Here is a 144,179-nt window from a genome sequence, read left to right as displayed (position 1 = left end):
TGACGCAAACAGTATTAAGTGATTTGCCCAGTATCATACAGTTAGCACGTATCTGACACCAGATTTGAATTCAAAGGGGAGTCTTCCTGTCTCTAGGTCTGGCACTCTATCGACTGAGTTACTTAGATGTGGAACATATTTAAAAAAAAAAACTGAACTAAGTGACAGTTTTAATTACCTAGGTAAAGTAGAAAGACTCTTAAACTTAGATTACTGTAGTTGAAGTCAGCATACCTCAATTTGAATCCAGAGTCTGCCACTCACTATTTGTGTGATCTTGGATAAGTAATTTCATTTATTTATTTATCTTCAAATTTTACAAAAATTTTCCCCAATTACATGTAAAAAACAATATTTTTTATTATACATGAACATTCATAGATACATATATCTGTATACATATGTATATATATATATGTGAGTATATGTGTGTGTGTATATAAAAAAAAAACCCAGAAGAAAAAAAGTGAATATATCATGTGTTGATTTATATCCAGTCTCCATATTTCTCTTTCTGAATGAAGATGACATTTTCCATCCAAAGTTTATCGGGATTTCTTTAAATCATTGAGCTGCTAGAAGAGTCAAGTCTATCATAGTTGATCATCAGACAGTCTTGCTGTTGCTGTCTAAATGTTTTCCTGGTTCTGCTTATTTCACTCAACATCAATTCATGTAAATCTTTCTAAAATCAGCCTGTTTATCATTCTTATAGAATAATAACATTCTATAACTTCATAAACCATAACTTATTCAGCCATTCCACAATTGATGAACATTTATACATCTACTCTTTGTTGGGTAAGTAATTTAAGTCTTGATCTCAGTCTTTATCATACTTAAATTAGGAAGGAGATTGGGTTTTTGTTGTTGTTCATTTGTATCCAATTCTTTATGATCTTGTGTACAATACTGTCTAGAGGATTTTCTTGATACTGGAGTGGTATGCCATTTCCTTCTCCAGTGGATTAAGGCAAACACAGGTTAAGTAACTTGCCCAGGATCACACAGATAGTAAGCTTATAGGGCTAAATTTGAACTCAGTTCTTCCTAATTACAGGCATAGCACTCTATTCACTGAGCCACCTCGCCAGTCAATTTAGATGATATTTTAAATCTCTTCCAAATCTTTATCTATTCTCATATAAGCTCATGGTTAACTATTTTGATACAAATTATTAAAATCATTGCCTACAGTTCACCAGAAAGATAAGAAATGTATTTTTAACAAAAAGAGCTAACCACATGGTCTCTTACACAATCTAGTTCCTGAGCTCTAAGCATTTATCAAATTCTTACCGGACTTCTCACCTTACAACATATCCTGATGAGATATATATTATATACATATATGAATTCAAATCTATGAATTAAATTTTAGCAAAAACAGTAGATATTTTTTCCTCTGGCTTAAAAATCTGGCAACAAAATCCTGAGACCTGGAGCAAGACATTCAATAATATTGGATCTTTAATTCTGTCATCACTTAAATGGACTGGATAAAATTGATATATAGCACCTCATGGATTATAATGAGCTTTAATCAGTGCTTGGAAAATGTTCATTTGCTGGTCCTCTCTCTCAGGACCAGAGCTCAGAAAGCAAATGTTTCATTGGCAATAATTTTCAGACAGGATTAGTAGTTTATTATTCCTGCCTATTTGGTGTGTTCCATAATTGACAAAATATGGAAGAAAAGAGCTTTAGGAAGAACCCCAAGGTGTTGTGGTTCACATAGAAATCTCCTTGGTGGCAGGCATGTCATGTTCTTAGTACCCAAGTGCTGCTGACTCTTAAATTACAGCCACTGAAGGAAATCCTAAATTGGTTCCCTCTAAGAAAGCAGCAGTTAGTTCTTTGGCTGACTAGCTTAACTCCTAATATCAGTAGCAGCAGTCATAAGATCAGCAGGATTCTTTTTCTAGTCTCTTTTGGATGTCATTTTGATTTAGTTTCTGAGTGCCACATAAGGTGTGTTCCTTATTCATTTCCCCCCCTCCAATTTGTGTTTCTTCTTCTGTATTCTTTTGACAAGTTTTTCCCTGACCAGCATTATGAGGCTTCATTTCTGGTACAATGGAGCTTGTCTTGGTCATTTTGGGAAAACTACACAAAATGACAGCCTAAAGGAAGGGATATAGTATTATTAACATGATGTTTGTCAAAGGCATTCTGGCACAATAAATTGAGGGCTGGCTTTGGAGAATGAAAATCCCAGGTTCAAGCTCTGCTTATGACACATGTTGGCTGTGTGACCATGAGCAAGTAACCTCTCTGACAATTCTTTAAGAATATTAAGTTCCACATGAGTCTTTCATCTACATCAGTCTCCATTCCAATGAAATAACAAGTCAGGATCAAAAAAATTTCCATCCCGGATGTGGCCATTTTCAACAATGAGATGAACCAAATCAGTTCCAATAGAGCAGTAATGAACTGAACCAGCTACACCCAGTGAAAGAACTCTGGGAGATGACTATGAACCACTACATAGAATTCCCAATCCCTCTATTTTTGTCCATCTGCATTTTTGATTTCCTTCACAGGCTAATTGTACACTGTTTCAAAGTCTGATTCTTTTTGTTCAGCAAAACAACTATTTGGACATGTATACATATATTGTATTTAATTTATACTTTAATATATTGAACATGTATTAGTCAACCTGCCATCTGGGGGGGGGGAGGAGGGGAAAAATTAGAACAAAAGGTTTGACGATTGTCAATGGTAAAATTACCCATGCATAAATCTGGTAAATAAAAAAAACTATTAAAAAATTTCCATCCCTTAAGTATGCAAACAGATACTCATATCTGTGTCCAGTGTGTGTGTGTGTGTGTTATGTGTATATACATATATACAACATCTATTTATATATATTTATGACTAACATTTATATATAGTGCTTACTATGTACCAGGTATTATGTTAACTGCTTTGCACTTATTATCTTGTTTGATCCTAAAAACTCCAGTAAGTAAGTGTTATTATGATTATAGTTTAAAGATGAAGAAACTGTGGCAAATAGAGGTTAAGTGAACATTGGTCTTTACTCCAAGTTATGCTCGATCTACCGCCCTACCTACAATCTCTTTCAAGGCTTCTCTCTAAAGAGATTGTAGTTCCTAAATGACTGTTTACTCCTCCTCCTCATACATTTGCAAGGACAACTCTGAGGCAATTTAGCTTATGGCCCTATAGAACATGAACTCTGACTGATGTGCTACTCATTAATATTTTGCCAATAATCAACTAATTTTTTTACAAAAAAATATGGCACATTGGATAGAGTGCTAGGTCTGGAGTCAGGAGGAATCCTCTTCATGAGTTCAAATTTGGTTTCAGATATTTTCTGTTTGATCCTGGGCAAAAATCACTTAACTTTGTTTGCCTAATTTATAAAATGAACTCGAGAAAGAAATGGCAAACCACTTCAGTATCTTTGCCAAGAAAATCCCAAATGGTGTCATGCAGAGTTGGACATGGCTGAAAAATGATTGAATAACAACAAAAAGATATGTAATACAGTTAGTATAAAACATAATCTGGGACATAGCTTCTACAATAAACAATGTCCACAGGGACAATAAACTTAATTTTGGAGTAAATACCACACGTATGTGGTAAAGGGGTTCTTTTAAGAAGTAAAGAGCATTTTTACACTGGACATACATTTCTCCTTTTGTTAAGTCCTCATCAAGTTTTTCTCTGTTGTGCTCTGAGTATTAGTGTTTGTCTATAAGTGAAGTTCTTCTTTTCTACAATGGCTCATGCTCCCTGAAGTTGTCTTTTCTCAGGTGCTCATTGCTTCATGTCCTTCATGTACCTCTCTACTCTCATTGCAGATGATTCTCCTGTCATAAGTCACTAAATTCTCTTGGAGGGTGAATTGTTTCTCATTTTCTTTCCCTTCTTGCTAGAGTTTCTTCCTTTCCCTTTTTCCTGCTATTACATTAATCATTTCTTTTGAGATTGATTTAGGAGAAGGCAATGCTTCCATCTGGGAGCAACAAGAGGTACAGTGAGTTTAAACATGGACAAAAACAATACAAAAAGCATGTGATAGCCACTTGGGGAAGGAAGTAGTTTTGAGGAGCTTGACCTGCTTGCACAAAAGTAAAGAAAAAGCTGATTATGACCTCAAGAACAAGACTGTTCTCTACATTTGTGTCTGAATTAAATAAATACTACCATATATTAAATGTAGGAGCTATCATCATCAAGAATTTTCAGGGGGAGGGTGTGCTTTTGGTTTTACAAGAATGGTTTGTACCAATTTTGCTTATTATATCATTGGAACAAATGTTTGCAAAAATGCTAACTGAGGTTCTTGGCTAATGATCAATGGGAAACAAACTGGTATAAGCTGGAGCTTGTCAGAACATCAGATTTAGTCATAGAACCCTGAGTAGAAGAAATCAATTGGCTACATCCAAGTTTAAGTTGGGAGAGTGAGCTCAGAGGTGATGCTACATAAGTAAATCTAAAATAATCTATGTCCCTGAAAAAAGGAAATAGAAGTAAACACACTAGGTTGGTTGAATGATAAAATGTGTAAAGGGGAACAATGCACAATAAAATTTGAAAGTTAGGAATGAAATGAAATAGATTGGTTGGAATCAAGTTATAAAAGACTTTTAAATGAAAAAGAGGGAAGTTTGTAATTGACCCAAGAGATATTAGGGAACTACTGGAGTTTATCGAGCTTTAGAGTGACATGGTCAGACTTGTGCTTTTGGAAAATCATTTTGACAGTGTGTGACGAATGAAATGATTAGGGGACCAATTCCTTGAGTCAGGGAAACAAATCAGGAGGTGAAGAGAACCTGAGCCAGGGAGCTAGGGCACCTAGGGGAGTGGAGAAAAAGGAATGGAGATGAGAAATTTTGTGGAGGTAAATTGAACAGACAAGACAGGAGAGTCAAAAGTTATGGGTAACTGAGGTTAAGAGCCTATAGATATTAATACCCACATTTTATGGATGAGAAGGCTGGGACTGCTCACAAAGCTAATAAGTCATACTAATCACCAGGTTTTCCTGACTTCAGGCCTAGCACTTTATCTACTTTATCATGTGTGGTCATGGAGATTTAGATGCTGGAATACAGGATGGGGAATTTTAGATATACCTATTAGATATTATAGAGTAGATAAACAAAACTTGTTTATGATTAAGTACACATGAATCTTAATTGTCTCCTTATCTTGACTGCCCATAGCTATAGTTTACATCTTATCCAGAATAGAATGAAATGTCAGGTTTTCTCAATTCTTACAACACTAGAAAGCTCCAATTACTGAGAACTTGTTGATGGGACTTGGGTATGCAAACATGACCCACTTTAAAGCTTATTATCATTCTTATTTATTGAGCACTGACAGAATTCAGCTGAACAGGCACAGGCAGGATTCTTGCCCTGAAGGAACATAATCCAAGTTAGATTGGTAATAAAGTTCAAACATAAAGCACACCAGAGGAGAAAGTAGTTAAAATGTAGAGCTAGAAGGTATAGATTCTAGGGAAAAGAATGCAGAAGACACTTACAAGGAGGAGAGACTGACTGGTGGGGAGTGAGGAAGGGATTTTTGATCGGAAACCTTGACAGTAAATATGGGGAAGAATCAGAAAGAAGTCAAAAGTCATCCCCAGGACAGAGGCCATTTCCTTTTTTGCTTTATTTTATATTGTAGGTAGAAGTTGGTATAGTACATAGTATGTTGGGCCTTGAGCAGGAAGATTTGAATTCTAAGACTTGCCTTGTTTGCTTACTAGCCATAAAACCTCAAGCAAATGACTTAATCCTTCTTGTCCTCCGTTTCCTAGTTAGGATTCTGTAGAATACCACTTAAGACACTTTGCAAACCTTTAAATATTATATAAATATAAACTACACTGAGTATTTAGTACAGGTAAATCTCTTCTATGGAAGAGATCATAGATATACTGAAATCTTTTAAGGGTAAAATTAATTGGCAAACCCTTTCCTGTGATAAGTGAAGTAATCCTTTGTTGGTAGAGGACCTAGCATAGGATTGTCTTAAATCTCTCTTCTTGATTTAGGAACTCAGAACTTTTTGCCAAATTTCCTTTGTTTGAGTTCTTGAGCTAATGAGCAGGTGGGCTATTGTTCAGATCAATGAACTAAGACTCAGAACCTATTTTATTGCATAAGTGATTTATATTACCTTGAGATATTGAAAGAAGGAGAGAGATGCCATATAACTTAAGAGAGGAAGAGAGTGCATATTGCAAATGATAAAACTGTAGACTTGATTTTGATTTCTGGCAAAAATATAGAATGCATTTTTAAAGGGAATTGTATGTGATTTCTTGGAAAGGTGAATAGTGATTGATAAAAGCTAACATAGTATCCTCAAGAACAATTCATGAAATATGAATTCTAGCTCCTTTTTTTTTTTTAATAGCAGATTAAAAGGCAGCATGGTATTGTGAATAGAGGGCTGATCTTACTATGTACCAAGAATTGTATTAAGCTCTAGGGATACAAATAAGAATAATAAAGACAATCCCTGATCTCAATGAGCTTATGATCTAATGAAGGAAGACAACACACACAAAAAGCTAAAAGGGCGGGTAGAGATTTAAGGAAGAAGGTGAGAGAGGCTAGTGGAGTCAGGGAGGTAGGAAGAGCTGGATTTAAATTGTACCTTTGATACAGTTAGCAGTATGAGTATAGGCTAGTTATTTAAACACTAATGTCTACAAGCAAAATTTTGAGGTAATAAGTTATAGAAAAATTGATGATTTACTTCAGTGGAGGGAATTTTCATACCATGACTTCTCCATGACAATGAAATTATGAATATGAACCAAAAAAGTAGATATGCTTCAGAAATAATAAGTAGGATCAAAGCACTTTACAACATCTCTAATGCTAGTTATTCTTGTGTCTAACATAGGCTAGATAATAATACAATTAGGTGAATTAAAAAAGTGCTAGAATACTGATGGATTAATGTTAATTTGGAAGATTTCCTTTACCAAGAAACTCATTATCCTGCTAGATTGCATCAGCTTTGGTACTCACCTCTCTTCAGTATATTCAATATTCTCTACTCCCTAAATTAAGTTTTGGAGCAAAGAATACTTCTCAAAGCTTCCATTTAAAGGGGGCTCCCAGGTGAGGAAACTCTTCATTTCTTATAAATTGCACTCCTTGGACTATATTCCACTATCCTTTCCTGACTTTTCCCCTAATTACCTCTTGCTCCTTTTAAACTTCCTTTTGTGTGTTGTTTTCCTCCTTTATGTTGTAAACTCCTTGAAGAAAAGAATTTTTTTTTCCTATTTGTATTCCCAGAGTTTAGCTCATAGTAGGCCATTAATAAAATGTTTATTGATTGATTGGCTGAAGAAAGTCTTTAGTGTAGTACTCCCAGGGATTTGTGGTCCTGTGCTATTCAACATTTTTTTTTTTTTGGTGAATGAGATGATGGCATAGATGCCATGAGTATTAAATTTGAAAAGGATAGGAAGCTTGGAATGATAGTTAATACAGTCTTCATTTTTTACTTCAGAAACATTTTTATTTTCTCCTTGTTTGTCAGAATCAGTTTTGTCATGGAAATTCCCCTGTTGCTTCTTCTACCTTTGAAGGCTTATATTATCATTAAAGCAAGTCAAAAATATACCAGCTGTTCTGATTTTAATAGAATGCCTTAGCAGATATTTGGATATTTTGTGTTCTTCATCACTACAACAACATGTTTCCATTAACAAGCATTTATTAATTCAATAAGTTTTTAGGTTTGTGATCCAGGTTTGTAATATGTTTCCTGAAATCCTTGTCTAGTGATCTGTGCTCCCAAGACAACTCTGTTTCTATTTCTCTCTTCATTGATCTTTCCCCAAATGCCCTTTATCATATTTCCCCTCTAAGGTTTTCTCACATGAATATATTTTCATAATATTCAATGTTACTTCACCATGCCTTTTATCTATTTTCCTACTTTTAAGTAAGATATGGCCTCCCAGAGCGCCTGTTTAGTCACGAGGCAGTGTGAAATAGTTTAAAATGTAAGACCTGGCATTAGGAAAATTTGAATTGAAATCTCACCTTTGATGATGGATAGCTGAAATCTTGGGGAAGTCACAACTTCCTGGAGCCCTAATTTCCTTCATCACAATAGTGACTACCTCACAGGATTGTTGTGAAGATCAAATGAAATGCTATATGGGAAACACTTTTTAAACTTCAAAGTCACTTTAAAGCCAATTTCCACTTACTATTGAATCTCATTCCATAGTTTATCTTAGTGACATCCATGAAGTAAAATTTAATTCTTTGCACTGGAATCTCATCCAATTTTTTTGTGTACATAGACACCTATGTACGCAAAAGGTGTATAGACTTTGAGGCCATAGATTGTATTGCTACCTTTCTTGTATATATTGTCATAAATTACTAATTCTTTCTTTGGCTAAACTTCCCATGTTGAATTGATTGTCTTCAATTGTAGAGGTTCTTAACTTAGAATTCACAGGCTTTTAAAATATTTTGATATAATTGATTTCTTTTTTAATGCTATGTAGCTTTTAAAATGTACTTTAAAACATCATTCTGAGATGGGATTCATAGGCTTCATCAGACTGCCACAAGGGTCCATGTTACAAAAAGCCCAAGAATTTCCACTCTGTGAGACCATAAAAAAGGGGGAAAGACCTATAGCTACAAAACCATTTATAGCAGTTCTTTTTGTGGTTGTAAAGAATCAGAAATTGAAGGGATGCACATTAATTGAGAATTGCTGAATAAGTTGTGGCAAATGAGTGTAATAGAATACTATTATGCTATAAAAAATGATGAGCTGAAAGATTTCAGAAAAAACCTGAAAAAAACTTACATGAACTGATGCCAAGTGAAATAAGCAGAACCAGGAAAACATTGTACATAGTAATAACATGCCATGATCAACTATGATTCAATTTGTTCTTCTCAGCAATACTCTGATCTAAGACAATTCCAAAAGACTCATGATGGGAAATGCTATTCAAAACCAGAGAAAAAATGATGGAGTCTTAATGCAGATCAAAGCGTACTGTTTTCACTTTAAAAATTTTTTCATCTTTTTTTCCCTTTTGTTCTGGTTCTTCTTTCATAACATGACCAATAAGGAAATATTTTTTACATGATTACACATATATAACCTATACCAAATTGCTTACTAGTTTAGGGAGAAGAAAGGGGAAAAGGAAGGAAAAAAATTGAATACAAAAATCTCATAAAAATAAATGTTAAAAATTGTCATTACATGTAATTGGAAAAAATAAAATACTACTAAAAAAGAATTCCCATTTTATGTTACTAAGCTTGACAGATCGTTATGGGCAATTTTCTCCTTCCTTTCCCCTGCCTTTTCAGTTTAAAGCTCTGATGCAGCTTGTAGGGCTCCAGGAAAATATGTTTTTACTGGCCTTTGGTTAAGTACACTTCATCCTGGTCTAAAGCCCAGGTAATGGCCCATAAATCCAAATCCTGTGTCTTCTTAGCTCCATGTTCATTTTCCAAATCCTTTCATCTATCTTCTGAATCTCCTATGATATGTATACTTTTTCACTATGAAGTCAAAAAATGCTAGAAGGCACTTTAAAGATATTGTAATTTTCTTCATTTTATAGAAATGAAAGCTAAAGTCTAAAAAAGTTAATTGACTTATTTAAGCTAATAGTACATCCCCTTTAATTCTAGTGCCTTATCTCCAATTTATCCTACAAATATTTTATTTGTACATAGGTGTTTGTTTACTGTCTCTTTCAATAGATTGTGAGCCCTTTGGGAGCAAGAACTTTTGCTTTTCTTTGTATTTCTAGCACTCAGGACAGTATCTAACATATAGTAACATATACCTGTTGACTTGATGAGTAGTAGAGACAATGTTAGAACCCAGATTTTAATAGTATGGAAAATCTGTAAGTGTCATCCTCACTTTTCAAAGCTAGCCTTAACATTATAAAAAATATTCCAAGAGGATTTGTGGATCATTAGATGTAGTGAGCTGTCGTCTCCAGAAGCTGCCAGATCACTCTCTGGGAAGAGATATGCTGTGTCTACTCAAATCTTTCAGACAGATTCTTCTTCCTGTAGTGAACCGTTGTCTCCAGGCAGTTGCTGTTAACTCTTGTCCAGAGAAGTGACTTCCCTTCCTGCAGAGAGCCCCGTCAAGCCTGATGCAATGCAGAGAGTCTTCTTCTATCTCTGGGAGTCCTCTCTTTTATTCTCCCAGAGAATGGGCGTGGGATAATGCAAGGGCTTCTGAGAAGAACCACCTCAGCCAATGAGCCTGCTCCTTCCATCAAGTCAACCTGAGTTCTCACCTTGTAATTGTCCAACCTGAATTCTCACCTTGTCACTATCCAGACAACCCGAGTTCTCACCTAGTAATCCCAACAATTAGAGGTCTTCTAAAGATATATTTTCATCTTTGTCATATACATTCACCAGTTTCTGTGGCTTCTTTTCTCTTGTTGTACACTTCTCATGCAGTGAAGCTGGGTCAATTATCATGGTTAAGCTAGAAGTAAAAGATAAAAGAAAACAAATCTTAGGCCTTTGAGATAACATTGCTAAACTATTTTGGTTTAATATCCCCCCATCCCCCCAGGCTGGGGTTAAGTGACTTGCCCAGGGTCACACAGCGAGGAAGTGTTAAGTATCTGAGACCAGATTTGAACTCTGGTCCTCCTGAATTCAGGGCTGGTGCTCTATCCACTGCGCCACCTAGCTGCCCCTGCTTTAATATTTCTATTGTTGAGAACATACCCCAAAATGTTGTTACAAACAAAAAAAGCCACATGTTTAAATATTTTCATGTGGTATTATCTATAATTGCATAAAACTGGAAGCAAAGCTAAAATTTTAATTTGAAAAGTTCCTATTAATAGACAGCAAGTTTATTTAGGCATATGCAAATCTTATGTAACTATATGTATATTCCTTCAACCCATCACTTTATAATATAGCTCTTGCAAATTGCCTGTGTACAAGATATTGTAAGGTAGACTCATTGGTGTACTAGTATAAAGTACTTTTAGATCCTCAAGAGTAAAGCAAAACCTACAGTATTGATGATATGAGGGCTTTTTGGAAAATTAGTATTTTATTATTATTTTTTATAAATAAGCTTTCTAACTTTAGAAAATCTTAGAGTTATTTTTTGGTAAATGGATACCCAGTTGTACTAGTTGTTTTTGAAGAGATTTAATTTACTGTTTATATTGGTATAATGTGAAAGAAGAAATAGATATAGATTTATTATTTAATTGTTTGCAGTGAGGTATTATGAAGTAAGGATATGGTTCTATCCAAAATTGATAGATTGTTAACTTCAATGGATTTTCAGTCTCATGTATCTGGTTAATTGTTTCCTAGTCATAGCGTGAGATTCTTGTTCATGCCCTACCACAAAATTCTCCATGAAGGATTCAACCAATATGGCAGGGGTCTTCCTTGAACTTTTTTGATATTGCATGAATACTAATGGAATTTTCCATCAGTCCATTGCTCTTGCTTTTTTTTTTCTGGTAACCTTATAGCTGTAATGGTATCTTTTATGATAACTCTTCATTGGTAATATATAGCAGCCTTTTTTATTATAGCTTTTTATTTACAAGATATATGCATGAGTAATTTTTCAGCATTGACAATTGCAAAATCTTTTGTTCCAACTTTTCCCCTCCTACTCCCCACCCCTCCCCCATGATGGCAGGTTGACCAAAACATATTAAATATGTTAAAGTATGTTAAATACAATATATGTATACATGCCCTTGCAGTTATTTTGTATAGCAGCCTTCTTATCATTACCATATATCTTTCTTTTGTTCATTAGTTAATTTACCACTTTAAGTCTTTGAAATCATGGAATTGAGAGTTTCCATTTAGAATGGTGGTATCAGAGGTCATACAGAGGCTTACATTTTCAACACAAACTCTTAACAATATTATAAAAAAGAAATAGACATCAGATTAATAATAATCAATTCAAAATGAAGCATCAATAGATTCTTTTATCTGGTCTAGAAGTGTTGGAAAAGACACTCATGAACACTAGGTGAGGGTCTCCCTGGAAATACAGCATGAGCTCAGGTAATAGGCTACCAGAGCATTCTTTTTAGGGATTAGAACTCTGATCAGAAACAATATAGTCCTCAAGCACTTTGAGTATAGACATATCAAGGGAGATGAAAACCAGATGTAGGAACCCAGAAAAAAATTAAGATAAGATCAAAGATTGTGGGAAAGGGGGAGGATCTGACTCTGATACAAAAACCTAAATCAGGAATTATGGTTGAAGATATGAGTAAACAAAAAAAGATAAAAAACACTAAACACTTTGAAGAAATTCTAGGGATAACATTTTAAAAATGATACCCAGAGCATTAAAATAGCTAAAGCTTGGAAAAAATAGATTGTAAAGATCCTCCATTAAAGAGATCAGATGAAGAAGTTTAGAATAAGAATTATAGTTAATGGAATTGGACTACTATTAAATTGGACTATTGACTTTTTGAATGTAAAATAGATAAATAACTGTAATTATGGTACAAGCATTCTTCAAAAAAATCTACAAGATGTAATATGCAGTCAGAAATATGACATGACTATGGCAAAAAACCAGGAATAAGATATATTTTCCCGTTGCCTTAATATTACAAAATTTATCAAGATATTAAAAATTCCACTTATAACATTTAAATAATTCTCTCTCACAGTGGGAAATATCATATTAAGCATCTTATCATTTTAGGCAAATTCATTTAGAAGAAAAGCCTTCACCTAAGTTCATTATCATTATAGCATTTTCCTTAGTTATAGTGCTTTGAAAAATTACTCATGCCTCATTAGACTACTTTTTCATTTGTTACCTAGTTCTGGAAATGTTTTGCATGTCTTTCCAATAATCATTTACACTATTAAATCATTCAGGAAGTTTTCTAAATATGAAGGAGAAAAAAAGGGCAATGGGACTTTCTTTGACTCACAGTCATACAGGAGCCATAGGAGGAAATGTGGTATTTTAGATAGGGAAATTTGACAGGGGTAATTCTGCTTGATTTTTTCCTCCAGGTCCATTTTGGATCACTGTTATTGTCCATACACAGTATTTGTCCAAGATAAAAGATTGTCCATTCTCAATTATAGATCTATTATAGATCATACTCTGGATTATAAGTCTTCATTTTTTCTTAATAGATGATTAGGTTGAACTCTTTTGTGGAATAATGGATCTTCTTTTTTTAGTTCTGCAATATTCTCAGGTTCGGAATCAGACAATATGCACAAACAAGAACATCTGGGTATGGATATCATTTTTCATCGTATGTTTCTCAGAACTGTCTTGGATCATTGTTCTATTGTGAATAATTATGTTATTCACAGTTGATTATCTTACAATATTGCTGGTTACTTTGTACATGCTACGATTCACTTTGCAACAGCTTATAGAAGTCTTTCCAGATTCTTCTGAGAGCATCCTGTTCATCATTTCTTATGGCACAATGGTATTCTATGATAATGACATACTGAAGTTTATTCAGTTATTCCCTAATTGTTGGGCATCCCCTCAAATTAAATTATTTGTCCCCATAAAAGAGATGCTATATATTTTTTATATATATAAGTCCTTTTCCTTTTTAGTTTTTATCTCTTTGGGAATATAGAACTATTTGGGGATATAGTGCTATTGCTCAATCAAAGGAAATATGTTGGATTTTTGTTTGTTTTTGAAGGAAGAGGATATGCTTATTTTTTTATTAAAGTTTTTTTATTTTTCAAAACATATGCATGGATAATTCTTCAACATTAATCCTTGCAAAACCTTGTGTTCCAATTTCCCCCTTCTTCCCTGAACCCTTCTCCTATATGTCAAATAGTACAATATTTGTTAAACATGGTAGAAGTATATGTTAAATCCAATATATGCATACATATTTATACAATTATCTTGCTGCCCAAGAAAAATCAAAATCAAACCAGAAAAAAATGAGAAAGAAAATAAGATGCAAGCAAACAACAACAAAAAGAGTGAAAATTCTATATTGTGAACAACACTCAGTTCTCACAGTCTTCTCTCTGGATGCAGATGGCTTTCTTCATCACAAGATCATTGGAACTGGTTTGAATTATCTCATTGTTGAAGAGAGCCATGTCCATCAGAATTGATCATTGTGTAATCTTGTTGTTGCCGTATATAATGATCTTCTGGTTCTGCTTATTTCACTTAGCATCAGTTCATGTAAGTCTCTCCAGGTCTCTCTGAAATCAATTTGCTGATTGTTTCTTACAGAACAATAATAGTCCATAACATTCATATACCATAACTCATTCAGCCATTCTTCAATTGATGGGCATCCATTCATTTTCCAGTTTCTGGCCACTACAAAAAGGGCTGCCACAAACATTTTTGCACATGTGGGTCCCTTTCCCTCCTTTAAGATTTCTTTGGGATATAAACCCAGTAGTAACACTACTGAATCAAAGGGTAAGCACAGTTTGATAACTCTTTGGGCATAGTTCCAAACTGCTCTCTAGAATGATTGGATCAGTTCATAATTCTATCAACAATGTATCAGTGTCCCAGTTTTCCCACATCCCCTCCAACATTTATCATTATCTTTTCCTGTCTTCTTAGCAAATGTGAAAGGTGTATAGTGGTATCTCAGAGTTGTGTTAATTTGGAAAATCCATTGTTTTATTGCCCTTTGGGCATAGTTCTAAATTGCTCACTGAAAATTGCTCAAACACAGTTGAATCCATTCACAACTCCACTAACAATACACTAATATCTCATTTTCCTACATCCCATTTATCATTTCTTTTTTTTCTGGCTTATTAGGCAGTTTAATATATATGTAGCGGTACTTCAGATGTGTTTTAATTTGCATTTCTCTAATCAATAATGAGTTAGAACATTTTTTCATATAGTTATACAAAGTGATGATTACTTCATTTGAAAACCGTTCATATATTTTGATCATTTATCAATTGGAAAATGGCTCTTATTTTTATAAATTTGACTCAGTGTTTGAGAAATGAGATCGTTATGAAAGAAACTTGCTTTAATTTTTCTCCATAATAATTCTTGACAATTTATTCCCTATTTATTCCACTCTATCTCTTCTCAAAATCGTTTTGCTTCTGACTTAACACCTTTCCAAATATGCCCTCCCTTTTTACTAACCCTCAGTTTTTCTTATTTCCTTTCCATCCTTTCTTGTAGGGTAAGATTTAATTTCTATTCTCCATTGAGTATGTATGTATTCCTTCTTTGAGTCAGTTCTGATAAGAGTAAGGTTCACTCATTCTCCCCTATCTCCATTCCTCTTTTCTTCCACTGTAAAAGCTTTTTTTGTTGTTGTTGTTGCTTCTTTTATGCATGATAATTTGACATTTTATGACTCTCCCTTTCCTTCTCTCCCAATACATTCCATTCTTATTCCTTAATGTTGCCTCTTTTAGATATTATCCCTTCCATTCAACATATACCCTATTTATATATACTCCCTCTAATTACCCTAATAACCAGATTGTTCTCATGAATTACAAATATTATCTTTCCATGGAGGAATGCAAGCAGTCCAACCTCATGAAGTAAATTATGATTTCCCTTTCCTATTTACCTTATTATGTTTCTTTTGAGTATTAATATTTGAAAGTCAAATTATGTACTTAACTTTGGTCTTCATCAAGAATGCTTGAATGCCCTTTATTTTAATGAATATCTATTTTTTTTCCTTGAAAGTTTTATCAGTTTTGCAGGGTAGGTGATTCTTGGTTGAAACTCTAGTTTCTTTGTCCTCAGGAATGCCACATTCCTTTTCCTTTAATGTAGAAACTGCTAAATTTTGTGTTATCCTGATTATGGTTCCATGATACTTGAATTGTTTCTTTCTGGATGCTTATAATATTTTCTTCTTGACCTGGGAACTCTAGGATTTGGCTATAATATTTTTGGAAATTTTCATTTCGGGATCTCTTTTAGTAGTTGATTAGTAGATACTTTCAACTTTTATTTTAACCTTTGGTTCTAAAAACCTCAAGGCAGTTTTCCTTGAAAATGTCTTTAAAGCTATCTAGACCCCTTTTTTGATCATATCCAATAATTTTAAAATCCAATAATCCAATATATCCAATAATTTTAAAATAATCTTTTCTTGATTTATTTTCCAGGTCTGTTGTTTTTCCAGTGAGAAATTTCATGTTGTCTTTTATTTTTTCATTCTTTTGGTTTTGTTTTATTGTCTATTAATTTAGCATAAACTCAGTCTATTTGCTCAATTCTGATTTTTAAGGAATTATTTTCTTCAGTGAATTTCTTTTCCCATTTGTCCAAATCTACTTTTAAAGGAGTTTTTTTTCTTTCAATGGATTTTTTCCCCTCATTTAGCCAATTCTGCTTTTTAAGGCATTCTTTTCCTCATTGGCTTTTTTGTACTTCCTTTAACACTTGGCCTAGTATGTTTTTCAAAGTGTTATTTTCTTCAATTTTTTTTTTGTGTCTCCTTTACCAAACTGTTGATTTGTTTTTCATGATTTTCTTGCATTGCTCTCATCTCTTGCCAATTTTCCCTCTAATTCTCTGACTTGATTTTCAAAATTATTTTTGAGCTCTTCCATGGCCTGAAAATATTTCATATTTTTCTTGGAAACTTTGGAATGTAGGAACTACCTTCTTCTGAGTGTGTGTTTTGATCTTCCTTTTCACTACATTAACTTGCTATGGTCAGAATCTTTTCCTAATGTTTGTTCATTTTCCCAGCATATTAATTGATTTTTAACACTTTGTTAAAGGAGGATTCTGCTTCCAGGGCAGAAAGTGCACTGTCCCAAATTTCAGCGGTTTTGTGAAGCTGTTTTCAGAGATCTTGTAAGTTTTCAATTCTCTCAGGGTGTTATGATCTAAGTTACAGATGCATTTGCTACCCTCCTGGCCTTATTCCTGTGGTCCCATAGACCTGTTATGGTCTATAATCCTCCACAAACACTATTTTCTGTTCTGGAACTGTGAGAGAACTTGCTCTACTATGGCTGCAAGTTCTGGTGTGCTAGTTCTCCTTTTCCTGGGACTGTCACCTAGGACTGTGACTTGGATCCAAGTATGGGAAACACAACAAAATCCTCTCTCAATGCTATTAGAGAACCCTTCTGACTAGTTGTTTGACTCCCTCGTTCAAAGGGCTCCAAAAGCTGCTGCTGCTGCTGATCAGTGGCTTCCAAGATCTGTTCCTGGTTTTCTAGTCCTGGTCAGTATTACAATACATACTGGACTGTGCTCCACTTTCACCTAGTTGCAACAAACTTTCTGCTGACCTTCTAAGTTGTTTTTAGTGTATATACCCTGAGAAGCCTAGAAACTGCCACTGGTACCATTGATTTACTCAACCCAATGCCTGTTCCTTGGTTTTCTAGGGACAGGACTGTGTTGATGTGGTCCCTCCTGGACCATGCTCCACTCTTACCCTGATAAAAACAGATCTTTTCCACTGACCTTCTAAGTTGTCCTGGCCTGGAAAATTGTACAGATGTGTATGTACGTATTCATAAGAATATGAATAGTATGATAGTATTAAGAATAATAGAAAAAAGAGCAATATATGTTACTTAATATTGTTATTGCTATTATTGTTATACACTTCAATAAATGTCTTTATAGTTATATGTAAAGTTTATACTTTAGCAAAAAACCAACATTTAATTCAATAAACATTTATTAAGTACTACTGTGTTCTAGATACTGGGTTAAACACTGAAATACAATAAGAGACAACAAAGACAGTTCCTCCATTCTATGGAATGAACCCACGTCTTTGTGCTTAGAAAATGGTCACTTGACATCCAGAGAGACAGCCACCTCACAATTTTTATTATGGGGTGAAAGAATAGAAAGAGACCTAAGAGGAAAAAAATTAGAAATCAAGAGATTTGAGAATACGAAAAGCACCAGAATTAGATTGAATCATGAGTATTTAGAAGACGTTTCAAAAGTAACTTTGATATTCTTGTTGTTGGGAAGCAGTTGATGATACCATTCTTTCAACTTAGTTATTGTTATTGGTCTTAGAATCAAGAAGATCTGGGTTCAAAGTCTTCCTTAGATATTTATTAACAGTTTGACCAGGAGATAGCCTTGCTTGGGAATAGTAAGAAGACAATAAAAGAACATCAAGCTGAACTTGAGAAATTCAGTCCATGTGCCTATAGGAACTATCTTTGAATCCTGATATAATTGACAGATAGGACTGCTGAGCCCCTATCAGTGATGTTTGGAAGATCATGGAAAAGAGAAGAGGTACCACAAAAGTACACAAGACAAATAGAGTGAACATAACTTTTATTCCTGGGAAATTTAAAAGTGATGATTCTTAAAATTTAGAAGTACTTTCTTTTTAAAGTTCAGCTTTTTATTCACCATGTTACAAAATGTTATTATTAGTGATTATACAAATGGCCATCATGGCTTCATCAAGGACAGATCATTCCAGACTAATTTCATTTCCTTTTTTGACAGAATTATTAAGCTAGAAATTGAAGAAAATTGTTATGGACAAAATTTCTCTAGACTTGAGCAAAATTTTGATAAAATATCCCATTTTATTCCTGTGGAAGAGATAAAGAGATATAAATTAAACAATGATATAATTAAATGCATTCTTGCTACACTCAACTTAAGTGTTAATGTTTCAATGTCAACGTGGCAGGAATTCTAGAGTGAAGTACACCAAGGATCTATATTTTGCCCTATACTACTGAACATTTTTAATCATTTTTTATCAATATTTTAACCCAATGATTTGGATGAAAGCATACCTGACATACATAAATAAAATTTGCATGATATAAAGTTTAGAGAGATAGCTATCAAAGTAGATGACATTCAGTATTTAAAAGGATCTCAACAGGCTAAAGCTCTGAGCTGAATCTAATAGAAGGAAATTCAATAAGAAAAAATGTAAAGTTTTACAACTGAGTACAAAAAATCAATTTCATAACTACTTGATGGGGCCAGGATGATTAGACAGCAAGCACTGGAAAAGGATCAGGGTTTTTAGTGGGCTTTAAAGCAAAATAAACAAATAGTGGCATAAATCAGCAGTGGTAGTCAAAAAAGTTAATGCTATCTTGGGTTACACTAAGAGAGTCAGAAATTCCAGGAATAGAATTATAGTCTCATTATATTCTGCCCTTATGAGATCATTTGGACTAATTATGTTTACTTCTGTGTAATAACTAAACTATAGGATGTTCAAATGGTAAGGATATGAATCCATGTTCCATGAGGATTGGTCAAAAGAACTAGACATATTTGGCCTGGAGAAAAAGAGAATCCAAGATATGCAAACAGACAAATTTTGGGTTGATTTTGGGAAGTACTTTTTTAATAAAGATTTTTATTTTCAAAACATGCATGGATAATTTGATAACAATAACCCTTGCATCGTTTGTGTTTCAGATTTTCTCCTCCTCCCCACCCCCTCCCTGTCAATCAATCCAATATATGTTAAAACATGTTAAAATATATGTTAAATCCAATATGTATGAACATATTCATATAATTCTCTTGCTATAGAAGAAAAATCAGATAAAAAAGAAAGTAAATGAGTAAGAAAACAAAATGTAAGTGAACAACAACAAAAAGAGTGAGAATTTTATGTTGTGATCCACATTCAGTTCCTATTGTCCTCTCTATATGGATATAGATGGCTTTCTTCATCACAACATCATTGGAACTGGCATCAATCATTTATCTCATTGTTGGAAAGAGTAACGTTTATCACAATTGATCATCATATAATATTGATGTTGCCATGTACAGTGATTTCCTGGCTGTGCTCTTTTCACTTAGAATCAGTTCATGTAAGTCTCTCCAGGCCTCTCTAAAATCATCCTCCTGATAATTTCTTATAAAACAATAATATTCTATAACATTAATATACTATAGCTTATTCAGCCATTCTGCAACTTATGAGGATCCACTCAGTTTTTGGCAAATACTTCTTAAGAATTAAAGATCTTCAAAAGTAAAATGTGCTATGTAGAAAGTTAGCAGAGATACCATTCTAGGAATGGTATCTTTTCAGCAAAAGCTGAAAGAATCCTTGCCATGAATATTATAGTGGGGATGCTTTCTATATGTGAGTTATACTAGATGGCCACTGAAACCCCTTTTAGCTTTTGAAGTTCTGTGATTCTATGATTTAACCACTCAGAGTTTCAGTTTCTTTATCACTAACATGAGGTCAATAGTGATACTTATCTCATAGTGCTGTTGTGATAACCAATAAATAATAAAGTGGTTTACAAATATTAAAGTTCACAAAAATAATGTGAGCTATTATTATTATTATTATTAATGAAAAGATTTAAAAAGAGAATTTCCATTAATAAGGTAATAAAGTTAAAGTTTAAAAAAGTGATATCAATATGGCAGTGGGAGCTAGGAAATAGAAAACCTGTCAGCTTGACATATGTCATAAATATGATTTAACTTTCTTACCTTATTAAATTGGAGGAATTTTCTAAGCTTACCAAGGTTCAAAGGAGGAAATTAAAGGAAGAAGTCTGAATGAGCAAAGCATTCTGAATAAAGAAAAGAAAAAGAAACAGGGAGTGGAGAGTGACATGGGAAATACTATGCAAACTACAACTTTGGAGATGCTGGGTAAGAAAAGTTTGGTCCCCTGGAGATTATGGAAACACACAATCCAAAGAATATGAAAGATACATGAAGATGATCAAAATACAGATTCAGACAAATAAAAGAAGTTTGTAGCAAATATGCACTAAAACTGCATTACCTTAGTAGCCTTGTCAGCACCCCAGAGAAAAGTAAATAATGATCTCCCAATGCACTATACAAAATTTTTTCCTTCTCTATTGTTCCCTGCTAGGTTTTGGAGACAATTTTGCTTTTCCCAAATCTGATTTGATTTAAATTCCCCTGTCTACTCAATTATGTCTTTCTTTTACCAGCATGCTCTCCAGCCATCAAAAACTGAGGAAGAGAAATATTTTAAAGGAAAATATTCCCTTTCCCCATCAAACTTCCAGGTATTTTATAATAATTCTTTTTTTCTTTTTAGGTACCTCAGCTTTTATCTCTTGTCTTTTATTTCAGAATAAATTTTGGAAACAAAACATGTTCCAAATGAACTTCATTTTCAAGTGCCTTCATCTTATGCCCTTCTTGTGCTTCTGCCTTCTCTCACCAATTGACTCTTGCTGGGTCTATAATGATTTAGATTTCTTTACCACTCTTATCTCAGAGATTTTTACTCAGCAAGCCCTCTCTTTTGCTCAGGTGCCACAACTAGTGCCTTTTTTTGTTGTTATAATCAATAGAAAGAATAGCAGAAACTGATGTCTTTTGCCATTTAAATTAGATGTTGTTATTTGTGGTTGAAATTACTTGAAAGCTGCTTGCCCTGTCACCTTGAATTGATTGTGCATTGATAGAAGACCAAAAAGAAAAATAAGATCCCTAAGCTATTTAAATATTCCCATTCTTTCCTGTTACCCCTTTTCAATTTGAGGACACATGCACAGATATCTTTTAGTTCCTTATACTTACTGCTGGTTTACCATATAAACATCATTTAGAAATCATATCCTGCTAAATGATGGGGAAAATTGAAATGATAATCTGTATCACTTGCATGTTTCCAGTAAGCCTCAGAATATCCTAAAACCATACATTGAAACACATATATACAACCCATGCACACATGCATGTAAATAATATAGGCACAAATCTAGTCAATAGTGTCTGGCAGGAGATAGGGATTTTTATAGCTTTGTCATAACTGATAAATGGAACTTGGGAAAATCTATAACTGTGCTGATGCTTCTTTATTTCCACACTGAAAATAATTCATATAAATAAGATCCAAGTATGAAATGAGGCTCTTCTCAGAAGAAATAATCATGACATACCTAAGCTATATTCTGAAGATTACTCATTTTAAAGGAGATTTTGCTGCTGGTGAGATATTAAAGATGCTATTTTCACAATATCTTTTCCTTCTGTACTTATTGCTTATGTAATGCAACAAGTAAAAACTTGGCCTGCCAAAGCCATGCTCAAATGATTTCCATGTTTGCAAAAAAATGGCACATGCAATCTTTCTAAGGCAAAGACAATAATGCTACTTATCTACCTCCCCAGGCCACTTTGGATTTGCCAGTTTCTTCCAACTGATAAATGGAATTCATGGAGGAATGTAGAGTATTGTTGGTAAAGTGGAAAGAGAATACTGGACTTTAAAAATCTAGTCTGACTCTAACTCTTGCTATTTCAGCCATGGGCAAGTTTTCCTCTAAGTTTCCATTTCCAGGTCTATAAAATGAGGATAATAATACTTGGCTCTACCTCATAGCATATTAATTAGTGGCAGAGTGATTTGTGAATAAAAGGCTAGCTTGGTCTTTGAATTAAGAAGATCCAGATTCAAGTCTTGACCCTGACTCATATTTTATATTGGCTGTGTGACAATGGTCAAGGGTCAATACCCAATGCAACCAAGACTCTAAATTATAGATAGGCTGCTGTTCTGTATTAGCAGAGGAGTTTCTAGTACTATGAGGATGAAATCACACATCTGGAAAAAAATAGTAACAAATAAAAACTTGTTTTAAGGGGCTTTTGAGGAAAGTAATTTGTAAACCTTGAAGTATAATAGAAATGTAAACTATTCGATCTTATAGCATTTATTGAGAAATTATTTGTAAAATGCCTCATCCCGTAAGCTTTATTGTAATGAACTAGTATTAAAATCAAGAACAATCTGCTCTCTTACTTCATGGCACACCTCCTTTTCCTGGTGTTCCTCTCTTCTTCAGCTTCCCTGTGACCTATTCTATATCTTAGTTGACTATCTAGAGTTGAAAGGTAATGATTGAAGGCAAAGGTGACATTTATCTTCTAGGTAATAGGGTGCATTCTCTCTCCCTATTCTATGACCCATGCTAACCTTTATCAATCTATAAATATGGAAGTGTGTCAAGGATCCATCCCAAGTCCTGTTGACATTTAAAGCAGCTAAAAAGCATGAATTGCAATGGACTTAAGGTATGATTTAATTTTTTACTTAACAAAGTTTCATTTTCTTTACTTCCCATCTTCCCAAACTTTCCCTCTTCTCATTTTTTAAAAAAAAGGAAGAAAAAGAAAACTTGTTTTGTTTTTGTTTGTTTTGGAGAGGCAATTGGGTTTAAGTGAGTTGCCTAGGATCATATAAGTAGTAAGTTTTAGGTGTCTGAAGCCATATTTGAACTCATATTTGAACTTGTCTTCCTGATTTCAGGGCTGGTACCATTTAGTTTCCCCTAAAGAAAATCCTTTTAACAAATATATCTAGTTAAGCAAAACAAATTCCCTCATTTTCCATGTGCAAAAATATATATACTGCATTATTGACCCTGAATTCACCACTTATGTTAGGTAAACAACATGTTTCACTGCCCTTTGGAACAGTACTTGGTCATCCTATTGATCAAAGTTCTTAAATACAGGATACATGAATTTTAAATGGAATTTCTTTTTTTTTAAACACAAGTCCCAGGATTTTAATTCTTAATAATAGCTTTTTATTTTCAAAATATATGAAAAGATAGTTTTCAACTTTCACCCTTGCAAAGCCTTGCACTCCCTCCTTAGACAGCAATTAATCCAATATATGTTAAATGTGCAATTCTTCTATACACATTTCTTGAGGAAAGAAAAGTCTACATGAACATTGGGGCTGGAGATGGTAGGAAGAGATGTGTCACAAGGCAGGAGAATATTCAGTCCTTTAGTTTCCCCTTCCTCCAATAACTCATTCCTTCAGGATATGCTAGGCCAGTATGCCTAACAACTTCTTAGAGATCAGTTAAAGGGTTAATTATTGGGTTGTTTTTACCTCCTTATTTGTTCTTCCCTCACCATTCAAGTCTCAGAAAATAGAAGCAGTTGCCAAAGTTAATGTAATCTTGAATTATATACATAGGAAGAATGTTCAGGAAAATGGAAGAGATAATAGGTCTAATGTCCTTTGCCCTGGTCAGACCACATCTGTAGCATTATATTAATTCTGAGTCTCATATTTTAAAAGTAATATTTTCAAATTGGAGTGTATCCAGAGGAAAGCAGTCTAGAATGATAAGGAAACTTGAAACCATGCCATGGAGGAACAGTTGAAAGATCTGAGGCTGTTTAGCCTAGGGAAAAACAAAGCAGACTTAGGAGGAGTAGGTTGTGATAGCTGTTTTCAATCTTAGAAAGACTGTCATTTGGAAGAAGGATTATTCTTCTTATGCTTGGCTCCTGAGGTCAGAGCTAGGACTGTTAGGCAGAAAATGTAGGGAGGCAGATTTCAGTTTAATATGAGAACTTCCTGATAACCATACACACACACTTGGTGATCTCCTAAGCTCCTATCGGCTCAATTGTTATCCCTCTGCAGATGATTTCCAGATCTATCTATTTGGTCCTAGTCTCTCTTTCCTGAACTCTTGTCCCATTTTACTGAGTATTTATTGGAAATTGTTGGATATAGGTGTTTTGTGACACTTCAGAATGCACATAAACAAAACAGAACTCATTATCTTTCCCTTCAAACCTATCCCTTTTCTGAACTTCTCTATAAGAGCTAAATCCTCATTAGTGCAAAACATGAATGTGTAGAAATGGTTGAATATATTTAAATTTGAACTATTTTACGTAATAATTATATAAAATACAGTAATTGGTCCAGCCTTATGCAAGCCAAATTCAAATAATGCAACCACTTCAGGAAACACATTATTCTCATTAATTGAGAACTAGCTGTACTGTTGAGGGAGTCCTGTTACCTACATGTACTACCTATCATCCTTAATTTCTCTCTTTCTTTCTATTTCTCTCTGTTTCTTTGTCTTTCTCAGTCTCTCTCTTTCTCTGTTTCTATGTCTCTCTGTCTCTTTCTCTCTATGTATCTCTCTTTTTCTTTCTCTTTGTTTTCTGTCTCTGTCTCTCTCCATTTCTGTTCTTTCGGTCTCTGTCTCAGTCTCTGTCTTACTCTATGTCTATCTCTATTTCTGTGTCTCTGTCTCTATGTCTCTGTGTTTATTTCTGACTGTCTATCTGTCTGTCTCTCTCTCTCACACACACATTCCCCCTGACGACATATCCAGTCAATCACCAAATCTTATCATTTCTTTCTTTATAATATCCCTCATGTTATCCGTTTCTCCACTCACACAACTAACCGTCTAATTCAGAGTCTCATCACTGTTCTCCCGGGCAATTGCAATAGCTTTCTAATTAGAATCCCCGCCTCATATCTCTTTTCTCTCTAATCCATCTTCCACACTGCTGCCAGAGTGATTTTTCTCAACTGCAAGTATAACCACATCATCCTTCTAGTCAATAACCTCTAATATCTTCTTATATTATTTAGGATCCAACATAAACTTGTCTTTTTGGCACTTAAATGTCTTGAGGCCTTGGCCCTTTCCAGTTATGTAGTCTGTTACCCCATTATTCCCTTCCCCAAATTCTAAGGCATATCACACTTACCTACACTTTGTTTTTCACACATGATATTCCATGTTCTGTCTTTACTCTTGTGCTCTGGATGTCCTCTATACCTGGAATTTTTTCCTCTTTCCATATCCAACTCTTAGAATCCACAGATTCTTTTTAAGATTCAAAGACAATCTCTTCCAGGAGGCCACTTTCATTTCTGTAAATACTAGTATCTTCCTCTCTAAATTTAACTCTTTTATGGAGTAGTAATTTTTAAAGTTGCATTTAATTCTTCATGAATCCATTTGGTGAGGATTTTTGTTTTGTTTTGTTTCACAAAGATACTAGAGTAATTTGCCATTTTCTTCTCCAGCTCATTAGACAAATGAAGAACTGAAAGCAAATAGGATAATGTGACTTGTCCAGGGTCACACAGCTAGTAAATGTCTGAGGGCAGATTTGACTTTCTGACTCCAAACCTCTACCTCAGGGACCTAGAATCTAGCTTCTCCTTCCCACCCCTGCTCCCCACAGTAGAATCTTTCATTTATCCTATTTATCACGTGTTCTGATTTATGTTTGTCTACTTAATTAGAATGTAAGCTCTGTAAGAGTATGAACTATTTTTTCTTTACATACATAAAACTTAGCACAGCACCTGAAACAGAGTAAGTGCTTAATAAATGTTTACTGATTAATAATATGAGCTCTTAAAAATATCAAGTGGAGTGTGTTGCGAGGTAATGTATTTCCCATTGCTTGAAGTGCTTAAATAGAAAATGTGTAGCCATTTGTCAAGGAGATTTTAGGGGACATTCATGTATTTTGAAAAGGATTAGACCAGATAAATTGGCAAGCTTAGGGAGAAAGGTAGCCAGAATGGTATAAAGGGGTTTGAGCTCATGCCATATGAGAATGGATTGCAGGAACTGGTGATGCTTAGCTTGGAGAAGAAAAAATTCAAGGAATAAAGCATAATAACTGTTCTCAAATATTTGAAAGGATATTATATGAGAGACGGATCCAGGGATGTCCTTGAGTCAGCTCAAGCCAGCTACAGAGAGCCAACTGTTAAATTTTCAATATGAGCATATACACCTTAGAAATCAGTGAAGGACTTGATGCTTTGCTTTGTTGATTGCTTAGACTTTAAGAAAGTGTTGGGAAAGTGTTAATAAAGTAAATAAAACCTAAAAATGTATAGTGATACATTTTTTTCTCCCTGAAAGTTGGTTGTTAAACATTTATCAGCATGCTCCTGGATTGGTTTGACTTGTTCTATTTGGTGCCAGAAAGCAGAAGCAGTAACGGAAAACAGATGAAAAAAACAAATTAACACTGAATGATCAGTCAAGAGGAAAACCAACATTCTCCAACTTAAGTTTGTTCAAATGTATTGTTCCCCTGAGATGTTCCAAAGGCCCTGTGGCATCATCTTCCCTTTAATTCTTGCTTAGAGATTTAAAATTATAAGTGTGGGAGCAGCTAGGTGGTATGGTGGATAGAACATCAGCCCTGAAGTCAGGAGTATCTGGTAATCTGGTCTCAGATACTTAACACTTCCTAGCTTTATGACCCTGGACAAGTCACTTAACCCCAGTTGCCTCAGCAAAAACAAGAAAAAAAACAAAAATAAATTATAAATGTGTAAACTAGTTTTTTTTTTAATCTATATTAACTGCATAAATGATGTACATATTTGTATCCTGTGACCACATCTTTTAGGGCTACTCAACTGATTCCTGGACTTTTTCTGCCTTGTCTCAGAAATCTATCTACTCTCAAAACTCAAAACTTGTAATTTATGTTTCAGGAAGTACCTCCCAACTTTTGTCTTCTGCCTCTGATTCCTCCTAGAATTTTTAGCTTAAAGATGATGCCTAATTCAGTCAAGTTTTTATTCTTCTCCAGACTGTACTCTTTACTTTTCTGTTTTCCCTATCATTTCCTGAAAAAAGTAAGTCTTCCCTTTCTCACTTTCTTTCTTTTTTGCTTTGAGACAATTGATCATATTGCTAGAAGTGTCTGAGGTTGGCTTGGAACTGAGTTTCTCCTAAATTCAGGGTCGTTGTTCTATCCACTACACCATCTAGCTGACTCCCTTTTGTTTCTCTTCATGTGTTGTATTCCCCCTATCAAAATGTAAGCTTCATTAGGACAGGTTTTGTCTTTCTGTTTATATTTCTACTCCTAAAGTTTAGCACAATGTATAGTACATGCTTAAATAGTACGTGCTTAAATAATATTTGTTGAATTGACTTCCAACCCTCCTTTCGTGGTACTAGGGATGCAGAGTCAGGCATTTCTTCTAAATTATTTTGATTTCATGATCATCCTCTGTCCTGAACCCCTCATTTCCTACACAGGCTTCTCATTCTCCAATTAATTTAATGATTTGAGCTTGGAGAGGCCCACGGATAAGTACTTTGTCTAATTATATTAGACTGTGTCTCCATCTGTCTGGTACCACAATTGGCACTTTGTAAATGTTAGAGGATCACTGTCTGACTTTTGAAAGCTAAATGATTTGGCCAAAATTATTTTAGAGCCCATCATCTCCCTGTGCCCCCCTTCCCTCTCCACCACCTACAAAGGAAAGAATTGAAAAGAATAATATATTTGAAATATCAAAGGTCATTTCTTCAGATATTTTAATGAAACAGGAGATGAATCCTAAGATGTCATCAAATTAGAGAAGATTCTTTTGAGAGACTAAGTTTCTCCAGACAATAGAATAACTACTTGACATGGCACAGGCTAAGTACAGAATTACTGTTTCCAGGCAGATTTGAGAGAGCTTGAGCCTCACAAGATTCTTTGGAAGAAGTTGTGGTTTATAAAAGAAAGTAAAAAGTGCTGAAACTAATGCCTAATGAAAATCAATCCTTTTGTTCTATTATGCATTGATGAAGGAAGTCCGCATGATCATTAGAATGATTGAAGTTTGAATTCTGTTTAATGAATATTACATTCCTACCTATTAACAGGAGAAATTGCTGTAAACTATACTTGAATCCAGTTTCTGCCATCTGTGTAATTTTTCCTTCAGAGGGTTCTAAGAGTCAGCTCTTGTGGGACTGTGCCCAGTATATAGAAAAAGAGAATGTCACCTTCCAACAGCAGCAGCGGGCAAATGAAGGTGAAGTGACTCCCTTAGATTTGTCTTTCTGTGAGAAATTATGAATAATTGTATGTTCTTATGTAGCTAGCCCCTTGGTTTCATTGCTACCTCAATGCTGCACCCAGGTGTGGAGCTGACCCTGCCAGCAGGGTGTCCATCACTGAAGATTTCACAGAGTCAGAGGCTTTATGATTTGGAAGGGATTTCAATGGTCATCTAATCTGCTTCATCCTCAGAAAAGATTCTTTCTATAATATACCTGACAAATGGCCATTTAGACTTTCCTGAAAGATCTATGATGAGGGGAAATCCATTATCTTCCATTTCCACCCATCCCTCTTACAGGTAGCTCTCATTATTAATAAGTATTTCCAAAATTTGTCTTTACAACTTCTATCCTTTACTTTTAGTTCTTCTGCCAAAGGGCAGTGATTTTCTTAACCTGGAATCCGTTAGATTTTTGTTGGCTTGGTTTTTTTTTAAACTATTTTGGTAACTTGTATTTATGTATAACTAGTTTCCTTTGTTATGCTATGCATTTAAATATGTTATTCTGAGAGGATCCATGGCCTTTTCCAGATAGCCAAAGGGGTACAGAAGACACACACACACACACACACACACAATATCCTCTGCTGTAAGGCTAACGGAAGCCTAATCTTTTTTTTTTTTTTTTTCAAAAGATAGACCTTTGAATACTTAAAGAGAATCATAATATCTTCCCTGAAGACTTCTTTGTTCTTTGGGCTAAATATCTCCAGTTCTTTCAGCTCATTTGAGAGCATCCACTGAAATTCTGGTTGCCTTCCTTCTACTTCATCAATGTCTTGTCCTAACTGTGATGTCCATACTAAACACAATAGTGTTTAGTCTCACCAGATAGAGTATAGAAGTATTATCTCCTTTTATGAGCTTATTAGTTAATTCAACTTATTGGTAAATCGTTTGCTATGTGAAGACTTTATTAGCTATATTTGGAGAGCTTCATTACGATAAGGCTGGTCACCCATTTACACATTTATTTTGTACACAGCAATTAATAAATCACAGAGACTTTGCATTCCATGGGAGAAGTAGGACCTCATTGATAACCTCACAAATCTTTGATCCAGATAGCTAAAGAAGGAATGGAGCTAAGGTCTAAACTAAGACAAATTAACAGCTTCAGTATAGATGAGAGCTGCAAGATTGTCCAACCCCTTCATTTTCCTGATAAAGAGGAAGAGGGCCCAAAGTAAGTGGCTGATGGGACTGAGCATACCCAGTGGCAAATGTTATATTTGGACTAAGAGAACCTGGCTTCAAATCTCCACTCTGCTACTTACAGCCTAAATGACCTTGGGCATATTATTCATCCTTTCTGGGCCTTAGTGCCACATCTATAATATGATGGGACTTTTCTAAATGACCTTTACCTTCTCAACCAGCTTTAAATCTATGACTCATAATCTGTGGCTTAAAATAAGGTTTTCTGACTTTAAGACAGTATTTTTTTCCACCGTTCTACTCTCTACTCTGAAAAAAAATCCCTGAAGAATTCTCTTAAAACATACATGAGGCCAAAGCCTCCACATCCATGTCAGCATATTGATGTCACTTTCATATTTCAATCTGACAGTTTTCTCAGTATCTCCATGCTTGGTAGCTTTAAGAAAAGGAACTTCTTTTTTTCTTCTTGTTTTCCTCCTCCTCTTTCTCTTCTTCCTTCTTTTCCTCCTCCTCCTTCTTATTCTTGTTTTTATTTTTCTTCTTCTTTTCTTTCTTTTTTTTAAAAAAGAAATTTATTATGTAGCTTTTTAAAAAACAATTTTCCTATAATACCTATTGTCTGATTCCTACACATGGGATATTTAATTACATCGTGTTTTATATTACATTGTGCTTTGTTTCCCCAAAAGACTCTAAGATCTTTTGAGGATTGGAGCTGCATCTCATTTTTCTTTTCTTTCTTAAGTTTAAGCCAGCTCTAAATAGAGGCACTAAATTTAATCATATTGATGACCATTTGTCACCTTATGTAGAAGTTTTAGTTTGAGTAAGTCTTGATTATAATTCTTGAAATATGAAAATATTGATGAAGAGACATGTATCCCTGCTAGAGAATATGAGTATGAAATCCACAGTTTTGAAATTAAAGCACAGTATAAGTCAAGTCAACAAAAATTTATTAAGCACTTATTATGAGGTAGGCACTATGCTTTTATTATGAAAATTGTAACAAGCCTATATAACAATATTATGGATAATAAATCTTGATGTTTTATTAGACTTTTATATTTATAAAGCACTCTATGTTTTTTACCTGGATTGAGCCTTAATAGCAGCCTGGAGAGGGGAAATATCAGAAAACCAGGCTGGGACACAAGAAGTCAACTTCAAATCTGCCACTGATAAATATGGGCTGTGCTACTCAGCACAAGTCACTGTCCTTCCAAGTCCCCCCAGGCAACTCTCTCAGACTATATGTACATATAAAGAGTTCCCTCAATTGATGAAATGACAAATCTATTTAAAAACAAGCAAGGTAAACCCAAATAACTTTGTAAGGCAAATGCTATAATCCTTATTTTACAGATGAGAATACTAAGGTATGGTGAAGTAAAAAATTATTTGCTAAGGTTCATATGGAAATTTAATGTTTTAAATAAGAACTGAAACTGGCTCTGATTCCAGGAACAGCACTTTGTCTATTATTCCACATTATCATGGTCAGTATAGGACCAGAATTATCAAATATCTCATAAATAAACTGATTTCATGGATAAAGAATTTCTTCCACCAGTGCATATTGGCATTGTTGACTTGTGGTACTAGAAATTGGGTTTTCTAAGACATTAAATGACTTTATATCAAAGACGGTTTTCCTGAGACTGTAGCTGGCTTCCCCTGTGTTTGCATTCTTGCTTCTCCAGTAGCTCAAGATTTCTCTTCTTGCTATGTGTCTCAGTTTGATCTTCAGAAAGACACTTTAATGTGTTTCCCCTTATTTTCATTTCACTCCTCTCTCCTTTTTTTGTCCTGCAATCAAACTTGATTTTCATTTATGTATCTGTCCCTTTTTTTCTTTCCATCTTCTTTTTTCTTCTCAAGGTCTATAATTTCTGAAGGGGTTGAAGAACTCTTTTATCTTTTATTTTTGCTTCCATCTACAGTTGAAGATATAAATGAAATAAACTAATTATTCAAGAGCTTTTAAAAAAATAACCCTTTGAAGCGTCTGAGATCCCTGTTGATATCATTGTAAGGCAATCTTTTAAAACGGGTTGAAAAAGTCACAGTTTCCATCAATCTAATCAGGCTCTGGAGGAGTCTTCATTGTATACCCCTAAATTTCTCCTAAAAGTTAAAGAATGTGTGCTTTTATCCTGCTGGGTTAAATAGCCAGTTATAATGAATTCTATTTCAACTCATAATTCTTCAACAGTTTTCACTTTTATGTTTGATTGTTGCTTTCTTTTGAAAAGTCAAACCTTAGCTCCAATTTTATTAATACAGTTTATCCATCAGTGTGTGTGTGTGTGTGTGTGTGTGGAAAGGTAGAGAAGGGAGCTGCAGACAGAGAATTGAATTATTTCCTAAAGCCTCAGTTTCCTCATCTTTAAGCCAGAGATAATAATATTTGTACTACTTATCTCCTAGAGTTTTTATTAGCAAACTAATCTGTAACCTTTAAAGTATTATATGAGTATTACAGAAAAAAAGAGAATGGAGGGGGAAAGGCTTGAGTTATAAGTACTAGCTTTGCAGTTTTCTAACTATTGTCACCTAAGACAAATAATATAACTTCTATAAATCTCAACTTATTAATATACTAAAATAACAATACTATTAATGAAGCAATCAGATCTTTACTCACATGCGAGATTTCAGGAAACCATTTTGGTTTCAAGATGCTCTGTGTGGCAGCCCATATCCAAAGCCATAGCTCATAAGCCCCCAATAATGTGTTTACTTTTATTACACGTATTGGAAAGGTTATATTCAAAATAAAAGATACTTCTATTATCATAGCTTTACATGAAGAAGACCCCTTAAAGGTCATCTACTCTAAAATCCTCATTTTAAAAATGAGATGAGTCCCAGAGAAATTAAATGTCTTAACGAAAGTGACACAAATTGTAAGTAGTAGAGCTAGAATTTGAGCCCCCTTCAATATCCTCTGATGCTAGTCAGTACTTTTTCCCACTACAATAGCTAGTATTTGTGTAACACTGTAAGGTTTACAAAGTGCATTACCAATATTTCATTTTCTTCACAATAACCCTAGGAGATAGGTGCTATTATTATTACTCTCATTTTAAAGACAAGGAAACTGAGGTCAAGAGAATACATGTGACTTGTCTCTGGTCCCACAGCTATTAAGGATGTGAGGCAAAATTTAAATTCAGGTCTTACTGACTTCATGTCCAGGGCTCTATTCACTGTGCCACTTAAGTATAACAATTTAAATAAAAAAATTATCTTCATTCCTACAAGGTTATATACTCTCACAAGTTTCTGCATCTCTAATGGAGGAGGTGGACATTTACAGTGAATACGTACAACCAGGGAGCATAAGTGGAGGGCAAATATGTCTAGTTTGGACTCATAAAATCATGTATTTAGAGCTGAAAAAAAAACTTCAGAAGTCAACTCATCCAACCCCCCGTTTCAGATTCGAAACTTGAGTCCTACCCATAGGTAGCAATGCATTGGAACACAAGTGACTGAGGTCCCTCATACCCAGGGCAACTCACATTTTTGAGAAACAAAATCACCCATGGCCTCTAGAACTCACTATATTATGATACTTCTCTCTATTAGAAGTCATGTATTTCTGCTGGACATTGCAACTCTGATAGTTCCATTATTCTCACTTCTTATCTTTATTGGTATTTAGTTGAAATTTTGTGCAGTGAATAGAGCACCAAGCCTGATACCTTTCGAGAATACAAATCTGGCCTCAGACACTTACTATCTGTGTGATGTTGGGCAAGTCATTTTTACCACATTTGTCTCAGTTTCTCATATATACAATGAACTGGAGAAAAAAGCCATACCACTCCAGTGTCTTTGCCAAGAAAACCCACCAATGGGTCATAAAGAGTTGGGCCTTAATGAAAAATGATTGAACAACAAAACAACAACAAAACTGAAAGTTTGCTGGCTGGCTCTTCACTACTATGTTTGCCTCTCATAGTTGGTTAGTAAGCCTCTCATAGTTGAGGGCTAAAATTCTTTTATTATAAATAGCTGAAGGCCATGATAGCTGCAGTTGGAAATCCAGCAGATAATAACAATATCTAGCAATCACATAGTACTCTGAGATCTGTAAAGTACCTTAATATGTTATTTAGTTTAATCCTCATAGTGACAAAGTAATCTAAGCAGCATAATAATCTATTTTATAAATAATGATACTGAAACTACCAGAGGCTAAATTGTTTAAGGTCTCACAGATAATATGTGTCTAAGGCAGGAATCAAACTCAGGTCTTCCTGATTCCATGTTCAATATTTTATCTGCTCCTAGATCTATTCAATTGTTGTTATTTTATGATTAATTGTATCCTTTTGATTTTCTTCTACTGGTCTCACTCAAGCTGTTGATCCCAGACACATATCCCATTTGGAATTACAAAATGTCTGTCAATTCATTTATGTCAGACTCTGTCCTTTAACCAAGCTTTATCCAGTAAAACTACAAATGAACTGCTTTGTGTGACTTGGGCAGTAAACTTCCATTTAATATATTGCCTTTCCATGTTACTTTTGGTTGACTTGTAAATTAATCTGGTGGCAGAAGAAAAAAGGTACTATATTCTAACTCTGAATAACTGATTGTTAAATTTTCATAATGAACATTTTTACCCTGGAAAGAAGTAAATGATGTGTATCAGGGAATGATTTATTGTTTTTTAATTGTCTATAGTTAAGAAAGTGATGGAAAAACATTAATAACACAGATTTAATTCAAAATACTATTCTGCAGGTCTTTTGGAGAGCTGATTATTAAACATTCACTTATACAACACTGCTTTAGAACCTTTGTTCTAAATTTCTGTCTTTAAGCTATAAACCTTTTTGTTCATTCCATATCCTGAACTTATAATACTATTGTTAGGTATTGTAAGCAAAGGTTTAAAATGTTACTATTACATCATTTTAATAACAGGTTTCTTTTCTAGTTAATTTTTGCACCATGTAAATTTAGTTGTCTAGATTGAACATGTTAAGAGTAATCATGTACATAATCCGAAGGCAAGTATGACAAGGCAGTATTTGACTGAAATCTGAAAAGGCAACTTGGTAATAAAGTGTCATGGATGGACTCCAAAAAATCTCTGCATTTAATAGCCATGGCAATCTAGGCAAACCATTTGGTCTGTATTGGCTTCAGGCAATTTCCTAAGAAATATCTATTAAAAAGTCCATTGAAGATGTGTTTTAATAGGATTCCTCCCCCTCTCTAATGGTATTCCCTTAAGTTACACTACCACCATATTACCTCAATCATATATTGTCAAGCATCATAATCATGTAGTTTCTATTATGTGTCCAACATGGAATCAGGAACAATGGGGAATTAAAAACTGTAGTAAATGATGCTCTGTTCTTTGAGGCACTTTAAATCTAATTGAGATTACTATGTACTTAGACAAAACAAGTATAAAACATTTTGAGGTATTAGCTCACAGGACAACTGATTTTTGAAAAGTAAGAGGTCTTAGAGGTCATACAGTCCATTTTACATATGAGGGAAATGAGGCTCAGAGAGGAAAGTCAAAGGGAAGTGCAAGGTCACAAAGGAAGAAGAACCAAAATTCAAGTTCAGGTTCCCAAACTCCAAATCCAGTGCTCTGACTTATACACAATTATGTCAATAAACAACATAAAGTTCTCTTTATGCCAATTGTTTATGTACTAAATGGCATTTGAATTTGAATTTTTGTCTTGGATGTTCAACATTCATATGTTATGAGTATCAATATCATTACTGCTGCAATATCTAGACCTCAGGCTTTGGACAATTTTCTAACTTTTTTCTTTATAAGGTTGACAGAGATTGCATGCTATTCTCTAGGATTTTCTTAATAATAATAATAATAATAAGAAGAAGAAGAAGAAGAAGAAGAATAGCTATTATTTTTCCAGACCTATAAGTTTTACTAAGTGTTTTATATATTTATATATATTTATCTTATTTGATACTCACAAAAATCCTGTGAGGTAGATATACAATTATCCTCATTTTACATATGGGGAAACTGAGGCAAGCAGCAGTTAAATGAAGGTCAAGACCACAGATCTAGTAAGTATTATAGTCAAGCTCAAGATTTTCCTGACTGCAAATCCAGTATTCGATCTCTTTCACCACTTAGATGCTCTAATAATTCATGTCAGACTCTTTAGAATCCATGTCTCTCCCTTACAGCATTCTGCATCTTTCTTCTTTTCTCTCCTTACCCACTCCTTATATCATTCCCCTTACTCATTATTATTTTCTTTAGAGACTCATCCACAATGGGCCCACATTCAACGAATATAAACAAGGCAACCTAACTGAGAACATTCTTATAATCCACCATAAAAAATACTCTCCTTTCCCAAGGACATTTGGGGCCATTCTGACCCATTTTTAAAAAAAAATTAGCAATTTAAATTTCTCTTCCTTTTATGTATCCAAACTCTAGAGTCCTTGTGCATATAAAATTCCCATTAAATTTAACAGTAACTTTGGACATGAAATATATGGTCTCTGACATTTATGTATGATATGAGAACTGTGTAGTGTCTGGCGTTTTATTCCTGCTGCTGTGATTGATTTAAATCTTTTGATTTCTGGATCATTTTACTGCATTTCAATAACCATTATTGTGGCTGCACTAGAAAAATGTTCATTTTTGTATTTTTTTTTAAATGCAGATGCAATTCTGCATGGTAGACTGCTCATTTCTCCAAAGGCTGGGAATGTTTTGTCAGTCATATGGCTTTTGTGTCATCCTCCTCCTCATTCTTCATTATTTCTTTCTGCTCCTCAAATAATCCTTCCTTTCTGTCTACTAAATAGGTCACCATCCTCTTTCAAATTCCTCTCAAAAACCTATTTGTCCTTTTCAATAGCATTTCCCATGAAACAATCAAAACACCTTTCCTCCCAGCTGAAAATAAGCAACCTCTCACCTTGGAGGCTGAACCAGCTCCTTCTCAGATTTATTTTAAGGCAGTGGGGGTTGGGAAAGGATTCCCTAAGACCACAAACTTCCAAGGCACAAAGGATGATTTGCTCTGCTTGGGGTCTGCATCAGGTTAAGGTCATTGCTAACTTGTTAGGAAGAACAAGTTCTGATTATAGGGGAAGTTGATGCAGCTCTGTGGCCCCTCTTTCAGTTTCTACTCCTGGGAATTAGGGCATCTGGGTTCTTATCAAAAGAAAAAGAGGCAAGCAGAGGGCAGCAAAACACTTGTTTAATTGGCAAGACCCTTTCCCCCCTGACAGGAGGTAGGAGAATTTTGAAAAGTATAAGGAAGTGAAGGAGACAGCTGTCAACAGTAGGAGGAAGGTGATAACAAGCTACTGTACACTCTCAGAATGTATGGTTAAAAAAAAAGTCGCTATGGTTTCCATGACTTAGAAAATTTAGAGTTTGTTTCTGTGTGATCTGATTTACCTAGTTTGGAAAGGATATACTGGTATGCAGGTCACATTCAACAAAGTGGATGAGTTTCACTAGCCCTTCTAAAAGATTTTTAAAAAGCCCTGCTTAAATATTCATTCACATGGATATTCCATTAGATTGTGAGACCCTTAAAGCCAAGGACTGTCTTTTGCCTTTCTTTGTATTCTAGAACATAGTAAGCATGTAATAAATGCTTATTGTCTGACTGCTGGGCAGCTAAGATAAAACATGTAAAAACATGAGACTGGCACATGTTTTATGACATTCCCTTCTTTGCTAATTTTCTTTCACCTCACACAGCAAGATTGCTATTGCATCCAGGTTTCTTCCCCACTCTGAATCATTCTCCTTTCCTCTCACTGCCTACTACCTCCTGACTTAAAGTCAGGAATACTTGGGTTCACATTTTGCCTCTGGTACATAGTATTTGTTCAGTCAATCAAGGAATAAGTATTTATTAAGTTCTACTTTGTGCCAAGTGATGGTGAAACAAAGACAAATAGAATATTCTGTGCCCCGAAGGAGTTTATACTCTAGGAGGAGACAGCATGTAAGTCTTAGTTATCTTGACTGTAAATTTTGGTTAGTGATAATTGTAGCAGTAATCTCACAGGGTAAAACTTAAATCCTATGTGAGTCATTACTATCTTAATTTAAGTGGAAAAAGCAACTATTTTGCTCATGAAAAAGGCAGAAAATTGAAGCTAAAAGCAAGAGACAGAGACAGAGAGAGAGAGAGAGACAGAGAGAGAGAGAGAGAGAGAGAGAGAGAGAGAGAGAGAGAGAGAGAGAGAGAGAGGAAGAGAGAGAGAGGGAGAGAGAGAGAGACAGAGAGAGAGAGACAGAGAGAGAGAGAGAGAGAGACAGAGAGAGAGAGAGACAGAGAGACAGAGAGACAGAGAGAGAGAGAGACAGAGAGAGAGAGAGAGAGAGAGAGAGACAGAGAGAGAGACAGAGAGAGAGAGAGAGAGAGAGAGAGAGAGAGAGAGAGAGAGAGAGAGAGAGAGAGAGAGAGAGAACTATGCCTAAGATCTGAAGTGGAATGTGATAAGGATGTAAAACAAGATTTAAGATATGATCTTGAATCTCCATGTTTCATTCTTCAAGCTCAATGCCAGTGGGAGTGAAGAAAGTCGCAAAGCATCCTCTGTGTTGTAACTCCCCCCACTTTGGTATGTGCTCACAGTAACTGTAAGCTGAAAAAACCCTGAAAAACCATTTTGGGATTAGAAGGACTACTTATGAATGAGTAAAAAAATTATTCTGCTCTTCATGAGAGGATTACACTATGATTTTGTGTTTATGTGGGTGTGTACATGTGTATATGCTTGTGTGTGTGTGTGTTAGGAAATGGCTAGCTACAGACCTATCTGGAAGTCCTCAATATAAATGTTCATTAAAGGAAATGAGTATAGCTCTACTCTAAATATCTAATATAGGAGGTTTTAGTTTCTTTCCATAAATTTCTCTTGTAGTCACACATAATTGTGACATGTGTTAAAGACCTACTATGATCTTTGAAAGACAGTGTGGTGCTAACAGCACATAGAATTCTGGATCCAAAATCAAGAAGACATAAATTCAAACCTCACACTGCAGACTATATCAAGTCATTAGTCCCTTTCAATCTCAGACAAGTCTTTAAGATTTATTTTCCAAATTATAGAAAGGTTTCATTCTATTAGTAGAGGGAATTTTCACACTGATGAAATCAGAGACCTTTGATATATTGGAACATTGGCTGTCATGCCATAGCTAGTTGTGAGTCCCTTAAATTTTTCTGTGCCCATTAGATATTTCTGAAACCTGTCTGTGTTGCTTCTATTAAAATCCTACTCATGGAATAAAGATAATCCATTTCTCAAAGGTTGTGCCATTGAGAGAGCCAACTCAGGAAGAATTAGACTCCCAACTTAGAAAGTTCCAGTGCTTGACTAGATGGAGATTTTCCAAGCACCAGTTAAGTTAAATTTGGAATTGCCCATCACTAGAATTGATAGCTATTTTATTTATTTACTTATTTATTTTTGCCACAGCTATTTATGAAGACCATTTACTAAGGTTCTGCGGAATTGTGATTCACTCCAGAGAAATGATTATCCACATAAATTGAATATAATCTTCTTGAGGACAGGAGTTATGCCACTTTTGTATTTGTATCTCTAGGACCTCTCCGAGAGTCTAGCACACAGTAGCCAATGAATAAATAGTCATCATTTGATGATTTCTCCAATAATGTATCCTTGAAATACTGAAATAAATGTTATCAAGTATCAGTGTTGTATCCAAAATATATGTATATATCTTGAATATGTACATATATTAGTAAAAAATCAAATATGTATGTATGCATATATAATTCTATATAATATATAATTCTTTATTAAAATATGTTAAAATTCCAATGACTCAATTACCATGGGTCCTCTGTCTACTTGAGATAGACTGCAGCTTTAACATATAATCATTTTATCCTATTATGCCCAAATAATTACTGTATAATTATTAAAATAATTCAACACCAAAGAGAAACAGAATGTTCTTGTAATGCCAGAGAAACTGAGGCAAGACAGAGATTGGGTTTTTAATATTTTAATAGTGGAGAATTTGGGCTAGCTGGTCGAACAGGACTCATGTCCAAAAGATGTTCAACCCTCCCAGTTGGCTTCATGGGATTCTTGTTTCAAAGGATTCAGTCCTGAGCAATTAATTCCAGAGACCTTTATAGGGCTCCAACTATCAGGAAACAAAAGGCAAGGAGGGGGAGAATACTAGGTCAGTGGACAAATCATAATTCCAGGAAAGGATCAAAACTTAGTCCTGACAGGATGAGGGTCAAGATAAGAAGGTCCAGAGTAGGAGACAGGGAGTCCAGGGTTGGAGATAGCAGAGGGGGAATTATCCCAGCAGGCACTTGATGTAAGTCACCTGGAGTTTTATGACTTTATGGAATGTAAAGTGGTTAGAGCTTCTCTCAGTCCTAAAGGCCAGGAAGGAGTGGGGTGGCCATAATAATTTTATTCAGAGCATAGTTAATAATTCAGGGAAATTGAGGCATTACATTCTTATAACTCAATTTTTAAAAATAAATATTTAGGTACAATTTTACGGTTTTCTTACAATTAACTTTGGATTTTGACACAAAACAAATTTTGAGGATGGAGTGGGGTGATTCAGTCAAGAACAACCCTAGGTAATTTACATGTGGTATATTTGAACCATTTTTCCAACCTAGACTTTTGGGTCTAGTCAGTAAAAAAAAAATTATTTGGTATTTTTCATCTGCTTGCTTTCTAGTCTTCCTCTTCTTTATCCGATTCAGTAGAAGAAAAATAAAAAGGGAAAGAAAAAACATTGCAGAAAGCATACTGTTTCAGCAGAAAAGGGTACTTTTCCTTTTATTCTTTTTTCCTTACTTTTCCCCCTTTCATCAACTATTTAACCACTTTAAGAAGAATGAAGTTTTGCATACAATCTTTGTCAACTTCTCTAATATCCTGTTACTGCTAATGACAACTGCTAGGTATATTTTCTCAAATACAATTTTTCCAGATATTGTTCTTGAAGGGCCTGTATCCTTTATTCAGGAAAAAATGCTGAAAAAATACAAGAAAGATTTTCTAACAGATGTTTAAATCACTTTGCTTATACCTACTTTGATCCCTTCATTCAAACTGCTATTTCTTTTCCATTTCAGAGCTGCTTGAATTTTAGTATTGGGTAAGTGCTTACATAGTGAGTTAACAAAGCAAAATATACAGTGGTGTGCTACATCATGCAATTTAATTCAATTCAACAAAGATTTATTAAACTGTTGCTAAGTTCACTTGCTAAGCCACTGTTTTAGGTGCCAAGTGATAGATAAGCATGATATATAACTTGATTTTCTTTCTTCTTGTGGTTAACAGCCTCTCCTGATTATCCCAAAGTAAAATTACTAATAGCTCTTCTTTTTATAGCAAAGGTGATCAAAGAACCCTTGATTCAGTAGGCAGGGGTCACTTCCTCAGTGGAGACAAACACTTTGATTCCTTTTGAGGGCCATTTGTCTTGATAGAATGACATCAGGACGTCTTCATGGGTGATCAGTGAGACACTAAAAATGACTATGGACTAAGAGTCAGGAGACTTTCTTCTTGCAGAGAGGAGGATTATGGTGAACAAAATGAAGAAAAATAGATACCCCTTTTTTTCCTTGGACTTCCAATAAAGAGGAAAAGGCATTTCTCTTTCTTCTGTTTCCCTTCTTTCACCATAAATAGCAGTACTAAAATTTAATTAAAGCAATACCATGAGCATATGACCATGAGAATGTGGAAGGTATTCCTGTGCCGAAAATTACCCTCTTATATGTTTATATAATGATTTAAAGTTTACAAATGCTTTCTTCACAAGTATTAATACTATTATCTCTATATTACATAAATCATAGGGGCTTAAGTGTCAGCTGAGTTGTAGAATAGATAGAATATGGACTAAGCTTGATACCTATTAATGTCTAACCCTAGGCAAGCAATTTAATATCTATCTTCCTTTGTTACTTCATCTGTAAAATGGAGATAATAACCTCCCAAGGTTATTGTGAAGATCATTTGAAGTAACACTCTATAACATGTTTTGAAAAATTTAAATCACTGTATAAATAATAATAAAAATATTTCTTATATTATCATTAAAAGCGGATTTGAAAATGTAATCCAGCCATACCAAATCTAAGCATAGAATGTTGGGTTTTCTGCATCTCTAAATCATAATGTATTAAGCTGTAGAAAGTCAGTAAGCTAGTAATATGTTCCACTAAGAAGAAAAAATATATAGCCACCCTTAAATCAATAGTCTGAGTCAATTATTGAAAAGGATAATTGCCATTGAGTATCTGAAAATTTATAACATGTAAGCAGGGATTTATTCACTTCTTTAATTATAATGGCTACTTGTGGGTAATTAGAAAAATTTGAATTAGATGATGGTACCATAGTAGTCTCATAATTTGCCATTTGGCTACATCTGTAGCTACATCTGCCAAACTACATCTTCAGACTTTGGGCCACATGTCCACATTTTCTTTTATGGTCAGCTCTTTTTACTGGCAAAATTCTGTTGACCTGAGAGCAAAAGGATCATAATTTTGATAACATGGCTTTTTGTATATTTTTTGATGGGTCTATGATCTTGATACTATGGATGTTTTTTTTTTTACTAAGGCAGATTGACTTTAGTAAAGTTGCAGGATATAAAATAAACCCACATAAATCATCGTTATTTATATATATTACCAATAAAGCCTCAGAGCAAGAGTTGTAAAGAGAAAACCCATTTCCAATAACTGTAGACAATATAAAATATTTGGGACTCTACTTGCCAAGACAAAACCAGGAACTTTATGAATGCAATTATAAAACACTTTTCACAAAAACAAAGCCAGATTGAAACAACTGGAAAAATATCAACTACTCACATGTAGGCCAAGCTAATACAATAAAAATGACAATTTCTATCTAAATTAGTCAACTTATTTAGTACTATATCAATCTAACTATCCGAAAATTATTTTTAGAGCAAGAAAAAATTAAGAACATTCAACTGGAAAAACAAAAGGTCAGACATATCAAGGGAATTAATAAATTCCCCCCCCCCTGACAAAGGAAGGTGGTATAGCAGTACCAGACCTAAAGCAGTCATCAAAACCATTTGGTACTGGCTAAGAAAATGAGTAGTGGATCAGTAGAGTAGGTTAAGTCCACAAGAAACAACAATAAATGGCTTTACTAATCTAATGTTTGATAAACCCAAAGGCTCTAAATTTCTGGAATAAGAACTCATTATCTAACAAAACTTTCTGGAACAATGGAAAAAAGTATGACAGAAGTAGGCATAGATCAACATCTCACATACTACAAAGATAAAATCAAAGTGGGTTTATGATTTAGACATAAAGGGTACTACAAATTAGGAGAGCAAGAGACACTTTAGCTGTCAGATATCTGGAAAAAAGAAGGAATTTATGGCCAAAGAAAAACTAGAGAACATTTTGAAATGTAAAATTGAAAAATTTTATTACATTAAATTTAAAAGGTTTTGCACAAACAAAACCGCAACCAAGATTAGAAGAGAAGCAGAAAGCTGGACAACAATTTTTACAGCCAGTGTTTCTGATAAAGACCTCATTTCTAAAATAAATAGAGACTTGAGTCAAATACAAGTCATCCCCCAATTGATAATTAGTCAAAGGATATGACTAGACAATTTTCAGATGAAGAAATTTTTTTTGTTTTATAATTATAAATTTTTTTGACAGTATATATGCATGAGTAATTTTTTTTATAACATTATCCCTTGTATTCATTTTTCCAAATTATCCCCTCCCTCCCTCCACTCCCTCCCCTAGATGACAGGTAATCCCATACATTTTACATGTGTTACAGTATAACCTAGATATAATATATGTGTGTAAATCCCATTTTCTTGTTGCACGTTAAGTATTAGATTCTGAAGGTATAAGTAATCTGGGTAGATAGACAGTAGTGCTAACAATTTACATTCACTTCCCAGTGTTCCTTCTCTGGGTGTAGTTGTTTCTGTCCATCATTGATCAACTGGAAGTGAGTTGGATCTTCTTTATGTTGAAGATTTCCACTTCCATCAGAATATATCCTCATACAGCATTGAAGTGTACAGCGATCTTCTGGTTCTGTTCATTTCACTCAGAATCAGTTGATGTAAGTTTCTCCAAGCCTCTCTGTATTCTTCCTGGTGGTCATTTCTTACAGAGCAATAATATTCCATAACCTTCATATACCATAATTTACCCAACCATTCTCCAATTGATGGACATCCATTCATCTTCCAGTTTCTAGCCACTATGAAAAGAGCTGCCACAAACATTTTGGCACATACAGGTCCCTTTCCACTACTTTAGTATTTCTTTGGGATATAATCCCAATAGCAGCAATGCTGGGTCAAAGGGTATGCACAGTTTGATAACTTTTGGGGCATAGTTCCAAATTGCTCTCCAGAATGGTTGGATTCTTTCACAACTCCACCAACAATGTATTAGTATCACAGTTTTCCCACATCCCCTCCAACATTCATCATTATTTGTTCCTGTCATCTTAGCCAATCTGACAGGTGTATAGTGGTATCTCAGAGTTGTCTTAATTTGCATTTCTCTGATCAGTAGTGATTTGGAACACTCTTTCATATGAGTGGATATAATTTCAATTTCATCATCTGAGAATTGTCTGTTCATATCCTTTGACCATTTATCAATTGGAGAATGGTTTGATTTCTTATAAATTAGGGTCAGTTCTCAGATGAAAAAATTAAAGCCATTTATAATCATATGAAAAAATAGTCTAAATCACTATGTAAGTTAATGCTAATTAAAACAACTCTAAGGTACCACCTCATACTATCAAATTGACTGGGAAGATAGGAAAAGGTAATGATAACTTATATTGGAGGAGATATGGGAAAACTAGAACACTGACTCATTGTTGGTGAAGTTGTAAATTGATCCAGTCATTCTGAAGAATAATTTGAACTATGTCCCAAAAGCTATAAAAATGTACATACTCTTTGATATAACAATGCTGCTACTGAGTCTTTATCCGAAAGAAATTATGAAAGAGAGAAAAGGACCCATATGTACAAAGACATTTGTAGCAGCTTTTTTTTTTTTTTTTTTTTTTTTTTTTGTTGTTGTTGTTGTTGTTGTGATGGCAAGGAATTGTAAATTGAATGGATACCCATCAATTAGGGAATGGCTGAATCAATTATGGTACATGAATGTAATGGAATATTATTGTTATACAAGAAATGAAGAACAGGCTGATTTCAGAAAAGCCTGGAAAGACTCATGTGAACAGACTGAGTGATGTGAGCAATACCAGGAAAACATTGGACACAAGATGATGTGATCATTAACTATAATAATCTTAGCTCTTAGCAAAACAATGGTCCAAGACAATGCCAATAGATATAATTGGAAAAGTAAAATATTCTTAAAATAAAAATTAAATTAAATTTACGGGAACTTTATGGGTGGGGAGCCTAGGGATGGAAGTGATTTCTTCATCTTAGTATTTATGACAGAGTAGAGAAAGATCAAGTATTATCCATCATGCATCACAGATTTTCAAAGAGCAGATTTCAAAGGCTTCATAAAAAGAATAGATTAATAGGCAATATAATGCCTTGTACAGGGTTCAAGTGAACCTCATTGTCCAAAAGGGAAAGTCAATCTAAATAGAATATCCTAAAGATGAGATTCTGAATAGACAGAGGTGATCAAGTATGCTGTAGAAGGTATTGTCATTAGTTATAGGTTGGACTAAATGACTCCATAACCTCCTCTGGGATTCTGTGATGCTGTGATTTCCAGCAGGCCCCTGATCTTCCTTTCTCACAGGAATGGTTTGAAAATCAAATAAGATTAATTGGCATGCAGGTACTTTGCAAGATATATGGCACCTCTAAAATCACAATATATTATAGTTATTATTGTTCCTGTAAGCAATCAATGATGGAACAAAGTCAAATTAATAGCAGGAAAGGTTAGATCATTCATAGACAACATAAACAGAAAAAACTGAAAATGAAGTAAATGGCCCTATTTTTGGTGTTTTCCCTTCTCTTCCCTCCCCTTCTCTTCTCTCACCTCTTGGATGGGAAAGGGATTAACTATTTATATAGCACCCACTATGTACCAGGTAATATGCTTATTGCTTTTTACAAATATTAGCGCAAGTAAAGCGTGTATTGTCTGGGGTTGAAGGTGTGTGAAATACAGGAGCAAGTTACATAATCCTTGAATCACAAAAATTTGACTAGGATGTAGCTTGCCATGTCCTTTTGTTTCAGAGGAGAGGATAGGTTGGAAATGGCAAGAGAATAAATATATACATATATATATATATATATATATATATATAATGCCTACTTTGTTAAGTGCTTTACAAAATATTTTCTCATTTGATCCTCATAGCAATCCTGTAAGATAGGTCTGATTATTATCTCCATTCTATATTCTCATTTATATATTATAGATAATATATTATTATCGTCAATTCTATAGACAAATAGAGGTTGCATGGAGTTCCTTAGGATCACATAGTTAAGTGTCTGAGGCTGGATTTGAATTCAGATCTTTCTGACTCTAGATCTAGTTTTCTATTCACTGTACTACCTAACTTCTCCTTATACCAAACTTGCACCTTGGTTCAAGATAGCCTTTTTTGGTGATAAAAGGGAAAACTTCTAAGTGACATACCTCAATCATGTAGCCATTAACAGAACTGATTCCCTTTGTGACCTGAAAAGGTTGGCCCATCCCCCCATTTTGCTCCCACAATTCATAGATATAGGTCATAATGAGCCTCTCTCTGCCCCTCTTCCTATCAAAGCTCACACATAGGTCAATCAGTTAGGCTCCAAACACAATGGAAAGAAATACTAGTGAATTATTCTGATTTATAAGCAAGGATGAATAATGATGGGATGTCATGACCACCTCGAGGTAAAAGCCCTTCCCCTTCCTCCTCCCTCCTCTGATTTCAGATCATTAACTTGTTCTACTGAGCTAATCTTCTGCTGGGCTATATTGTAGGTTTCTCTAGCTTCCCCAGAACTAGGCTGGACAGTCTATTGATCATCACCATTAGCCTCCACTCTGATGCTGTTTTAATGTTCCTAATGAGTAATGAGAGTGGATCAAAAGCAGCAATCCCCAGGAGCTAGCTGGCCATTTCTGTGTCTTCCCCTGGGCATCCTTTTTCTCAGTAAATTTTTGTCTCTGTCAGGCTACATCAAACCTAGCCTCCTACTGGTTTGTATCAGGGGACATTATGTACAGCAGAAAAAAAAAAAACAGCCACCCTCTTTATGTGTGCTTTCCATAAGACACTACCTTTTTACTGAAAACAAGTCTGGATCCCTATTGGTTTCTCCAAGAGTACTTCATGTTCTATAGTGCTTAAGTTTGACAGCCTTGGTCATTATTTCTCTTTGCTGAGGGTGTGAAACAAAAGGCTCCAAGCCTCTTCCCTGCTATAGATCCCCTCTTCTGATCTTTCTTTTCTTTTCCTTCCTTCCTTCCTTCCTTCCTTCCTTCCTTCCTTCCTTCCTTCCTTCCTTCCTTCCTTCCTTCCTTCCTTCCTTCCTTCCTTCCTTCCTTCCTTCCTTCCTTCCTTCTTCCTTTCTTTCTTTCTTTCTTTCTTTCTTTCTTTCTTTCTTTCTTTCTTTCTTTCTTTCTTTCTTTCTTCTCTTTCTTTCTTTCTTTCTTTCTTTCTTTCTTTCTCTCTTCTTTCTCTTCTTTCTCTCTTCCTTTCTCTCTTTCTTTCTCTTCTTTCTTTCTCTCTTTCTCTTCTTTCTTTTCTTCTCTCTTTCTCTCTTCTTCTCTCTTTCTCTCTTCTCTTTCTCTCTTCTTCTCTTTCTCTCTCTCTTTCTCTCTTTCTTTCTCTCTTTCTTTCTTTCTTTCTTTCTTTCTTTCTTTCTTTCTTTCTTTCTTTCTTTCTTTCTTTCTTTCTTTCTTTCTTTCTTTCTTTCTTTCTTTCTTTCTTTCTTTCTTTCTTTCTTTCTTTCTTTTCTCTCTCTCTCTTTCTTTTTTTAATCTCAACACCTGAGGTAACCTGGGTTTCAAGCTAAGTCAGTTTTGTTTGAAACTCATCTTATTGTTTGAGACACAGAGTACCTCAAATATAATACATATCTTTTGATTTGAATTATTAAATAGACATAGGGTTTATCTGCATTTGCTTCCCAAATTAATGGTACTGATGACTGAAGTTTTGTGCTTAAGTCACATCACTATTGAGGCTTTTATTTCCATAGCTTTTTTTGTACCTAGTATATCCTTACTGTCCCCTACCTCCCCCCTCTATTTTACCATTATTTGACTTAGAAATTTCTTGTAAAATAAGTGCCATAAATTAATATTGGTGGTTGCTAAATGGTAGTGAGGACAGAACATTGGAGTGAAGAAGACCTGAGTTCCAAGCCTGTCTCAAACACTTACTAGTAGTATAAGTGAATAAGTCTGAGCAGGTCTCTTAACCTCTGTCTGACCCAATTTCCTCATCTATAAAAGGAGGCTAGTAACAGCACCTACCTTTCAGGGATGTTATGGGAATCAGATGAGTTAACACATAATGCACTTTGAAAGTCTTAAAGCTTACAGGAATGTTAGTTGTTGTTAATATCTGATATAAATAGCCATTTTGTGTGAGGCTGAGTCTATCACTGTCACTGGAATGCTGACAGGTTTAACAACGTAAATCACATATCTCAACTCTTTCTTCTTTCCCTCTTATACTTTCTTTTCCTCAAGTTTTATTGATCCATATTTTATCTTTGTCATTTAATTTTATTAATCTCCATGACCAAATAAAAAGATAATTTGATCATTTATAACAAAGAATAGCTGTTATAAAAGGAACCAACTGACCAGCTATCATAACAACTGATCACGTCTGGCAGCAAGTGCAAAATATGGCACCTGGAATGATTTCCTTCTCTTTTGAGAGTAGGGAGTTTTATTTCATCATCTAGTATTAATATTTTGATGTTTATATAAATATTTTCTAGTATTTGATTTGAAATTTAATGGTTGTTTATATTGTTTTCATTCACATTAATTATGACTTACAATTTTCACCCAATTCTATTTTCTTTTTTCTGTACAGTTCATATCTAGCTTCCTACATTTTTCTTAATTACTCATAATCATCTTTTATAAAGTATTGTGCACTAATATTTCCAACTATTCATATGTCAGATTTTGTCCAGCCATTCCACAATTAATAGACAACCACTTTGTTCCTGGTTTATTGCTATCACAGCAAGTGTCACTATAAATATTTCAACAGCTGGCTGACATTTCTTTCTGTCCTTGCCTGTGTCAATTCTTGCTTTTTGAAAATTAGATTTTCTGGCACAGGTACAATTGCTAGGAAGTAGATATGATGATTGACATGAACATTAAAAGAAAAAAAGATAACTTTTTGTTTTCATGTTTATCTGAGGTAGAAGTTCAGCAAAACCAAGTAATCAGCCGATAATCAATAAACATTTACTAAGTATTTACTATGTATCAGACACTGTGCCAAGCACTGGAAATACAAAAAGAAGAAAAAGACAGTCCCTGCCCTCAAAGAGCTTACAATATAATGGAGAGACAACATGTAAACAAGTATAGAGGAATCAAGCTATATACAGGATAAATAGAAAATCATCAATGGAGGGAAATCATTAGCATTCAGATAGTTTGGGGATGACTTACAGTAAAAGATGTGGGACTTAAGGAAGTGAGGGAGGTCACTAGTTGGAGCAGAAGAGGAAGAGTATCCCAGCACGGGAAGCAGGTAGAGAAAATGTCCAGAGCCAGGAGGTTGAATGTCTTGTTTGTGGAATCAGAGGCCAGGTATAAGGAGATTAGAAAAGTAGAAAAGAGGTAGATTTTGAAGGTCTAAACAATATTTTGAATTTCAAGGTGGAGGCAATATGAGACCTGTTAGAGTTACTATGATAGGAAAAGAATGTGACATGATTGGACCTGTGCATTAGGAAAACCATCTTAGTAGCTAAATGGAGGATGAATTAGAGTGAGGAAAGACTTGCAGAAGGCAGATCTATTAACAGGCTATTGAAATAATCATGATATGATGAATAAGACATGATATGAGGAGAATTAGCTGATAGTATCATAGGAGAGAAAGAGGTGTATTCAAGAAATGCTGCAAAGGTGGAATTTAAGGCCTAAGTCAGGAGCATAAAGGACTAGAAGGATGATATTTTCTGTAGTAAGAGGTAAAACAAAGTAGGTGAGGGTGGGGAGTTGTTTAGAGAGAAATTTTTTGAGTTCAGCTTTGTACATATCGAATGTAAAATATCTATTGGACCTCGAATTCAATATTTTTGAAAGGCAGAGATGCAAGATGAAAGGTCAGCAGGAAGTTTGCAGCTGGATAGGTAGATTTAAGAATCATCTGCACAAGAGATGATAATTGACTCCATGAAAACTGATGAAATAATGAAGTAAAATAAAACAGAGGGAGAGGGTCAGAATATAAAGAAGAGGGCCCAGGTAAGGACTTTGTTGGCTGTAAGAAATGAGCCATCAGACAAGGAGAGATTGAAAATAAGAGTGAAAATAAGATGACATAGGGTGCAATGTTATGGAGAAAATGAAATGCAATGGGATCACTTGAACAAGTAGAGGAGTTAACCTTGCTAGGGAGTAAGTAAGCCTATTCATCATGTGAGATAAGAATTAAGAAGGAAACAGTAGCAGAAAGCATTTAAGCAATAGATGAGATGAGAAGAGAGAATTATAACAAATGACCTCTATTGTTTTTCCTATAATAATGAATCATGGATCTAAGCTAAGAAATAGAAGGAGAAAGAACCATGGAAAGTTTGAAGAAGAATGAAAAGGTTTGGAAGCTCCACTGTGGAGAGTGGAATAGTGAGTTTAAAAAGGAGATATAGCAGAACTTGCCAACAGTAGTGATGGACCAATTGAATTTGTATAACATAAATTTTTAGTAGACTCAGTGATATGACACTCAAAAATTATCCATGCATCTAAAGTCTTTAATGGTAAATTTGTGCCATTTGAATACATATTAACAAGAGAAAAATAGAGCATTAATAAGAATGCAGCTAAAATAGCAGAAATCTAATAGATTAGTAATCTCAAAAAAATCTAAAATAATCTTAAAAATCAAAGGTGAGATTTCAAGAAAATTAAAATTGAACGATTTGAAATGAAAATGGAATGAATAAAACAATTTTTTTTGTTGAAAGACCAATAAAAATGACAAAATCATTAGTTACTTTTGAAAAGAGTGGAAATATAAATTAGCAAAATAAAAAAAATCATGGGAGAATTGTTAATGAATACAGCATATAAAGCAATTTATCAGAAACTACTTAATTGTCAATTAGGTAACACAATGAATAAAGCACCAAGGAAGACCTGAGTTCAAATCTAGCCTTAGACACTAACTGGCTATGTGATCCTGGGCAAGTCACTTAACCCTATTTGTCTCAATTCTTCATCTGTAAAATGAATTGAAGAAGGAAATGGCTAAATCACTGTAGTATCTTTGCCAACAAAACCCTAAATGGGGACAATGAGAGTTGGATACAACTGAAGCAATTGAATAACAAAATTCAATTAAATACCAACCAACCTCAAACCTTAAGCAAAATATTCACTACAATATCAATGACTTTAATTAATAGAACAGTAAATAGATAAACTTAACAACTCAGAAAGGGAAAATGAGTGGATTATAAACAAGTTTCATGGAGGGAACAATTCCAGGATCAGATGGATTTACAAATGTAGGCAAGAAAAGAAAAATGCATTAATCTATGGGAACTCAGTGAATTATGTAATCATGGTCAACAAGCAGATACATTTGAGAGAAAGACTCCAGTACAAATGGGCATATCCCCATAGCAACTATTTCTTTCTTTTTTTTTTTTTTTTCTTTTAAGTACCTCATAACCAACTAAGGGCTATAAACCAACAAAAGAGGGACACTTTTGTCAATGATAAAGTGATTATCTAAAAGGGAAATAATACTTATGCTAATTATTTCATAGATTGGTTGTGAGGGAAATGACATAAATCTTTAATAATTATATAAATATGAATCATAATTTTTATCAGATCTGTGATTATATTGGTCAGAGAAGATCCTGGTGAGTTACTCCCAATACCAATGCAGATCAATAACTTCTCTGAAATTTATGGCCTTGGAGTGTCCCAGGACATTGAAAGTTTAAATTAACTTGCCCATGACCACACTGCCAGTATGAGGTGAAACTTGAACCCAGGCCATCCTCACTATACAGCCAGCTCTATCCACTGTAACCTTGCTTCTGCCAGATTTGGTGGTTTTGGATAGAAGCAGATTTACATGATTAGACTAGGCTACTTTTCCTAGGAATCATTATTATTAAGCTGAGTGTCCAGCAAGGTACCTTCCCTCCACTTCATATTCTACTTCATCCTAGGAGAAATTATGTTCCAAGTAAACTGCTTGAAAAGAAAAATGAAAGATAATGTTGTTAGAAATTAAGACACAAAAAGGAGACTCCTTAGTTCTTCTAAGTATGAGCACTGCTTCTGCTTCAACATAGTAGGTTATAAAATATGGAAAGTCATCAAATGCATAGATACCATGAATACCCAGAAATTTAGGCAGAGATCCTTAAGTTTTGGAGCAAGCAGAGAATAGCTTAAGAGTAAACTTGGAAAACATCAAATTATCTGTGGAAAGGCAATCTCTGGAGGAAATCTAAGGGGTAGAAGAAATCTTGAAAGCAAGCACTGGGAGAGACAAGGGACTCATGGTCAGTGAGGCAGAGGCTGAGATTTCAATGGGCTCTGAGAAGAGTAATTAAACAGGCTGTTTTGAATGGCACACAGAGGCACTGAGTCATGGGCCAGGGAGGTGATAGTTCCCCTGCACTTGGGTGACACAGTTCTGGGGAAAAGAGTATTAAATTTTGTTACCTATGCAGCAGAAAGATTTAGGCAAATTGGAAGAGGTTCAAAAAAGAGACATAAAAAGAAAGGATGATTGGCTTCTGAGGAAAGATTAAAAAAGCCTATTCCTTTGCTAAGCGACTGTCATAATAGTGTTGGAAGGCATAAACATCGCAGAGAAAGGGGGATTACTTAGCTAGGTTGCAAAGGGATTCAATCAAGGATGATAGAACTTATTTAAGAATGCTTTTTCTTCTTTTTTTCCTTTTTTCTTTTTGAAAGGTTGAACTTGAGAAAAACTTTTTAGCAGAAAGAATCAGTCAAGAAAGCTTTATTAAGTACTTCTCATCTACAAAGCATTGTGTAGGAATGAGAGATATGAAGATATTTGAAACATTCACTGTCCTCAAAGACTTTATAGTCTTCTTGAGGATATAACACACACAGAAAAAGATGATGAAAAGTAAATGGCAAATATTACCAAATGGCTTTTGGAGAGCAAGAGTAAGTGGTATGGAAGTTCAGAGTAGGTAGACATGATTTTCAATTGGAATAATAAGACTCTCTGTTCCCTTTCACAGTTTTTGACTTTTGGACTTTTGAACTTTTGAACACTTTCCATTTGGTCTTGTTCTTCGCTCACAGGACAGATGTTGCTCTTTTCAAGGTTCCCAAAGCTCTCGTAACTACAAAATTCAATTTCAAGCCTTTTCTTCATTTCTCTGTAGCTTTTGCCACTGTTAACCAAACTCTCTTCTTGGATTCCCTCTCCTCCTTGGATATCTCTTTTTGGTTATCTTTCCATTTGACTGATCATTTCTCTCTCTCTCTCTCTCTCTCTCTCTCTCTCTCTCTCTCTCTCTCTCTCTCTCTCTCTCTCTCTCTCTCTCTCTCTCTCTCTCTCCTCTCTCTCTCTTCTCTCTCTCCTCTCTCTCTCTCTTCTCTCTCTCTCTCTTCTCTCTCTCTTCTCTTCTCTTCTCTTTTTTTTTTTTTCTGAGGCTGGGGTTAAGTTACTTGCCCAGGGTCACACAGCTAGGAAGTGTTAAGTGTCTGAGACCAGATTTGAACTTGGGTCCTTCTGAATTCAAGGCTGGTGCTCTATCCACTGCGCCACCTAGCTGCCTCTGACTGGTCATTTCTAGTGAGTTTCATTTTTTAGCCCATTATGTATAGAATATTCCCTCAGAGTAGGTATTTAATTTTCTATGGGTTCGAGTATCAATTCCAGGTGAAATGACTCCTAAAGTTATATATCCCAGAACAATAACCAGGATAGATTGACTAGATTTTTCCATCAGGGCATGAAAATTTAGCAGACTCTCTAAAGGCTTTTGGTCTTCTACAGTGTAGAAGCAATATGTCCCCCACCTGCAGTCAGATCCTGGGTGAACATTTGCCTAGCCTTGTTATCTTTGCAGTGGCCACTGCCTGATAATCCCAAACAGGTGCCAAGTGTCTAAATGGTATCAGCCCGATACCATTTAGGGGATCAGGGGCTGGTAACAAGCAAGTGATCTTCGTTGAATTCGGCAACAGCAAAATTATACAATTATCAGTTCTGATGGATGTGACTCTTTTTAACAATGAGGTGATCCAGGCTAGTTTCAATAATCTTATGGTGAAGAGAGCCATCTATATCCAGAGAGAGGACTGTGGGACCTGAGTGTGGAGCACAACATAGTAGTCTCCCTCTTTTTGTTATTATTACATTTTATTTTCTCTCTCATTTTTACTTTTTGATTTGATTTTTCTTGTGCAGCAAGATAATTATGTAAATATGTATGCATATAGTGGATTTAGCATATATTTCTACCATGTTTAACATATATTGAATCTAGGGGAAATGGGGGAAAATTGGAGCACAAGGTTTTGCAAGGGTTAAGGTTGAAAATTTTTCTATGCATATGTTTGGAAAACTAAAAAGCTTTAATTAAATAAAAAAAGCAACATTAGATCTTAGGACTCAGCAACATTATCAGCCATGAGGATGAGAAGAGAGTAGTTTGATATATTTTCTATATCCCTCAAACCCATGTCCATATGTGCATGAGACCCACGTTTTAAAAATAATTAGATTGAAAGCTCCTTGAGGACAGTGACTGTTTTCTGCTTCCATTTGTATTTCCAAGCTTAGCCCAGTGCTTGGCACAGAGTAGGCATTTAATTGGTAGCTAATGCTGATAGAGAATGAGGTCTGATTGGAAGCTACTTGCTCCAGTGAACTCTGTTGTTGGTTTTGTTCACTGATGGGACCTCTTTGACTCTGGGAGGTGGAGCAGAGGAAAAGGAAGAACTCCTTCCTTGGCCTGTATAATTTCCTCTCATGGTTTTTACTGTAGTTCCTCCATCCTACCGGTGCCTAATTTTGGCTTGTTATACTACAAATGTATCTAAGAGGATGTCTGTATCTTTTAGTTAATCACAAGATAATTCCTGTATGGTATCATCCATCTTTATGAAATGATCAAAGCCCTTTATTCCCTTCGAATTAAAAATTTATTCACACCTAATTTAAGCTTTTGATTAAATGATTAAGTTTAGCTCTCTGGGCTTTCTGTGGTTACATTAATTATGACAAGGGTAGAAATATTTGTATGTCACAACATCTCTGAGCTCTAGTTTCCCCATCTGCAAAATGGACATTATTACACTTGTAACTCTTATCATATAACCCAAAGATTTTTGCAAAAAAAGTGTATATATAAGTAGACAATTTTTTATGGAAATACAAACTGTATGTGTGTGTGGAGGGGAGTTTAGACAGTGAGGTAGAATAGATTTGTGCTTGTAGTGAAAAGATGTATGTTCCAAGTCCAGACTCTGCCAGATGACAATGTCACTATGAAAATCACTTAATGCCTCTGAACCTCAGTTTCCTCCTCTGTAAAATAGGGAGAATACTAATACTATTTTCTTCACAATGGAAAAGAGTTGTTTTTAAGATGTAAAATTTATCATTTCACTATAAGCTATTTTATTATTATTTACTTTATTCAATTCAGAGAGCATCAGATCCTGTCTTCCGCTTTCTGGGGAGGGAATATCCCACTCGTGGTCTTCTTCTATGGTGTTCTGCCTTTGTATTGCCCTTCTTAGGTCCTTTAGAATAAATAGTGATTCTTAAATGGAGCTAAGCCTGAGCCATTTTCCTGACTTCAATGAGCCGTCTTAGGTATTCTCTGCACTGGTAGATGGATCCAGATATCTTCCATGGCTTTTCTTGGATTATTCCCTTCTTATTATTCCCTTATGTGCTGGAAGACCCACAGATTATAGAGACTTTAAGGACCATTCAATCCATACTTTCTCCAATTTCTCTTTTCATTTTCTTTATTTTTTTGGATAAGGAAACTGATTTGATTCAGAGAACATATGACTTGATTCCAGTCACACAGTCAAACAATACCCAATATCAGAAATGGGATTTTTTTCTTCGTCTTTTTTTTGGGGGGGGCTGGGGCAATTGGGGTTAAGTGACTTGCTCAGGATCACACATCTAGGAAGTGTTAAGTGTCTGATTTGAACTCAGTTCTCCTGACTTCAGGGTATTCTATCCACTGCACCATCTAGCTGCCCCTCAGAAATGGGATTTGAATGCAAATACTTTGATTTCAAATCTAGTCCTCTTTGGACTTTGGAGATCTTACCATCTGCTCTGCTCCTCTCTTTATCCAGAACAGCAGTCTCTGGACCAGATCTACACAAAGGATGCCCTATTCCCTGAGAGAATTAATCTATTCAGTTTTAAAATTCCCACCCTAGGGTTGAGCTATTTGAAAAGGGAGTGCTAACTCACTCAATTCATTTATTTAACTGGCCCTGATCTTCAATTCATATGGCCCCACTAGACCACCTTGCTTTATGTCCTATTGTCTCTATCCATTCTCTTCCTCCACTCTTATTTCCTAATTGACTCTTCCCTGGCTACCAGTCTGCTACATGTGCTATCTCTACTATTATAATAAATATAAGTATCTCATGGGTGGAGACTATTTCATTTTTGTATTTGTATCTCTAGCATCCAGCATAGGTTCTGGAGCAAAGTGGTTGTTTAATAAATATTTATTCATTCTTGCATTCCCGCCATCTACACTACCTCTCAAAGAAGCGCTTTTAGTTCCAGAGTGATTTTTTCCCCCCTTCTACTACTTCCTCCATCCACTTCCTCCATCTTTCCTTTAGATAAAATGTCACTTGGTCCACTTGCCACATTCCCCTGTAGATCCTTGGTACAAAAGAATGACAGAAAAGGTGTTATCAGGTTTCCTCACTAGGCTGCCATTCTTCTTTGTCCTTCCCTATATGTCTCTCTGTTTTGTTGTGTTTCTCTGCTTCTTCCCTGCAAAATAAACAGATTGCTACTGATGTTCTACTCTTGCCAGGACATTGTCATTGTTTAAATAAGCTCCTGGCTATTAAGCACAACACCAAAAACCAGATGTCATTTTGACTTGGTGTTTAATTTAATACTAAAGTACAACACAGAGGCAGCAGGAAACTCAGAGGGAAAGCAGCCTTTGTTCTCTTAAATAAAATGAATTTCGAAAAAAAATCATGGACATCAGTTACCCCATGAAACAGACTTGCATCTTGCCATGTGCCTTGGATTTGAGGAACATAGGAAAAAAGTGCCTCTAAGATAAAGAATAGTGAATAATGTAATTTTAAACAGGCATCAACAGCAACAGATTTTCTGTCACCCTGATCAATTATTGAAGATGAAATTCATATGCCAGAGAGAAATGAGTGTTGTTATTTAAAGGGAACAGACAATACTATCTCTTGGTGCAGTTTTATTATTTAGGGCCAGATTTTCCAATCTACTATCTGTGATTGTCTGCCAACTCTTCAAGTCTCATCATTCCTATATGTGGTTAGTTATCAATCTATTGCTATCAGAGAACTAAATTTGGATTAGGATCTAAGCCTTGAGCCCAACTTCCAAGTATATGCCCAATTTTTGTTGTATGTGCTTTTAAAAGTGACTATGAAAAAATTCATGGTATGAAGATGTCCTATTTTTAAAAATCAGCTACATTTTACAGCTTGTCCTTGGGAGTAACTACAATTATTTTTTCCCTAGATAGATTCATAAGGCATAGTCAATGGCATGAAACTAAGTCAATCTTATAGGATTTTACTTTGCTTTAGTTAACTTTGATGTCTCTGTTGTAAACTAGGTCATTTTCAAGTTTATAACTGGTAATTTATAGTTTCTAGTTCTTAACTTACAGTCAAAACTTCTATGGAATTGAGTGTTTAATGAAATTTTTTAACTATGTTGGGTGACATTATACAAAGAGGAACAGCTTTTTCATCATAATACCCAGGATTGAAATCCTGATTCTTTAGCACCCCTGGGAAACTCTTTAAGCCTATGAATTATGATATACTTGTCCTCTCACTTTGGTGGACAGTGTTTCTATACTGGGAGTTCTCTGCACAAAGGAAATCACAGGTCTAGACCAAAAATAGTTTTTTTCATATTAGCATGATTGTAACTTTTATATGTAAAATTGCTTCCTTCCCTTAACCAGCCTTGGGGCACCAATGCAGTAATTAAAACATTTAAAATAACCATCAGCATCATGAATAAAATATCAGATTGCTTTTATCATTTTTTCATGTCTAAAACTTTAATTTAAATGAGTTTGCTTGGCAGAGATTCTGAAGAAGCAGCTAATAATAATAACAATAATACTAGATTAATTTATATATTTTAAGATATTCTAAGTACTTTATATATATTCATAGCAGGGAATATTACCTGTATTCCTATCCTGACCTACTCAATAAGCTGATCAGGGGTCAGCCTGCTCATTCTTCTTATATGCATATGATCTCATTTGAGACTTAAATATTCCTCTAAGGCAGGTTCTATTATTATCTCTATCTTACAGATAGGCAATTGTGAATCATAAAACTTAATTGAGTTATCCAATAATCAATATAATTGAATTAACTAAAGCTCATTACTATGACCTAGGCTATTTCTAGGATAAATAAAGTTCAATACCATGCCCACTCTAATCCAGTGCATTTCAGCTACTGAAGAGATCTACTATAAAAGATAAATGAAAATAAAATGTATTAGGATGATAAGAACTGACATTGAAAAAGTAGAATATTTGGGGGATGTATCAGGCTGTGCACAGCTAGCCAGGCTTATAGATGTCATCTCTACCTATTTTGTCTATATCTATTTATACATGTATCTTTCTCTCCCTCTGTCTCTGTCTCTGTCTCCCTCCCTCTCTTTTTCCCTCCCTCTTCTTCCCTCTCTCCTCTCCTTCTCTCTCTCCTCTCCTTCTCTCTCTTTTTGTCTCTTTCTCTCTCAATTTATCTATCTCAATCATCTATAGGTATAAATGTTTCATGTTTTGTTTTCACCAATACACTTAAGGAACTAAGAATTCCACTTATAAATTTCCAGTGCTATTTTAATAAGGTGGCAAACCAAATTAAAAACAGGGTCAGTGCTTGCACTAGACTGCTACATCCTACTCTCTTAGGGCTGCTTTGGGCTTAGCCCTTGAACTCTGGATGGTATGCAGAACTTTTCTATACTGTGTGTGTTATTTCTTTTATTCTTTCCTTAAAATTGAACAATCTTGATCTTGGTCTATGTGGAATGCTCTTTATCCTCACCTCCATTTCCTGGCTTCCCTGACTTTTTCCAAGTCTCAGCTAAACTCCTACCTTCTATAGGAAACCTTTCTCAATCCCTCTTAATTCTAGTCCCTTTCTTCTGTTGTTTTCAAATTCCCCTGGATTCACTTTGTTTATACATTGTTGCTCAGTCGTGTCTAATTGCATTTAAGGTTTTCTTGACAAAGATACTAGAGTAGTTTGCCATTTCCTTCTCTAGCTCACTTTATAGATGAGGAAACTGTAGCAAACAGGGTTAAGTGACTTACCCAAGATCACATAGTTAGCAAGATCTAAGATCAGATTCGAACTCAGAAAGATGAATCTTTTTAAAATCCAGATCTTATCTACTGTGTCACACATTTTTTAAATTTATTGTTTCCTCAGTTAGATTGTATGCTCTGGAAAGGCTGGGAAAAAAAACCTTTTTTTTTCCTTTCATTTTGTATAGCCAAGGTTTAGCACATTGTCTGGTTCAGACATTGTTTTTTTTTTTTTTTTGGTAAATTTTGTTTCAGTCACCTTTGGCTCTTCATGATCCCTTCTCTAGTTCATTTTATAGATGAGGAATGGAGGGAAATAGGGTTAAATGACTCAGTCAGGGTCATATAGCTAATGAGTAATGAGTTTGAGGTTGCATTTGAATTCAGGTACTCCTGACTCCAGCGTCATTGCTTTAAGCACTGCAGAGTAGAAATTTAATAAATATTTATTGACTCACTGACTTGAATACCTTTTTATGCTAAATTTCATTGTTTTTATTTTCAAAGATTTGTCCAACTAGAAAGGGACTTCCTAAGAAACTTGATGGAATGGGCTTTATATAGAATGATCCATTCTATAGTCAATTAAGCTCTAATATTCATTTTTTGTCTTTATCAAGTTTCTATAGAAATCTATTTCTGAGATTTGAAACAGGATATGAAGGTTATGAAGGAATTGTACAGAAAAGGATGATCAAGATCAAGAGTGCCATCTTTATGGAAAGCTCACATGATATAAATGTTTGTCTAGAGTCTAAAATGATGCTTAGGCTAACAGGATTTGTCTTTGAAAGAAGAGGTAAAGAAGTCTATTTCAGAACTTCTATCTCAACAGTTGTGGTGGTACTCATCTCCCCAAGAGAATGGATTGCTTGAGTAAAGAATTCTAAACTTCGGGAAGGCTAAAGCTGATTGCATAGCTAAAGCTGAGTAGCACAGATTGTATCTGTCCTAAATTTAGTATTAATATGGTGAGCCCCTGAAAAGGGTACCATTAGACTGCCTAAGGAGGGTGAACTGATCCAGGCTGGAAACAGAATAAGTCAAAATCTCTCCTTGGTGCAATAGAATTGAGTCAATAAGTAACCTCTAGATTTCTAGTCTATGAGAGGGAGAGGGAAGAAGGGGAAAAAGGAAGAGAGAGTGAGAGAGAAAGAAAGAGAAAGAGAGAGAGAGAGAGAGAGAGAGAGAGAGAGAGAGAGAGAGAGAGAGAGAGAGAGAGAGAGAGAGAGAGAGAGAGAGAGAGAGAGAGAAGGAGGAAGGATGGAGAGGTATAAGCAAAAGAAGGGAAGGAGATAGAAAGGAAAAAGAAGAATTGAGAGGAGGGAAAGAGAAGTGGGAAAGGAAAAGGGAAAAGGAATCAGAGGAAGAGGGAAGAAGAGATAAAGGATAGAAAGAGATAGAAAGAGAAGCAGAGACATACTGAGACAGAGAAAAACTTCAGATCTCTTAGTATCTTTTATTTTCCTGAGGAAGTAACCAAGTCCAAAAGGCTAAAGAGTTGATCATTCAGGGAAAGGTCTGAGCCAGAAGTTCTTAGCTCTTACTTATAAGTTAATGTATTTAAAGTTTTCCTGTGGTCATTTGAGCAGAGAGAAAAATGTCTGGCTAACCTTGTGCATCCAACAACAGAATGCACAATAAAAGGCAAGAAATAGCTAACTAGCTTTTATCCTCAGAATAACCATGAGCATATTTTGGTTGAAAAGTTGTTTGTACACTTATATTTAATGAATAGTCCCTTATCTGACAACACTGAAACACCCATTTAAACTATAACGTCTGTATTTGTGTCTGCTAGAGGCATGCTATTATTAAGTTGAAAATTTGCTATCTCATCAGCTTGGTTGCTTTTTAAACTTTGTCTCCCAAACAAAGCAATTTTTTTTACAAAAAGCTTTAGTTGTATGAAGAAGACAAATACAGAAAGTACAAAGAAGAAATTCTTTTGAGAAGATTTAAGAGTAAAAAGCGGCTCCATGGTTGAGCAAGTCAGCACTTGAAGCACCTAAGACCCTTAAAAATACTCTTTATTTACTGACTTACACTGAACCTCCTCTTTCCCCCTCCCTCTCCCCTAAATAAAGGCAAACAAAAGTCACAAAAGCATTTTGCTTCCTTAAAAAATGAATCTCAAAGCTATTAATCCCCATTCCAACTCTGTAAGGTAGGAAGGCTTCAGGAACATTGTGTTTCTAGCGCTATCACAGAATAAAAATTCTGTTCCTAAATGAACAAATCCTTCACATAAGGAAGAAAGATAAGCTAGGGTTATCTGAGGAGAAAGAAAATGTGTCTTTTGGATACTCCTTCTACTCTCTCAAAGCTTTATAGGAATTATGTAAAATAATTTTTAAGCCAAATGTATTGAATAAATCTGAATTGTGGTCTTACATTGTGTATATGCATTCAACCATATGCACATTTCATCTGCAAAGATTGTTTGTCTTTAAAACCCATGTGTGTTAGTTAGGACCATTACTGTGTTTCATATTGGCTATTGTAGTAGTCTACTAACCAGCTACTCTTTTTCCATTTTGTCCCTCTCTGGAATGTTTTGCATATTACAGCCAGATTAATCTTCTTAATGCAGAGCTCTGAGGAAAGAAGGAGGGAGGGAAGGAAAGATGGAAGAAAAGGAGAGAGGTAAAGAAGGAAGGAAGAAAAGCAGGTAGGAAGAATAGAAAAAAGGAAGGAAGAAGAAATGAAGGATGGAAGAAAAAAAAGGAAGAAGTGGAGAAAGGGAAGGGAGGAAGAAAAGAAAGAAAGAAGGAAGTATTTTGTGCCAAGCACTATGCTAAGCTATGAAAATACAAATAGAAAAAAAAAGCCAGTTCATTCTCTTTAGGAGCTCATAGTATAATAGAGTATAATAGAGTAGAAGAGTTCAGTTGGCAAACAGATGGAAAAGCCTAGAAGTTCTTAGGGTTCAGTGCTGATGGCAAGGTCCAGGATTGCTGAAGTTTTATCTGAATATCTGCCCCATAGGAGTAGAGCATCACCACTGAGAAAGACAAAACTCATCTTGGCCTCTCAGAGATATAAATTGTAAGACTTAAAACATTTTCCTCTTGAATTTCTCCTTTATATCTATCATACTTCATGCCATGTTGTAATTATCTATGTATATTATGTACCTTCCATCTACCCCCTAAAAATACTCTCTAAAAATAATAGAATGTAAGCTTCTCCCTTGATCAAGTCAGACGCAATTGAAAATTTGGATCTATGCCTCCTGTCAATAAGTTAATATCCACATACCACATATATCTACAAGTTTTCAGAGACTGATGGCAAGAATCACATTAGCCCCTAGGAGACTCAGAGAGCTGTGATTCCTGAAAAGCAGTTCAAAGTGGATTATTTTGTTCTATCTCACCAGCTGTTCAGAGAGTCTTAATTAAGCATGATTGTTTTTGTCCTTTACTCTTAATAACACATTTTACTTTATAACTCACTTTGGAACTTTAAAATACTTAATTCAAAACACAATGCTATACCCACCAAGCAGGAGTTCTGGGAATTCAGGGATTACTGTTTATGGAAAAACAGTCAGAGGCACAGTTTCTCAATATCTATTCCAAGAGGCAAAGAATGTGGATTCTCAAACCATTTTCCCTGAACTACTCTGACATTCCCTTTGTCTGGAGGGAAAAAGGGTGTGATGACAATATCCTATTTTGTTGGGTCTTAGGGAAAGAAGATTAAAGAAATATCTTCAAATTTTAATCGGTTTTGATTGTAAAGATTCCCTCAAAATATAACAATGAAAAAAATACTCTGATGATTGACATTGCATGAATAAAACCAGTTATTATCAGCATAATCTTCTTAAAAGCCACAATGGGGACACAGGATGGAGGGATGTATTGAGAATTATCCATGTATAACATTAAATTTAGTGCAAACTAGCATAATGCTCTGTATTCTATTAGATAAATTATTGGACTGATATTAGATAAAAACTGACTGACCTTGATTGTGATCTAGTAGAAAGAGCACTGTTAAGAATCAAAAGAAAGGAAATAATCCTGGTTCTGTCACTAACTAGATTGTGAGCTTAGGTAAGTGATTTCAACTATCTTCATTTTGATGTTTGTTTTTTCCATTTAGCAAGGTGGTGAGATGCATAATGATGCACAAATAATTAAGTATATATGATATATCTATGGAGAACAGGCAAGGGACTTTATTAGAGGAGGAGACATTGATTGGGCAGGACCAGAAAAGAGTCCTTACAGAAGGTAGCTTTATAATTAATCTTAGAGGAAGCCAGAGATCCTAAGAGATGCACAAGAGGAAGGAGAGCATTCTAGCCTTGGGGATTATTCCAGTTAGGAAGTTCCTAAATCTAAGATTCTGAGAATTGGAAGAGTGGGAATTTTAAGAGTTGGAAAATATTCCAGTGACCCATCTAATTCCACCTATATCTGACAAAGCATATCCAGTACAATACCTCCCATATCTGCTTTCAAGACTTTCATTGGGAGGAATTCTACTGGCTCCCAAACAAGCCCATTCTTCTTTTGGAGAACTCTATTAGAGGTTTTTTTTTTTTTTTTTGTTTGGTTTTTTGTTTTGTTTTGTTTTGTTTTTTGACATCGTGTCTCAATATGACTCTAAAATTCTCAACTACAACACTCCTAATTCTTATTTCTGGAGACCAAATGGGATAATTCAAGAATTACTGTTCTCAGTTAGTGCTAATAACTCTGTAGAAGGTGTTCCTTGAAAGTCTTGGAGAGGATGTCCACTGCCAAGAGAATGAAGTGTCACTTTCCTATAACCTTCATAATGGAGGAAATAAATAGCTTCTCTTTACCATATCTATGTTGTAAATGGATTACCTTTTTATAATGTTCCTTGTACATGTCTTTTGGAGTAGCCCTAGACAAACCTGACTTTTATTTAAGAGTTATTCCTGGCATTTTATTTTAGGCTAAAGAATGTAATAAAATAATGGACAATGAGAAAAAGGCTGTCCTTTATGTTTAGAGAAATTGAAATGTTTAAATTTATTGATTATTGATTATATTTATTTTTTATTTATTATTAAAATCTGTAGTGTTCTCTTAGGCGCTAAATGAAATACAAAGCTCAGATACCTCTAAACCAGACATTTTCTTTATTCTATTTTTTCTATAATAGTTTATTTTTCAAAGTATATACAAAGATAGTTTTCAATATTCACTCTAGCAAAACCTTGTATTCTATATTTTTCTCCCTTTCTCCTTCCCTTCCCCCTCCCTTAGACAACAAGTAATCTAATATAGGTTAAAGATGTGCAATTTTGCTAAACATATTTCCACAATTTCTCATGAAAGATCAGATCAAAAAGGGAAAAAATGAGAAAAAACAAGCAAGCAAACAACAAAAAGGTGAAAATATGTTGTGATTTACATTCAGTTCTCATAACCCTCTCTCTGAATGCAACTCTATTGGAATTGGTCTAAATCACCCCATTGTTGAAAAGAGCTAAATCCATCACAGAGTGATCATCACATAATCTTCTTGTTGCTATATGCAATATTCTCCTGGTTCTACTCACTTCATTTAGAATCAGCTCATGTAAGACTCTCCAGGCCTCTCTGAAATCATCCTACTGATCGATTCTTATAAAACAATAATATTCCATAACATTCATATATCATAACTTATTCAGCCATTTTCCAGCTACTGGGCATCTACTCATTTCTCAGTCGTTGCCACTATAAAAAGGCTGCTACAAACATTTTTGTACATGTGGGTCCTTTCACCTTTTTTATAATCTCTATGGAATACAGACTCAGTAGACACATTGTTGGATCAAAGGGTATACACAGTTTAATAGCCCTTTGGGGAACTATGCCTAGAATGGTTGGATCCGTTCACAACTCCACCAACAATGTATCTGTTCTAGTTTTCCCATATACCCTCCAACATATATTCTCATTTTTTCCTGTCATCTTAGTCAAACTGAGAGATGTGAAGTATAAACCAACCATTTTCAAAGAGTGATCTGGATACACTTGAGGGTCCCCAAGATTTTTTGGGGGTATATGAAGTCAAAATGATTTTCAAGCTAATCTTAAAACATTTTAATTTCTAATACGGTAAACATTTATAGATATAACCTCACAGAATTTTTTTTAGGGGGATAGGATCTCAAAATTTGAATTTAAACCAAAAACTTTGAGGACCACTGTTTTTAACTCTTGTGTGTATCTTTAAATCTTCAAATGAATTACTGCTCAGATTTCTTGATTCTATGATTGCAAAGTCCTACAAAAAAGTGACAAAAATTTGATCATATTGATCATTGTTGATTCAGATTTTATATCTTTTAACAAACTTTTTTATTTTAAAAATTTGTGTTGATATCTTTTGTATCTTCATTACCTTCATTTCTCTGATAAATTACTCCCTTCTCCCTACTTAGGGAGTTGTCTCTTATAACAAAGAATAATAGAGGGGAAAAAAGAGATTCAGCAACATTAACTAAAGAATTACCTCCTCATGTAAATCTCTTTCTTGCTGATGCAACTCAAGTAACATCTTCTACATGAAACCTTTCCTGATTTCTCTATTAGTGTCCTCTCTCTTTATCTTGCATTTATTTAGTCTCTATATTACTATTCTGTAAATCTCTATATTTCCTTGTTGCCTCCTACATCCGAATAAGATCTTATGACTTGGGATTGTTTCATTGCTTATTATTTGTATTTTCAGCACTTAGTCCAGTGCTTGGACAGAGCAGGTATTAAATAAAGATTGATTATTGATAATTTATTGATTGATTAATCAACCAAATTTGACATATGCACTATTCTATATATCTAAAGATCCTAGTTTCTGTAAAGAAGGGGAGATGCATTCATTCTCCTTTCTCATGATCGGGGTAAGAATCAAACAAATAAGCTTTTGTTAAGTTGCTACTATGTGCTAAGCATTATATATAGCATGGAGAATAAGAAAACAAAGTTCTTGCTTGAGGACCTCACATACTTCTTGGGAATACAATATCTAAATAAGTAAGTAATTACAAAATAATTTGGGAAGAGAAAGAATACTAATGACTATGTTATGAGCGCCAAGAGTGAAAGTTGCAATATCTGCATTTTGAAGTCTTTCTGAATTCTTGAGTGCTTTATTCTTTAGAATTTCCATAACTGTTTGCTGCAATGCCTTCTCTAGAGCTGGGTAAGCCATGTTAGATTTTTTTGGGTCCTTAAACAGGATAATTACTTCACAAACCTGCTTGTCTTTTACCTGTTTACTCATCCAATGGCACAATTTAGTAGTAGGTAACTAAAGCAATCTGGAGGAATGATCTTACTGTATAATATGTAAGTAACCATATAATAATTTCATTGAATTCTCCTGTTCAAGGTTAGAATTCATGTCAATTTGAAATCCATCATTCTCTATATATAGCGTTTCACTTTTTAAAAAATTTTAATTGTTTGACCTGGACCCAAAGCTCTTGGTAAACCTTAAACATCTCCCTAATCCTCCAAACTCCTATCATTTCCATCCTGACCATTTACTAAACTCTCAGCTAAATGCCCACTGAGAGGGAGACAAGCATCTATGTGTTTCATAGACAAGCATCATTTTGTGTAGCGTGCTGTCATCTCCAGAGCTGCTGGATCGCTCTCTGGGAAGAGATCTGCTGTGTCTACTCAAATCTCTCAGACAGATTCTTCTTCCTGTAGTGAACCGTTGTCTCCAGGTAGTTGCTGTTAACTCTTGTCCAGAGAAGTGACTCTTCTTCTTGAATCCTGGCTCTGAATCTCCTCCAGCTCTTATCCTTCTCCAGGCCGATCTGCTCTCCAGGCCCAATATTGTGTCTTTTATCCTCCCAGAGAATGGGCGTGGGATAATGCAAGGGCTTCTGGGAAGAACCACACCAGCCAATGAGCTTGCCCCCTCTATCAAGTCAACCTGAGTTCTCACCTTGTAATTGTCCAGAAAACCTGAATTCTCACCTTGTCACTGTCCAGACAACCTGAGATCTCACTTAGTAATCCTAACAATTTTGTATATTAGACTAAACCAGCAAATGGGCATATCATCCATCTCTGTGCAAAAAAACTTATCAACAACATTGAATGAATAATTGACACTAGGTGGGTAACTGACAGAGGACTGGAATAAACTCTCTGAATTGGAAGAGAAGAGATCTGAATTATGCTTTTAGGTCCTTTAATTAATTATCCTTTCTAATTCTCTGAGAAGAAGAAACATGAGAATTGTAAGTTCTCCTGCATGATATGAGGCAGTGGTGGCCCAGTGGATAGAGCCCTGGACTTGAAGTAAGGAAGGCTTGAGTCTTCCTCAAATCCAGCCTCAGAAACTTCCTATGTGTGTGATTCTGGGCAAGTCACAGTGCCTCTGATTACCTAGAAAAATAGATCCACTAGAGAAAAAAATGACAAGGATATGACATTTCAGTAGCTGAACAAGATTCAAAAGATATAGACAGCATTTAACACATGCACAGATGAAAAAAAGCTCAGCAAGTGTGGTTGAGGATTTAGTTGTTGCTGATGTTGTGACACAGGTTTGTCGCTGACAAACCCTTCGGAGTTCTCTGTGCCCCAAACTTTGGACAACTTCTAGCACAGTCTAAAAGAGAAGCCTTCTCAAAGTCAACATGTCTAAATTGTTATCTCTCCCTCATTTCCAATTTACTACTCTTCTGAAATTTCCTATCCTCACTAAGAACATCACCATCTTTCTAGTCATCTTGTTTTCCAACTTCAGTCTTCACTTTTCTTGTATCCAGCTCCTCCTTTTGACTCACATAACCACCATTGTTCATTCCCTTGCTACAACTATTTTTTTAAACTTCCTAATTAATTTCCCTGTTTCAGGTCTGGTCCTTCTTCAATATAGTGATTTTCCTAAATTATAGGTCCCAAAATAGAGCCATGAGCATCTTATCTTTAATAAACTCTGGTGGCTTTCAATTATCTCTGGGACAGGACAGGAATCTCAATCTGTTCATGTTATACTCGAATTTTAAAAAATCACTATATTTCAATGTTATTGGTTTCCTTTATTAGTGTGTGCATACACAAACACACATATGTATTTGATGCATTTTCTAAGAAGGGGTCCATAGGTTTCACTAAAGTGCCAAAGGGATACATGATACAGAAACCTTACTCTGGAATTAAAAAACTCTTCTCTTTTTCTCTTTGCAATATCTAGCCCTGCTCAATCTTGTTCCAAATTACTCTTCCAGTCTTATTAAAATTACTCTCCTTTATGTAATTTGGCTCTAACAATTGTCTTTATTGTTATTTCTCACACATGAGCTTTTATCTTTTGCTGTTGAGCTTATCCTAGGCTATCTCCAATATATGGAATATATCCACCCTTTATCCTTCCTTCTAAGAGTCCCTACTTTCTTTCAGATCTCAGAACAGATGCCATCTTCTTCATAATACCTTTCCTCATCACCCCAACTATTATTTTGCATCTTTCCCAATTATCTTTTATATATTTGATAATTATATATATATACACACACATATATATATATATATATACATATATATATATATATATACACACATATAGCATCTTCTTTATATTTGTTCTCCCAATTAACAAGCAAGTTTTGGTTCTATACAAGCTTTATAGAATATATCCAAGTCCCTTAACTAATCCCCCCAAATTTCCCATTTAACCCCACTCAGTTTCATCTGATAATATTCAGAGATACATAAATTAATCATAATCTAATGTCTATTATTGATTGAGGCTTTGTTCACATCTATTAAACAATTAAATTAAGAGTATTCTCATTAGGTTATAGCATTATCACTTTCTTTAAGGGAATTGGGTGGAGTAACATCTAGATTTAATGCTGACTCTTGACTCTTACATCTATTTAATTTCCATGTACTTTTATACACCAGTTATAAACTTCTTGAGAGCAGGAACTGTTTGACTTATGTCTTCATAATCCTGATGCCTGTTATAATGCCTGACAGATAGTAAGCACTTAATGAATCTATGTTGATCAATTGATTCTTCAGAGATATGCAAAAACACAAGAGGAACACAGAAATATACAGAGAAAATTTCATGAGCTCTTTAGCCACACTGTTCCTTTGCAAAGAAGTTTCACTTAATTCTCTTACTTTCACTATTTCCAAGAGGATCAAGGTTGCAATGGTTATAGAATGGGTCATTTAAAATATCAATTCTAAAGCTCTGCATCCCTTTAGTTTCACTTGCTTTTTGGAAAAAAACCACAAAGTGGGTGACATTTAGGAGCTCTTTCTTGTAATTGCTGCTGCTTGCTACCATAATTAAGGTGCCCTATCTTCAATGATGTGGCAAGAAAATGAACTTCCTATTAATCATCCCTACTACTGCATAGGCCATCCAATTTATTTATTTATTTTTGTTCAACAGAATTCCTATAATATACAGGGATTGTCCCCAAAGTCAAATCAAGCCTTAATAGCTTAAAACCACATAAAAAACTTTTGGTATATTCTATGCCTCTCATTCCGCTCCTTCTGTAGAATTTTATCTTTGTTAAGTAGTCCCAGAGAGAAACATCATCTCTTCCCTTAATTGATGGGTAAATAAACAAAATCTTTAGCTCTTTTGTGTGTGTGTGTGTGTGTGTGTGTGTGTGTGTGTGTGTGTGTATGTGTGTGTGTGTGTGTGTGTGTGTTTTGTGCTTTGCAGACCATTCTTATATGTAAATTACTATGAATAGCATGGTGCAGGCAGATACTTTTTCTTATCTTATGGGCACAAATATTCTTTCCTGCCTTATGGGCCCTTCATTAATTCACTTTGTACAGATGAAGCTGCAAGAGGAGCACTTTGGAAATATCGGATCATTTTCACTAAGACCAAAACAACAAAAACAAAAACAAAAGAAACAAACAAAACCCTAAACAACCATAAATATGTTTTTATTTTTAAAAAAATCCATTCACCAGGTTATTTTCACCTTCCGAATCCAATTCTTCCTTTGCAATAACAACAACAACAACAAAATTAGGTTCTGCACATATATATTGTACCTAGGATATACTATAACATATTTAATATGTATGGGAATGCCTGCCTTCTAGGGGAGGGGATGGAGGGAAGGAGGGGAAAAATTTGGAACAGAAGGGATAATGTAAAAAATTACCTATGCATATGTACTGTCAAAATGTTAAAATTATAAAATTAATTAAAAAAAGAAAGTGACATCAAAATAAAGTAAAATAAAATAAAAAAATCCATTCACCAGGATATTCATTTCCTAATACTCTTTGCAGCCACCATGCTGTTTTTATCCAATTTATGGCTGTTTTTATCCAATTTATTAGCAGTAATCACCTATCAATCTGTGCCCTTTTCCTAAATTCAAGTGGGCTGTTTCTGCCACATATTCTTTTCTCTATCCCAAGTCAAGAAAGAGGAGAATTGCTGCCATAGCTTCCTGCCCCCTCTCAGAGACTGAAGGAGAGGTGAGTAGGGATTGGCTTATTGATTGATAAGAACACAGCTCAAAATCTTAGGAGGGATAGATTTCTCCTTCCCTAACACAACTAGATCTGTTGAAAATAACATATAAGCCCAAGACAGGTAAAGACAATCTTACTATGAAGGAGGGACACTGAAGCCTTCCTGTACTCTAGGTGAGTTCCTGAAATAGCCCTTTCCTGCTTTGCTTCTCCAGTACTGGCTTTAAGGTCTCTCTCTAAGGTATCTTTTCTAGATTCTTTTGAATTCTCACTTCAGGCCCAGAATTTCTGATTATATTTCAGACTAAGGCACATGTGACCTTTTAATGCACAATTAATGAGACCTTTGCTGTTGTTCTTGATCCGGTGTTTTAGCCTATTGGGAGACTTTTTGGCTTTATTTTCTTATGAAAAAAAGTAAGTTGTACTGTTTCAACAAATACAAACTAATTTCACCATGGCGGATATTGGAGGCCAAAAAGTGTATTTCTTACCAGATCCAGCTAATCTTTTTGGGGTTTGTTCTGGGCCCAGAAGGGTTCCCATGAGAGTCAACACTTTCATAACTTGAGTCTAGGCTCCCATCAATAAGAGTTGACTTGCTGAGGTATTTCCTAGGAATAGCTTATGTCTATACATATTTATACACAATTCTTTCTAAGGTATTCTTGGTTGTTGGAACCCTTCAAATAATTGCAAAGGAAAGGAATATTTTCTAAGTTGAATGTCAAATGTGAGGAAGGACTTTTCTGGAATAGACAAGTAAGTCATGGCTGTGCCCTTACCTGCACATTGGATTCTGTATTGCCTATTTGAGTGGGTGTGAGAGTGTGTGTGTATGTGTACAGATAGATGCCTTGGGATTGGTTAATGGTGCAGGCAATGCTAAATAAAATTTTGCCATTAAGGGAGTATAGGTCAGAGCCCAAGGTTGGAAGCCTCACAGTCTTATTATTCCCACTAGTTGACTATAGCAGAAGAAAATATGTACTGGTCTGGAAAGTGCAGAAATCAATGCTTCCTTAGAGACAGGGAATTATAACTTGGAAGGAGTCAAAAGTCTTGTTATAATTTTAATTCTCTGCAAAAACTTAGTTTCTTTTAAGGAGGTCCAGGTCTTCAGTGGACACCATGCCCTCTGGACATTATTATTTTTGTGTATGTATACAGAGGAGGATAGTGATGGTGGTTCATGTTCTTGGCATGGAAAATACCTTCACTGATATTTTTCTTTCTTTTAAAAATGTAACCTTCTCATTTTATTTTGCTTTATTTTGTTTCTGTGATTTTTGAACTTGACAAACACCAATAAAAATTAACATTTCCAAATACAGAGAGCAGAAAACAACATATATAAACCATGAATTTCCAATTGCATCTTTTAAAAATAATGTCTTAAATTCAACACAGTTTAAAATCTGCTCTGATTGGTTCTCCTTCTGAACTTTTTTTTTATTCTGTGCTTTAAAAATACTTAAGTGAAAACTTTTTTTTTTTTTGGCAAAAAACATTATTTTATTAGTCCCCTTCTCCTACTGAGTTCCTTCTCTTTGCTTCCCTCCAAACCCTGTCAAGCAAAACTAATTGATACATTGGCTATGTCTAAAAATGTCTATTTCAATATATGCCTTTAGTCTATCACCTCTTTGTCAGGAGGGGAGTGACATTGTTCTCTGGAGTAATATAGTTGGTCATTATATTGCTGACTTTCTTGAAGTTTGGAGCTTAAAAAACAATATTTTCTAGTGGAAATATTATTTATACATGGAAGATATATATCAGAACTAAGATTGGCACAATCTTAAGTCCTTGTCAAGACTGTTCATCTACCTTTGTTTTTTTGCTTTATTTTGTTTTGTTTTGTTTTGTTTTGACACTAAAAAGCTGTAGCATTCACAATAGCCACACCCTGGCAAAACAATCTCAGCAGAAGAACTAAACCAAGTTGAGGAAACCAAAAGGCTTTAAATCTGTCAGTGAATTAGGAGGATTTCCACCCTAAGCCCATGAAGAGTTTCCCTCAATGGGCAGATGAGCACAATTTATTCGATTGGCCATGAGGGCAGCTGAAGCAGTGGAATGTTTAGAGCTTGGTTAAGACACGGAAGACTCCAAGGCCAGTCACTAATTCTGGGCCATTACCAGTCATCCTGAATTTTGTCTGGTTGTGGGACCTTGAGGACTCTGGAAGAGAGAATGAGTCTGATGACTTCATGCTTCACCTAAATCCAATTCACTTTCAAGTCAAGATATCATTCTATGAAGTCATTGTCCCTCTCCAAAGGACGAACAACAAAGTTACTCTACAATTTTAGCCATAGTATCATTGCTTTATCAAACAGATTGTGCAATCTTATTATGATGCTCTATGAGCTGGCTATCCAGAGAAGGTGAAAACCAAACATTTAATATGGCATAGCTAATGAAGATGAAATGGATGATGGGATATTTGGTGTTGTATCTGAGGTTGATGTTAAAACATTAAGGGACTCCTAATCCACAAGTGATGCTATAGATTTTGATATATTGCATGAGGCTTGACTTTTATAGCTGATTCATTATCTTTGTAGGTCAATACAATCAATTGTTTTGTAGAATTGTTTAACTAAGAATCACAGAATTAGGGTTATATAGGATCATAGACATAAATTGGAAGGGAGCTCAGATGCCATAAAATCTGAACCTTTGATTTTGATTATGAGGAAAATGAGGTTCTGAAAAGATAAATGACTAATCAAATATTACAAAGCTTATAGTTATTCAGAGGTACCCACATGCTTTATTCAGAGCCAGTACTCCTCCAAAGGATCTACTCTGTCTCCCAAGTTAGAGGAAATTAAAAAATCATCTAATCTAATCTCCCATTTGATATGAGTCCTCTTTGTTGGAAGATAAAAGGACTTCACTCTTTGTTTTTAAAAAAAGTTATCTTTTAAAAATATTTTTTATAATAGTTTATTTTTCAAAATATATGCAGAGACATTTTTCAACATTCACCTTTGCAAAACCTTACATTCTAAATTTTTCTCCCTCCCTTCTTAATTCTGTCCTCCTCTACATACCAAGTAAATAGATTAAATATAAACAATTCTTCTAACCATATTTCTTCTACATTTAACATGTTGTATAAGAAAAGTCAGATTGAAAAGGGAAAAATGAGAAATGAAAATCCAAATAAGCGAACAGTAACAAAAAAGGTAAAAATATTATGTTGTGATCCACATCCAGTCCCCCAATCCTCTTTCTGGATGTAGATACCTCTTTCCTTCACAAGTCTATTGGAGTTGTCCTGAATTACCTTATTATTGAAAAGAGCCAAGTCCCTCACAGTTTATTATCACATAGAACACATAAGGTTCTACTCATTTCACTCAGCATCAGTTCATGGTAAGTATCTCTAGGCCTTCTGAAGTCCTGCTGGTCGTTTCTTATACAATAATATTCCATAACATTGATATACTATAACTTACTGAGCCATTCTCCATTTGATGGGCATCTACTCAGTTTTCAGTTCCTTGGGCTGCTACAAACATTTTTGTACATGTGGCTCCTTTTCCCTTTTTAATGATTTCTTTGGGATACAGATCCAGTAGAGACACTGCTGGATCATAAGGTACGCACAATTTGATAGCCATTTGGGCATAGTTCCAAATTGCTCTCCAGAATGGTTGGGTCAGAAACTCACTGTTTCTGAGGAAGCCCATTTCACTGGGCTCTGTGCCACAATGAGGAGGCAGCTTAGTATTGTGAGAAAAATATTACATTCATATTCGGGTTTTCTACTTGGGGAAATTATTTATTTGACTTTTTCTGTATAATAGGAAGATTAGACCAGAAAAGTTGCTCCCATTTCTATATCTATGAACCTATGACTTGGACATTTAGAAACATCCAGTTATTTATCATTTTGTAGACATAGCCAGAGGTGTAGATGGAAGCCTGGAAAATTGACAATTTACTGAACATTGAAATTATTTCTATAGAATGTGCCAAAATGGAAGATGTCTTATCTAGAAAATTTATTTTTATTAGACAGCATAATAAAACTTCAGAGGTTTTCAACTTTTAATTATTAAAGTAAAAGTAAAATTTTAGATGAATACATTGGTTCAAATTTATATTGCAATATGTTATATTTCTTTATGTACAAATGTCAAGAATGACTTTCTAAATGGATTTTATTGCTCATAAGAAAGGATCTGCAGTACTAGCTTCCAACATTTAAGTCCTCCTTTGGGGCCATATAGACTGCTTGGTTGTAACTTAGTCTGAAGTAGATTGAGAGGTCTCTTTGCAGACCTGCCCTTCTGAGACCCACACCTTGGAAAAATGAGAAGTGAAAAGGACTCAGAGCAGACATTCTGGAGTTCAATGGGAAATTGCCCATCCAGACCCACAGCTGCTGTGAAGTCTGTTTTATGTTCCCTAAGGAACATGACCAAGAATACTAATTAACTTCTCATAAGTTATATCAAATTATATCAAAGCTCAAGTCTTGACCTCTTAAGTGAGTCTTAGTTGATGTTAATTTAACTTAGAAACATTTTGTATCATGTGTCTCATTTGAATTTCTCTACCTTTTCTTTCTTTTTTTTTTATTAAAGAGAAGAAAACAACAGTTGTTCACAAATAAAATACAGGTGATATCCCATCTGTCACTTGTCTCTTAAAGCTAGTTACTTCTAATTTTTCCTTCAACTTTTGACAGCTCATTCAAAATGCTGACTTTATAAATTGTCAGGACAATTTTTTTTTACACCTGTCTAAAAAGTTTGCAAAGATTTGATGGAATAGGGAGGGGGAACTCAGGTGATGGTACCCTTAAAATAATTGCAGGCTTAATCATTTCACATATAAGTTCTGGAGAGAGAGCTCTCAGTTTATGATTCTTTTAAGTGAACTAATCTAAATTAAAATCTTCTGAGATCAATAGCTCATTTTTTATCACAGTGCATTCTAAATGTGTTATACTGATCAGATAAGTCATCTTTTACAGGGTCTGAAAGTTTATGACAGTCTACAACTACTACAGATTGGGCATGATGAAAGCAAAGTTTTACTAGGCTATTTCTTGCATAAATTCTATATCAAAGGAGGTCTGCTATCCCAGTGTTAGTGTCTCAGAAGCATATCCAGTCTCATTTTGGAGTACATCTTTTCTTTTTTAAGGCATCCTTATTTTCTTTTGATGTAACTGACTAAATCTCCTTTCCACATCATTGGATAAAGTAAGTATCTTTGCCTAGATACTAGGTAAGAAAATTTGAGGGACTTTGGAGGAGAAAAAAATGAGAAGAAAAATCAAAATTAAATGCAAAATTTATTTCTCCATTTATTATAGTAATAAGATCAGAGATCAGGTAAAACTTTATTGTCACTGAAAGAAATTTTATTTTTTCAGAGACCAAATACTACCTATCATATGAAAAACAAGCATTTGTTAAATACTTAGGACACTGTTGGATGCTGGACAGATAGACAAAATGAAACAAGGAGCTTTTTTTTCTACTGTTGTTCAGGTTTTTTCAGTTGTTTCTGATACTTTGTGATCTTTCCTGGCAAAGATACTGCTGTGGTTTGCCATTTCCTTTTCCAGCTCATTTTACAGAGGCAAACCTGAGGCAAATAAGGTTGTGACTTATCTGGAGTCATACAGCTAATAAGTATTTGGAGGTAGATTTGAATTCAGGAAGGTTAGTCTTCCTAAGTCTGGGCTCAGTACTCTATCCATTCGTTGTACCACTTAGTTTGTATTCTAAGATGGAAACAATTAAGTCTATATTTTAAAATGAACATAAAATGGGGGGAAAGCATTAAAGGCACCCTACTGGCTAAAAATCTCCACTGGTTCTCTATTAATATAAGATGACTTATTAAGTTATCTGGCTTCAAAAAGTCTGGTCTCTTTGTCTCCAGGCTGTTCTTTACATAATAACTCTATTTCCCATCTTCATGTCTTTAAGATTCAGTTGAAGCCTTTCCTGTCTTTGTTCTGTATACATCCCTGCAACCCTCCAAGTTGCTGATGCCTTATTTTCCATAGTTATCTTGTATACTCTCTTTTTATGTGTATATCTATCTATGTCACACTGTCTTCTCCTTTGGAATATAAGCTCCTTGAAGTGAGGGCCTCTTTCACTTTCATCTTTGTACTCTCAGTGCTTAGCAGAATTCCTGGCATTTAAAAAGATAATAAATGCTTGTTGATTTATTTGATAGGTAGTTTCTGAAGGGTACAGATGAGATATGGAGTAGATAGGGAGATACCATTGTGGACTACAGTATCCAGTAAGATTTCCTGGGGAACTAGGGTTGAAACAGACTCAGCTGGGAAAAACAAAACTGAGTGTGTCTGGTTCCAGGGCTCCTGGATTGACAGGTCCCAATCATACCCTAGTTTGAACCACCTGGACAGTTCTTTGGTCTCCCTGAAGTATTCTGAGTACATTATAGAGGCAGAAGGCAAGCTTGGGTGCTGCATCAGACCTAAGGAATAAGTATTATCCAGCTTCTGCTTAAAGACCTTGGCTCAAAGCCATTCAAGAACACGTTCCATTTTGGGAGAGCTCTCATTGGTAGTTAGTTGTTTTCCCCTAATATCAAGCCTAAATCTGTTTTATATCTTCTACTTTCTGTTCCTAGTTCAGCTTTCTAGGGCTAGGTATAACAAGTCTATGCCCTTTTCCCTGTGAGAACCCTTTAAATGCTTTAATACTACTATCAAGGTTTGTGCAGACTCTTAGGAATATTGGTCTTTAGATTTTCTCTTCCTCTTTCCCCAAAACCACCCAGAGTAGCCAGACCTTCACCCCCTTCCTCATATTGGTGAAAATGGCAGCAGCGCAAGTCCCAGGTCGGTGGGACTTGAATATGGAGGAAAAAAGAAGGTGTCTATCTTAAGTGGGGATTTAGGGATCATTGCAAGACCTGAAGAGTCTCTAACAGTGCTTCCCAAGCTACGAGTGTGAGATGTACAAACTACAGATCCATAGGCATTGACATTAGTATGCCCACTTTTTCCTATCATGATTTTATTTTGTGTCTGGAATGCAAATAGCTATGAGTGGCTTAGTTTTGTCCATTAAAAAGATGTTCTTGAGTCCCAATGGCTGAATGATTTCTGTAACCCCAAGCATTAGGATATTGACTAGAGAAGAGAGATCTGAGTTATTTATCGTAGGGAAGCTAACTCATGTACTCTCTTTCAAGACCAAATGCAATCAGGCTCATAGTATTTAAACCTGGAAGAGACCTTAGTGATCATCTTGCTCAGGACCCTCATTTACAGATGAGGAAAATGAAGCCGGGAGAGAAATGACTTGCCAAAAATGACACTGGGAGTCATATGATAATTCCTATTCTCTTTCCACTCTGTTATAAATTAGAATCCCTCTTTCCTCCACTCCCCTTGATGTCTGCAAAGAAAACAAAATCACATATCCTTTTGTCAGTCTGGTAAAGTCTACAAAACCCTTCTCAGAATAATTTTTCAAATGCGTAAAATAAAAAAATAATTATAAAGGAAATCAATGATACTGAGATTTTTTTTAAGTTTTATGGACCCCAAGTTAAGAATGCTTGTGCTAAGTAACAGCTGATATTTCTATAGTACTTAAAAAGCACTTTAATTAGAGCTTCACGATATTTTTGTGAATAGATAACATAGTCATGACTATTTCCATTTTATAGAAGAGAAAATGTAGACTTAAGAAAGGTTAATTGGCTTGCCTTTTACTGTAGCAAGGGTCAGAAATGAGAAACCCAGTTTTTTTTTTTCTGGTTTGATATCTAGCACTCAGTCTACCTTCTCTGTGTTTCCTCTTATTCCAAAAGTCATGACATATCTCTGCTTTGAACATCCATTTTTATTTCTTGCAAAATCAAAGGAAAATGTACAGAATGTTGATCTTGAAATGATCAGAAAAACAGGTCCCCAAAAGGAAAACAATGTTGTGAAGGATGTGAGCCCTCCTGTTAGGAGCAGCTGTTTGGACTTGGGAAATCACTGTTGCTTGGAATATGAAAGTCCAATTCTACCTGCCTTGGCTTTTGCCAGGTTGCTGTGCCTCTTCCTGCTTCCAACTGCAATTATAGAGATGATAAAATGGAAAATAAATATTTGTGCAATGAATGGGAAAAGCCAATTAGTTTTGCACCGGTGAGAAATAATGCACAGCTCCTCGCCTCCTTTAATAAGTTGGCTCTCCACGTATGTTGTAAAATGTAGCTTTGCAGTCCTGGTGTTTGGAAATTTAAGTGCCACTAGAACAAAGTATATTCTGCAAGTTGTAATATTAGAGGAAAAAAGGCAATAAAATTTCTATATTTTATTAGAAGAAAAAAATAATTAAATGGATTCTAGATGGGTAATAAGTTACCTAAGACATGCCAGAATTGTCTATTTTCCTTGCAAAATGCATGTACTCACATGATCTCTTCTTCACTCTAGCTGTCCTTTCCCCTTAGGAAGCATAAAGGTATCTAAGATGTATATATATTAGTAATGCAATTACAGGTTTAATGTCCCAGTCATCTCCAAATGTCATCTTTAAAATGAGAGGACAGCCCGGTATGATAAAGATACAGCAGATTTAGGAGAGAGGGAAGGCTGTACTTTACTTGAGAAGGAATTTGGGGAGCAATATCACTTGATCAAAGGCAGTGAAAAAGAAAGGATTTTACTGTCTTGTCATTTACTGCTGTTTTCTTCCTTCTCTTTACCACTTCCCATCTCAGTGGAATGAAGAGCTATCTTTGGGGAAACAAACTTTTTCTTGGCTAAATATCTCCAGTTCATTCATTCCTCACATGGTTCTTCATCATCTGGTTGTCTTTCTTTGGATAATTTCAGTTTATCATTGTCCCCTCTAAGATGTCCATGTACCATCTCTTTCTTAATACCTCTGAAATTTTCCTTGGAATCAAAGTTAAGCTTATTGGCCTAAAGTTGACACACTCATTTTTTTTACCATTAAAAAATAAAAATAAAGGTAGAGTATTTCCCTTTCTTATGCATGCAGTGTTTTTTCCTTCTCCTCTATGTCACTTTAAAATTCATTTCATTGAGTCATTAAGTCATCATTATCTGTTTGTTTGTTCTTGTAGTACCATACATCCCAGTGACTTAAACTCATCAAAGGCATCTAGGCACTCTCTTAAAATCTGATTACTCATTATTAGGTTAGCCATGAAAGTTAGCTACTTTTTGATCTTCACAATCCAAAGAATTTTTCTTGCCAAAGAAAACAAACTGGGAAAAATCTTTCCATGTATAGCATTGTCTCCTGATTCAAGTCCTTAAGTTCATCATACTCAAAACATGAAAAGTTTTGTTTACAAGTCATTCAAAATATGTGACTTATAACTGAGTCTATAAAAGTATCATATTCATCAAAGAAAACCACTTTTCCCAGAGACTATTTAATTTTTAATTTATTATTTAGCCTTATTACTACCTGAAGCAAAAGTTAGTTGTGGGAACTTCTCATTCAATTTAGTCTTCCAACATATCTCAACATAAAGTGGATTTTAGAAATTATTTGCTAAATTGAGAGAATTTATATACAATTGGCCATTCTGGAAAATTACAGTTATTTAGGTAATTATGTCAAATGTGATTTTGTTTGTTTGTACTTAGGAGTTTAACTGTATATTAGTGGATTAGGAAACATGATTTGAGACCCTTTTAAATAAAGTAAGTCCGTTCAAAGTATTCTGATTATATTAATTTGTTTTCCATAGTTTGAGAAGAGAATCTTTCACTCTTCATAGAAATCTACTGGCATTATATGAAATATGTTACTTACAATGTATATTGAATTTACTTTTGAAAGCTGGGGGGGGAGAAATGATTCAGATATATTAGCAACTTGTGTTTATTACATATAATTTTTATATTGGAAAATTTTCTATCACTTAATGTCTCAGTGACTGTACTATATTTATTTCCTTCCTATATCCTCTGGTTTACCAGATAATTTAGCACATATTTTAAAAGACGGTGCTATGTTATAGGAAATGAAATTCTATAAAAAAGAGATCCACACTGTAAATAGATAAAGATAATCTTGACCTTAGGGTGTTGAAATGTGTTATGATTTCCTTTGTGCTGTTGTATTGCCATCATTGCCTAAAGGCCTGGAAGGTTTACCATTCTGTGCTATTTCTCTGTAAGGAAAGGAAAACATTAGAATTTATAGTGGTAAAACCAAAGATTCATATTTAAATGGAGCCTAGATGTTGAAGATAATTTTTCAAGCTTTTGAATTTATATAAAATTTTAAACTATAGGATTTTTTTTTAATTCTCTGAAAAGCTTTAAAGTATCATTTGACTTGAAGGTATTAGATTTAGCCAAGTTAAGTTTAGTGACCCTAATGGTCTAAGGAATTCAGGTTTTTGATTCTGAAAAATAGCTTTTCCTTCTGTATCTCAGGTACAATCTCTTTTCTGCACTATTCTGCCTTAGTTTCCCAACTTGTAAATTAGATCCTAAGAAAATAATTAATTTTTGCTTCTCCTGTACATTCTGAGAATTATAAGCAATTAATCTTATAAAGTAAAGTGCTAGCAATATGATGACGTTCCCTCCCCTCCCTTTAATCCTTCTCTTCAATTACCTGAAGGATTATTTACAAGAGAGATATAGAGATGTTCTGCTTGGTTCTATACAGACAAAGCTAAGAGCAATGGAAGGAGTTTATAAAGAGGCAAATTTATATTTGGTACAAAGAAAAACTTCCAAACAGAGCAATCCCAAACAGAGCAAATCGATGACCTCCTTCTCTGGAGGTCCTCAGGCAAAGGCAAGATGACTCATTGTTGGGTACATTGTAGAATGATTTCTTGGTCATGTGTGGATTGAATTAGATAAAATTTCACATACCTTCCAACTCTGGGATTCTGAGAACATGAGAAGAGGGAAAGGTAGAGAGAACTGATTACTATGGACAACTCAGAGGCCTTATTTGTCTTGGATGCACATCATACCACCTACTACACTCTTGCCTTCTCCTTTCTTCCCCTGCATCTTTTATAAATTCTCTCTGTCTCTCTTTCTCCCCCCTCTGTCTCTCTCTGTCTCTGTCTCTCTCTCCTTCTGTCTTTCTCCTTCTCAATTCCTTTCTCTCTTTCCCTCTGTCTCTATCTGTGTTTGTCTCTCTCTGTCTCTCTTTGTGTCTCTGTCTCTTCCCCCCCCCCCTCTCTCTATCTTTGTCTCTCTGTCTCTCCCCCTCTCTCTGTCTCTCTGATTCTATCTCTGTTTTTTTGATTCTCTGTCTTTCTGTCTCTCTTTGTCTCACTGTCTCTGTCTATCTGGGTCTGTCTCTCTGTCTGTCTCTTCCCCCTCTCTCTCCGTCTCTCTCTCCAAATTACTGGTAAATAACAAGGGGAGGGGAGCAGCAAACAGGGCCCGGTGTCTCACCAGGGAGTTAAGGACAGCTGCTGTTGCCATCACACCTCCCTGGTCCAGTAGGTAGAGGATAGGACTGGGAGTCTCTTAGCAATAGCATGAGCAAAGAAAATGGCTTTATTATAGATGCAGTTAAGGCAGCAGCATCACAAACTTTATAACTGGAGTGTTTGCCTTTAAAAGGAAATCACTGGTAGTGTTTCATTTGTTTTACTGTATAAATTATTAATTACTATCAAGAATCAGCTGCTATCTTTTTGATGTTAAGATAAACCACTTGCCTTTTGGAAAGTCTCATAACCTTGCTTTCTTTTCCTCACAATAGCGTTCCAAGGTAGGTCAGGTATGTAATTACATTTGTTCTGAAGTTATGAAATGGGGTCAGAAAGAAGCACATGACTCACTTGTTGCCATGCTAAAACTCATGAAGAGTGACAGAATTAGAACTCACTGCCCTGAGAGGTACAGGCTCTGTCCACACAATATTTAAAATATGATTTGGTGAAGTCAACAAAAATAACTGACAAAAGAGGAGTCACTTGCTTGATTTCAGTTGTCAAATCCAGTAGCCCTATGTAGAAAAGGTTCCCAACCTTATGCCACTGAGATTCAATTCAATATTTACACAGTTTTTACTATGTGTCAGGCTGTATGATAGAGGTTGAAGTTACAAAGGCAGAAATGATAATGTCCTCCTTACCTGCTGCCTCCGCTGGCCAAAGAGATTACTTGGAGAATGGTGTAGGTAAATACAAAATAAAGGTAGGAATTTGTGATTTTATCGATTGAGGAACACCCAGAGGAGGGTGCGCCTTTTCTCTAATTAATATTCTTAGAGAGATGTCTGGAGGATTGAGAGGTTAAGTGACTTACTTAACATCACATATAACTTAGGTCCAAATTGGTGCTTGAGTACAGGCTTTTTAAACCTGAGGTCAATTCTTTCCCCACTATATCATGCTGCCCACACCAAATAAATGCTAACTAATTTGCTAACAACTAGTGGAATTGTGGGAAATCTGGAGGCAGTAATATGTTATCTGAGATTTGGGGGAGCTAGGGATCAAAAATATGGAGGTGCAGAGAGTGAACATTTCAGGGATAAGGCACAGATGTGAGAAATAGGATGTCATATACAAGAAATAGCAACTAGGTCATTTTGGCTGTGGAAAGGGAAGAAATGTGAATCAGGCTGCAAAAAAAATATGTAGGAGCCAGACTCTGAGGACATTTGAATGCTAAAAAGAAGACTTTATTGTTGATCATAGAGGAAATAGGGTATTGGAACCTAGAGGCAGTTTCTTGAGAGAGTTACATGGCCAAATATACTTCTTTAAACTTTGTACAATGAAATAATCAAACCTATCCTACCCAGAGAAGCAATTCTCATTAAAGTAATGTCTTCTGGATTATATTTTATTTTACTTGGAATTGAATGGAATAAAAAGCCAAGAGTCTTTAATCTGTCTATCCAGCCAGCTATAGAAGGGAACAATCTCAGCCAGAGAACATTACATAGCTAAAGAAATTCATTACCTTCAAACCTTAGTATTAAACTCAAAAGGCCACTAATTGGCACAGAGGAGCCAAAGCTTTTGAAGACAAAGGAATAGCCAGCAGAAAGAAGATAGTAAAAGAAAGAAAACGGCAATTCATTCATTGTCAACATATCCCAGAGAAGTAGAGACTCCACGGATACTAACTGGTTCAGTCTCTGAAAGCTTGGGAATTTTTGTTAGTTCCATTACTGAATAGCACATCTTTCTATTTAAGTAGGCAATGAGAATAATACACCTGCAATTTACTAATATACTGTGAGGGTGAATTAATAGGTGACTTGGAGATGCTTCTAAAAAGAGGTCAAATCAAATCCTATTATAATAAACTAAATTATTTTATTGTATAGAATTTTGTCACATTGACTATTGCTTGACCTAAGTGAATTATTGACTAGGGATTGGAAATAGTTTGTTTTGTTTTTGTAGAGGGGGAGGCAGCAAAAGAAATTATGTTAGAGTGTATTTTGTTCTAATGCACTTAACAAAGACTTGCTAATGCTTTGTACTGAACATATGGCTCAATCAATGACAAAATAATTGTTATTTCAAGGAACACAATGAAAAGTCTCTTTAGTTCCAAAGTTAGAAGGAAAATAGGAGATTCTCATCTTAATATAACATTGCTTTGTTTTAAACAGTTGTCAAACCTGATATTTTCAGTGAATTGGTAGTGTTCTTCCATAAACCAATGCTTTTTTTCCTATTATGATGATGTGAACAATCTTTCTTCTTAGAGTTAGAAACATGAAATAGATTCCTTTGGTGGTTAGGATCATAGCAGACAATGGAGAGAAGATAATAAAATTCAACTCCTATTTCCTCAAACATGAATTATAGTCTTCAAACTCTGAAGTATAAACCAAAAAATATTGCATGGGAAATTTATATCCAAATTAAATGATAGCATAGTAAGAGAGCACTGAGTTTTCCTCTGTGAATTCAAATCATCAGAACTGAACAAATTACATCTCAAAGTATTGAAAGGACTTATGGATGTGATCAGTCAGCCATTGGAGGTCTTTGAAAAGCCAATAAGAATTGGGCAGAACTATAAATGGACAAATGTTACCCAATTTTGAAAAAAAGATAAAAGGTTGAATTCTTCAAATTATGAGCTCATAAGTTTGTATTTTTTTTCCTGGCAGAATTTTTGGGTTTTAGGAATAGATCCTATGGATTTGCTTTCCTAACTCTGTAGATCATTAACCTATACAATTGTCTTTCCCATTAATAATCATCTGATAAACAAGTATTACTAAGGTATTACTGTTACAGTAAAGCAATTGTTAGGAATATTCTCCTGTAAGACTGAGGTATACAAGTGCACATACTATCCTTGAGAAGAGGGAACTAAAACTTGAAGTACTTGTGTAGCAAAGACAGCTCACAACTCCTGCTGCTGCAGGGTCTAGAAGCTCACTCTTGAAGCTCTTATATGACTCCCCTTGGGAAGTATCTGCTGGGCATATTGCTCAGCTGGATTCCCAAGATCTATTCCTCTCCACAGCATGAATTATTCTTTGTTGCCCAAGATCAGTCCCCTTGAAAGGTTTTCATCCTTTGAGTGACTGTCTCTCTGGATCTGTGTCTGACTGGAGTATGTGTCTCTGCTCCCTGCTGTATACAGTGCATCTTACCAACTGAACACATTTTCTTCAGAGATATGGCTGATAGGTTGGGAAAGGGATAATAAACCCTCTCCTATCTCCCTAGAGTGATTTTTTCTCAAGGACTTTGTTCTTTCTCCATCTGGTTCTCAGTTTGTCACTCTCTTCAATGCCCTGGTGCTTAGATATTTTAAACCCCTAGGAACCTGACTAATTTGTTTGCTCAGCCAGTAACATTACTCCTTTTTTAACTCAAGTGGTGAGAGGGATGTGTTCATACCTCATAGAACATGATATAGATAATCTTTACAGTTAGTTTATTACATTTTGACCTTTATGGACTGGGTCTTGTCCCAGAGCAATTATCCTATATGTGATTTGTGATATTTTAGAAAGGGAAGTAGTATTTACTGTAAGTCAGCAAAGATTTGTCAATAACAAGTCATGATAAATTAATCTTACCATTTTTATTTTGACAGTTACTGAACTTAGGGTTCCAAGCAGCATCATAAGAAAAGTAAAAGTTTGCAAGAATACTTAAAATCAAGTATATTTTGATTTAAGCAAGGAATTTAACAAAGTCACTCATGTTAACGTTATGGATAACTTCCTGGATAAAGAGATATGAAATGGATAGTACATAGCTAATATTTGTTTGATGATTGGACTCAAACAATAGTGATAATGGTATTACAACAATCTAGAGTGGTTTATAATGGAGTGTTTTGGACCTAGCTCTATTAACAAGTTTTGTTAATGACTAGGATAAAGTTCTAGATGTCAAATTTATCAAATTAGTAGATGTTATAAAATGAGATTTTTAATTAATATGTTGGGTACAGAATTGTTATCCAAAAATAATTCTACAAGTGTGAATAATAGCCTGACTCAAATAAAATGGAATTTAATAGGGATGAATATAAATATCTACATTTCTCTCTTTCTCTATCATCTGTGTTTTGACCCATATCTGTGATTTACTTGGTTTAGGGAGAGATATGAGTAATTCTAAAACTAACACAGATCAGAATCTTCCCTGGAATCTATGACCTTAGAATATTGCTGAAGAAAGGAGTATGACTAGTGGGTGGAGAAGCAGTCTTGGGATCAGGAATATCTGGTTTCAAATTCTGCCTTTCATACACACTGGATGGATGACTCTAAGGAATATCTTGGTGATCCAGGCAATTCTCTAAGACATTGGGGGGAAAGAAGAAGAAAAGAGAAGGAGAAGGAGAAAAAGAAAGAGGAAAAGAAGGAGGAAGAAAAAAGAATAAAGAAGAAGAGGAAGAACTAGAAGAGGAGGAAGTAGAAGAAGAAAAAAGAGGAGGAGTTAATGGTGGTGGTGATGATGAAGTCATATATTCCAACTCCATCATTTTGTAGTGAAGGCCACAGAGGCACTGAGATGTTGAATGATTTGCCAAAGATCATACAGTAGGAGGCCTCCTATTATTAGTGGACTACAAGTTCACAAAAATTGTGTTGAGGTTGTCCACAAAAATTAATGTGATCTTAGGCTGCCTTAAGAGAAGATAGAGGCTACAATGAGAGAGATGAAAATCCCTTTATACCATGACTTGATATATAACATCTGGAGCATTGGTTTTATTTCTGTGTGTCACATTTTATGTAGGACAGTGACAGGATGGACCTAGCTATGATCCTCTGAAGGTCTTTAGGTAGAAGTTCTAGATCTTTAAGGGACCTCAGAAGCCATCTAATCTAAGTCTCTCATTTTTTTTTTGGTGAGAAAACTGAGTCCAGGGAGATTAAGGACTTGCCTGGAGTCCAATGGGAAGTAAATAACAGTGATTAAATTTGAATTTAGGCATTCTGAATCCAGAGCTGGTGCTTTTCTACTTTAGCTGCATAATTATTTTTCAAGTTCCTAGTATAAGAGACACCTAATCAGATGCCAAGTTGATGAGGTGACCTGGGTCCCTTCTGAGACTAAGACACAAGGGTTGGGATGATCTGACCTTCCCTTAGTCCTGTGCCAAAGGCTCCCAGGTACGAGAGAAAATGGGCTGTTTCCCTTGTCTTCTCTGAATACAAATTCAGAAAAATAGTTCCAAGATATGGGCTCTGAGATTTGTTGCAATTGGATTAACAGCATTTTTTAACGTTTTCTCAAAGAAACAAAAATTCATTATTACAGGGAGAAGAGATTAATGAGTATAGCTGTCTCGTGGCTGTGCTTCCAAGCAGAAAGGCAGTCACCGCTATTGGGTGTATTTTGGACTTAATATAAAAAGCAATAGCTCAAGCTTTTCGGGGAAAAAAAAAACTTCAAAGATGCTCCTTTCTTATCTCCTTGGCTATCTCCTGAGAGTCAGGCTTGTCAGCCTTGAGTCAAATAAATCCCAGCATCAGATTCAGGGAAGAAAAAGAGCTATGACTTTGTTTGGCTGACATCCACCGCAGGACCCTGTGCAAAAACATTCAACCTCATCCACCCCTTCAACATGCATTATGGGTCTCTCAGACTTTTAACTAAAAGAAAGTGAACTGCACTCACAAAAATTAAAAAGGGACATTCTGGGTCATATCCTTGAAGGAACTGATTGGTGCTTTATAAAACCCTAAGTGCCCAAAGTTTTGATTTATAGTGCCTATGTTTTTGCAGACTGAATATTGCAAAATATTCTTTAGTCCTCTGCTTCCTGTGAAGGGGCTGTCCCACTTTAAAAAATTGTTTCCTGAAATCCTTGCTTCTACCATGGCAGTTTGCAAAATATTTGGGGGCTTGACTTTTCTATATATGTGGCAGTCATCTGAGCACAGAGTCAGATAGAAGCTATATCTGCATTCAGTTCTATGGCCTAGCATTTCCCTCACAAGGACACTAAAGGTTACTTAAAGTTTGCAGAGTGCTTGAAAAATGTATTATTATGTAAGGACTCTTGTTAAAATATATGCCTTCTAAAATTTAAACCAACATTTCCCTACTCAAAAATATCTGACTTGTCTTTTTCTGTATTATTTATTTGGTTTTATAATGCTTAATAAAAATATTTCTTTATTGTCTCAGTATCAATATTTTAGCAAGGTTTTCTTCTTGACAAATACAAACTGTATTTTTGACAGAAACATTCCTACAGCCAAATCTTCCTAAAACACAAATATGGTAAAATGGGATACAGTTATATAGCAACAATCCATCAAACAAGGAATAAAAATCAAGGGGCTTTTCACTCGGTTCCCCATTAATGCATAAAGGAGTAGGAAGCACTTTGTGTATTATACATGTATACTTCAGATTAAAATGAAATTTTCATAATGTTTGTTGCTAAAATACAATTCAATTAAATCCTTAATGCATTTATTTTGAGTTGCTGGATAGAACTTTTGAATTACTCAGAATCAGACTGTAACCCCAGACTGCATTGCTAACAAATGCTTTTATTCACATTTAGAAGCACAAGAACTTCACAATTCGCTTCACTTCGATTCAATTTCAGTTCTATGCTGTACATGCATTTATTGACTGAATCGTTCAGCTAAGTTATTAAGGAGAAACTGCAATATTACAAAAGATCCAGGATTTTCTGTGTAGCTGTTCTCTCCACTGACACAGATTACAACCTCTTGATATCCTAGAACATTTTTTTAAGCTGCTGTGGAGAAAATGAAATTGTAATTTGATGTCTAATCTTTGGGTAAGGAGTCTCTCTGAGTTTAGCAATCTGGTGCTGGGATTAAAGATAAATAGTTTAGCCTCAGATTGGACTAAAATGTTCTGCACTTTGAAATGTCCTGTCAAAATATATGCCCTTGCTGGCACAGGCTTCCAGAATCTAGAATCCATGATCCCATATTATCAGAGAAGAGTCTTGTGGGAACTGAGGAAGACAAAAATAGAAACATAAACTCTTTAGAGGTACTATTTCCACTTTTGTCTTTGGATTACCCATATATTGTGGATGGTAGGCTATCTTAAGTTAAAAAAAATTAAGGATTTATTATATGCCAGATACTGAGCTAAGCACTGGTCACACAAATGAAAGCAAAAAAGATAGACAGTTCTTGACTTCAAAGAATTTATATTACGATGTGGGAAGATAATACATAAAAGGGAGATGGGAATGAGGAAAACAAGGGATACTTTTAGTGGAGTTTATGGTGGCAAAGCTCTTAGAGAAAGAAGCTTATTTGGGACTTGAATTAAGTATGGATGACTCAAAGCTGGTCCGAAAATAGGAGTCCTGAAAGGAATTCACCAGTGGGAGAAAGGAGTCAATATGGCAGCAGGAAGTTCCACTATAGTTGAATCATACCCATGAGGTTGGAGTTGCAATTCCTAATTCAAATATGAACAACAATGGTGTTCTCTTTGCCAAAAGGTACCTTTATTTATAAAAAGAGATTATGGATAAAATGAGGAGATAAAATAGACACCAGGAGTGGTAAATGTGAAATAGATTTGGGACAGCAATAGAAAGATTATAGTTAGTAAGGAAAGGGGTTTACATTATGACTGGTGGGCCAATTCTAAAAGAGACTGAGCATCCTAAAAGAGCTACTAGGAAACCAAGAACTTATTAACTAATAACTAAGAAAAAGGCACTATGAGACATGATAAGGGCTGAGAAGAAAGACATTCTGAGGCAGAATGCTGTGGCAGGCTAATCCCCAAAGGAGTTTGACAATGATGGCACAGTTGTGGGCAGATGTATGGGGAAATTTAACCTTGGATTTGGCTTTCTGATTGGATACAGTAATTTGGGACGTCCAAAGACCTCCTCGAGGGTGAGACTATAAATCTGAGCTGATCCATCAGTGCCCTTCTCTGCTTGCCTTCAGGAGTATTATAGCCTTCCTGTACTTCTGGATCTCACTGCCAATCCCCACCCAGATGCCCAGGACATCATCAAATTTGGTCCTGATGTCCCATTGAAGGAAGACACAGTTTCTATTAGGTTTTCATCCAAAAGAGGATACACTTAGTTGGGGTAGAACTGGGGTCAGATTATTTTGGCTTTTTTTTGTCTTTGTCTACTCCTAGATTATTTCCTTCATACTCACCTAGGGACAATCTTCTTTGGGATCCTACAAAGAACTAAAAATCTAATTACTAAGAGCAAACAATTTATGTTTCTTTTTCCTGCATGTAAACTGGATGTAACACTTGGGCCAAATGGGAAAATTAATTCCTCTTCATGGTCAGAAAACTTGATTTCCCTTTTGTCTTCTCTTTGAAAGCATTACTGATTTCAATGAACAGAGATATTTTCCTTTGAACTCTCATTTCAGTTGGTAAGTTTTCTATACTAGCCACCCTTAACTTCTTAGGCTTACTAGCAATGTGTTATAACATATGCTTTCTCTCTGCAGTTTATAAACTCTTAGAAGTTAAAGACTTATTCATCTTTTATTTTGTGACCCTGAAAACAATGAACAATTATACAGCACCAAACACAGAACCTTTTATATGGTAGCTCCCAATAATTGTTTGAATGACTAGATGGATGGGTGAATGAATAAAAGGAATAATGAATGGATGAATGAATTGATGAATGCAAGCATGCATGAATGAATGAATGAAAATTAAGACCTATGAACTAAATGTCTTTTAAAGTCCTTCCAATCTTGAGATTCTCTGACATCTAAAGTCTTCTTACACTTTTTCTGAATACTGGGAAGAAATTCTATAGAGGAATTGTAGGGGATTGAGGATATAAAATGAAGAATTCAATAAGTTAAGAAAAACTTAATAAATTTATAAAGCATACATAATATATACCAGTAGGAGGGAAACCATGTATACATTAGGCATATTTCTTTAACAATTCCATTTTTAATCATGCCCTAACACCTGCAGACAACTGAAGTCCTGATTGAGTCATATGACCTTCAGAACTAAGCACAATGATTTGCATACAATGGGTGAAATGTATTTAATTACAGGAATTTTCTTAACTTTTGGTCTCCAGCAGAGGCTTCTCAAGACATTATTTTTCACAGTTCCTTCTTTAGCACAGGGAATATTTCTTAAAGTACTCACCTTTCTAAAGATATTCATTAACTCTTAACTGTAGTATTGCTATAAAATTTCACTATTCATTAAAGGAAGTGCTAATCCTATTCTCCAGGCAAAAAACCCCTAAACAAATCCCCAAACAAAATTAGACTCTAAAAATTGAGTGCTATATTTAATGTATTGATGTGAGTCATTAGAGATACAAAATAGGCTCTGTACATCTAAACTTGAAGGCTACTAGGAAGAAAAACATGCTTGCAAATAACTTATGAGAAGGAAAATGAGATGGATAATGACTAGCACATTCAGATAAGTCTTCAAAGGTTGCCAAATATCCTATCATATGGCAGTAAAATTATTCCATTTTACAGATGAAGAAGCAGAGGTAGGTAGAAGTTAAGTGACTGGTCAGTCATCCAACCTAGTAAGTGTCAGATTTGACTCCAGGCTCAGTGTTCTATCTTTTGAACTACCTATATCACTAGAGACACGTTTTTGCTATAAAAATCCATGTCTCATCTTCAGGTTTTAATTAAACTACAAGTAATGCAGATATTTTCAAGGCTTTTTCAAAAAAAGGGTGCAAATTGTGAGAAAGAAAAATTACAAGGAATTCAGTCTTATGTGGCATAGGAAATGTAATGAGCTTTGGAAAAGGTTGTAAAACTGGGGATTCTGCATATTGTAATTAAATGAACAAGAAGCTTCATCATAGCTATTAAGATTCGAAATGGACCAATTACTTGAAAAAAATTTAATATTCTGCTCTCCCTAAGGGGTGGGAGCTATGCACTTGTAAGGAAAAGCAGTATGCTTAGTACTTATAGTAGAGACACTTGAACTCATTACTTTATTCATTGAATAAGTAACATTTCTATAGCATTTTACCATTACATAGCACTTAAAGGTTCCTGATCTTATTGAATTCACATTATAATTTACTGTAAATGTTCTTATCTCTACTTTTCAGACGGAAAAACATGAGCAAAGAATTTAAGCTTTTTACTCAAGGTCACAAAGCCAGTCAACTGCAGGGTCAGAACTTTAACCCAGAGCTTCTGAATAAGTCAAGCATCCTTTCCATTGCACTTACAGCTACTTTCTAGGGGTTTAAGCCATGTTAGTTCTCATAGACCCTTAAATCCTTTTACATTTTATTTTTAAGGTAAACAAATTTCTCTTGTAATGTGTAAGTAAAAGGAATTTTGGCCTTACATCCCTCCTCCTTCCCCTCTTCCTTTCCAAGTATTCTGGAGAGGTACTCTGTGACAGGGCAACTAGGTGGTGCAATGATTGAGTGCTGGACCTGGAATCAGGGAGGCATCTTCCTGAGTTCAAATCTGGCCTTAGACAATAGCTATGTGACCCTGAGCAAGTCACTTAATCCTGCCTCAATTTCCCCATCTGTAAAATGAGCTGGAGAAGGAAACGGCAAACCGCTTATATATCTTTGCCAAGAAAACCCCAAATTAACTCACAAAGAATTGGATATGACTGAAAAACTACTTAACAAAAACAAATAATGTTACGGTGAATGTGGTAAAATGGCATCAAAGTCAGGAAGACGTGTTCAAGTCCTCCTCTGGTGCATTTTGGGTTATGATCTGAGCAAGTTATAAAATCTTTTATTGCCACAGGAAACGATCTATGTTGTCAAGGAGGTGTCAATCTACATTGATACATTGACAATGAAATCATAGGTCTAGTTCAAAATAAATACTTTAAAATTTCTCCCTTTTCATTCTGATGTGCCCTATTCATTCAACCCACAATATAAAACCTTGAAAAACATAATAAATATGAAAAAGTACACATAGGTATGATTCTAAATGATTGGTCAAATGGGTCCTCCCCAAATTCGAGAAATGATTTAGAAATGTTCCAAATCAGGTAAGATATGATTAGAGACATTAGAGAGAGACAACAAGCATTGATGCATCAATTGGGGGAGAACAGACAAAGAACATAACACATCTCAAAATTTTCTAGTAGTTGCCATTAAGCATAAAATGCACAGACTATTCAGGTAACCTTAAAGAAATTTCCTTAATACAATGTCTCTAAACCTCCTTTACATCTGAAAAAATAAAACCCTCAAAAGATTTACTTCGGTGAAGGGGTATGATTGGTTTCTGATTATGTTCCAGTTGAAAGATGGGGAGGAGGTGTTAGAGTACATAGTAAATTTTAAAAGTTCAGTTTCAAGAAGATTGTAGAAGAGAGAGAAATACTTAACAGAAGGATTCTGAGGAGAATTCAAAGAGCAGACTTGTTAGCTTGGATTTCTTTTCTGTATCTCTTGATACAGTTTAGATGAGCAGAAGATAGCCTCCTGACTCAGTTACTGACTGAGAAATTTAACTGACGAAAGTTAAAGAATGCTTCATATTGGCAGCAAGTGCTAGCTGAAATAAATTGTAGTGTTTTCTGAGGATTAGCAGTCACACAGTAGCTTTCAAATTGAGTGGCAGGTAATGCTGTTTGCATAGAGCACTTAAACTGGAGACTATTGTTGTGTGTGACCGTGACCCTGTTTGGGATTTTCTTGGCAAAGATACTGGAGTGCTTTGTCATTTCCTTCTTCAGCTCATTTTACAGATGAGGAAACTGAGGCAAATAGGGTTAAGTGACTTGTCCAGGGTCTCACAGCTAGTAAATGCCTGAGACCACATTTGAATTCAAAGATGAATCTTCCTGATTCCATGCCCAGTGGTTTAGGTACCCCATTACTAATTATTACTAATTACACTGCACCTTTAAGGATGAGTTTCAGGCAATGTTGTATATACTTAATACCTAAACTATAGCTGGGACATAAAAGAGCTGTTCAAAGAGCAGACTGAAAAAGCTATAGTCATAGCACTCCATTTCCTGCTCAATGGATGGTGAAGAAAGTGAAAAATCACTGAAAACGCTTTAACCACAGCATTTCTAATGAATGTCACACAAGGTTTATTAGGGAAACTTGAAAATAATGGGAATTAGTGAGAACCTGGAAACAGATAATAACAGAGAATAAAAGACCATCTGGGATAGGTTTCAGAAAAGCCTGGAAAGACTTAAATTGATTTTGAATGAAATGAGCAGAACCAGGAAAATACTGTGCACAGTAATAGCAAATTGTGCAAGGATCAACTATGACAATCTTAGCTCCTCTCAGCAATACAATGATCCAAGACAATTCTAAGTGACTCATTATGGAAAATGTTAACCACATCCAGAGAAAGAATTATTGAGTCTGAATGGAGATTGATGTATACTGTTTTCAAATTGTTTTTTTTTTTAATTTCTAATAGTTTTCTCTTTTTGTTCTGAGTCTTTGCTATAACATGAGTAATGTGAAAATATGTTTAACATGGTTGTGTGTTTGTGTATATATATATATATATAAAAATCTCTATCATATCAATATGACTGTTGTAGAAACCAGATGATGGCAGGTGATAAAAGTTGTTTAGCCATGTGAACAATTCACAATGGCCATTCTCTTTGCAAAAGGTAGATTTATTTAGGAGAGAAGAGATACAATAGAAACCAAGAATGGTAAATGTGAAACTCCCAATTACCTGGTAAAAAGGGAGTACCTCATGAGGTTGGGGCAAGCAAAATCCTGAAAGTGGGGAAGTAGGGTTGAGAAGCATAGCGGGAGTTAGGAGAGATACCACATGGCACGAGAGGGGTAAGGAGAAAGACTCAATGAGACAGAATGCTGTGGAAGACTGACCCAAAGGAAGGCAATAACCATGGGATGGGCCATAAGCAAATTTATAGAATTTAACCTCAATGATTTAACCTCAATTTAACCTCAATTGGGATTTCTTACAGGACATGGCAAGGTGACCTAATGCTCAAGGCCCCTGCAGAGGGTGGGTCTCGGGAATTTGACAAGGATTTTTGACTTGGATGACTTTCCCAGAGGGTGGGACCATGGAACTAAACTGATTTCCATCAGTGCCCTCTTTTGGCTTGCCTCAGGGATCAATTCTCCAGTATCTTTCTGCTCAGGACACCATTCAGGACTTCATCAAGATTGCTTGCTGTCTTGGGGAGCAGGGAGGGAATCGGAGGGGAAAAATTTGGAGGTTAAAATATTACAAATATGACTGTTTAAATGTTGAAAACTATCTTTACAAGTAATTGGAAAAAATAAAATACTATTTAGTAAAACAAAAACAAAAACAAAGACTGCCTAAGAAATCTCTGCCATAGAATTAGTTCTATGGTATTAGAAGACATTAGCATTGTAGTAGTGGATGTGTCCTCTGCTCCTTCAACTATGTTTTGGTCACATATGTTGCCTGCCCTTCTCATATGTTGTTCTAAGTGTTCACCATGTAAGAATGTACATAATTGCTAAAAACTCCATTCTTCAATTGAGTGTGCAAATATTTTTGGCAGACAAAGTTCTGGTTCTACTGAGAGAGAAAGGTGTTAGGTTAGATTTATTTATATTGCTATTCAATTCAAATGTCTTTATTATAAATCAAATATGCAATCTGATTCACACAAAACAGGCAAAAATCTTACTGTAGGGTATGGTAACATCAAGATAGGGTCTGTGAACTATAGTTCAGAGAGATTTTATAGACCACAAAATTCATAGAAAAACAAGCATTTATTAACCTCTCTGCTACTGGGGAAGGAAATGGAAAACCACTCCAGTATCTTTGCCAAGAAAACCTCACGGACAGAGGTTCATAAGGATGACAAAGAATCCTACATGATTGAAACAATTGAACAGCAACATGGGCCAGAAAAAATGCTCAACACTTTACTTTATCTCCTTTAATTGAGGTAAATGTTATTATGATCTCCATTTTTCATTTGAGAAAATTGAAGAAAATATCGATTGCATGCTCAAACAGCTAAGTAAATTCCTGAGGCTAAATTTGAACTCAGGACTTTCTGATTCCAGCAGCTATCTATTGAACCATTTGAGATCATTAAATGGCAACTTCAAGTGAGGTGATCTCTTTGAGCTACATAGCAATGTGTATTTATAAGACAATTATTGTATTGTAAAATTTCAGATTAGAGGTGATTTGATAATACTTTTAAAAAGTAAAACTATTTAGTAGGGACTTGGGAGACATTACAACTTTGGGAACCTGATTGTGTGTGTGTGTGTGTGTGTGTGTGTGTGTGTGTGTGTGTGTGTGTGTGTGTGTGTATTTCTCCCCATTTGGTCAATTTTTATTTTTTTAAGTTAGACATGTACATTCATTTTTAACATATGAGACAAGTTTTTATATTTCCATATGAGTCAAGTTGGAAGAGAAAAGTCAGAACAAAAGGGAAAATCATTAGAAAAAAAAAGAAGGAAAAAATGGTAAAAATCGTGTGCATTGATCCACATAAAGTCTGCATACATCTTTCTCTGGATGTGAATGGTGTGTTCCATCCAAAATTTATTGGGATTGCCTTGGATCACTCAATTGCTAAGGAAAATCAAGTCTGTCATAGTTGATTATTACACAATCTTCTTGCTGCTGTGATGTACATTTATTTATTTATTGTTATTTTTTAATTTTATAATTATAAAATTTTTTGACAGTATATATGTATGAGTAATTTTTTAAATAACATTATCCCTTGTATTCATTTTTCCAAATTTTCCCCTCCCTCCCTCTACTCCTCCCCTAGATGACAGGCAATCCCATACATTTTACATGTGTTACAATATAATCTAGATACAATATATGTGTGTAAATCCAATTTTCTTGTTGCACTTTAAATATTAGATTGGGAACCTGATTTTTGAAAAAAAGAAGAGCTCAATCAGTTCTTCTTTGGGCAGGAGATTTAGTTTGGTGGGGCAGAAGGAGTGCTGGAGGTCTGGTATCTAGTTTCAGCTCTTTTTCTTATTAACTATGTGACCCCCCAGTAAATTCACCTGACTGGACCTTTCTTTTTTCACCTGCAAAATCAAAGAATAGGATTACATGATTTCTAAGGCCCTTTGAAACTCTAAATTCTACTATTTTTTATTATTTTTAAGTAATTGCTAAATAAGGTAAATGTTCAACTTCTGGGGTATCTGGAATAATCAGGATAAACCTACCCAGTCAGACAGGTTCCTACATGAAATGGCAAAACAAACATAAACACTCCATTTTTAGGATTCATATATGTAGTCACTGCCCTTTCATATATAAGTGCAGAAAATGTCCTTCCCAAAGTTTCTAAACCCAGAATGTCAAGAGAGCGGAATAATCCATTACACCTGCTTCTCTGGTGATTTTCTCTAGACCATCAGATTTTTTTGAAGAGAGGAAATCCTTTCCATTAAACAGAATTTCAGCAAAAAGATAGAAGTAAAATCTTTGAAAATTAATTTCTAAGAGCCTTTTATTGATGGAAGTTTTTTTGAATGTTATATTTTCAGATGAATTTTATACTGCATTCAACAACAGTGAAAACTATTTAGTGAGAAGGATGCGAATGTTGGCTATCAATAAGTGATTTAGAATTGGGAACAGCATTGGATTTGATGACACCTTCTAAGATATGCTTAATAATAATTTTAATTTCTTTCTTTGCTTATTTAAGTCAATATTTAGGAGGAAGAAGTTTCAGTTATTATATTATTTGTTTAGAACTTTGCTTCATGATGGAAAATACTATCCACATCCAGAGAAATAACTATGGAGACTGAATGCAGACAGAAGCATATTATTTTCAATTTTTCTTTTCTTTCTTATGATTTTTATTTTTGTTCTGATTCTTCTATATGGGTCTTCCTGCATTCTACATTCAACATGACTAATGTGGATATAGGTTTAATATGATTGTGCATATATTTAAAAAACAAAAAAAATTTGTTTTCAATATTTGTTATATTTGATAGCATTCTATTACATTTCATAATTCTAAGTCAAGAACAAGATAATATGCTTTTAAATTACCTTTTAAAAACAGATTCAGTTTTTGGGAGCAGAAGGCGGCTATAGAGTAGTTCCAGAGTAGGACAAAGTTATCTATTCAAGAATAGAAGTGTTTGGGAGAGAAAATTTAGAACAAACTAATTATTCTTGCCAACAAACTGCTAAGTTCCATTGTTATTCTCTGCTGTTATTTAGGTAAGTATTGTCTATGCTTTTTCCATTTTAGTGCCCTGAACAAAGTCCTGATTATCCTGCCCTAGTTATTGCACTAGTTTTTTGTAAGCAAATAGCTTTGTAATTTTGTCAGAATCAAGGAACTATTTTTTTTTAAAATTTGGTAACAACATTGACTTCACATCAGAATCAATAGTTATAAACGTGGACTAGAAAGAGCAATCTTCATATTTTTGGCATTTTTCTTTTCTGTTTTTTAGATTTGACATTTGGAATTAACACTTGTTGTCTTCTTGGTTTTTGAAACTTCCTTATTTTACCCATGTAGAAGTTGTATCTGAAACTATTTGAAATAGAAATAAATGATAAAACACAATTACAAAATGGATACTGACTATTTTGCAGGTATTATAAAGAAAAGAACAACTAGCATTTAAATAGTACTTTATAGTTCACAAAGTGCATATTTTCTCATCTGATTCTCTAGGAGATGGTGACTATTAGTATTCCCATTTGACAGACCAGTAGACCGAAGAAGAGAGAGTTAAGTGACTTGTCTAGAATCACACAGCTAGGAATTGTCAAATTAGATTTGAACAGTTTTCCTGTCTCCAAAATCAGTGTTCTATTTACTCTATCACTTAGTTGCTCTAAGCCTGTAATCTCATTCCAGAAGATTTACCTGAGCAGTAAAGCAAGGGGAGTTGGGGTGATTTTGGCCTGTGTGTTAGCAGTATACCAACCACAAAAATAAAAAGGCAAAGTTTTAAGGAGACACATGGAATCACACAGTCATTTTTCCAAAACTAGTGTTAGCATGCCTCTATATAGCTTTTGCTGAATTACACTCTTGTTTTTGTACTCTGGCCCCAGCCTTTTAAATTTGATGCCCTGAGAAATTGGTTCTTGACCTGTCTCGTTTATGATTTACACTTGTATTTTTTAACCCTTTTTTTCTATCTTCAGACTGGAGGTCTTTACTTTTTTCCAATATTTTTCCAGTATTGCCTGTAACAAGACAGTGACTGGCTTTTGACCTTACTAAGTCAACAGAAATCGCTCTCTACAAGATTATCAACATTCTCTTTACTGCTAAATTTAATGGCCTTAGTCAATCGTCCTTGACCTTTCTGCAACAATTGGTTGCAGAAACAATTTAGGTTTGACCACTTTTTAAAACTGGATAGATAGTTTTCTCTACATTTTTCTGACATTGATTTTAGTTATTTTTCTTCCTTTTTGTCTGGCACATATTTCTCAATCTCCTTTTCTCATCAGTCATACTTATCCTAACCATCAAATATTGATTTCCTCAGGCTTTTTCCTAGAGTTTCTTCTCCCCCTATATTGTATCTTTGGTGAAGTCATTTGTTGCTCTGATTTATTTTTGCGGTCATCTTTACTGCAGAGGATTTCCAAACCAAATATCCTGCCCTAATTTTTTCTTGAAATCTAATCCCAAATTGCCAATTTACTGATGGGAATCTCTATCTAGTTGGAATTTGGCATACCAAACTCAAAAGTCCAAAAGGGAACTCATTAACTAAAACTTAGCACCCAATTCATCCCCTCCTCCATTTCTATTCAACATTCTTTCAGTTGAAGGTTCATGATCTCAGACTCATTATTGAATTTTCTCTCATTTTTACCCCTTCTAGCCAAATACTTACCAAGCCTTATCTTGACTGACACAATCTATATGTATCCACAAGATGACTGCTATCCTAGATCAAGTCCCATTTAAGATTTTTTAACCTAATCTATTACAATAGACTCATTGGTCTCACTGCTCCCAATCTCTCTCCTTTCAACTTTAGCCACTTTATAGCTGCCAAATTAATTTTCTAAAGTAGAAGTCTGGTCATATCATTGCCCCTTTCAAAAATCTTTAGTGGCTCTCTCCTGCTTCCAAAATATGATAAAAACTCTTCAGTCTAGTATTTAATACCACTGTTTCCCCCACAATAGGACTTTCCCTTACTTTCCCATACTTATTAAGTATTTTTCTGTTTACATATTCTACATGTTAGCCAAAGTTTACTACTAAGACATTTCTAGGTGGTGCAGTAGATAGGAAGCCCTGAATTCAAATATGTCTTAGACATGTACTATCTATGTGGCACTGGGCAAATCTATCTGTCTCATTTTCCCCAGCTATAAAAGGGAGATAATATTTATTTTCCAGAATTGTTGTAAAGATTAAATGAGATGGTATTTGTAAAACATTTAGTACAGTGCCTGACACACAGTAGTATCTCATAAATGTTTCATTTCTTCTTTCCTCAAGTGTGGCATTTCATCTTTTGGGTCTGTTTTCAAAAATACTTTTTCTTGTGTATATATTATGCATTCCATTTGCCCACATACTTTTTAAAAACTGTAATCTACTTCAAGGCTCAACTTAGGTTTTATCTTTTCTGAGGAACTAGTCCAGATTGTCCTGGTAGTTCCTAATTTTTCCCTCCTCAAAATATCTTGAATTTACATTTCTGTGTACATATCATTTCTACCATACAGTATAAAATCCTCTTTCTTAATAACCCTACTTTAAAACCATATATATTACTCAGCCTCTCATTGAGGTCAAGTCCCATTTGGTCATTGTTTGGACAATTGATTAACTCAGAGTGTATTTCAGGCAATAATTTCTTGTTCAGAAACCTTGAGTTTTCCCCTCTTAGATTTTTTTTGACTAGTAAAAGAGGCTATCTTTTTGTCTCATTTCTTACTTAGCCATAATCATTGAATGATCAATGCTGCAGTCAAATCTGATAGAGACCTTAGCTTAAAAAAATCAAGTTCTCCCACTGCATCCAAGACCATTTCCAATTGTCCTGATATCCATATCATATCACTGGACCCAGATGGCTCTGGAGGAAAAGCAAGGTTGATGACTTTGCATCGTCCACCCTCACTTAAATCCAAATCACTTGCACATCAAGGCATCACCTCCCTGATATACTGGTCCTTTTTGAGAATGAAGGACAAATAACAACCTTTAAAATAATATCTCTGTATCCTCAGCAGCTAATCAACATTAGCTACTTAATATACAGTAGGTGCTTAATAAATATTTACTGAATTGAATTAAATAACATGGAAGGGTTCTTTAGCTCTAGGAGCTCAAGGAAGATTGTGAGATATTCCTGTGCAATTGAAAATTGTCAAACAAACAACATCAGGAAAGAACAAGAGACTGTGGTAGAATATGAAGGTTTCATTGGGATTCTGTCAGGACCTAGAATGGAATCACATTCTCTAAATGGATCAATTCGTGAAAAGATGTCACCAACAACATCTAGATCCTCATGGGGTGTTAAATTGTTTATCTATTTTACCCATGACACTAAGCCAGTGTCACAGGCAGGTTTTGAATCCAGAAAAGACAAGAAGACTACCATTCTCTTTACTACTCCTCAAAATGCTTCTTAGAACAGATGGCATTTGACCTTAGAATAGCTCATAGCTTTGATGATGAAAATTTTCTTTTATTCTTTAATAAAAGGCTATGATTTCTTTCAGTTACTAGGTCAGGGATATTTTTCCTTGTCCGTAAATATCTAATTTATTAGAACCCTTAGTTCTAATAGCTTTATATAAACTTGCACACTCTCTCTTTGGAAGTTAAAGACTGCAACATGTGAGACAGGTGTGCAGATTATTTTTGTATATATATTAGTTTTAGCTTATAATATAGTTTGTAAAACCTTATTAAGAAATAACTGAAGACAAGCAGCTCAGGGAACAGATCAAGTGATTGCGTTTGTGTCAGAGATGTTTATATTGTTGACAGATTATTTATTCCCAGTGGTAACTGTTATAAATTGCATTTTGCCCCTTTCAGTTGCTACATGCCTGTGATTGAGAGTGGGTGGAGAAGACAACCTGTAATTCAGGATTGTATGGAAGGCGGTTGCCTAGGAAACTGGGATGAGCAGCTTAATAGCCTACCAAAATCAAATGTCAGCCGGGGAACTAATTTTTCCCCTTGATCTCCTTTTACCCTCTAAGCATATGCTCTACTGATTTAGAGAAGATGATTAGTACCTTAGCACCTAAGTGGGTAGGGCATGTCAAATTAGGCCACAGGTGACACAGGTAGGACTATAGCCTTTTCATGAAAATTATGAGGACAAAAATATATACTAAGGAAAAAAATAGTTGAAATGAATGGATTTCTAAGAGAAGAGGCTGTGGTCAACTGATGGAAAATATTTTATCAGTGTTTGCACCTGCAGAGGCAATCAGCTTGACCATTTGCATCGGAGTTTATCCAGTGCAAAATTTGCTTTAAATGTTTTTAAGACATGAAGGTATTTTCTGCAAAAGTAACTCTACATTCTAACAGTAGAGAGAAACCAGTCTTTTCTGATGGTCAAAAATCATCTTTTTTTAAAAAATAAGCTCAAACATATTCATATGCTTAAAGATTTTCCTGATGATCCCCATCTCTCCCAATTACTAATGTCTATCTTGAATTTAACTATTTTGTATATATTTATATTTATTTACTCTATATTTGTGATACATATATATGTATATATTTATGTATGTTCTTGTTGATGACTTCATTAGAATATAAATTCCTTGTGAATAGGGATTATTCCATTTGTATACCCAACACCTACTATGTTTGTCACTGTAGGCCCTTAATAAAAGCTTGTAGATTAATTGCTTTATGGGATGCAAAACAAGGAGTATATATTTTTGTTGCCAGCAAGAATATATAATAAAAGCAGGAAATATTAGAATAGAAGCAAGAGCAAGGAACCTTTTTGGATTGGCCTGGTCCTTTAGGCTTGCTTCTAGTTTTTTTTTTTGTTTTGTTTTGTTTTTGTTTTTTGGGTCTTTTTTTTGCATCCTAGTCAGGAAGCATCATAGGAGGTAAAGAAAGCCTCATCTCTCAGACTTGTACTCAGATCTTATGGGGATTTGGGGGTAGAGTCCCAGGAATGAATTTTGAATATAAGTATCAATTATTTAACAAAAGCTAAAAAGGAATTTTCTTACCCCAAGTCACATAATTGTCTGGCACCAAGAATAATCAGCTTTTGCTAATTTATTGGCCTTCTAACTAGTACCATGGCTTATACTCCTATCCTAGGCTGAGGACTAAAATTACTTTTTCTGTTTTTTTCTCCAGTATTGACTCTCTCCTTAAGCATTGGCACTCTTTTAAGAACTGAGTGGGAAAGAGGTTGGAGATTCTCTTTTATATTAAACCGTTTATTTACCTTCCTTATCTCCAAGAGAGTTAAACATGAAAGGGCAAGCAAAAGGGTAGTTTTGCTTAAGGATTGGAAGAGATGCAAAGTACTGAATAAAATAGAGAACAAGGAAGAGTTAAACATGAGGAGACAGTTAAAGGGGTTGAATTAGTCTCTAGGCTATTTGATTGTTTTCTGATAGGTAGCCAAGTATTTCTCACTTTGTACTTTCAAAGAAAAAAAAGATGTTTTTTTTCTCCCTTACATTTGTCCTTTTTGATTTGAATCCTGATTTTGATATATTTTACTTTTTTTAAGATCAACTCTCTTAAGTTGGACAGTTATAGAGGGAACCAGGAAAATCAGTCTCTGACTATTCTGAGAGTTCTTTTGTTCTATTTGATGGAACAATATTTCCCATTTACATAGAAGTTTATAATTTACAAAGCACTTTGATAGGAGTATTATTAACCACCCCTGGTCCCTGTTCCATGTTAAAGAAAAGGGAATTGATGTTCAAGGAAGTTAAATGATTTGTCTAGTACCACATAGCAAAGAAATATCAGAGTTAGGATACATGCTAAGGTCTTTTGCCTCCAGATCAAGAATGTTTTCTCCTATACCAAGCTTCCTTTTTGGTGTTTCAGTATCAATTTTAATTTTCAGAAAATTCCCTATACTTTGAGCAATGGCTTTTTTTCTTTATTTTTCTTTTATTATCTTTACAATTAATTTTTTTAATTAACAAAAATGTTTTTCCTTCCTAAACCTTTCTCCTCAGAATGGGGGATAACAACAAAACACTTGTTATATATTCAAAAAAGTAATTTATGTATATAATAAAATTACTGCATTATTCATGTCTAAAAATATATGTATGTATATCTCATTTTGCATGTTTAATAAAGATACTAAAGTCATATTTTTGTTACTATAGTTATAAATTAATAGTTCATAACTTGAAATTACTTCTGTACCTATTTAGTCTATTACCCTAATTTTATAGACCCAGAGAAATTGTGACTTGTCTTATGTCATACCAGTAGTAAATATAAGAAGTAAGATTTGAATCAAGGTATTATGTGTTCATAAACCTGAGGCTATTAAGAGAATATAGAAGCTATCTACTGTAACATCCTCATTTTCCATAAAGAAACAGATCCAAAAAGGTTAAGTCATTTGCCCAATGTCAAACATCTAGTAAGTGGTAAAATTAGTAATGCAAATTCAAGTTCTATGTCTCCAAGTTCAGGGAATATATTTTCAACAATAGTAATTTAATTTTTTCAAGAGTCTCCCATAACTTCTCAGTGACCCACACACATTTCTTAGGGCTATAAATCATAAATGAACTGCTGATTGCCTTCTGATGGAAGGAATGTCTACAGCGTGAATTCCCCAGACTAATGAAATCACAGGTGTTGAAGGAAAAAAACGGTATATTGTAAAGGTGACTGTCCCCTTTTCTGCCCCCCTATCATTTAATACTTTGTACACCAAGGCTCTGAAATTTCATTTTTGTGGATATTTCCACTGCTAAATTATAACATCACTTGAAGTTGAGAGATAACCCTTCCAGAGCACTATAGATGAAAAGTTATTCCCTCTGAGACTATCCTGGTAATAAGCTTTTTTTCTGAACCTATTGATGTTGATATTTGGACAACAGAAACACACTCTTCTTTTGGGTTCCTATGGGAATTTTTGCTAGCTTGGTGGGACCTGCCACAGCTTGTATTCTACTGACTTAGCCTTTGAGAATCCAGGTTCTTCTTGGCAAAAGGGTGTCATGGGAAGAAGACTTGAGAGGAATTTTCAAATTATTTTTTTAAGCTGTAAAGTCCTATGTAAATGGAACCTTTTTTAAAAAGTGGATATTTTTAAAGCAGCATTTTGTTTTAAAAAAAAACCCAGCCATCTCTCATTTTAGAGGTGAGGGGAAAGATTCAGACACATTAAATTGATGGTGAATAAAAATATTTCTTTCATGAAAAAAAAGAGATATAAGGAGGTGTAGGGTTGAACAACCTCTGGCCAGTAGGATAGGCAAACCCATGACACCAGCCTTATATTAGTGACCTCCTTAGGCTTTATGCTATCTTGTTTTGGGTTACCAAAGTATGTTATTAAGAGAGAAAGAAGACAGCTCTCAGTAACAGCTAACCCTAAACCTGTCTGAAACAGTGTAGTTTACCTTTCACTTTACCACCTACCTGACCACATATAGGCTGGGTATGTGCATGATAATCTGATTAGTTTTCTTTGCAGACCCCACTTTTGTTTCAAACACAAGGAGCTTTAGCAACAAGGAGATAAGTTAATACTTAGAAAATGGGGGACAAAGGGAATATTATCAGGGCAAATTAAAACCTTCCCTTCAGCAGTTGCTTTCTTGAGCCCTCCATGTGAGCAGCTTCTCTTTGGCAGTCAGGGACTAACACACCCTGGAAACAGAAGCTTTTATTCCCCTTAGTCTATAAGTTAACAGGTGTCTGAGAGCTGTCTTTTTCTGTAGGAGCTGTGGTTACCTATCGTCTATCAAGCCGAGATTTTCAAATGTGCTGTACCAGCAACATGTTTCAAGTTACATGCCTCAGTCGTTAACAGCTCTGCACCCTTTTACTTCTAAAATCCAGCCTTGTCCAGAGAAGAAAAAAATCCGTTCTTTGTCTTGTTCAAAGGTGACCCAAGGGAAGATCCTTCCTCTTTAAGCTGAGGGTGAAGAGAAGAGGGAAGCAGGCTCACAGTGGATCTGCCGTCACCAATACATCTAGGTCGACTTTTAATCACCTATCATTCATTTGTGCTTTGGAGATGGAACCCCTGAGTCAGCAACTTGTAGGACACTGAGCTCTTCTCCTCTGGTGAAAAGATGAGCTTATCATAGACCATGGGGGGCGGGGAAAGAAAAGAAAGAGACAAAATAAGCCTTCAGATGATCTAAAATAAGACCGCAATAGGGAAAAATCACTGTCGGGGAGCAAATGAGCCTAGGAAAGATCTGAGAGAAGCTGACCTTTCAAGAAGATTACTATAAGAGGCTAGTTATTTTAAGCCTAAGAAACCTGTTTTTCCCTCTTTCTTTTTTAAAGAGTCTGTGAACATTTCCCAAACCTGACAGTTAGCTTGGGGAGGTGGGAAAAAAGTTATAAAAATCCTCTTATCATGTCCACCATGGAGATTCTTGAAAGAAATTATCCTGTGAATGATGGAGCCACCAAGACTTATGTCTTAACAGTAGACAGGTAACAGAGTTATCTTGCCTGCTTGGCAATTCTCTGTGCTTTGAATGTATGATGAGTTACTTAATTCACAAGTCTGACTACAAGAGAATTGTAAACTTTCAGAATTCTGAAAGGAGGACTAGGTGATGCAGAGCTATTCATAGGATAATAAGATTCAATAGTATTGGCTACAGATTGGTCTTTCTGTTCCAAGACCTATGAAATGACAGTATCCTTCACAAAATCACTTCCAGTTCTGATGGGAGAAATAGAGTAGGGAGTCTTTTTCTCTCGGCTTTCCCTCTACCACAGGGGCAGTTTATTGGAAGAGATTATTAAGTGCTTATTGATTGAATGATTGAACTCCTCAAAATTTCTTTTAATATACCAGCCATTCAACTAATGAAAAATTGTTTGTTTCTCTTTTTAAATATGTTAACATATTTAAAATAGTTGATAGAATTTACTGAATAACTAGGAAAAAATAAGATTTGTGTATGTTGATCTTAAATTTGTTAATTTTAGTAAGTATTAATAGCAGTAAGCACATTTGTGATAAACATGGTAAGAATTTAATATTAATAATAACTGACATTTATATAGTGCTTATATAGCTTTGCACCATGTTTGACATATATTCTTGTTTTTGTCTTAACACACCCTGTTAAGTAGGCACTGCGGGTAATTTTATCCATATTTTACAGATCTATATACTGAAGATGAGAAAATAGTTACCTAGGATCAAATAGTCAGGAAGTATAAGAAGGGAAAATTTGAATCCAGGACTTTCTGAAGTTAAATTCAACATTCCCTCAGTATGTCAGGAACATGATTGAGGAAAGGAACTTATCTATGGATCAAATCTGCTTATGTTATTTGTTATATGAAGCCATGTTCATTTGTTGGTAAGAATTAGTGCATTTGGGGTAAGATGGATGACAATGAGCATTCCATCAGGATACTTATGGTTTCACCTGTAAAACTATTAGCATATTGCTATACTATCTAATAGAATGGTTTATGATATATTGGACAATGTAATGTTCTCTCTAAAATGTAATGTTCTCTGTTGAGGTTTTCTTGGAGTCTCTGGGAGCAGTCTTCAGTAATCACCACAAGTGCAGTCAGGTGTTAAAGTCCAAATCCTTTATTATCTTTTTCAAAGTCCTATCTCCCAAAGTCCTATCTCCTTCACTTGGGGCTGGGTTAAATTTCTGAAGGCCTTCCAGAGTCTTGGTTTCAGTGGAGAAATGAAGGAGAAATCAAGGTGGTGTGAGATGGGATGAATCTATCTGAATCCAAGGGCTTGGGCTCCAGCCTTCAGCCTCCAGACTTCTATCCACTTGTCTCTAAATCTCTGAATCTCCGTGGCTGAAGCTTCTAGCTTATATGCCCCACACTGAGTATACACCAATCATTATATCACTAGGAAACCATTATTTGTTGTAGGATTAAATCAATGCTAAACTAAATTTAACCACTGTCTCCTCATTTCCACCTAGTAGCTTATTTCAAGTTCTGGCCCATAACATCTCCTTGTAGGATTAACTCAATCATACTAAACCATGCTAAATTAGATAACTATTGTCTCTATCAATTCCACTGACTTAGTACCTTGTAAGAATCTGAACTTACAAGTTCAGAGTTCTGGCCATAACAGGACAAATTGTTGGATTGGGGAGCAGAGAACCTGTATTCAAAACTTAACCTTAAGGCAGCTAGATGGTAAGTGGATAGAATACCCACTCTGAAGTCATGAGGACCCAAGTTCAAATCCAGCTTCAGACACTTAACACTTACTAATTGTGTGACTTTGGACAAGACACTTAAGCTCAATTGTCTAGCAAAAAGTAAAAACAAAGCAAAAACAAAACCCCAAAATAAACCAAAAAACTCAACCCTACTCCTTGCTACCTGAGTGAGACTTTGGACAAGTCATCTAATTTTTTCTGCATCCTCAATTTATCTATAAAATGAAGAGGGTAGGGAACAAACATTTATCAAGTGCCTACAATATGTTCATTGGGTTAGATATTATAATTTCATTTGATCTCCAAAACAACCTTGGGAATTAGGAGCTATTATTATTCCTACTTTATAGATGAGGAAACTGAGGTAGAAAAAAGTATAGCTATTTGCCCAGAGAGACATAGTTAATAAGAGTCTTCCTGACCCCAGGGATTCCATCTATTAAAGCATCTAGTAGTTCCTTGATGGGGTTGGAATAGATAGTTCCTTCCTTTTTTTTACTTTATATATATATATATATATTAATTTTATTTATAATTTTTTGACAGAATATATGCATAAGTAATTTTTATAGCATTATCCCTTGTATTAATTTTTCCAAATTATCCCCTCCCTTCCTCTACTCCCTCCCCTTGATGACAGGCAATCCCATATATTTTACATGTGTTACAATATAACCTAGATACAATATATGTGTGTAAATCCCATTTTCTTGTTGCACATTAAGTATTAGATTCCGAAGGTATAAGTAACCTGGGTAGATAAACAGTAGTGCTAACAATTTACATTCACTTCCCAGTGTTCCTTCCCTGGGTGTAGTTATTTATGTCCATCATTGATCAACTGGAAGTGAGTTGGATCTTCTTTATGTTGAAGATAACCACTTCCATCAGAATATATCTTCATACAGTATTGTTGTTAAAGTGTATAGTGATCTTCTGGTTCTAGTCATTTCACTCAGCATCAGTTGATGTAAGTCTCTCCAAGCCTCTCTGTATTCCTCCTGCTGGTCATTTCTTACAGAGCAATAATATTCCATAACCTTCATATACCATAATTTACCCAGCCATTCTCCAATTGATGGACATCCATTTATCTTCCAGTTTCTGGCCACTACAAAAAGGGCTGCCACAAACATTTTGGCACATACAGGTCCCTTTCCCTTCTTTAGTATTTCTTTGGGATATAATCCCAATAACAGCAATGCTGGATCAAAGGGTATGCACAGTTTGATAACTTTTTGGGCATAGTTCCAGATTGCTCTCCAGAATGGCTGGATTCTTTCACAACTCCACCAACAATGTATCAGTGTCCCAGTTTTCCCACATCCCCTCCAACATTCATCATTATTTGTTCCTGTCATCTTAGCCATAGATAGTTCCTTCCAATTCTAAAGTGATTTATCCACAGAAAATAATGTTGGACAATTATTATTGATATTGACATAGTTTTCTATAATCAATTAGAGCAAAACTACGCCAACTGATTAATTGAAATATTTAGGACATTAATATATTCTTTTCAATCACCAAAATGACAATTACTATTTTTTCATTCCTATTTATTATATAGGTAACTCTTCTAGACTCAATTAGATGGTTTAGGGGAGAGTGTGCTAGAAGACAAGTTCAAATTTGGTCTCATATTTATCAGCTATATGACTTTGAGGAACTCACTTAACCCCTGTTTGCCTTAATTCATTGGAGAAGTTATAGAACTCAAGCAGTGTAAGCTTTCATCATTGCTTGCAGTTGCCTTAGCAAATGATTTTGTGGGTCTTATATGGCTCTGAAAGGTATTTCAGTTTTGAAGGAAATGAGATTCTAAGAGAAGGAGATGAAGGTGGAATACCTTTTAAATCACTATCTTTGCCAAAAAAACAAAACAAAACAAAAAAACCAACCCATGAATAGGATGATCCATGAGGTCATAAAGAGTCGGGCATGACTAAATGAGAATTCTTCTAATGCATTAAGAAGCCGAATGGTATTTCTTAATTTTAAGGTAATGCATATATTCGACTTAATTCATGAAGGGACTTGGAATTTTAGCACATTTTCCTATGGTCTCATGATCTATGAACTCTGAAATGAGCTTTTCTTTTATTTATCATATATTTTTTGTAGTTTGGAAGAAATATAGAGATTACCCAGCCTAATCTCTTAATTTCATGGATGATTTGATTTAGTTTACATTTACATTTAGTTTACAATATTATATTGAATATTTTGTGTTTTCATATAAACGTTTTATTATTTAGTAAGTTTATCCATTTTTATATGTTTTTTTTTTATTTGACTCTTACAACAGCCCTGGGTGTTTAATACAGTTATAACTGGTGGGGAAATTGGAAACCACTTTATCTATCCAACTCATACTTAGAAAAGGACCATCACTACAACCCATTCAACAAATGGTGGAAGTTTCTTTTGGAAACAGTTGTATGGAGGAAAACCTCCATAGAGTAAACGCACCTCTCTAAGGCAGACCTTTCCATCCTTGGACAACACTTTTAGGAATCAGAGGGGTCACAAGACAAATGAATGGTAGAGTTGAAATTTGAAACCTGATATTTAAAAAATCAACAAAAATCTACTAAGTATCCAACCATATGTAAATCACTGTATTGGGCTATGGAGATTCAGTGGGGGGGAAAATGTGATCCTTTATTCCTTGAATAAGCCCTAGTAAGTTTAGTTTGCATTCTATTGGATGAATGGGGGAACATACACTTACATGAATTAAAATAGTATATTTTAAGACGGGGAAGAAAGGGTTAACAACTCTAATTTCACATCATTTCTAGTATTTTATCCACCCACCCACCTTATCAGGGAGGAAACTGGAATCCAAAGAATTTAAATGACTTGCTTAAGGTGACATGGCTAGGTTGTGGCAAAAGACCTATGTCTCCTGACATCCCAATTAGTGTTCTTTCTACCATACTATGGTGCCTTATGAATAATTTTTTTAAATTCAATACTTCATTTCCTTGTCTCATTTATTTCCTTTTGTCCTATATACTCCATATCCTCATTCACTTTTTCAATTACTTTGCTTCACTTGATTTCCTGCTATTTCTTTTATCTTCTCTCTTGCTTCTCTCCACTATTCATTAGCCTTCTTTTTTCATTTATGCCTTCACCGAAGACTTCAATTGCAGAAAATGAAGATGACTTACTGCCTAATTCTATTGTATTTGTGAAATCTCCAGAGGATGAAGTCAATTAAGAAATAAAGGAAGAAAAAGAGAGCTAGGGAGAGAGAGAAGGAAAAAGACAAAGAAATAAGAAACACAGAAAGAGAGCAAAATGGATAGAAATCAATCAGCATTCATTTATTATCACATACCAGGCATTATGCTAAACACTGTATATTTTAAAAACCCAACTATAAATGTAGTCCTTTCATAAGAAAGCTTACTTTCTATCACTAGAGACAATATTACCACTTAAATATATACCAAAATGATAATTAAATGAATACATACATACATTCAAGATAAATTTGGGAGGGAAGAGAAGGCACTAGCAACTGGTGGAATCAATAAAAGCTTCCTAAAAACATGGGTGGGAAACCTTTTTTTTTCTACTAAAGGCCATTTGAATATAACATTTGTGGGCCATAAGATATTATTAACTTATAGAACTCAAGCAGTGTGAGCTTTCATCATTGCTTGCAGTTGCCTTAGCAAATGATTTTGTGGGCCTTACATGGCTCTAAAAGGTATTTCAGCTGAGTTTTGAAGGAAATGAGATTCTAAGAGAAGGAGATGAAGGTGGAATACCTTTTAGGCATGAGAGACTGCTAATTAAAGGTGTGGAAATGGAAGCTAGATGTGAGGAAAAGCAAAAGGGAGGAAGCAATGAAGAAAGAAAAAAGGGAAAGAAAGATGGAAAAAGGGCAGAAGGGAGTAAGGAAAGAAGGAAGGAAGGAAAAGGAAAAAAGGGAGGGATGAAAGAAGGGAGGAAGGAAAGGAAGGAAGAAAGGAAGGAAGAGAAGGAGGAAGGAAGGGAGGGAGGGAGGAAGGGAGGGAAGAAGGAAAAGATAAAAACAGGAAGAAAATTTCCCATTGGAAATTGATAATGCTGGAAAATCTTTTTCATTTTTGTCTTTGTTTCTAGAACTTAGCAGCAGTATGACAGAGTGGATGAATTGTTGGTCTTAGAGTTAGAAACACTAGAAATCCTGTCTCTCAACATTTATTTGACATGTGACCATGGGCTATTTGGCTTCAGGCAAATGCCATAAGATTTTTCTATTATGTTATAGCTGGTTACCATCTGCTTTACAGGAAGGAGCTCCCATATTTGACAAAATTACATATCACTGATTATATAGATATAGTCTTTGTTTATATACAGAAGGCATAAGTGCCTTGTACATAATAGATACTGAAACTTTGTTAAATTTGATTGAATTATTCTGTAATTTTTATTTCCCCTTTTATAATTCTGCATATCTTGAGCATAGATTTCCCTCTCTTCTATAATCAAGCAGGTCAGAATGTTATGCTAAATATGTTTAACATATATTGAATTATTTGCCATCAAGGAGAAGCAGTGAGGGGAAGGGAAGAAAAAATGTGGAACACAGGGTTTTCAAGGGTGAATGTTGAAAAATATCCATGTATATGTTTTGAAAATCAAAAGTTTTAATAAAAAATAATGTTATGCTAAGATAAATGGCTTCAAATGGTTTAAGAAACTAGAGATTAATGGGAAACAAGAGAGGCTTGAGAGTACTATTAGCACACTGAGAAAGAGTAAAACAGAAGCTTAGAATCAGAATTCGGTCCCAAGCTATCCTCAGAGAGATGTAGGGCTCAGAATAATTTCTAAAAGTAGAAGACAAAATGATTCTTGTGTTTCCTGATATTTGCTAGGTATGACATGAAATTTTGGATGTTATGTTTTTGCTGATAATATAAATAATACAAAATCTAAAATTATTTAAAAATAAATTTTATTCAACATGTAGTAGAAAGGAAAGCATTTATATGTGAACCTTGTCTATTATGTATATACCAATTTCAAAATATGTCCAGTATTGAACTCACAACTCAACAATATAGATGCTTAGAGAAACTATATGTGTGGACAGTGTCCATAACTTGAATTTCAGTGTGCTTAAATTCTTCACAGAAATTCTTTGCCATGAGCAGAGTACTGTTTGAAAACCACAGATGTAGGAGGTTTAACTGACACTGTATTCTTTTATTTCTCTTCCCTTTCTTGCCTTTCCTTAATAATAATAATAAAAATTCAGATGAAATCAGACTGAAGTGATTTTCAGGGGAACCAGTTTAAAGGGATAAGGAGAGGCCAAGAAAGAAGATGAGCACTTGTAATTAGGGAGAGACCTGGTCTTGCTGATACTGCAGTAGTATGGATTTATGTGACCTTCATCAGCCCATGATCAACTTCTTCCCTGAATCCTGCCTTCATAGATTGCTATGCAGTTGCTGACTCCCTAGAAAAGCTAGATGATACAGTGAATAGAGAGTCAGGAGAACCTAGGTTAAAATGCAGCTCAGACACCACCTAGGTGTAGAATCCTGTCCAAAATACTTAAGATATTTATAGTTCAATTTCTTGAATTGTAAAATGGGAATAATACTTATCTCACAGAGTTGTTAATAAGGATCAAATGATATATTTGTAAATTGTTCAGCACAATGCTAGCATATAGTGGGTATTTAATAAATGCTTATTCCCAACTCTCTTTTCCTGCAAAATGAGATTAAATAAAACTGAGAGTCTCTAGTAATCTCTCTGATTTGTTGAGGCCTAGGGACAGCTCTATAATAGAAGCAATAACCTTGATTTTTAGAAGATAAGCTAGTTGAGAAGAGTACCTCAGGGTAATAACTCAATACAGCTGTCGAGCTTTGTCAGCGAATCAGGCTGACAGAATTCAGAAATCCATGGAAGAAATGCACTTTTACAAGTCTCCTGGTTTGGCAGAGTTCTACTGATCCTGCATAAGAATGATGAAGATAGTTTTATCAAGAGGATGTTAGCAATGAAGAGACATTCATAGTGGTTGAAAACAGGTGCTACACATTATAAACAAAAAACAAACATGAAGGAGAAGGAAAATCAATGTGTAAAGGTAAATATATGAATCAAATTACTACAGACTCCTTAAGGTATCTAAGGAAGTAGGAACATCTTAATCTACAAATCAATAAAATATTTTAGATTGTGTGAAAAAAGAGTGTGATATTTGCATGAGTATTGCAAAGGAAAAGTGTTTTGATTGGCTGGGAAAGTTTGGCCAAGTGCTATATGTCTTACGTAAGAGAGAATGGAGACTCAAGTGGAGAGAGAGAGGTTTTGAGGGTCTGGCAATAGTGAGAAAGCAGAACATCTTGAGGTGAGCTGCTAACTCACATTTTTACCAACTAGTAAAAGGAGAAAAGGGAATGAAAAGGCTGACATAGAAAAGAAGGGAGATGGAGGAGGATAGCTATTTGCTTTACTGGGATGTCAATTTGATGTTTTCAGTTGCACTCATCTCCTAAAGGAATACTGTAATTTCCAGGAAATATCTGTCCTTTCTTCCATCTTTTGCCTCCTGGTTTTATAAAGAAATATGGTTATATATTCTTATCTTTACCCAAACATTTCTAATAACTTGAATTTGTCTCAACTACAGGAGTTCACTGTGGGTTCTGATTGTTACTTACAAACTTTTCATCTAATATAAACTCTTTGCAATAGCAAAGGAAGGAACCATGAAGATTTGAGGCTCATATTTTCCCTAAACTTAAAATTATTGTAACATAGCAATGTAAGTGTGAAGAATGTCACCAGGGAAATATAAAAACCAAAGAAGGAGAGGGTTGATCATATACTGAATGTTAGAGATGATGGTGGAGAGATTGTGTGCTCCATTGATATCTGTGTCAAGAGAATGTGTGGAAGACCCCTCCTAGTACAATGGGAGACATACTTGTAGAACATGGATAAGAATGTTCCATGATCATCAGACATGACTTAAATTATAATCCACATTGTTAGTGATAATATTTAATATGAATGAGATCACAAATTCAATAGAATATTATTAGTAATCTTGTAGCTTACTCATATGGTGAAAAGAAAAGACTTGTACAAAATGCCCTGCAATTACTAAATAAAGGTTTACTTTAAATGAGGAAGTTTAGGGATTTTGGGGGGGAGGGGAATTATTCTTCTCTAGAGCACAAAGGAGGAAGGTAACATGGGTGTGGGCAAGGAAACGCTATTGGGTACTTTGCTTAAGCATTTCTCTACTGTGTAGTTTTCAGTTGTGTGCATTATCTCTGGCCAGGATTTTATGCTATGGCCAATATGCTAACAACTTCCCACCCCACCATATAAAATTATTTGGAAATGCCTGATAAGCTCTAATCCTGTATCTCCTCTATAAATGGAAGGAATGCTTTCGGTTTCCAGAGAAGAATGGAATGTGGAAGCCCAAAGTGTTTTCTATCATATTAAGGCTATGGAGATGGAAAAGGGGAAAATGCTGGTGCCATCATGAAGAATCCAAATGAAAACTACCAAGTCTGTTATCCGAGGTGATAAAACAAATTGTCAAAAAATCAGAAACATGTCTGAATCTGACTTATCCTTCAATGGAGGGTCTCTACCATCTCCTTCTTCCCTTTATATATAAAGACTAATAGACAACTCAGCCACTCTAATTTCTTGTTTTCTATTTTTCACAGTCTACTACATTCTTTCTTTCCCTCTGCCTCCCTCTTCTCTTGTTCTTCAAAAACCAGCACATATTGAACATTGACCACAGCAATTGGAAAATCTAGGATGCTTTACTGTTTCACACACTTTTTTTTGTTTGTTTTTTTACCTTTGAAGCACTTCTTATCCTTGCACTGAGTACCTTAAAACTAGAATCTTTCAGGTTTATTTCTCTTTTTATATCAAAAGGTAAATTCAACATTTGAAGACACAGAGAACTTTTAGGATGTAGCTTCCTCAATTGTAAAATGAGAGGATTGAACTAGATGTCCTTGAAGGATGCTTTCATTTCTAAAACTATGATCCTATTTGTAGATATTTCATCTTGTTGCCATCACAGATCTTGAATGTAATTCAGCTATGTCTACTCTTAACCTCAAAATATACATTGCATTCATACTTCCATTGCTTTGTTCACACTTTTCTTCACACCCTGAAATATTCTTCCTCTTTCTCTGTTGAATTCTTGCCCATTCCTTAAACAACTCAGGTTTCACTCACTCCAGAATGTCTTCCTTAATTTCCCAACTGTTAACAATAGTTTCCCTCATGCCTCACATAGCACTACATTTTGTACTTCTTGGCATCTAAAATTGTGTATTACCACTATTTGTGTTAATGTTTTATTAATCATCATACTGTAAATTAATAAAGGGGAGGTGTCATGGAATCATACAGTCTCAAAGTTGTAAAGGGACAGAGGTTAAAAGGGACAGAGTTGATCTACTCTAATACCTGTATTAGAATCTTTTTCATAAATTATCCAGCAAAGTCATCCAGCCTCAGCTTGAAGATCTTTGGGGTAGGTAGGTGGGGAAGGACATTGTATTTTTCAATAAAGAGAGCTGGGACTTGATAGATCTGGACATCATTTACATTGAGGTGAGTGTGTGTGTTCATATGTGTGTGTGTGTGTGTGTGTGTGTGTGTGTGTGTGTGAGAGAGAGAGAGAGAGAGAGAGAGAGAGAGAGAGAGAGAGAGAGAGAGAGACAGAGAGAGACAGAGAAAGAGACAGAGACAGAGACAGAGACAGACAGAGACAAGAGACGGGAGAGGGGAAAGAGAAAGATAAAAACAGAGACAGAGACACAGAGAAAGAGGGAGTCAAAGGCAGAGGGAAAGAGAGAGATATGCATTCAAGGAGTATGGTATGATGAGCTAACAAAGGAGACTAAGAAAGAGTAGTTGGATGGCAGAGATACTGTGTTTAGATTAAGTTAGTGATTATCCATACTTTGTGAATTTCTAGATAGATCTGATATTAGAAGTTTTATTGCTGACTTTTTGGATTTTGCCTCTAATGAATTTCTGATTGTCTTTACTACTATTTGTCGCATTATTATGCCCATATCTTACTATAAAGTATCTAGTTCTCAGACTAAAAACATAAACAGTGTCTCCTATCACTACTTTTAAAATTGAAGTCCTTTTTATTACATTTAAATGACTACTGGCAAATTATTTTTTCGCTAGTTTTCTGTGCCTGATACAGAAACCATTTGTCTTATATTTTAAGCATTGGTCTAAAATCATCAGGTTTTTTCTCAGACATCATTTTAGTTATCTCCTTGCTTCTCAAATTTGCTTTTCTTTTCCGAAGTCCTTGCCTTTAAATTGTGGCAGTTAAGAAAGTATCAACTCTGATACTTTCAAGTATTTATTTTCTTTCTTAAGACATTAAGACTTTTCTGAACTTGATAACTACCTCAGTGCTCTGTACACATTAGATAATTAATGAATTTCTACTTCATTGTATTGTAGTATATAGATGACATTCATGTATATCTAATAAGATAATATCTAGAATTCTTTCTAAAAATCTGTAAGAGTTGGGGCAGCTAGATGGTATAATGGATAGAGCCAGCCTTGGAGTCAGGAGACTCTGAATTCAAATCTGGCCCCAGATAGTTAACAATCACTATCTACATGACCATGGGGAAGTCACTTTTACTCCAATTGCCTCACCAAAAGAAAACAATGTAGAATTTGGAAATTTAGATATGGACTTTTTTTTAACCACCTCCATATTAATATCGTCATGTAGTATAATGGTCTTGAAAATGAGTTCAATCAACCAACAAGCATTTATTAAACAACTACGCTGGGCTCTGAAGATGTGAAGACAAAAATGAAATAATACCCATCATCAAGGAATTTAAATTTTTTTGGGGGGAAATGATGTATACACAGATAAGTAAAAACATATACAAAAAGAATATCAGGAATTACTGATGGAAATAAGTGGAAGGGGAAGCACTAGCAGCTAAAGAAGAAGATACTTTGAGCTAATCTTTTTAGTATGCTAAGGATTCTAATGGCTAGAGGCAATAAGATGGTACATTCGAGGGAGGATGGAAGCCAGGCAACCAGAACAAAGTCAGAGATGGCAAATGGAGTTCTGTGTGTTATGAACAATAGGTGCTCTATAGAACACATGGAGGGAAGTAACATATAATTGGAGAAGAAAAATTGGTTTGAAAGGGTGATTGCAAAGGGCTTCAAATATGAAATTACAGAATGTGTGTTTTAATCTAAAAGCAATAGGATAATTAGAACTTTTTTAAACAGAGCAATGATATGGCTCAGATCTGTGCTCTAGATATGTCATCATAGTAGCTGTATGGAAGACAATTGGGAGATGAGTTCATTTTTTCCTTTGCTAACTGTTAAGGAAAAGTAAGAAGTCCCTTGGACCTATAGTTTGTTCCCAAAATTCCTAGTATATCCTTGGGAAGCAAGATAGTTGCCATCAAGTCTGTGCCAGCCTAGGAAAATGCTTGTGCAGCTGGGGTCCTTTGCAGATAAGCAAACTGTCTTATCTTCAAAATCCAGCAGTTCCTTTGTGAAAAGAATACAACTTTTGCCATCACTTTGCTCCTCCTTCTAGGGAAGGGTTAGTGCACTTTTTGCCTTCCTGTTTTCTGCTCCTGTCCTGCTATCATAAATATGGAAAATTTTGCAAGGACTGTGAACTCTTTGGATTCCATATTCATGTTCATTTCTCTTGTTAACAAACCTGCTTTTCACAAAGTCTCATGACATAATTGCCCATTGACATAACCCATAAACATTATTAGATTCCCTAATGAACACTAATTCTGAGAAGAGGTGATGCTGTCAGAATGGTGTTAAATAACATTGAGACTCCTGTTCCTGTCAATCTTGCAGTGAAAAACTCCTGTAGATGCAGTAAAAAAACCAGTACCATGAATAATAGTCTTAAGTACTAGAATTGAAGGTCTTATATCACAAGCCATAGAAAAGGAGGAAGAAAAAAAATCTATGCCAGAGGGAAACTATGTTGCATCTGCAATCTGCTGCTTCTTCATAGTTGCAGAGGTTGTGGGTGAATATCTATTTTTCAAGGAAGGCTCCCTGATTAAAAAAAAATCTTCTACGTGGCATATGGGGAACAAAATCCCAGATGTTTGAGAAGCACTGACACTTAAGAATTTTCAGAAAGCCATCTTTGTCAACAGAGAATATTTTTGGAGCTCTATTTTTATTACATAGATTTATAAGACTAAAAGCAATGCTTAATTGTCTGGTTTTTTTTTAATGCATTTTTTTGTCCTTAAGTTATAAAAGCTGGTGTTCTGGAAATACACAAATTTTTGAAAAAAAATGATGAAACCATATTGTGAAGACTCACTGGCTAATCTTTACCATCTGACTTCTCTTGTACTGTTTTTGATCTACTGATTGCAAACCTCAACTCCAATATCACCTTTTCCTCTCTTATCAATGGTTAATGCCCTTTTGTTCCCCTTTGCCCATAACTTTTCAACTATTTTGTTCATATCTCTTGAGGTACATGTTATCTATAGAATGAAAAGTCATTGAATTTAGGATGTGCTTCCCTTTCCTCTTTGTATCTCCAGTGCTGAGCACAGTGGCTGGCTTATAGTAAGTGCTCAATACTTGCTTGTATGATTAATTAACTGTATGCCACCAGATTGAGAAATCTCAAAAGGGATCTTAATTTCTCTCACTTCAAAATTATGTCATATGCCTTGAACTAAACTCTTGCTGATTCTTAGCCATACTTTAACTTTACTCAACTCCCCATCTAACTCATTCTCCTTGGCAACTGTTCCAACTTTGTCCTCTTCAAGTGTCCAAATCGCACATTCACAGGAGATGATTCAGCCTTCTACTTCAATGAGAAATTAAAGTTATAAAAGTTTCCTCAATTCTCTTTTTGCATTCCTCCAACTGCTCATCATCATTACTGAAACTCTTCCATCTGGTCACAGAAGAAAAATCATCCATACCCTGCATTAAAGCTAATCACTTCTCTTTTGGCCTAGATCCCTTTCCTTCTTGCCTCCCTCCTCCAGGATATTACTCCATGGAGCTTTCCTTCAGACTCTCGCCTTTCCACTCTCTCCCCCTTCAAGGACTCTTTCTTTACTGCAAAAATCATTCATATATATCTCTTCATCATCAAAATGCTTTCCCTTGTCACTTCCATCCCATCCAACCACAGTCTTATTTCCTTTACCTTCACTGACAAATATCTCTTTTTATAATAGTTGTCTGTGACATTACTATCCCATATCTCATGTACAAAATTTTTATTTTTGTTTTTGGTTCTTTTTTAACTTTTTACTTCAAATCTCATGTGCAGTTCATTATTAAGCCCTGTTAAATCTATGTACATACCATTTCTCATCTCCATCTTCCCAGCTCTTTCCACTTCCACCAGCTAAGTGGACATCTTCAATCTACTTGGACAGCTTCCTTAGGGGTCTACTCTCATTCTCCCCTCTATCTAGTTCAGGGCTTCTTAAACTTTTTCCACTTGTGATCTTTTTTCACCTGAGAAATTTTTACGTGACCCTGAGCTTTTGGGTATATTAAGATAGGTATACAAATCATTTACTGATAATAAATCATAATTTCTGAACCCCTACATTCATTTATAAGACACCATATGGGTTCATGACTTGTAGAAACTGGGATTTAATCATGACTTCACATAGCTGTCAGGCTAATTTTCCTCATGCACAGATCTGCCACTCTTCTGATCAGTAATCTGCATTGGTTTGTTACAGTCTAACAAATAATGTGCAAACTCCTAAGCCTGACTTTGAAGATCTTGTATGATTGGATACTGGTCTGGAAAGTCTTATCTCATGACTCCTTTTCAGACATTCAGCTTTCTGGGCAAAATAAATGACTCTCCTCTTTTTTCATTTTTTATTTAGTTTTTAATTTTTATTTTCCCAAATACATGTAAAAATAGTTTTCAATATCCATTTTTGTAAGGCTTTTCCAATTTTTTCTCCTTCTTTACATTACCCCCCCCCCAAAGACAGCAAGTAATCAGATTAAGTATGTTAAATATGTGTAATCCTTTTAAATATATTTACAAATTTGTAGATGATTCTCCTATTTTTTAAAAACATAATTTCAGAACTCTAAAGTAGGGATGAAAATTGCTGAGAGGGCATGGCAGCTGGTGAGAATGCTGGAGTAGAGGTGAAACTTAACTGGAAACAATCCTAGATATAATGGCAACTGAGGCAAGTACCCATCAACAAGTGTTCCTTAAATCATCAAAAGGGTTAAATCCTTCAGAGTTTATATACATACATACTCATATATATATATGCACATATATATGTGTAATCCTTTTAAATATATTTACAAATTTGTAGATGATTCTCCTATTTTTTAAAAACATAATTTCATAACTCTAAAGTAGGGATGAAAATTGCTGAGAGGGCATGGCAGCTGGTGAGAATGCTGGAGTAGAGGTGAAACTTAACTGGAAACAATCCTAGATATAATGGCAACTGAGGCCATCAACAAGTGTTCCTTAAATCATCAAAAGGGTTAAATCCTTCAGAGTTTATATACATACATACTCACATATATATATGCACATATATATATACACACACATATATATGTATATATGTACACACACATACATATATATGTGTGTATTTTTTTAAGCAGCTCAGGTTTTCATTATTAGTCACCATGTTGACTTCTATTGAGCTCCTAACCAGCAGTTTTCACCCCAATCTCTCAAAGTGTTTTTAAACTTCATCTTCCTCATCTTTCCTTTTTGAAGTTGATTTTGAAAATCCTAACTTTACATTTAGAGTGTGTGTATGTATAAAATCAATTTCAGAATGGGGGGGTGTTATATCTTCTAGCTCTTAACATTTTTCTATTAACAAACATCTTTCAGTTTTTACATTTGAACAATGATTTTGCCAACCAGTAATCCTGGCATCAGAACATTCTCTCATTTCTTAAATAGTGAACACAGCACATAGAGAAGGTAATTTTGAAATGATCAGATATAACTCCTTCATTTTGAAGATGAAGAAACTGAGGCCCAAAGAAATAAAATGATTTGACCAAGATGAAAAGGGGAATAAGCAGCAGAACCAGTATTTGACCAAGTTTCATTGACACTATCTACTGATCTGCTGCCACCAAGATGTTGGTGGTTGGTAGAATGCTTCCTATATGAGTAGTACCAAAGTTGATCTAATTCCATGAGATACTATAGTGTGTGTGTGTGTGTGTGTTTTACCCTCTCTGTTCTTGTTTGTGTCCATTTTCCATTTTTCCTTATGTCATAGCAATGAAAGTTCAAAAATAATAGCTAATATTAATGTATATGGTATTTTATAGTCAGCAAAGCACTTCATATGCACTTCAAAGCATCACTTGAAGATGTGTTAAATGAATAACAGAGTAACAGAACTAGTAAGTGTCAAATATGTATTGGGATCCTTTTGACACAAATTCCACAGTTCTTTCATGATATTTTGTTGCCTGTCATCATGGAGTAGTTCTTAAAGTGCTAGACTCATTCAGAAAAAAGTAAAAGGCCTTCTCCTCTGAACAAGTCTTTCCTCTTTCCCAGTTGTCTTCTAGTTCAACCCTATGGTTGAGTTTCTTTGTGATGTCATGGAAGGTCTCATTTTCTCAGCTCAGGTCAACATTGCAGCATCAAATTTTGGGTATGTCTCCATTATTCATTGCTAAAATTGGTGCCTGCTACTTATCCTGGTGTAGTGCCTTCCCGGGCAAGAAATAATGCATTATTAACACAGCTTTATTATCAGGCTCAAGTCTGGCAGATAGAGCAATGTTCGAGGATAATTGGAAGGACAGCTGATCTGTTAGCAAAATGTTGCTTTTTGGCTAATGAATCATTCAAGTTTTTGCTCTGGCAGTTCAGTAACAAGCTTGAAGACGACTTTGCTTCAGACCATTAAACTTTGACAAACCCGTTATTAACTGCAGCTACAGCTACCAGTCTGTGAGGATTATTGCAATTATAAGCCATATATATAATTTTTAAAAAATCATTAGGCAAGACAGGGTGTGCTTGATAATGGAGGGCTTGAGTGACTGACAGTCTCTACTTCTTTGTAGTACACAAAAGCAATAAACAGCTGCAATGAATAATAATCAATCAGCCAAAAGCCATTTGCTGGAAATATGATGTTGAGTCAGAAAGGTGACTGCTATTACACAGCAATCTTTCATCTGGAAGGAAAAGGCAATGTTATCTTTCACTTTCTTTTTTCAGGTTGAGGGCCTTTTCTGAAAGAAGAGTTAGACAGAATGGGAGAAAATGGCAATTCAATGTCATTTCAGCAAGCAATGATTAGGTACCTAACAAATGAAAGGCACATTATTGTGTGGAGAAGACAAAAACAAACAAAACACAATCTCTGTCTTCAAGAAGTTTACATTCTACTGTACAGAAATTTGTAATGTTTGGACTAACTTTCTGAAGGTCCTTTGGACGGGACCTTGGTCTTTAAGTGCAGAAGTGATGAAGGCAGGAGAGCTACTCGGAGGATGGTCAAAAATGAAATGTCTGATTTCCAGTCCTTCTCATCCCTTAAATACCTTGTTATGATTACATCATTATAGCACACTATGTATATATGAACTAGAGAACCATTACATGGCCCATACTAAGTACTAAGTATATACTATAGAACCATTATCTCACATTGAGTAGGTACTTAACTATAAGCACCATGCTGATCTAGATTCAAATACATCTTTTCAGAGTTCCAGCCCTCTACAGAAATTCAAGATACTAGGAGGAAGGAGGTTTCTGAAAGCAGCTTTTCAAATGTTTGATGAAAGAAAGACTTCCCTGAGTCTTTGCTTCTTCAACTAGGACCTAACTCTTACCCTGTAATAATCAGAGGTACTAGGGAAAGTAGAAAAGATGGAGCAGAGTCTTAGAAGTGGCCATGGAAAGAAAAGGAACAGATTCTGGAGGTTTCCTTGCATTTTAATATTAAATAACAAGTGATATCTAAGTTCCTTATAAATGCTGATGTTCCATGTCTTACAGAAATCTGTTGCTATATGTCTCATTGTCTTCTGGCTCCTTATCCAATGATAAGCATATAATCTAATCTTTTAGGTGACTACATCACTGAGGACTCTGAAACAATTACTAAGGCAGCCCACCTCTTGGTTGATTTGACAAGTTTTTCACTTGGCCTCTTCTCCCTGTGGTTATCCTAAAAATCTTTATCTAAAAGGCTGACCTTTGGATGAAATTGAATAGGTACCATTTGCCCATTGCTTGACAATGGCAGAGCAGAATTGTGTGATTGAGTACTTAGTTCAAGAGATACAAACCAAGACATTACTGTCTAATAGTATATGAAGTTGGATTGCTGGTGTTTGTGTTGTGCCTCAGTTTCCCTAAGTTGTTCTGCCTCAATCCCCCTGGTTGCAAACCCCCCTTTCCTGTTCACTAGGGCTAAGATAATTAGGGCTGTAGAGATCTGGCCACTCTGGCATTCCAAAAGATAAAACTCCAGATATCCTATCTCAGATACCTAATTGGCATCCTCTATCTCTAAGTTCCAGACTTTCTGTCTCAAGGTGACTACTCCCTTTGGTCCCAATTTATCAAGATTATGGTCTTCACCCCCCACCCTGTCAGAACCGGAGTGATGGTCCATTTTTGGAAATTCCTGCTCCACTTTCTGCCTTTGTCTACCTTGATCAAAGAGCCACATATAAAATTCATTGGAATCTCACATTTGATGCTGATGCTGATGCTGATGCTGAATGCTTTAAGACATCAGTTCTAAGACCAAAATGGATCCTTTGGTCCCAGAAAATCTCTCCCTCTCAGAAATCCAAATAAAATATTAAAAACTCTCTAATCTCTATCTTGCTTCTGTTTCTCTGGCATTACACAAGAAAAAAATATAGTTGATTTAGAAATGTACTCTCTAAATGTAGACTGAGCAAAACAGCCTTACTACCTTCTTTTTCCAATGGACCAGAGAAAAGAATATCCCTTGAACACATTTTACCTATGATTTCTGCAGTGCTTTCATAGTCCTGATTTTCTTCATTAACCTTTTCAGCATCCCTGGGGAATAGGTAGATGACAAGAACTATTTGACATATTGAAGAGCTAGGGAATAGTAAGAACAGGGTTCCCAAGGGATGTGGCTCAGAGTTAAAAAAAAAAACCCTAAAAAAATAACCTTATAGACAAGTCAGAAAAATAACTTGGAATTTCCTTAATCTTTCTTAATCCTTATCAGCTAAGGAAAATGAAGAAGCTGTGTGGAATAATGGGAAAATCACAGGATCTATAAATAAGATAAGAGTTTGAATCTCAACTTTATTATTTACCAACAGTTGGTTGGAAAATAAAAATAACTTCTATTTATCAAAGGCAATCTGGGATAGTTGATTTACACTCAGGAAGATGTGGGAATGTGGGATCAAATTATTTCTCTAATGGATACTTCTTGGGTGATTTTGGCCAAGCCACAATTTCTCAGCATCCTAGACTATAAATGTTATTCTATGATTCTATTGCTTCTCACGGAACAGAAATAAAAATAGTGGTATACTTCTACATGATTTATTTCTTTTAATTAATAATTATCCTTTGTGTACATTTGCATTTAGTTAATATCTGAAACATTGCAAAACCCCTTGTCTATCTTTTTGTTATTTCTTTTGGTTAAGTTGTCTTAGCAATGTCTATTTCCAGGTGAGTTCAGAATGCCCGAGACTTCTACCCTTTATTTTTAGTATAGTGACATATGATGATAAGTGGTATTTGTAAATAAGGATGGAGATCACTGAAAAGTGAGTATTTACAGAGTGTCCCAAAAGTCAATGCATTTTTAAAAGCTTTAATAGTTCCAAACCTGGGTAGACCTTCAAGCTATCAGTATTCATGAGGTAAGGCAATTCCAATAGAAGATGCCTTAGACTCTTGTCTGGAAACACACAAATCGACAATTTATTTAAAGTTTATTTTAATATAATTATTTTAATAAAGTATATTTAAACAGATTTAAAGGAGCTTATCCTAAAAATGGAAATGCCAAGAGGGAGCAATGCCATGAGTATATGACACTATAAAATCAGTATCACGGATTATGCCTTTCAGTTGGGTTCCAATCAGTAAATTTAGAGAAGACAAGGCTACCATCTAGAAGTTTTCCCTAATCCTCCTTAAATCTAGCGCTTTCCCTTTTAAAATTATTTCTTATTTATTAGATAGATAGATAGATTGCTTTGCATATATTTGTTGTCTTCCCCATGGGATCTTAAACTCCTTGGGGGCAAGGGCTGTCATTTGCCTCTTTTTGTAACCCCTGTATTTAGCTCATAGTAAGTGCTTGATCAATGTTTATTGAATTGAATTGTACTCAGAGTTTATGCATTCTAGTCCTTATTAGCTTCTGTCAAGCTAAAGAGAGTTAGCCTTGATTTGTATTTTTCAGTGTCAAAGACTCCTTGAAAAAATATTTTTTCCTTCTTTCTGAAATAGCTTTATCAAGAGTGGAACTGAATGATTGTACCACTAAAATACTCACATGGAACCTGGTACTGGAAAGTATTCTGCTTCTGTATTATCTAAGTCCTTTTTTCTCTTGGCTTTGTGTGTGTATCTTTGACAATAATAAAATAATAATAATAAACAGTTATTTATATAATGCTTCAAGCTTTACAAAATGATTTACATATATTCTTTCATTTTATCCTTATAATAAACTTCAAAGGTAGTTGTAAATTGTCTTAATTTTACAGCTGAGGAAACAGGCTGAAGGAGGTTAACTTACTTGCACTAGTTCATACAGCTAATAAGTGCCCAAGGCAACATTCCATCTTGGTCTTCTGTAATGCATGTCCAAGAAACTACCTAAGGATACAGTCTATGTGCCTTTTACTAGGTCATTTACTTAGGGAAAGGCATGAGGAAGATATATCTTGTTTTATTCCAAGAAGAAAGGGTACATTCATGGATAGGAATTATGCAAATCTGTATATATGTGTAAGTGATGAGGGAAACTAATCTGAGTGATCATATAGCTGAGGGTATGGTGGTTGATGAGAAGTGGGCTGATTATCAGACCCTTGTAAAGCTCCAAAGCTAACTTCTCTGAAACATCAAGGAAAAACACCTTGGAAAGAAGACAGTAGTATCTCATCTAGACCATTGCTGCAATGTTGAGTCAAGAACTAGAGTTATATATCTGGATTTTTTTCTAAGAAAAGTGAATGTACCCCCACTTAAGTGAATGGATCAAATAGTGTCTTTGCATTAAACATTAATGTAAATGTCTTCATTATGATGTTTCCTCTCCTTCCAGTTGCTTTAAAAATGCAGTTAGTGTGATGATAAGCCTCAGAGCTCTCTTCTGTATGACTAATTTATCCTGTTGGCAAATGAAACTCATTTTTCTAGAGTACTCTCTCAAGTCTTCTATTTTCATTATTTTATTCCACTGAAGCTGCTGGTATTGGTGAGTCATAAATGTTTTATTGCAAAATTAAGGGCTTCTAAACACATTTTACTCTTTGCTTCTCATTATTTCATCTCTTAATAAGTCTCAATCATTTTAGCACCTGTTTAAAGTGAGAGCCCAAAGGAAAATGATGGGGGCAGGGAGCAATTAACAGGCTTTAAAATTTGCAGAAAAATACTTAGTAAAATGGAGCATAATGAACTCAGATGCCAGTGTTTTACTAATGGAACATCAAACACCACAACTTATTTTCTCAATTCCTCAATAATTTTTGCTTCATTGAACATTATGTAAAATATGATATAGCTTATACAGAAGCAGTGGAAGAGAAAACCAAAGTCCTGGATTCAATTTCCACCTGGTTCTGATACTAACTGGATCATTCTGGAAAAGATGCTTAGCTTCTCTTCAGACTCATTTTATGGAAAAATAACAACTTCTCAGTCTCATTTTATTCATTTTCCAGGGGTGATGATCATGCTTGTATAAGCACTCACACAAGAGTGATGTGAACTTTGAAAATCTGAAAACTGCAAAAATGTGGTCATCATCATTTTTGGAGATTCACTTCTAAGTAACTTACAGCTTTCTTCTGATGCCCTTCTCCCCTAGAGAGTTATCGTGGCTCAGGAGTGAATCTGGCCCAAAGGCAATGATCAAGGGAGACTCTGGAAAAGTCTTTTAATTTTGTAAAGCTTCAAGGAAGGCCCTTGTGATTGACTATGATCCTGTCATTCAAGGCCTGGCATACCTAAGTTTGATGAAGTTTATTATTAGGAGGTCAGATACCAGTTAATTTTTTGTTTATTTTTAAACAAACATACAAATTTACAAAAACAAATTTATTTTCTTATTCTTTTATTCATATATTTAGTCATAGAAAATCTTGATAATTTTTATGAGGAGATGAAGGGGTTGCTAAGTAGAGGGAATGCCCACATTGGTGATATTATGGATCATTTGAAATAAAAAAATATTTGAGTAAAGATTCCAAGATCAATTCTCTTTTTGTCCTTGAATCCCTAGAAATTCTTGGTGCCCTACTACCATCATCTCTATTTGGGTGGTAACCAGTGGGCTGCTATATTTGGCTTCTGAGCGCCCACTATAGCCCCAGTTATCAGATCAAGCCAAAAAGTAGGTTCATCCCGTTTGGCTGTGTATTAGTAGTCAATATTATGTAAGTTGAAGCTTTCTCAAATGTGGGTCGCAACCCCATATGTGGGGTCTTATTATGAATGTAGGTCATTGTGAAATTATGCCTTATTACCAATAAATGTTTGATTTGTATACCTATTCAACATATCTGGGATCACATAAAAATTTCTCAGGTGAAAAGGGATTGTAAGTAAAAAAGTTTAAGAAGCCCTAAAGTAAATGTTCAAATTTTTAGTTATAAATCATCTGTAACTGATTCTGAGCCATATTTTTTTTCCTGCAAGAAAATGGGACTTTTTTAAGCAATGGATTTCTGAATGGCCCTAATAAGATATGATTTAGAAATGCTTGCTAAACATAATCTCTACCTTGAATTGAAATGCATAATTTCCTTTGAATTTGGCCAGAAGTGATAATTTTTTCACCACCTCTGTCAAAGATACTGGGATTTATATTTTTCCTAGATTGGGAACAAAGGAAGTTGATTTAAGACCAGAACTGGAAGGATTAAGAAGGAGGATTGTCCTAATACAGTGGGGATTTTGAAGTTCTCAAGAGAAAGAGAAGAGGAAATGGCAGGATCCTGAATACATGGAACAGCAGTCAGACTAAAATGTCCAGTATCAGCCATACCTCTAATTCCCCCCTCTTCAAATCCAAATCACCCTGAGAGATTATGAGAAATGTTTTTAAATAGCTAAGTGGAAAGGCATATTTTTTTTGTTGTTTTGTTTTGTTTTTAATCATAGGAAATCAGTCTACTAGCTGAAACACTGATTGAAACTAGATACTAGGGACTGGTGTTCAGAAATCCCTGCCCCCTCCTTTTTTCAGTTGAGCATGAACTGCATTTATTTCTAATGTTGTTACCTGTGGTTGATTTTGTTTCAAAAAGAAAAAAAAAACCTGCTTCAGAGGGATTAACCTAATAAATACTGAAGGCTATAGTATGATCCTACACCTGAATAGAAGAATCTGAAAGTTTTAGCTGGACCAGAATCCTCTCTCCAACTTTCCCAACATGTGGTTATCTAGCTTCCACTTGAAGGCCACCAGTGAAGAGGGATGTAATTACCATTCAAAGCACCTTTTAACTTTTGCATAACTCTCAGCATGAGGAATTTTTTTCCCTTGCATCAAACCTGAATCTTCTTCCCTATATCTTAGATCTATTGCCTCTACCTATTACTGCCTTCTGGGAGTGAGAATAAATCTAATCCATCTTCCAAATGACAGCCATCCTAATGCTTGAAGACAGCTTTTGTATTTCTTCTGAGTCATCCACAAATTTGATAAACATGCTTTCTGTATCTTCCTTTAAATCATTTATAAAAATGAGTAACAGCATTTTAAAGTTAGAAGGATACTTTTTATCTACTCAGTCAATACTTTCATCTTTTTATGGCTGAGGAAACAAAATTTTAGGATAAAGTTAAATGATTTAGCCAAGGTCACACAGTTAATTCAGATAGATCCAGGATATCACCTAGGTTTCCTTATTTTTGGTCCAAGCTCTTTCTATGATCAATCATTCAAGTCACAAGAATGATTAATATTCTTATCTCTCTGTCTCTGTCTCTCTCTGTCTCTCTTTCTCTCCTTTCTCCCTTTTTTCTTTCTTCCCTCCCTCTCTTTCTGTCTCTCTCTCTCTCTCCCCTTTTCTCTCTTTCTCCTCTCTCTCCCCTTCTTCTCTTTCTCTCCTTCTTATCTTTTTTTTCTCTCTCCCTCTTTCTCTCTCTCTGTCTCTTTCTCCCTCTCTCTCTTCTTCTCTCCTCTCACTCTTTCTCTCTTTCCTTCCCCCCATCTGTCTCTGTCTCTCTTTCTCTTTCTGTCTCTATCTCTCCTTCTGTCTCTCCCTAATATTTCTCTCTCTCTCTCTCTCTCTCTCTCTCTCTCTGTCTCTCTCTATCTCTCTCTCTTCCTCCTCCTCCTCCCATCTCAGGCTCCCTATTTCTGTTTCTGTGTGTATGTGTATACATATATATATATATATATGTATATATATATACATATATATATATATATATATATATATATATATATATATATAGTGTTTATACATAAATCTGTGTCAATTTCAGTTGAAGCCAATGTCAGAGCTTGGATAGATTTCAAACATACCAAAGGAGATCAATTTATAGTGTCAATATGCTAATTAGTATATTGATAATCTTTTTCAAGATCAGTTTTGATGAGTTTATTCTCTTTCATAATAATAGATAATGTTGAATGCAGAGGCAATATATGAATCTGAGTTCAAATCCTCCCTAAGATATTTATTAGTTATGTGATCATAGAAAATAATTTTATCTGTAAGCAGCACTTTAGTTTCCTTTTCTGTAAAATTAAAGGTGAAAACAATACTTATATGATCTACTTGATAGACTTATTATAAGGAAACTGATTTTTAATTTTTATAATGACATATAAATGTGATAATGATGATAATTATCATTTCCTTTATAAAATGTTTTTGCTGGATTTTTAGAGGATGATATATACATTAATAGCTAATTACATAACAAAATAATATTTTACATGCATATACATACACATATAGATACAATCATGTTAAAGACAGACAAGAAAGTTAGAAGATTAGTGTCTTCGCAAAAATTTCTTCATCCTGCCATATTTCACAGTGGACTTAGAAAAACTTAGAAATTTGATCAAGAATACTTTGGGAGTCAAAAAAAAGTTATATCCATTTGCCTTTTTGGATTTTGAAAGTATGTGATCCTACAGTTTCTATTTCACAAACATCAATGGGATTGTCAGGACTGGTTTATTTGTTTCAAGATGAAACTTAATAGTTCGTTCCTTGTGAGAGAGTTTGTGAAGTTTCTAATCTTTTCCATCTGAGGAGGAATTAGGGTATAAAAGAAATTAGGCACAAATTGAACATAATATATAGCAGTGGGAAAGGTAGTAGGTGGCAAAGGGAATTAGTTTTGGGTTTCAAAAGATTTGGGTTAAAAACTTGCCTCTGACACATACTAGCCACTCATTTAACTTCCCTGGGCAGTTATTTAAGACTGTAAATTGCAAAGATTTGGTAGAGAAAAATTTCCTCAATGGGGGCACCCTACACTGATGAAATCCCAAGTCTGGTTCACATGGTTGAGGATAATAGTATTATATCAAGCTGAGGAATAGAACCATTGATGGAGTAACAGGGCATGCTCAGAGCTGCTGTATTTATTTCCAGACCATCATGTCTGTTTGCTCAGCACTTGAGTGCTTTGACAATAGCTATCTTTGTGTGACTTAGCATCTAAGATTTGGATACTTTGGAGATAAGCAATCAGGTCTAACTATATATTTCCTCAACAGATCTCTACCCAATTCAAAAGGTCATCCACAAGGAGATTTCAGGCAAAAACCAATGATGATAAGTACTGGATTTGATATAGGGATCTCCTAATATAGAAACTTCTTCCATTGATATGTATCAGCTACTGATTTGTCAGTTATAATCTTAGATAGTCATCCAGGAACACCGAGAGCTGAAGTGAGTCACTCAAAGTGTGTCCAAGAAAAACTAGGTCTTCCTGACTCCAAAGCTGGCTCTCTTGATCTCTTTGTGGTTAGTAGAGCTAAGGCACCACTAAGGGTGCCTTCTCAAAGGCCAGCCTGGATTGGAGATGGATTTCTATCTGTGGATCTATTTTAGCCTTGGGTCAGTATAAAAGGGCTTCTGGTTGTTTGAATAAAAATCTTCCTTAGTAGTTTCATAGATAAACTCAAGGCTTCCAGGGTTTTGCAGGGAAGAATAAGGTACAAATAGAAGTAACTACAATATATAATATCACATTCTATTTATATACACAATATATGTGTCTATATGTGTGTATATATTTATATATCTGTATATGTATATAGATGTGTCTGTGTACCTACATATACATATACACATATGTTTCTATCAGTTAGATGGTTAAGTAGATAGAGCCCTAGGCTTGGAATCAGGAAGATTCATCTTCATAGGTACAAATTATGTTCAGATTTATTAGTTGTGTGATTCTGAATAAATCACTTATCCCTTTTTGCCTTAGTTTCCTTATCTATAACACAAGCTGTAGAAGGATATGGGAAATCATTCAGAAACCTTTACCAAGAAAATACCAAAATTAGATCATGAAGAATCAGACATAATTGAAATAACTGAATACACACATAACACAAATACACAAATATAGACATATATGTATTATGTATATGAACATAATACATAACATATATGAAAAGCAGAATTTGAATTTTAATCTTCCTGATGCCCAAACTGGACTTCTGTCTACTAAAGTATGCTACCAACATGATGTAGACTTACAAATGTCACCTACATTTATGGGAATGAACATTTATTGAAAGAAAATTCAAATATTGCTTCTTTACTTAGATGACAGCACATCTTTTACTTCTTCCTCCTCTTAATTACTGCAGTGATCAATTTGGAAGATTTTTTGCCCCTATGATGGACATTAATTTTAAAGAATTGGAAGATGAGGTACTAGAAGATTGCTTAAGTCCTCAGTCAGGTAGGGAGGAATAAAATTCATCAAAATATTTGTATTTTCTAGCCAAAGCCCCAAATAGCTGACTTTATCTGCACATTTATCTTCTTACCCCTTGTTTTGGCAAGTACCATCAACATCTCAGGGGATATCTTGCTATTGTTAATGTAAAGTAAGAGTGTTTTGACTACAATCAATGTTCTCACAATGAATGATTCACCAACTAAAAGAGTCCCCAAATATTCACTTAAATCATGAGGAGACATAAAGTAGAAGAAAGAGTATAATTTAATGACTTGGGTTAATATCTCAGTTCCTATACATCCATGGACAAATTCCTTTACCTCTCAGCTTCAGTTTCCTTTGCTGCAAACTATGATAAATACACTAGAAGTATTCACTTCACAAAGACTTCCTAGAGGTTAAATATCTTTCAATAAGTCAAACAGCCAACAAGAATTAAATCAGGGAGTCAAAACATAAGTCTTAAAATTTCAAATTAAATTGCTTTTTTTGTATTGGTCCTTGGTATTTCTTCAACTCCTTTTATAATTTCTTTCTTCTTACAGTTCTTCCTCCTCCTCTCCCAACGTACCCAGTGACTTCTTGCTGCTCTGCTGTTTCTTACTCAAGTCTGCTTTCATGGGTAGTATCTCTTTAAATTTATTCCTCTTTTCTTTTTTTTTCCATCAAAAACTTCTACATCTTTAGTCTTTATTTCAGCTAATTGCCATGTAGGAGAGTGACTACATGGCTAATTTATACTAATATGTTAATGACAAAGCAACTTATAATACCTTCTGCTGAGTCTATTTTCATCTTAGAAGAGATTAGCTTATAGATGTCAATATCTTATCGATATAGGAATCTCCCTATGTGGAATTTCCATCAATGAGGCAGGAAAGTGTGTGAGAAACTTTGGGACAAAGAAATTTTCAAGTCACTAAACATCCTTGTACCTCAGTTTTCTTATCTGCAGAATAAGAATGTTGTCCCAGATCAACTCTGAGGTGTCTCTAAGATCTAAATCTATGATCCTGATTTTGCTCTTCTATCACTCTGCCAAAATATAAGGTGAGATCTATATTTAACTGAACTTTTTATACTCTATTTTAATGTTTGTCACAGTATGAAAACAGCCAGACTTGCATAAATGGAGTTCTATCTTAATTTGAAATATATTCAGAAGAAATTTCATACCATCCCATGGCAATAGATCCCACTGTATTCCAAACCTTCATTTTTGCAGTCTCCTTTGATATGTTGATCACTCATGTTGCAGGTTAACTATTCTCTTTTACTTTATCCACTTAAATATTGAGGAACATCTTATCACTGTCCCTGGTCAAAAGTCAATTTAGCTAGAGTAGGGTTTCTTAAACTTTTTCTACTTGAGACCACTTTCTATCCAAGAAATTTTTATGTGACTGGGGCATATAGGTATATAAAATAGGTTAGAGGCAATCTGATCCTAATCTTATCTAAGAATCTCTTCAAGTCAATCAGTCAATAAACATTTTGAAGTGTTTCCTATGAGCTAGGCATTATGCTTAGCATGAGAATACAAGGAAAACTAAAAGATAGTTTGTGCACTCAAAGAGCTCATAAAATAATGGGGAGATAACATGAAAAACAACTTGTATGGCAAAATACATACAAGATAAATTGGAAATATAGAAAATACTAAATATATTAGAAGCAATCAATTTAGGCAAGGCACTAGGAATCTACAGCTTTCTGAGGCAGCTCATTCCATATTAAACTCTCATTGTTAGAGAAAATTTTTCCTTACAACAGGCTGACATTAATAACTTTTATCCATTATTCTTTTTCCCTCTGTCCTTTGTGGCCAGGTAAAATAAACCTCATTACTTTGTCTAGTAATTACATATTTCTAAGAATCATTCCTACTGTAAATTACATCCCCATTTGCTTCACTCTTATAGGGCTGTTCTCTGTATTGTTTCAGATTTGAAGCTATGGACCGGATCCATATTCTAGTCTGTCAAAGATATATTGAACATCAGAATAACTGGACTTGAGAGCATTTATTACCTAGTGACAACTAACTATTGTTAATAGAAACAAAAATAGCTCAAATTATAAGCTCTACTTAGGGTGTGTCAACTTTATTATCCTACTATTTTATTTTGTTTCCCAAATAACTTAGTATAACTAATTACTGGACATTATGCTCGAGAGCATTGGAAAATCTATTTTACTCATTTCTAGGTAATAAAGACTCCTGGAATAACTTGCTCAAAAGTCCCCTTGATGACAGATTAGGTTCTAGCTTTGGGCTTGCCATAAGCTTTGTCTATATGAGCACAAATGTCTGGATGACAACTGAAGGATTCAACCAAATACTCATACTTATTCAATATGATACCAAATTTTGTGATAATTGTTAATATTCAAATAACTAGTTGATTTGTTAAATTTTATCCAGATATTTGGCATCTTTAGAAAAACATCAAACTTTTGTTCTTTCTACAATAATCTCCAAATTCCACTATAAAAAACTTTGAAGCAAGATTAGGGTTCATTATATACCATGCAATTTAGGGTTTCACATTCACTGAATGCTCCAGAAATGTTGTTTGACAATAATTAAGCAGAAATGTTTTCATTAATGTAATCACATTTCACTTAGCACCAAAAGTTTTAAGCTCTGGGCTTGAGCATTTGTTTTTTTAAGTCACAGATGCATGAGTTTTCCTTGCTGATGTGGTGTGTTTTGATATAGATGTTGTTTCTGCTAAAAAAGATATTGGCCTTAAGAAGAAAAGATACATTTGTATAAATTCAAGATGATGACATTCCAATCTTTGTGCTTATCTGTGCAGCTCTGATATAGTGATTCCTTCTCCTTTCTTCTCCCTTTCCCTCCCTCTCCCCTTCTCTTCTCCTTTCCTCTCCTCTCCTCTTCTCTCCTCTTCTCTCCTCTTCTCTTTTCTCCTCTTTTTCATCCTTTCCTCTTCCTTCACTTCCTTCCTTCCTTCCTTCCTTCCTTCCTTCCTTCCTTCCTTCCTTCCTTCCTTCCTTCCTTCCTTCCTTCCTTCCTTCCTTCCTTCCTTCCTTCCTTCCTTCCTTCCTTCCTTCCTTTCTTTCCTTCCTCCCTTCTTTCCTTCCTCCCTTCCTTCCTTCCTTTTTTCCTTCTTATCTCTATGTGTCTGTCTGTCTGTCTGTCTCCCTCTGTATGTGTGTTTCTCTCTCTCTCTCTCTCTCTCTCTCTCTCTCTCTCTCTCTCTCTCTCTCTCTCTCTCTCATTCTGTTTAGTTTTATATGAGGGTATGGATCTGCTCAATTTGCTTCATCAGGAAAATTGCTACCATTGTGGTCTTCTTGGATATCTTGCTGAGATGGGAAGATTATCACTTTGTAGAAAAATCTCTTTTTAAAAAAAACTAATACATTTTCTTATAACTTCTTCAATATTTATCATAGGTGAATTTATATAGTGCTTAATGATTACTAAGCAATATATGTGCTTATCTAATTTTATCCTTCCCTAAGAACTCTATAAGATGCAATGGAATGAGTATTGAATTTGGAATAATAGGATCAAAGATCATAGATATAGAGTCTGAAAACACCAAATCCAATCCTTTGCTTTTATAAATGAGCAAACTGAGGCCCAGAGTGGTTAAATGATTTGTCTAAGGTAGCAAATGACAGAGGTAAGATTGGACCCAAGTCTTCTGAGTTCACATTTTGATTCTTTGGAGATCATAATGTTTCATGATTCATAGCCATGTAGCATCACTTAAAATACTGATATAACTAGAGAATCTGGGTTCAAATCCTGGGTTCAGAATCACTTATTGGATCTGTGATGTTTGTCAAGGTAATGAAACTTTCTGCATCTCGATTTCCTCATCCATAAAATGAAAAGAATTAGATTAAATGTTGTATAAGATCCTTTCAAACTTCAAATATATAATTCTATGATTTCCATTTGTAATTTTCCCACCTGAAGTATTAAGACTAAGAGAAGTTAATTGATATGCACAAGCCAGTGAATAATAGAATCAGAAACTGAGCCTTGGTCTTTGAGTCCAAATCCAATAATATTTCCATGACCCTAGAAACAAGAATATTGCTAGACACTTAAGAGCACCAGGGGAAATGAGAATGCACATTTTTTCTTATGAACCATGACTCATTTGGAATGGGAAGCTAATTAAAGAGCTAGATAAAATAAGAGAAAGGTAGATATGGTGACTGACTTCATCATAAAACTCTATGAATGATGTCACTGAAGTGCCTTAGATACTGTGAAACAAAAAATAGGAGCATTTATTTATTAAAACACCATCTAATGGTGGTGGTCAAAGCTTAGCACTTCCATAGGACTAGATGAGGTAGGACTAAGCTAGAGTTTAAATTGCAGAGGATTTAAAATTTTGTGTTTGCAAAACACAATATTTGCTGACAATAAAGGTGATCAAATCAGGGAACAGATCACTTAAAGAGAAGAGATATTGTATTCCCATTCTTAGCTACTTCAGAATTACCCATGGTATCATCAATATGGTCATTCTTTCCAGTAGTACTGATTCTCATTATGAATGATTTTTGATAATATCTTTGCATGACTCTTCCAAAGTATATGGCCCAATATGCTGGAGGGCCATCTGTACATATCTGATTATTTCATGAATATTTGTGCAACAATTAGTCTTTATTTCTTGATCTTGCTATATTACTAGCTCACTTTTCCCCCTATACATGTATTTCCTTGATGATGTCTTTTGTACCATTTTTTTCCTTTTTTATTATTATAGCATGGATGATTTTTCCACATTGACCCCTGCAAAACCTTCTGTTCCAACTTTTCCCCTCCTTCCCTCCACCCCCTCCCCCAGATGGTAGGTAGTCCTTTACATATCAAATATGTTAAACCCAATATATGTATACGTGTTTATACAGTTATCTTGCTGCACAAGAAAAATCAGATCAAGAAAGAAAGAAAAAAAAAACTGAGAAAGAAAACAAAAATGCAAGCAAATAATATTTTGTACAATTTCTTCCAAGTAAGTCATTACTATGTAAATTCACTAGAAGGATTTTGATGATATAAAGATGACTTTGTATTTTAGTATTCAACTTTGGATCATTTAAACATCCCCACAATTCCCCATGTGTAATCAAGCCCTCCTCCTATCCAATTTAGGACTTGACTCATTGTACATCTGGAGTCCAGGTCCCTTTGAACTCAGAAACCTGTGGTCTTATGGTAAAATCTAAGAAAGCAGTCAGATTTCCTCTCTGGATATTTAGGACAATCTCTTGAATACCTATGGATATAATTAGGGATTTTCTATGATATGAAAAGAGCAGAGTAGTGTAATGGATAGAGTGCCAAGTCTGGAGTCAGAAAGTCTCCTCTTTTTGAACTCAAATTTGGTCTCAAACTCTTATTGTCTATGTGATCCTGGATAAGTCATTAAATCCTGTTTGCCTCAGTTTTTTCATTTGTAAAATAAGCTAGAAAAGACAATGTCAAACCACTCTAGAATATTTGACAAGAAAAATTCAAATAGGGTAATGAAAAGTTGGTTGTGACTAGAAATGACTGCACAACATGATATGAAAACAAGAATGTCTTCAGAACCTCACCGTCAATAGAAATTCTCTCTTTAATTTAAAATCTATTTAGAACATCTTTTATGACACTCTTGGTAAAGATATTGCTCTCCATTTTTCCTTCTTTGTTATTGATAGTTGAAGAAACAAAACAAAGTTAGCTCTGGGCTGCATTTGTCAAAGGAACTTGTAAAATCTAATTATATAAATGCTTTGTTGGTACAGATTCTTTGAGGCTGTTTTGCGTTATTAGGTTTTGGTTTTGTTTTTTTGTAATCAGCAAACAATTAACATAAGAGGGTCTCTGATTATACTGTGTGACTATGAACATGTAGTTTACTATGAATAATTGAGTGCAAAATTCTATTTCTATACACGTCATATTTTCATTGATACCCCTAATGCACATGTAGGCAATTCTATTAAGATTTTATTAAAAACGAGAAAGTAAGCAATGTGTTGGTAATTACTAATTTTGGTTTGCCTTTTTAAATTAATATCATCTGTGACCTTTTCTGTTCATTAAGAATCTTTTTCTTTGAGATATTTTGAAAATGCTTCCCAGATAGCCTTAAATATTTATTATGGATTTTTCCTTTGTGTATTTGATCAGATCTAATTCTCTTCTTTACCTCATCTTTTTAAATTCCATTTCTATCTTACAGAGCAGTTCAATGAAGTGTTGACTTTTAAATATGCTGGTTCCACTCTTGTGGACTATAGGATCATATTTACAAATAAGGAAAATGGAATCTGAAAAGGGTAAAATGATTTACCTGAAGTCATATGGTTAATAGGTGATAGTATTGGAATGATGAAGTGTTCTGACAAGGACATAAAAATAATGAAATCTTAACATTGAATGACATCTAAATCAACCTCCTATCCAAGACTTTAAGAATCCTTTACCTTTTGCTTGAACCTTTCTATTTTATTCTAATAATGTAGTGTATATGGCTTCTCATTGAATCTCTTGATTTCTAAAATAAAAAACAAAACAAAACAAAAACCAATAAAACACCTCTTTGGTGGGGTCTATGAGGGGCACCAACTTCTAATAAACACACAATTTCTTCAGATTAGGCAAATTAGCCCCAAGAGTTAATAATTATGACCTCCTCTAAGAATGGAAATTTTCACAATGCCTTGTAGGCTAATTGGTCTATGATTCCCACAGTCTCAAATCTGTTGCTAAGTCATATTCTTAGTTTTCCTTTTCACCAAGCATTTCCCAGGAGAAGTTATTTTCTGGCAGGTTATCTCAGAATTCTGACAGAAAACCTGAGACTCTAAGACATAAAAGTTTATTAAGGAAGTAATTAAGTCAACATGAACTTTGTCAAACTTTTTGTCTTTTACTCTTGAACCACTTGATTATTTTGTCATTTAATTACCCTAGTAATCCCAAATCTTATACCACCCTACCCCACTCCAATATTTCCTTCCTCAGAAAACTTTCCCTAGATGTTAAGGAAATTGTTAGATATTCCAAATTTTGCTAAGTGGGTCCATTATAAATTCATATTATTTATACTCAATAGGACTCTTGCCACTGCAGCAAAATCTTTCTACTTCTTTCTGTCTCTCTATCTTTCTCTCCCTATACTTTTCAAAGTGGAAGCACTTCTACTTTATTCTTGCTCAGTGTATTTGTGGAGGGGAAATGAACCCTGAGTGAGGTTTGGATGCTCCTCAAACTTTATAATTATCTTTTCTATGATGTAATTATACCCTGTACATGGAAACAGATATATGACATAGAGTCATACAATTTAGGGCTGGAAAGAACCTTAGAGATCATTTGTGCTTTTCTCTTAATGTCTAATTAGCTATACCCTAATGATCACAAGCTTTTATTCATTACTAATGGATGTTCATTGAAATGTGTGTGTAATGTAATGAATTTTGCTGATCGTAGTGATTTTCCCAGAGTTTCTTTCTATCTTTCTTCTCATGCATCTCCTGAGCCAATGATTCCAGTGGTGTCTTCTTCCTGTCTCCCACAACACTATTGGGTCACTACAACCTTAAAGTCTAGTATAAATCTGTTTAGGCTTCTTTTATTACTTCTTCCTTCATGCTTCTTTGGTCCCATTACTCATCCTTCTTGTCATTGACAGCCTCATTGCCAAGTCTGCTGCATTCCCATCTAGCTAACTATTACATGAGGCTATTTCTATTGTTGGACAGTTCTAATTTAAAAAAAAAAACTCTTTCTTATAATTGGGATAAAATCTGTATCTCTATAGTTTCTAACTTGTGGTCTTAGATCTAGACTAGATTATTCAGCAAATATTTAATATGAATCTAGTACATTCAAAATTAAAAGTTTACCTAAATGAAAAAAAAATCCCTATACCTACATATATACATATATACATAAAGTATGTTACAAAATAAGTTATAGTAAGAACAAAGGAGAGTTCTAGCTTAGATTCTATAAGAAATTTAAGGAGGAAAAGATCATATTCAAGTAGATGAATTAAGGATGTCTTCATGGAGACTCTGGTTCTTGAGTTCAATCCTTCAAAGAAAATAAAGTTCATTGTAATTTTTTTTATGCATGAGTAATTTTTTTAAATAATATTATCCCTTGTATTCATTTTTCCAAATTATCCCCCCCTCCACTCCCTCCCCCCATGACAGGCAATCCCACACATTTTACATATGTTACAATATAACCTAGATATAATATATGTGTGTAAATACCATTTTCTTGTTGCACGTTAAGTATTGGATTCCAAAGGTATAAGTAACCTGGGTAGATAGACAGTAGTGCTAACAATTTATATTCGCTTCCCAGTGTTCCTTCTCTGGGTGTAGTTATTTCTGTCCATCATTGATCAACTGGAAGTGAGTTGGATCTTCTTTATGTTGAAGATATCCACTTCCATCAGAATATCTCTTCATACAGCATTGAAGTGTACAGCGATCTTCTGGTTCTGCTCATTTCACTCAGCATCAGTTGATTTAAGTCTCTCCAAGCCTCTCTGTATTCCTCCTGCTGGTCATTTCTTACAGAGCAATAATATACCATAACCTTCATATACCATAATTTACCCAACCAAGTTCATTGTAATTTGATGGAGGGAGAGGAAGGAGCAAGGAGCCCAGAATGAGTAGAAGTGGAAATCTGAGAACAACAAAAACAGGTTTTGAAACTAAACTGGGTAAAAGGGGAATCAAAGAGTTAGTCATGGTGACAGGGATAATGATGAAAGCAAAGCCTTTAAGATTCTATGATTCTGCAATTGCCATCCTTTGGATCTGATCTTCTGCTAATGATCTTACAAATAACATCATACCTTTAGTAAATATCTAAGACTGGATTTGAGCTTAGGTCTTCCTGACTAAAAATCCAGAACCCTATCTTCTTTCTTTGCCATCTATTTATCTTTAATGGTAGCTATTATTGTTAGTTTTGCTTATTTATATGAGCTTTTCCCCATACTTTTTTTTTTTCCTGATGCACAGGAGATAAGGAAATATTGGAGTCAGGAGGAAATGGGTTCAAATTTTTCCTTCAGAGATTTACTAAGTGGATGACTATAGGGGAGCTTCTAAGACTCTTCAGAAGAGTTGTTGATGTGCATTAATGAAGGGAATCACCTCACTTTTAATTCCCCCATCAATAAAATCATAGGTTCAGACCCCAACATAGATATATATGTATATATATATATATGTATATATATATATATGTGTGTGTGTATATATATATATACATATATATATATATAGGTATGTGTATATATACCCATCTATAAATGTATACACATGCATATATACATCTATGTATATCCCTATATAATATATATGCACATATGTATATGTTTTGTGTATGTCTCTATTTCTATATTTCCTTTTAAGGAAATCAGATGAATTTAATTTAATGCCTGATGCTTTTAAACAACCAGTAAAATGTTAAGCAATTTATCCTTCAAAACCTGTAATAGTCTTTTGATGAGAGTTTGCAATTATTTCCCCCTTCTCAATAGGTGTTTGTTGACTATCACTAATTTGCACTTAATCCTTTGTGTCTCTCTTTGTCAAGGATGCCAAAGGGAATGAATTACTCTGCTATCAAAGAAAATAACTTGGCTATGGACAGGGTAGAGGCTGTGCATAACCTTCACCTCTAGTTTATCACAATGAGCCAAGTGCTTCTCTCTGCCTATGTTGCCACAGGTCAGTGAGCTTATCTAAATAGAGAACAAATGTTCAATTCATGTTCAGTGAAGTTGGTGACTTCCCCTTTGGTTAAAACCACTTATCTGAATCTGTTGTCTGTCAAAACAATTGTAATAATTTTTGTACCACAGAAGACCTTTAAAAATTCCCCTTTAGGGCGGTTGCCATAGCAACAAAGAGTGACCACAGAGAAATTATTTGAGATGGACTACAGCCGACAAATAGC

The 144,179-nt window shown here is 34.9% G+C and overlaps 1 long non-coding RNA gene across 1 annotated transcript; it reads left to right on the top strand.

Annotated features, from left to right (window-relative positions):
* The first annotated feature begins 46,668 nt into the window (after positions 1 to 46,668).
* LOC141542273 (uncharacterized) lies at positions 46,669 to 107,619 on the top strand. Its single transcript, XR_012482122.1, has 2 exons — positions 46,669 to 46,800; positions 106,501 to 107,619. It is a non-coding gene; the product is annotated as an uncharacterized LOC141542273 (long non-coding RNA).
* Positions 107,620 to 144,179: the final 36,560 nt, after the last annotated feature.

The sequence above is a fragment of the Sminthopsis crassicaudata genome, chromosome 1 (genome assembly GCF_048593235.1).
Source record: "Sminthopsis crassicaudata isolate SCR6 chromosome 1, ASM4859323v1, whole genome shotgun sequence".
In the NCBI taxonomy this organism is placed as follows: Eukaryota; Metazoa; Chordata; class Mammalia; order Dasyuromorphia; family Dasyuridae; genus Sminthopsis; species Sminthopsis crassicaudata.
This window is presented reverse-complemented; position numbering and strand designations above follow the sequence as displayed.